The sequence below is a fragment of the Archocentrus centrarchus genome, unplaced genomic scaffold, assembly GCF_007364275.1.
Source record: "Archocentrus centrarchus isolate MPI-CPG fArcCen1 unplaced genomic scaffold, fArcCen1 scaffold_32_ctg1, whole genome shotgun sequence".
Taxonomy (NCBI): Eukaryota; Metazoa; Chordata; class Actinopteri; order Cichliformes; family Cichlidae; genus Archocentrus; species Archocentrus centrarchus.
Window position 1 is genome coordinate 2,974,608 of NW_022060260.1, and position 111,606 is coordinate 3,086,213.

Below are 111,606 nucleotides of genomic sequence, written 5' to 3' on the forward strand. Positions count from 1 at the left end.
ACTGTAGCAAACTGCCAGCAAGGTGCTCACACTAGCTAATGATCAGTCAATCAAGTACATTTGATTAGGACCATCTGGCTGCTACTCACTCTGAATTCCTATGGTGGCAGTAAGGCTGGACTTAGTTTTCCCCAGAACTGCATATACAGTGGCTGAGTAGCGCAGAGTATGTACATGAGCAGTGTATATGTAGCCAGCCTGCTTTAAATCACACCACAGACTTTCAATAATATTCAGGTCTGAGGACTGAGATGGCCGTTCCAGAACATCGTACTTGTCCCTCTGCATGAATGCCTTCGTAGATTTTGAGCAGTGTTTAGGATCGTTGTCTTGATGAATTATCCTGGAATGCTGTGTTCGTTTTTGTTTAAATAATTATTGCACACTTTCTGTAAATCCTATAAACTTCATTTCACTTCTCAAATATCTCTGTGTTCGTCTGCTATGTGATAGATTTAACTGAAATTTCTGATCCAAACCAATGATTTACAAAGGAAAATCCTGAAAATTACCAGGGGTGCCCATACTTTTTCATACCGCTGCATGAGCATCATAAAAAAAGGCGGCACAGTGGTGAGGTGGTTAGCACTGTCGCCTCACTGTCGCCTCACAGTAAGAAGACTATGGGGTCAAATTTGATCACAGGTGTGAATGGTTGTCTGTTTCTATGTGTTAGCCCTGAGAGAGAGATTGGTAATCTGAAGAAGGATGGATAAAAAATTACATTAAATTAAATACTGTGATTATAGATGGATGTACTCCATTTTTAAAATGACAAGTAAGCCCGCAGTCTGAGAATGAAGTGCTCAGTTGGGATAATGAGATACAGTGAGGTCTATTCAGGCGGCAAAGCTTTATAGTGAGAGGGAGGAGACTGCGGTGATGTTGCATCACTTCACTAGTTTCTGTGACATCTGTGCCAAGAAGCAACTTGAAGAACACGTACAGCATAAACCATATGGAGAGGAAATCACATAACTCCAGAGTAAGATTTATTGTGTTTGTTAAAGATACAAGGATCTCATAACAGATGCTAGGATTAATCACTAACTTGTGAATGTGCAAGAGCAGTATTACAGTTTCACTTTGATTCAGAAGGCCCTGTGTATCTTTACTAAAAAAAATTAAAAATCCAGAAGGATCTTAAAGAAACATCAGAAGCAAGAGAGAGAACACCAGGCTTTATTTGGCCTGAATTTTACCCCACAGGCACCATACCAAGCTTTCCTACTGTCTTTGTGTATTATGCTGGGGCTTTAGGGCTTTAGAAAAGCTTCCAGCAGCAGATCTGCTGTTAAAAAAAACATCCATCCATTTTCTTCCAGGTCTCCAGGTCTGGGTTGCAGGGGCAGCAGCCTAAGCAGAGAAACCCAGACCTCCCTTTTGCCAGCCTCCTCCCATGACATTCCCAGGCCAACGAAGAGATGCAGTCTCTCCAGAGTGTCCTGGGTCTGCCCCAGGGCCTCATCCTGATAGGACATGGCCAGAACATCCCACCCAATACGTGCCCAAGAAGCATCTTTGTCAGATGCCCAAACCAACTCAACTGGTTCCTTTCCAGCAGCTCTACTCTGAGCCCCTCCTGAATGAATGCACTCCTCACCCTATCTTTAATGGAGAGGCCAGCCACCCTTCGGAGGAAGCTCATTTTTGCTGCCAAGATTCTTAAACTTCTCCACCTGGGGCAGCAAGTCATCCCTGACTTGGATTGGGCAAAAATGCTTTTTACTTAACTGGGCTTCAGTGCAGCCTGATATTTGGATAAGGACCAAGCAGTCCTTACCTTTAAATCTAACATCTCTTCTTCCTCTCCTGTCCTCTTTCTTACATCTTTCTCCATCTCTGAGTGAACATCTCTCTCATTCTGGGAAATACAGTAGCTGGACCTTCAGCTCACAGAAACACTGTGTGAAAATGGCGCTATATAAATAAAATTTAGTTCACAAACTGCACACAGTTTGTGTGTTTGTTGATATTTGTTGAGCTGATAGAAACGATGCAATCAACAGACAATCCAGTTCCAAACATTGTACTACTGATTGTTTATTTGCATGTTTTACTCCATCCACACTGCAGAGCACAAGCAAGCTACTCCATGGCACTTCGTACAAGGCAAGCTAATTGACACGCACATAGAAAGCGGTCAACAAAAAATACACTCTCCCTACTCACTGACTCTCTATGCTGCCACACCAGTGAGCAGGTGATTAAATTTCCTCCATTAAACACCTCCCACATGACATAATCCCAGGTGTAAACATGCAACACCATACGGCTACCGTAACACCATTAACTGTACATGGCTCTTATATCTCAGCCCCTAATATTACATAGTATAATAATTATAAACCATATAAAAAATATACATTCCTCATAAATAACATGCATGCTGAATCAAGATTTTATTACACCTAAACAGAAATATAAGTGAAGTGCAACTGAACTTCATGAATAACTTCATGCTTTCATTTTGCTTCATGAGCTCTTTCATTGAAGGTATCAAATCTCTGATTTTATTCACATGTATTTTGCGCTCCTTTTGCAACTTTTCAGTTTTATTTGCCAAAGCCTCTGCAGTGAGTTTGACATTTCTTTTTACAACCACAGTCTGTGACTTCTTAGTTTCAGTGTTTTCATTTGCTTTGCTCATACTGGCTTTATAAAACTCCATGTTTTAATACGTTACAGCAAACACAGCCAAAGCACAGTCCGCTCCATCACAATTTGGCATATCCCTCTTCCAACTCCATAAGGAACATGAGAAGTTACATCTTCACTAGTCAGACACACAGCTCAGCAGACCTTTCATGGGCAAACTACACCCCACTGGACATCACACGAAGCTTTCAGTTTTGAGCCGTGTCTTAAATCAACCAAAAATGCCCTTAATGGTTTGCCATCTAGTTTGTTTGTTACCACTTGGTTACCTTGTTAGGCTTTCTGATCCATGAAAAGACTGGTTTTAATATTTTCTGGTGGGCCCTCCAGCTGCTTTCTTTTAGCAGCGTACCTTCGCTTTCAGTCTAAAAAATGGTAAAATGAACCTCAAGGGAATTCAATGAATAAAAAAAGGTTGTAATGTTACTTTAATATTACTAAAAAGTATTAGAACATATCACTAAAACGAATATGCTTTATTATTTCTTTTTTTATTTTAATTTTATTAACTATAGTAACATCTAGGGTCCTATGGATCAATTTTGACTTCTAGACAAATCCTAAAAAGTTTTTTTTTTCTTTCAAAAATGGAACTTCAATGCAAATATCATATGAGAAGCAGAACACGTATCTAATCAACAATGTTACTGCCTGTAAAAGCTCATTTTGAAGAAAGTGGAGCCTTGTCTTTCACCTGCTAAATTTCAGGGGGCAGCCAGAGTTTGGTTTTGGGTTTGTGCCCATCATGGCAAATTTCCTCCTGAGAAGTCCTCCTCCAGGGTCATAGGTGGTAAAGAAATTATTGTGCATGATATTGTGAGCTGACAGTCCAGTGGTCATATCAAGGGCCACACATTTTTCTTGTACTCATCATTCCAAATGTGCATTTTTTTCTTTCAAGGTTTGTCATAGCAATGATGACTTATACTTGTCACAGCACACCTTGCCATCCCAGGGGTCATTTTGATGACATCTGAAGCAGCTGCCCTGCCATGTAAGCCAAGAGGTTGTTCTCCAAGAGATGTTACCACTTCTTGATTTGTATGTTTCAGCAGGAGCAGCTTCGGCACTTGAGACCTCCTCATCCGACTCATCGGATGTGTCTGTGTCCCAGTGGCAGCACCAGGGGGGTGCTATAGCTCCCCCTGGAAAAGTCATAGCACACCCATAGCCCCCCCAAGAAAATAGCAGATTATTTTATTTTTCATCCAAGTTAATATTCTTCAATATGTGGTTGTTGTGATATTTTCCTCACAAAACACAACTAATTTCAAAAAAACAATCTGATTATATTGCGTAAAAAAAAAAAAAATCCGATCTCACAACAGGAAATTAACTTTAATTTTCTCTTCTGGTAAACATTAGAAAAGTGCACGAAATGCAAAAATGGGCCATTTTTATTGGTGACCATACTTGTCTGAGTTCCGAGTAAACCTCTGTGCTTGTGTCTGTGTGCATTGAAAACTGGAAGAACAAATGATCCTTCATATCACCCTCAGTAAAATGCTTAGCCCCCCCCCCTGTACCTGGAGAAAAATATTTCCACTGCTGTGTCCTCTGGTTGATACTCAGTATTGTCCTCGTCATCAGGAACCGGCTCATCTTTATCACTGTGGTGCTCTGTGTCTTCTGCCTCATCTTCAGCAAAGATTTGACCCAGAGCTTGGTTTGTTGTAAATTTTGGTATGCTGCAAACTGGAGATGTGCACTCTGCAACTAACAAACTAAACTGCTGTGCTCTATACATGTCTGTACATGTTGGTGTATGTCAGTACACGTTTGTACACGTTAGTATATGTCTGTACACATCAGTACATGTCGGTACAAATCTGTACATATCAGTACTTGTCTGTACATGTTCATCTTATCAGTCTTTGGAAGCAGAGTATTAGAGGCTATCAGTACAAGCAGTGGGGATAAAGGGGTATGTTTGTCCAGGGAAGGAGGTAAATAGGGAAGCCCCTAACTTCTCTCTGACAGTGAGTGTGTTTATGATTTCAGTTCTGGCACAAATTATTGTTGTTTAATCTCATATGTGAACTGGGTCAAAACCGACCCTAACACCACAAAGGTTATTATTTTCATCAGAGCGGTTTAAAATTTAATGAAATAGATTTGTTTTGTTTTGTTTTGTTTAAATAATGTTTCTTGACAAAGTCAAAAGGCTTGGATGCAATAAACAAACTTAAATGGTGCTTTTAGGCATTTAAAACCTGAAAACGTGTCGGTGCCGACCCTAATACTAGAGGAAGTTTAAAAATGTAGAGAGTAAAAATATAAAGTTGTCAGAAAAATCAATACCCAAATTACACAATAAGATGATCTTTATTCCATCTTTGCTCAGCTTTCCGGCTGGCCTGCCAGAGAGTGGAGTCATCCAGCCACTGCTGGGATCAGAATTTGGGGCATCTTTATTCAAGAGGTGCTACAGAATCCAGAATAGCTGAGCAAGAGGGATGAAAAGTGGAAATGAATTCATCTGAGCTTATGTGATGCCATTTCTCTGACAGCTTTCAGAAAATGTTTTACAGTGAGTTCATTTGACAGGAGAAATGCTGTGGGATTCCAGCACTACACTCAGACAAAATAACACTAATGATCAGAGAAGGAAGCATCTTCAATATAAATATTATCAACAGAGAACCCAGATGATAGAATGAGGTCAAGACTGTGCCCAAGCATGTCTCATTTATATGTTGGTTAGTGGGAGCTGCTTGGTTTGAAGATGGCATGATGCTCTGGAAATGCTTAACGTACTAATAAAGTTTACATTTTTTGAAACTTTGCTGATAATGCTGCATTCTTTAGTAGTTTCTGAAAGCCAGTCTCTTACTTGTAATGGAGTATTATCTAAGTGTATTATTAATAATTCTCCATAAATGGAGCAGTCAGTACTGACAGAGGTCACAGACTGCTGCAGAGAAGCATCCCTCTGTATTTACTGTGACTGGGCTTTGGACACAGAGGCATTCATACACAGTTATTCTGCGTATTCTCCTTTCATGATTCCTTCAGTGTGATAAAGCTTTGAGCACTTTGACCATTCTTACATCAGACATATCCTAGTCTGCCTCTACTGATCAGATCCTCCAATGACTCCTACACAGTCAGTTTTAGCTAACTGCTTCAGCTGACATCAGTTTGCTGGTGAACCATCAGCTGAGTGATCAGCTGTTCCAGTTACAGTCTCCATTCCAGTTGCATTTGATTTGGCTCCAATACGCGCTGCTGATGAAGCTCCTGAACAAACAGAAAGAGGTACTTACAGTTAGCATGTGGTGAAGTGTCCATCTGAGCCAGCCTTGCATCGGCACAGCCACCGCTACCAGCAGGCTAATGTGACGCTGTTAGACCGAGTAATAAGTCCCAGCGGACCTGAACGCAACCCGCCTGTGAGCCTGACTGAGGGTGAAAGAGCCCTCGATTACAGACAAATCTGTCACAGATTCTGCGGTAGCAAAAGTCACGTGTGTAAAAAGAGCCAATTGTAAAGCTTGGTACGTGTTTTCAGTGACTTGAGAAAAACTTTAAGACTTTGCAACCATTAATATCTGCGCTGCAGATTTCTTTGCACATTTACAAATCTGATTACAGACACAGATCAAAATACAGATCGCGATACACACACGTGGATCCAGTTACAGACAGATCCACCTACGCACACACGAATCTCTACACACGTGGATCCAGTTACAGACAGATCCACCTACGCACACACGAATCTCTACACACGAGGATCCAGTTACAGACAGATCCAACTACGCACACACGAATCTCTACACACGTGGATCCAGTTACAGACAGATCCACCTACGCACACACGAATCTCTACACACGTGGATCCAGTTACAGACAGATCCACCTACGCACACACAAATCTCTACACATGTGGATTCATTTACGGACACACAGAACTTTTGCTACAATAACAGCCCCATATGTAACCACCATTAAACCTTTGCTGGGAAACAGCTGGAGGTCCTTCATCAACCACCTGATCAGTAAGTGAAGAAAAGAGAACTTTGTAGCTGCTCCATCCACTGCTGTTTGTTTCACACAGGGAAAAACTGCAGTACAGAAGTTAAAATATGCAGATGAACTGTTAATACGAAAAAAGTATTTTTTTATGCGATTACTCGAGTAATCGATGGAATAATCGATAGAATACTCAATTACTAAAATAATCGATAGCTGCAGCCCTAGTGCTCAGTCAGAGTAGAAAAGCGCTATATAAGAACTAGTCCATTTACTGCAGAGTGAGACGAAGACTGAAAGTGAACGTATTCAAATGGGTTAATTAACAATGAATAAACAAAGAAAGAGGAGCAGACAGGGAAAAGCTAATAAATAAATCAGGAGGTAGAGCATTTATTAGTGATTTGGGGATTAATAAATCCCAAAAGCCCAGAATAATGACAATAACACAAACCAGAAACTCTTCACTAGAACAACTTTGAAGTACAAACAGGGGCAAAGCCTCAATAAAACTCAAAGAATCCAAAAATTTTACACACACAAATATGCACACTTCACACATTAGACATAACAGAAACAGGCTGAATGGACCTGGGCACGAGGGCTGTAAAGGAGGGATGAGCAAACACTGAACATATTAATAAATTAACTCAAAAATGAATGAATGGCCTGTTTGACTGCCGCTCCCTGAGCCTGGTTCTGCTGGAGGTTTCTTCCTTCTCACTGTCAACAAGTGCTTGCTCATAGGGCGTTGTTTTGATTGTTGGGTTTTTCTGTAATTACTGTAATTAATAGTGGCCTTTACCTTACAATATTAAGCACCTTGAGGTGACTGTTGTTGTGATTTGGTGCTATATAAATAAAACTGAATTGAACTGAGTCCCATTGAAATAATAAGGACAGGGTCTTTCTTTTCATAGCCCGTTTAAGTTTTAGCACAAAGTGGGTTAAAGCAGCTTACACAGACTTTGCTGTGCATGGAAAGAATGTGCAGTCCTGCTTCGGTCACCTGCTGAATATCAGACTTGGTTGCTCTGCTACCTTTGTATTAACTTTGTATTAACATGTTTTGATATTATTGCTTCTGGCCTGAACTCAGCTGGCTCCTCCCTTCATGCAGTAAAGAAATTATTAAATTTCACCGACATTTTAATCCTGCATGAACTGAGACATGAAAACATGACACGTTAGATCATTTTCTTCTGTCCATCCATCAGATAAATCAATGATGAACTTCTGTAGCACAAGTAATGACATAATTGTTTGATTAGTAACTGAGACGTGATTAGTCAACTTAGGGTAATGAGTTGCAGCCAATAATAGTTCAAAAGTGGGATGCAGCACATTTATATTCCTGATTTTAGTGGTGTGGTCAGGGGCAGTAAGCATGTCCATCACAGTCAAACCTTGTAGTAAGACAAGTGCATAACTTTCCATATTTAAGACAACACTGTTAAAATTCACACATTACACAAGAAATTACTTAGTGTGTGTAGTGCACGGCGTGGAAGTGAACAAAGACGACAGAAGCACACCAACATGTTTTCAGCAGACTGCAGAACTGCCAAGTTTAGAGTGCAGGGTATCCTGTGTTATCCATTGTCACAGACTCACAGCCTGCCCTCTGAGAAACATGTTGGTAAGAAGGGACAGGAACCCTGTATGCATCACCACTTCCACATACTTCCCATTTCTCTCATTGAATTTACTACAGATATTATGGGCACTCCCACTGGTCAGGGTTATTGTTATCATTGGAAGGAATGTTTCTGATAAGATTCTGATACGTTTGTTACTGCAAAAACAGTACATGAAAATGTGACACATTTTCACCAAACCTTAAGAGTCTGTTTGCTTCCTTTTTGACTTTTACTTTGCAGCATCACCAGGAAGAGATCCCCAGGATTACGTGGGAGAGCTGGAAGGGCTCCACATTCCTGATGGTGGCGTCAGCAGGAAGATCTAAAATGAGCAGTGGTGGAAGCAACTACCAGAGAACTGATGTCAAATTATGTTGTCCCACAGTAACAAGGGAAACATCATCAACAAAGGGCTGGTGTTAATAAAACAAAAAGAAATGGTTTCACTTTGTGAAAGGTCACAACTCGCATGATTCACAATGAAATGATGCAAGGTGGAGCCACACTTGGCTCCGCTTGTGTGTTCTCATTGTGAATAACAGCAACGTTGAATTAAAGCTGCAGGCAGCAGTGAAAGTAGCCTTGCGCCTTGGCAAGTGTGCTGCAGTCAAGGGATTTCCTGCAGTCACGGGGCTACATAGGAGAAATACCAGAAATACAGCTGCAGGGCTGAGCTTTTTGCAATTTTGTAAGGGGCACTTTGGAACCAGTTTGCTCTGCCCACTTGAATATCCCATAAAATATGTATGTTTTCTGCAGATCTGACATATGTGCAAAATTTCATGGATTTTTGAGTATGTCTAGGCCCTCAAATAGATTAATTTTTGTAGATAATAATAACCAGAGACGGGCGTTAATCGCACACCTCCACCTGCAAATGAGAAACAATAAGCTTGGCCACTGTTTTCTGATTGGCCGAGGCTCCATGATTTTTCACTGGCGTGAATAATATTGGATAAACAAAGTATTTCTTATTTTTATTCTTCTTACCTTATAGGTACCAGGGGGGTGTTAAACATGTGGCCCTAGGGCCAAAACCAGCCCCCCGCCCCCAGTTATTACAGCCATTCTGCAGTAAATCACACTGCTGCTCAGAAGATTCAGAATCAGAAACCTTTATTGTCATTAAACACAAGTGCTTGACAAAACTGTGACAGCTGCCGCTGCTCAGTGCTGATATTCCAAGTTATGTTTCTAGATGTGTTACACTCTCCATGTGACGCTATTGTGACTCTCATGTGGAAATATTTCAATATATTGTTGAGGATTGTAATTTATAGCAGATGCAGAAAACATAATATTCGCATTACTATACACAATAGTTTTGGAAATATAGTATTAGTAATAGTATTATGTTAAAATATTGGCAAATTTCAGCTTTTTTTTTTTTTTTGCCTACATCTTTATATAAACCAAAAATGAAAAATCTGTCATTTTAAAAATTACAAATACTTCAGAGCAGTGTTTATTAAAGTTATGGTGTTGTTCTCTATCCCTGCCAACAGAGACAGTCCAGCTTCATTCATGTAGTATTTGATGAATCTGAGTCTCCAGGACAGAACTGAGTGTATTTTGTATAAAAATGTGCCATGACTTATTTCTAAAGGATTGTCTTACACTATTAACCCCCTCTACCATAGAAAACAATTATATGTATCCAAAATGATTTTTTTTTTTTTTACACAAAGTGTTATCATTTTTATTTACCAATGTTAAAAACCTTTAAAAGATTATAAACCTTAAACAGGGTGAATTATGCTAAGCCCCATGAAGTCAAATCAAACTTGATAAAGAACAGAATGGGGAAAGTATTCAGTGAAACATCACCTGTCCATCCTGTTACCTGTGGTTTTTCAAAAATAACTGAATAAAATAAAACGTCATAAATGTCTCTATGGATAATTGACAAAAACTGAATAATGAAAAAATTGTGGCAAATCTAATTAAATTCCCCTTTAATCTAAAAAGATTAATTAATCATGCTTCTTCTTTGATGAAACGTGTTTATTAACACCCTCCTAAAACTCATTTGCCGGTAAAGTCAGGGACTTGTTAGCTCTTAGAGACTGTAAACATGAAGGTGCCTACACTCAGTAACAGAGATGGTCCGTAACAGGGTGGACGCGTGGCACAGCTGCGTGTTAACAATTTGGAGTAAAGATCATATGATGCTCCAACAGTTTGACTACGGTGACGAAAAGAGGAGCACGGTCACCCTCCCAAACACCCCAAACACATGCGGGGGCGGGGCCGCGCGTGGACTGTTTCTGATGAGGAAATGTTGATCTGGAGGAGTTTCCCATGGCAACGCAGCAGCGGCCACTCCACCAGCTTCCTCCAGCACTTTGAGTATTTAAAGCGGCTCCGATGGAGCGGCCGCAAGTCTCACCGTCCGAGGTCACGATGATCGGGAGCGTCCAGCACATGGTAACTCCTGCCGGCAGCACACGGGGCGCTCCGGGCTCGGGGTGGCCGTCTCTGACTCTCACGCGTGTTTCTGCCACTTTGCAGATCTCCCTGCTGATCCTGCACGAGCTCCTCGCCGCCGCCACCAGTGGCTCCAGGTGTCTCACCAACGACCAGGTGAAGGCGCAAGAGGACAGGTTTGAACCCTACGTGAAGAAGCTCGACCATCAGCGCGACGTCCTCGAGCAGCAGAAGCAACACCTGGCCACGTGCGGACAGGCAGCCCGGGAAATGCACGCGCTGAGCGGCCGCGCGCTGTCCCCGTGGATGTACTAGTAAGTATGGAGCCCGCAGAGGGACAAAAATGCTCATTTTTTTCATACATTCTCTGCGTCATCTGTATTTAAAATACATTTCAGTCTCAGCTTTGACACATTTCACTTTAATATCAATAACAATATTTAATATTGATATTGAAATATCAATGTTTTATGATTTATTACATTTAAATTAAATGCATTATTAAATGTTTTCTTTTCCACTTAGTTTCAACATGTTCATGTTTTTGCTATTTTACTGAGATTCATGTTCATTCTACTTATTGAAGCTATTTGAAAAATGCATAATTTAGCCTATATTTTGAAAATGCTTTTATGAAAATTTATTTGACATTATAATGTGTGTATATAAATATTTAAGGACTCAGCATTTATGGTGTTCAACTATATTCACAAGAATGATTACTGTATAAAATGTCCTGTGTTTTTTGGCAGCCTTATGTCTCTAAACCCATATAAAATAAGGGTTTAAGTGTTGCACTGTAAGCACTGTGCAATGTGTGTGTGTGTGTGTGGTACATATATATATATATATATATATATATATATATATATATATATATATATATATATATATATATATATATATATATATATATATATGGGAGCTTAAGGGCTTAAGGGCTTGAGGGTCCTACGCAGTATCTTAACAGGACTGCTCTCTTCTGGACTGAGATCTCAGAGATCTGGACAGAGATCCAGCAGATTCCAGGAGTCTGCTGGAGCCACTCTCCCAGTTTGGGGGTCACTGCCCCGAGTGTTCCAATTACCACAGGGACCACTGTTACCTTCATCTTAAACATCCTTTCCAGCTCCTCTCTGAGCCCTTGGTATTTATCGAGCTTCTCGTGTTCCTTCTTCTCGATGTTCCTGTCACTTGGTATTGCAGCGTCTGTCACCACGGCCTTCTTCCTTTGTTTGTCCACCACTACGATGTCACAAATCTGTCTGTATCTGCAAGTCCCACAGTATCTTAGGGCTGTTGTTCTCGACCACGCTCGGGGGCATGTCCCATTTTGACCTCAGAACTTCCAGGTCATACTCTATCTAGTATCTGTCTCAGTAGCTGGTGTTTTGCTCCCCTGGTATCTCTGCCAATTCAAATGAATGTGGTCTTATTAGATCATAGCTTAGTGGTTAATGAATTCAACTGAGGAGCACAGTTACAGTAACAGGGTTCATTTTAAAAGCAAAATTTGTATTCAATTTTATTACCTCTATAAAAATACGTCACATTAAAAACAGTAAAAAACACAGCTCAAAGATTAGACATGTCAAATAATGTACCTGAAATAAGTTTTACTCTTAGTTTTCATAATAATTTCAAACTAAAAGCTGCACTAACTTAAAAAGATCAATATTTCTATTAAGTGTAGTGATTTTTCTTTCCATCGCAGGAAAACTGGGGACTGTGTATAAAAATGTCTGACACTCCTAATCAGTTAAGGCAGTAGTTTTGTTAAAGCCCCTGAATTAAAGATGAAGGTAGATGTGATTCTGTACAGTTCCTGCTAGTCTAACATGAGCCTCCACGACTCCCTGCCCGACCTCTGTTAACACAGCTCCCATTAACCATTTATTCTCAGTAAAACAACAAGAGGAACTGTAAGGAAGCTAAAAAAGGATTTGAAGAGCCAAGTAAATGTTACGACTGCATACAGTCTGCCTCCTGCACTCGTTGATATCTTTTCTGCCTGACTGTCTCCCTCCAGTGTAGACCACGATGACAGCAGGTATCCACCTGACATCACCTTTGCCAAGTGCCTTTGTACGGGATGCATCACCAACGGGAGTGAAGACCATAGCTACAACTCTGTGCCTCTCATGGCTCCGCAGCTGGTCCTGATAAAGACCAAGTGCAAGGACGGCCCAAACACATACCGGGTCAAAAAGACGCGCATCGATGTCCCCGTGGGCTGCACCTGTGCAAGACCCAGAAGTGGTAACTGATCTTAGAAACTGAGCATACACTCACACTGAAGCCCATTTTACAGCTTTGCTACAGCTTCAGTCACACTGTAAAAACTGTGATAAATGTTCTTACAGTGTGACTGTGATAAATGTTCTTACAGTCACACTGTAAGAACATTTATCACAGTTTTCTGTCTGCATGTGAACATGTTTTCTGTAAGTCAGAACTTCTGTCAGATTTATGGAGGGAAGGTAGAGTTTCTGTCCTCGAGCTGTCAGTCCACACCAAAATATCTCACCAACTATCAGACAGATTACCATGAAATTTTCTCCAGGCCTGTTTTGGTCATTCCTCTGACAACCTCAGGTATTTTAAAGTTTTTAGATCATGTCTGTCTGCCTGTTCAGACATGATCAATTCTTTTATTACGAATTCTAGTAAAAAATAAATAAATAAGCCTTTGGTGATAGGAGAGGACATTAATAAGGTTAATCTAGTTATTTGATCAGGTAGATATAGATATAATATAGATATACTATAGATATTATTTACCTCTGTTGGGTTTGGTTCAGTTAACCCAGTGTAGGAGGTCTAAGCTGTCATCAATAATGCACAGCAACCTGAAGCTCTGAGATGATGGACACTCTACGGAGGGCGGCCGACCTTACGTCCCCGTGATCGAACAATCGGGAGTTTTAATCCGTAAACACGACCAAAACAAAACCACAGACAGACACAAAGGCTGCACGTCCCCAGAGAGCCTCAGACCTTTTATGCAGTTTGCTAACAAAACACTGTTATCAGCTGCTGCTGTGTCGCTCTGTGCAGGTACATATCAAACTTATTTAATATAGCACTTTATCTCTGACTGCTGTTAACTGACAGCACTTCAGGTGCATATTTCAGCACTTTCTCTGTCCTGGTTCAGATGCTGATTTACAAGTGAGAAATTGGTCGTGGTAACATTTGTGTTTTAAAGATCGTAGAGTTTATTGGGTTACTTAAATCAGGCAGGACTGCAGTCAGTCAGTTTTTTAAACATATTTCTTAGAATAACTGAAGACTGCAGAGACATCTGAAAGCACCACGTTTCCTCCGTTCAGTAACCGTCTAACCAACACTCCAGAAACTCAGCTTATTGTACCCTGATAGAGAAAACAGTTCCATTTCTCTCCCTATTTATTTAACGTACACATTTTATGTTGAACAGCGTGTTTTGAAAAAGAGGATGTGTTGATCCTCTCTTTGTGTGACTTTTTTTTTTGTTGGTCGGATAATGGCCGTTTCCTCTATCAGAAAGAAAAGTTTTGTTCCTGACAGAACCCTGTGGTCATTTTCCAGTCTCTGCTAAGCTAACAGCTAATGCTTAATGCAATGGCTAGCTAACCTATGAGCATGCTGGTGTTAATTAGCAGTAAAAACATCTAAAATATTATTTGAACTTGTTTTAAAGTCACTCTGAGTGATATTTAAGCTCATAACAATGTAATGCAGCATATATGGTTCTGCGTTTTGTTTAAAAACGGTGCTAACAGCGCTGTTACTATAGCGGCACGTGTTGTGTGCTGTGAGGCTTAATCTTAATCTTAAATTGGTTTCTGGTTCAAGAAATGATTTACTTTGAAAATTTTAAACCATTTCATTTTATTACCTGCCAGGTAAAATAATAGGGGGATTTTATTTAATTTAATGAAGTAAAGTGGATAATTGGCTAAAATTCATTCAATGAATTCATAATTTCATAGTCGATAAGTCAATAAATAGGAAAAAACAGAAAATCATATTGTTTATTTACATGGGCTCAAACCAATTTAATGTATTGGAGTTATTTTGAGTTAGAAAGAAACAATGCATTAAATGAATGCTGTGTACCTTATGCATACTGTAACAATTATGGAAAGATGATGTATTAATGAGCTATAGTCAAAACAAAGGATTATAGATCATTTGGATTAATCATTAGTCGTATACAATAATACTGTTATTGTTATCCAGGCTAGGTTTCGTTCAGAAACCTCTGGATGGACTGGACGGAGTTCTCCCTGAATGGAGATGACAAGCCTTAGCCCAGAACTGCAGTCCTGAACGGAGAACAGCATCTGTCTCTTCAGTATTGATCCAACATCGTGGTAACCACTCCGTTACCACTAGACCCAGAACAACACCTGACTAAAGAGAAACTGAATAGTACAAGACGACTAAAAGGACTGCGGTTATTGAAATGAATGTAAACACACTGAATGTGAACTTTAGAATACGGGTTGCTACGTTCAAGTCCGTTTTTATTTTATCTCTTTTTTTCTTTTTAAAATGATGTTTATTCTAGCTCATTTCCTGGCTCCAGCTATCATCACTCTTACCTCGCAATGCCTCTTCCAACACCTAGATGCATGCCTATAACTCTTACTACTGAGGCCCTAGTCTCGAGTCAAGGGTCACATTATCATATCAGCACTACTAACATGCTTCTTCCTCACACAGTTAAAACTGTGAGACCTGCAGGTTTACTTCTGAAGCACAGAGATTTCACCAAAGGCATTAAGAGATGCTTTCACACTGTAGTATTTATTTTATTTTATTTTATTTTATTTGAACAGATTAATGTGAAAAATGACTAAAGCGGATTGCCTTTATAGCTTCACTTTATACCAGAAGGGCTGGAAGCTCAGAGTGAACCGATAATGAACAGTTCAACATTTGGGGAAATTAAGGCCAGGAGGTCTCAGCTTAGCTTAGCATGAAGCCTTGAGTATGAATGCAATGATGAATCCAAAGCAAAAAAGCTCTTAAGCATTTAGTCTGTTTTTATTTACGACTAAAGAAGTGGTGGGTGATTAAAAAATGACCTCCCTTCATTTGTATTGTACCCGAGGGAATGAGGGAATAATAACTGCAGTTACAAAAGTAACCAATCAGCTGATACTGTAAGATACTGAACCCTAAGTTGCTCTCCGGTGCAGTATGAATGCGTGAATGAGGCATGTTGCATAAAGTGCTTTGAGTACTCAACACAGAGTAGAAAACCACTATATTACCATTTACTGTTTCATGTGCAGTAACACCACCATGTAAATGTACTGAGTTTATTAAATAAGCATCCATAATGATTTTCAGGACATGCCTTAGAAAATATATATTTTTAAAAGATTGTCTAATGTTAGATTTGAGATGAAAGCAGAGCAGTATAAAGCTCATTAGTTCTCTGACCTGCGGTGTAAGCTAAGAGCAAGAAGGTCAAAATCCTCTAAATTCATTTGGACCCACACACTCGCGCTGCGAGCGAATAAAGGGACAGACGTTAGTGATGCTGGGCTAAGCGAGCACCTTTCCTGGCTCCACATTTAGCAGACCGATGTGAGAGCGATCCCAGCACCCGCAAACTGTGAATAAATCAGTGTTTAAAACAGGACAGTATTAGGCACATGCACATTTTGTAGAAGTTGCACAAAAATTGCCCTTAAAAACACTAAAAAGTGAAGAGCAGACTCCCTGTGAAGAAGAGTGTTTTTGTGTGTTTCAGTATATTTGTTTGAGATATTAAATGTTTTTATTTATTTGTATTTCAAAATGTCATTCATATGCTTGTTTAGATGCACTGTCAAAGCATTGTTTTTATTTTTGTAACCTTTGACTCATAATTCCATGAAAGTTCAGCGATACCGTGAGCCAGTTACATGCTGACGTGAAGTCGTATCTTGTCCCAGTTTATGTCACATTGATTTAATTTAAAGTGTGAAAGCCTCCCTGACTCCTGTGCAGCTGCTCATCTCAAACATGGTTAAACACTCTCTATAAATGTACTCTTTTATAACTATTTTAATATCAATAAATGAGTTTTCTTCTATGATTTGTCCTCTTGTGTCTTTTCTGTACCTCACGTGCGTCTGCATGCAGCAGTTTGTTTTCTCCATCATGTGGGGGCGCTGTGGTGCACAGTGCCAACATGACCAACTTTGGGCTCTTTGGGTCGAGACACCAGGGAATCCAGTCTGTGAACCAGTTTAGAAAACCAGTATCTCCTAGTGTGATGTGTCATTTTCATGCTTCCTGTCCATCTGAGACTGATCAGCAGTACTGATGCACCACAGGGGACTGTCCTCTCCCCTTTCCTGTACACGCTGTACACATCTGACTTCCAGTACCACTCTGAGACGTGTCATGCAGAAATTGTCAGATGACACGGCCGTCGTCGGGTATGTCAGGAGTGGACGGGAGGATGAGTACAGGAAGTGGATGATTTTGTGGACTGGTGCCAACAGAACCAACCGCTGCTGAACATGTCCAAGACTAAGGAGATGGTAGTGGACTTTTGTAGGTTTGGACCACCCAGGCTCCATTGGGGGGATTGATGTGGAGATGCAGCTGGATGACAAACTGGACTGGTTGGTGTGCACAGACACACTGTACAGGAAGGGGCAGAGCCAGCTTTATTTCCTGAGGAGATTGGGGTCCTTCAACATCAGCAGAAAACTACTGCAGAGGTGCTACCCATCTATTGTTGCCAGTATCCTCTTCTATGCGGTTTATCACTTTACTGCTGTGCACTGTGGCACATCTGCCTCTGCACTAATGACTATCCATCTGTATATGTACATTGTACTGCTGGACTCATTCATATCCCTGTATGCTTTGTTTTATTTTGTTTTCAGAGCATTTATCTGTCTATATTTGTCTCTGTTACAGCCATTGTGTTAATGCTGCGCTGCATTATAAGCAGCGAGGCACTGAGAGCTTTGCTGCTCATTCGCATAAATTTAGGCTACTTTTTGTAAATCAGGGCTGTGTTTGTGCCTTTGGTGCATTTTAGAGTAATTTTAATGCAATTATCTCACCAATAATATGGCAGCTGTTTTATCAGACTGTTCACAACTCAAATGCTGAGGCTTCCAAATGCAGACTCCTGAAACAAATGCTGACATACAGTCTGGTTGAAAACTCTTGTTGACCTGAGTTTATAATTTTAGGTAACACTTTATTTGAAGGGGTGTACATAAGACTGACATGACACTGTCATAAATATGACATAACACCTGTCATGAACACGAAGGAGTCTTCGTGACTGTTTATGACTGTTGTCATTAAGTGTCATTCGGTGAATTATGACACTTTTAATGCAACAATGCATTAAAAGTGTCACACGTGGGCACCGAGGTGGCTCAGTGGTGAAGCCAGCGACCACATAAATATGCCGCGTTGCAACACGGGCGGCGTGGGTTCGCCAGTTTTGCCCGCGTGTCTTCGCCTGTATCTTTTAGTGATGGGTCGGTCGTGAACGATCCGCTCTAAGAGCCGGCTCCTGATAGTGAGCCGTTTCTTTTTTTTTTTTTTTTTTTTCGTGGAAGCCGCACGTGATTGGTTAAGATGAATGGTAGCATATACGCTGAGCGGGAGGGGGGGGGGGGGGGGGGTCCACGGACACGCTGCACAGTGAGTAAACAAACACCAGAGAGGGAGGGGCTCCTGCAAAATTCGGAGACAGGAAAGAGCCAAAGGTTTCACGTTACACAGAGGCTACACGCGGGAACGGCGAGGAAAATGAGTGACAGAAACGTAGCAAAGACTGGACACATTTTAACCTTGTACCTCCCGACATGTCGAAGGAGACACAGCGTGCTTCAAAAGTGCCGGCGTTTGCGGACGTCCTGCAACAAATACCGTAATACCACTACATGACTGTGAAGTGCAATTTCTGAGCTTTCAGGAACTGTTTGAATTTTTTCGATAGCACGAATGGTCCCGGAGTTACGGTGAAAAGCCAGCTGATCAAGTTCCTTTGACCAGCTGACTCTGCGGTGAGACGCTACGTCTTAATCAGCTGTTCGCGGTTGTAAGGCCAGGAAACCCGCGATTCAGCAGCGATCGCCTGGCGTTAAAGGATTATTCTGATAGACAGAGTGTAGACTGCAAATTTAAAATCAAGCAGGCTGCACAAACAACCTGCACAGGCATATACGAATTGTTCATCCCTCAGTGCAATTAGAAGAAGAAAACAGGGCAGGTCATCAGGCAGGAGAAACAGGATCAACTCCTCAAAGGCCCTTGGTGTTTCTGATTTCCAATCTTTTGTTTTATAATTTGTATTTGGACTTCATGAAGTTTATGTAAAGTTTATGTGGGCAACAAGCTTTTGCCATGTTCACTATGACAAGAGTGAAATTATTGTTCAGACTGAACTTCCTGTATCACATTCAGCATGTGTTCAGGAAAGAATAAGAACGTAATCTTTAATTCAGATGTTAGGAGTTATTGGTTTTGCTATTGCACAATTGCCATGGAACCATAGAGACAGAGCGCAATGCATCACACTCTGAAAACCACACCCACTGAAGGAGAAAACACTTGGTGCCAGAACATGCAAATAAAGGCTGATTAAAATCAAATCAATGATTTGTCAGAGGATTATTTCATAATGGGACAAGTTAGCTGTTAGAAAGTTGTTTTTTAACCTACATGAAACACACGTAATTCCATACTACATTGTTCTGGTTACTTTCCACTTGAACATGTTTGAACACTAACAAAAAGCTTCAGCTTGACTTACAGATCTGCAGTGGCCTAAAACTGACATTTGAATAATTGACTTGCACCAAAGTTCTAGCTGTAAATGTTATATACTCAGTGTTGGTCTCACAGGTCTTACATTCTCCTTACATTTTTAGGTTTTTAATTGCAAATGAAAATGAGAGTGATGAATTATTTCCCCCTGTGGTGTGTCTCTAATAGGTGCCCTAAGGGGCCAAGAAACGTTACATGATGTCTTTTCCTAATATTGAACTTTGATTTTTGTCATCTAGACCCTGTGATCCTCGTCTTGTCACTGAAGGCGACTGCACGATCACAGTGACTGCTAGACTGGCAACCTGTCCAGGGAGTACCCAGCCTTTTGCTCTATGACAGCTGGGACAAGAACCAGCCCCCTGCTGGAACATGCATGTCTGGATGGATGCATCACACCCAGAAACACACTGCAAAGTGCAATGCTTAGAGTTGTGAAAGAAAACTTTAGGAATCTGAGAGTTTTTCCAAACATTTTATTTATACACAAGCCAAACAATCAACCAAGCAAGTGGGTCACACAGTCAGCTAACAGACTGGACTGCGCTGCAGCTTCATTTGGGATAGAAAGCAAAGATCTGGAGATTAACAACAACCAAAATACTGGGGACACAAATCCAACCCAAAGAAAATAAAAATAACAAGAGATTAGTCCTAGGAAATTAGCAAAGTCTTATTTTAAAACGTCAACAAAGTAACAGTGAACAGCTCACTAATAAGGAGCAAAAGGCAATTTCATAGAAAATCCATCAAACATTCCAACAGTTCACGCTCCATTTAAACAGTTTTCCCCTTCAGTGTCAGTGTGGAAGGTGGCGGTTGCTAGCAAAACAGAATCGCCCAATAGAAACGATGCCTGCTGAGACAGATCATCTCAGTGTGCTTTTCTGCTTCACAGCAGGAAACAGAAATGTACTCAGATTCATTCATTTACACTGTCAGGTTAAACTGGTCACTTAGACTTGAATGGTTAATTATCCATTTCAAACAAGGTCTGCTTTCAATGCTCAACGTCTGAAAATGTCAACATTTATATGTAATTCTATAATTATAATTCTCAACGAGCTGGTGAACAACAATGTTCTTTCATCTGGAAAACAGTTATGAACCACATGAAGCAATTTCATGACCCAAACTGGAACAGCTCAAAAGATAAATAACAGAATACATTCTGTCTGCTAAAAGATTCTGTAGGCTATATGGCTTGGGAATTGAAAATATATGCAAATAAATATCTGTAATGAAATATTTATCCTTCATGTACACCAGTTTTAGAGGCATCATACAATGGGCCGTTTATTTATTTGCATATTTAACCCCCCCCCCGACACAAATGTTTATTTTGTAGAAAAAGTAATCATAGCGATGTGAGATTATATATATATATATATATATATATATATATATATATATATATATATATATATATATATATATATATATATATAAAGTAATCAAATAGTAATATCAAAGTTAAGTGCACTTTTTTGATAGCACTCCCTGAAGTTTGATGAGGAAAGAATTGTTTAACGTGTGCTGAGTGGGATATAAATCTATGTAAATATAAAATGAGCTTGTCGGTCCTCTCTGGTGGACCAACAGAAACACTACAGACCAAAGGTGTATTTGGCATCAGGTACCCAGATGTGATGAGCAGATCATTTTAAGCACTCATTTGGCAGCCATGTCAACACCATAACTGAGTCCCATCCTGTTCTTGAACCATGTCTGCAGTGTAGGAAGGTGCATTATTCCACAGAAACAGAGCAGTGCTATCAGAGAATACTGCTGCCAAACAGGGGCACAGATGGTGTGTAACAGTGTCAGAGAGGGGGAGTCTTATAACGACCAGATCATTGGAATGCCTCTGTTGGCTTACTTTCAAATTGCATCTTGTTGCCATCTCTTGCCCAGGTTAATGACACACACAGCATCCACACAATACAACACACTAGGCCACCCTCTGATGTGTTGACTGCAGGTATTTTTGGATGGGGACAGGTTTCAGGGAGGTAAGTCGATCCCAAAGGTTTATTGTAGTGCTGTAATGAGAAAACCCAGTCTGCTTTTTAATGTTGTGGCTGAATGGTGAGAACTGCACTGCTGAATGTAAACAAAATTCATAGTTGTGTATGTTCTGCTGTGCTCTCAATAAGAAGCCCTGAGGTTTAATACAGCAACAGATGACTAAGATTGTACTGACTGGAGCTGGTCCTTGACCCCTTTCCCTTATGCTGTGACTGGTTTATTAATGGGTTTAAGAAATTAAAAGCCTATCAGCTCTGTAAAAAAAAAAATTTTTTTTTTACTGAAGCAGCTTGAGACAAATGGATGGATGAATACTTGATTATACCTGAAACTACACAGTTCCATCAGGGAAACAGACTGCAGCCCAGGTGAGTGTGGGTCTGTCGGGTCGACGGATTACATTCAGTAAAAACACTCAAACATATTTACAGGCATTAATTATGAGCAGACCTTTTGTGTTTAATACAGATGTGTGAGCAAGATAGGTCTACACAAATTGGATGTTGCAGCGAGTCACCTTGGCATCAGCGCATGAGATTGCGTGCCGGGTCAGTTCAATCCCGCTTCTACAATCAACCTGTCCAAAACAAAGTCCAAGAAAAGGGGGAATACTGATTGTGCAAAACATTTGGCACAAGTTTATTAATTTTAACTTAACACAAACTTTTTTTGCCAAGACTTTCAATGTAGATAGTTATTTAAACAAAAACATGCACGAAAAAGGCTCTCCTCTGTAACAAGAGCAGAACAGCATCATGAGCCAAAAGTAAAAACTACTTTTTTACAATGAATTTATAAATGCTGCCTCCTCATAATATCACTCAAATGGGAACTCCAGAGGATTCAGTTACACAAGTCCAACAACACATGATCACTAATTTGCTTGATTTTTTTTTTTTTAACTTTCTGAATGAGACACACACCAGCACTCACACACAACATTACCTAAAGAAATGAAGCTGCTTTCCCACAGAAACAACAAAACCAGAGGAGAGGGGCACCGGAAAGACTGCTCCGTCACACAGCTGATGAAAACAAAGGTGAGACTCTTAACAAACTGATTTTAAAAATTCTAGTGGTTCTATCAGGTATTCTAGAAAAATAGATTTCCTTTTTGCTTGTAATATTTTTATGTTAATCTTAAAAATTATCAGTGGCAGTCTTTCTAGTGCCCATTTTGGCAGCACACAGGACATATGGAAAACAACAAAACCTTCTGGGCACTCAAAGTCAACTACAAGGTCAAATGTGAAATCGGAAGCACCAGTGAAGCGCAGAAGACAAGGACTGGACGATGAGCTGTGACACCACACCAACATGCTAGGGCAAACAGGAAGAGATCTAGAAAAACAAAAAGAAAAAACACACACACGCGTGCACGCACACACACACACACACACACACACACACACACACACACAACAGGGGACAAACCTGAGTTACACAGTAATGGAACAGAGAAAGTAGAAAGAACAGAAACCAAGAAGAATCACATGTTTGTGGTACTTCACAGTCTAAACACTCAGCCTCAGGGACAGTGAACATGACCCACATGCTACTGGAAACTGAGGTGGATGATGTAAGCAGTAACACACACACATACAACAGCCAGCACAGAATCAATGACAACATGCAAACACAGCTAATCATGTATGGAAGCCGGAGGGTGCCATTTTTAAACCTCACCTTTTACATTTCAGTGACCGACGTAAAGTGTTGGATACTACAAATGTTTTAAAATCAATGCATTAGAAAGTGGAATTGGCAACTTAGTTTGAAAATGTATTTAAGTTACTGCATCGGTAATTTAGCATCTTATTAATGAAAAATTGTATAATTCAACTTGGAGCAAATTGTTTTGCAAACATTCTTTGATACAGTCGATGGTTTTATTCATTTGCAGAGTCAAGAACCTTTAAGGTCACTGCCATAAAGTATGAAAATCGATCTGCATCTGTCCTGTGAGTTTTCAGGCCCATTTTTCTGTCACAGTGAAATGTTCCCCCTCAGGAGCGCAGTTTTAGTGCAGACTGATTAGATATTTACCCTCAATAATTGAACCACTGCAGCAAGTTTCTAAAGTTTGACAGATGATTTCCATGCCTTTATCTCAAGAAACTAATGATCTTATATTCCATCTTTAATTTCATCTTACAGTTCACATGCTTTCTGCTTCACTTCTGACAGTTCTAGTTTACTCGCTGGATAAATCTGGTAATATTATTTGTATAGCATTAAACCAACACTGGACTGACTGACTCTACAAGCTCTTACTCCTACTGCTAGAGTGCCATTGCTGTCCAAAAACTATTAGAAAACTATTCTAAACAAATCAAGGAGTCACACCAGAAGCTTATTTTGATTCACTTCTACATACACTTCTTCTACATACTGTGCAAAAGTCTTGAGCCACCTTTCATTTCTTTATATTTTGCTTCCAAGGATTTTGCTGGGATGTCCATTCATGGGAAGATCAGCAGCCATCCTGAGTGGTTTGGCTGCTACTTAAGTTCAATTCAATTTTATTTATATAGCGCCAAATCACAACAAACAGTCACCTCAAAGCACTTTATATTGTAGGTAAAGACCCTACAATAATACAGAGAAAACCCAACAATCAAAACGACCCCCTATGAGCAGCACTTGGTGACAGTGGGAAGGAAAAACTCCCTTTTAACACAAATTTGTGCGCACACACTGTAAATGAGGCCTGCTCTCAAACACACTGCCAATACAGTAAAACCTTACCCAGATAAAAACATGCAGTGGAACACTGTCTGCCATGGATCGGCGTCTCCAGAGCCGGGAGCTCAACATGACTGAAGCAGCGTGGGATCATTTTGGCAGCCGACAGAAGAGCTCTGAATGAATTATTCCTGAAGAATTCTTAAAGAAATGACAGAAAGCTGCCTCAGAGTTCACACTGTGCTGAAGAATAAAGGTGGAAGTTCTTACAGCCTGTATTTCAATTTATGTTTGGGCACATTTCAATAAATTCCTGCAACCAATTTCCAAACAAATAATAAAGAAATGAGGGGTGGCTCGAGAGGTTTGCACAGTACTGTACCTGTCCTGAAATAAACTAGGTCATCAAAGGCCTCAATGTTCATCAGCCACAATATTAAATCCATAGATTAAGTGAACAACAGTAATCATCTCTTAACTATGCAATCCTCTGAAACCGTATTCATGTGGATTTTATCACCCACCTAAACAATGCACACCCCCATACCAGAAAACCTGATGAGGAACAGCTCAAGGAACATGACAAAGAGCCCGAGACCTGCAGAGATCCTGCATCCTCAGATGCATCAGAGTTGATTTAGCAGCACAATATCGGCTCAACCACACGTTAAGGCAAAAATCTCACACTACAGGGGCTGTCTGCTCAAAGGACACATTCAGATAAAGCATTTTAAAGGTGAGATGTTCCAACCATCAGAGTGAGATGATGCTCGTACAGTAAAACTGTAAATACTGACACACTTAGCCACATTCCTTTATTTCTCATAGTAATTTTTGACTTCAATACATAGCTGACTGCCACCAGGTTAAATGCAGACATCGATGTCCAGCGCTTTAACTGTATACAATAGACAATAATCAAACACAAAAATGTGGAAGTACCCAAACAGTTACACTCTAGAGTGTAACGTGTAGCAGAAAAGCTGATTCAGCGCTGTTGCATATTAAACAAATATCTTTGCTTTAATTTGAAAGTTTGTGATGACCTTCAACTGCCTTGCCATGAAAGACTTTAAACACTATACGTCGTAGTCCCAGGACAAATGATTCGATTTTGATTCGATTTTAGTTTTGAAACAATTCCAACTACCAGAAATATTGTGGTGGTGGGATCTGATGGAGCCGTCATACACAGCTCATGTCACACTGACATGTAACACACACTAGCAAAAGGAAACAACAGTTCACAGGCAGGAACAGGACACACACCAGGACATCGAGTGAGGTGGCAGACTTCACATTTTCTATCAACGTCATTTCCAATCAGATAAATATTCAGGCAATAGTAGTTCCAAAACTAACAGGAAGTATAAAATCTATATAAAAAATAGAAAAGGCATGACGGTTTAAATACACATCTCAACATTTGTCCTCCTTCCTTGCTGTATGTAAGAAAAACAAAACAATTTCCTGGAAGCTCAAGCAACCACCAGGTCTGTCATACACAAGTTATTTCAATCCTCCACACACAGAAAGCTTTCACTGAGAGACAAAGTGTAGCGTAGACCTCTAGAGATCTGCTAGCTGATAGCTAGCAGGAACGGTGAGGGCTGGTGAAGAGAAGAAACTAATTAAAATCATAAACTGTAGTTATAAAAATCATCACATTTGCATAACACAGAATTTTGAGTAACTGGAAGAAGTCAGTCAAGTTTGGATTTATTGTGCAAGTTTGGATTATTGCTTGTTCCAGCTAACAGTTCTGCTTCACAGCCCACATCAGCCCGGCTCTTAACCCGTCGCTCAGGAAATGTCCATATTTACATCTCAGCTGCATTAAAAATGTTTTATTAATCACCAGGTAAAGAAACTTGTGATAAATGAAGTGACAGTAGCATAATATCCATATCAAGTACAATATCTACTTTAGTCAAGGTTTTTACACTGTAGAACTCATTTAAAAGTGTGCAGCCCCCCCCCCGGAGGCCTCTCAATTAGTGTGAGCCATGCAACTGCTGCTACAGACGGCACACAGACTCTAATCAAACATTAACGTGAGTAGAAGTAATGCTGAAACAGATTACAGTCATGCCAGAGCACACAAATCACAAGAGAATCGCTAAGAAAGACAAGTTTCTGTCTCCAGCAGCTACTCCTTCACAGTCACAGAGGAAATGTGAGCCCAGAGAGCAGGAACGACATGTTCTCGGCATCAACAGGTTTCTTAACTCATGCAGAAGTGATTTAGACTTTTTTTCCTCATCATTTTAACACACACACACACAAAAACTACTTTTAGAAATCGGTCTAAATGCCTGTTGCATGTACCGGCAGTGCTCCACCTAAACAATCTGAGCAGCCAGCCTTAAATTTTAGAAATAATGAAGGCGTCTATCACAGTATGGTCTCCATTTCAAGACACAACAGGGAAAACCACACATTTGGTTTGCTAAAACGTGGATCCCCCCCACCCCAAAAGAATTCAAATAGAGATTCATCTTTCCCAGCTGCTGCCTGCTGTCATGCTGACTCTGTGTGGTGGAGTGGAAAGTGAACAGGAAGATACAACAGAGATTTGGCATCTGATGGTCAATGTGCAACATTTCTTAACAAACAACTCGTGTTATTTTCTACCACAGCAAACTGACACCATTTTAACTTAAATGAAAACACACCTGCTTTTCTTATTTGTTAAAAAGAAAACAAAGTGCATACACCACAAAAGAACACGGGGAGAATCCAGTCTAGCCTCAAAACTCTTCGTGCAGCGTGACGTCTGTCTTTGCCCCGCCAGGTTCTACTGACCAGGAGAGGCAGTGCAACAGCCCTGCAGTGCACGGACGAGTTTCTGAGTGTAACAGTCTCAGCTGGTTATTCACACTCCACTTACCATAACACCACCCTGCCTAACTAAGCCTGCAGGTTCTCAGCACCTTCAGTAGGGCTTGCTGTCATTCTTTGAGCGCTTCAGCTGCACCTTCAGCCTTTTCATACCAATCTGGAAACCATTCATTGCCTGGATGGCCGCTTGTGATGACACCGGGTTGTCGTAGCTCACAAACCCTGGAGAAGAAATAGAAACACTCAGAACAGCTTCAGCTGCAGTAGATCCTCAAGAAAGTGCAAATAAAAAAAAAAATCCAGACAACAATAATCAGATGTGATCAAACTGGAAAAAAGCTTAAAGTAACCCAACACCACTCACTCAGTGTTGCTTTTTAAAGACAAAATTACTTTGTGGTGCTATCACCTGCAGTTTTGACCAGGATGTGTCCTTCAGTGCACATATTAAACACATATGTAGGACTGCTTTCTTGCAATATCGCTAAAATTAGAAACATGCTGCCTCAGAGTGATGCTGAATAACTAATTCATGAACTTATACTTCTGTTTGAACCCAGGACCTTCTTGATGGCCACGCTGCCCTTCACTTGCATCACAGCTTCTCAAATTACATGAACTTGTTACATGCTCTTAAGTAACTCTTGAGCAAATTGTACTTTTAGGAGTACTTTAAACTGCAAAGAAACTTTTGTTCCCCTCTTTTCTTTATCGACCTTCTTCTGAGGGTGTGGTCTGCTGATCCTAGAACTGCAGGCTGTAAACACTCACATCAGAATAAAGACTGAGGCCACAGTGGGAGATTTACCTGACATTATTTGTCTTTAGCTTTTAAACTGTGCTGGCATTTCATATGGAAAAAAAAAAATCACAGCCACAGAGTACAACTACACAGCTGAGTGGATGTGGTGGAGATTTCAGCAAGAACCATGCTGGCACTACAATGATAAACTTACTTTACACCTTAAGTAACCTTATAATGTTGGATGATTAGGAACTGTGTTAACACATAATCCTCCCATGCCAGAATCATGCAGCATGACACAACTGTTGATTATACTGTTGCTGTGGTGCGTTTATTCAAACAAACAGTTTGGATCTCACTAGTTATTCGGTTATTATTATATAAAGAGAGACTGATTTAGCCACATGAGGACTTTTGTCTTACTGTGTGTACTGGAATGATGTCAGGGTTTAACCCTTTATAGGGTACTTAAAGTTGTGGGAGAACATTACAAGACTTTTTTCTTTGTACTTTTGTGACTTTTCAACCAGGATTTTTCATTTTCCATCCATCCGTTTTCGGGTCATGGGGGCAGCAGCCTAAGCAGAGAAGCCCAGACCTCCCCCTCCCCAGCCACCTCCTCCAGATCATCAGGGGGGATCCCAAGGTGTTCCCAGGATATAATCTCTCCAGTGTGTCCTCAGTATGCTCCAGGGCCTCCTCCCGGTAAGACATGACCGGAACACCTCACCCAATAGGCGCCCAGGAGGCATCCTAGTCAGATGCCCGAACCACCTCAACTGGCTCCTCTCGATGTGGAGGAGCAGCGGCTCTACTCTGGGCCCCTCCCAAATGGCTGCACTCTTCACCCTATCTCTAAGGGAGAGGCCAGCCACCCTTAGAAGGAAGCTCATTTCTGCCGCTTGTACTTGTGATCTCATTCTTTCGGTCACTACCCAAAGCTCGTGACCATAGGTGAGGGCAGGGACGTAGATCGACCGGTAAATGGACAGCTTCGCTTTCATGCTCAGCTCCCTCTTCACCACGACACACGCAGCCCCGATCCGTCTGTCGATCTCCCGCTCCCTTCTCCCATCACTCGTGAACAAGACCCAGAGATACTTAAACTCCTCCACCTGGGGCAGGACCGCGTCCCTGAGCCGGAGTGGGCACTCCACCCTTTTCCAGCTGAGGACCACAGCCTCAGACTTAGAGGCGCTGATTCTCATGCCAGCTACTTCACACTCGGCTGCAAACCGTTCCACTGCGAGCTGGAGGCCACAGCCTGATGAAGCCAGCAGGACCGCATCATCTGCAAAGAGCAGAGATGAGACTCTGAGGCCACCAAGGTGGAAGCCTTCCACCACTTGGTTACGCCTAGAAATTCTGTCCATAAAAATTATGAAAAGAATCTGTGACACTGATTTTTCATTTTTATGTTGCAAATCAAATTAATATATATGGTTCTGTAAGTTGTTCTGAATATTTTATTTTTGCCATAATGAATGTGGTCGTTAGTGATATAATTTAAATATAGTATAGATGGTAAAAATAACAGTAGAAGATCATTTCAATAATCACCTCTTTTTTTAAATCATACTTCTAACATACAGACTACAGTTAGATCCAAAGTATTGGGACAACACAGTTTTGTAGTTTTACACTTGTTAGGCATTATTTTTTACTCAGTGAATAAAGGACAAATGTTTAAAGGTAAACTCGAGTAAATTAATTAATAAACAGTGGATCAACCAAATAAAAACAATTAAATGATACAATAGACAGAGAGCAACAGATCAGAAAGTAGCAGACTAACTTCTCTGTTCCAGTATATCTTATCTTGAGGAACGGCCACAAGGACGCATAATTAAAACATCAGGAAGATGATGTGCTTCCTGACTGCACAGCTGAGGAGTCATGAAAACCAGCTTGGACGAGTCTGAGTGACGACGGTCAACTCGTAGCACCCAGAGAGTGTTTATGTATAAGATAAGAGGAGGCTGACAGTATAAAAATGTTTTGGTTAGACACACACGGGCTCAGAGAGAGAGAGCGCACACACAGGCCTGTCTCTTCTGAGTCCCCACATGCATGTGTGTATTTTTCCTGATTCTTTAATATATTAAATGCCTTACTTTTTTAATTAAAGTGTTTCAGGTGTCTTCCTTCATAAACAACCTGTTTACCTGACACACACTTGATCTGAAAACAATCAAGATGTGAGGTGCAGACTTTCACCAAGTTTGGTAGAAATGGACTCACCAAAACATTTGCTGAGGTTTGTCTGTTTGTCAATGAAGACTTTTGCAGAGATGACATTTCCAAAGGGCATAAACATCTGGAGCAGGTCCTGATCGCCAAACTCCTGAGGCAGGTGGTAGATGAACAAGTTGGCACCTTCGGGACCTGACAGTTAAAGAGAATTATTCAAGCACCCAGTGACAGTCTCAAAGGGTTATTATTATTACTCATGTAGCTTTTAAACATACAGTCACAACACTTTCAGCACTCGTGCATAGAAAAAAAAAATATGTTTGACAGAACAAACTGTTTCATCCAGTCATGCAGAGCCGGCTAAACTGAGTGCACAGACCGCTAAAAGTGCTGAACAGCCCCTTTAATAATAGGATTCAGTGTTTTACAATAAATATTTGGCTGCGTTCTAACCTTTCTCTCATCATTCCTTTACAAGCTCGCAGTCAACCTGTTGCTTTTATTTATTTTGTCTGATTTGATCACGTCAATAACACAAAAATATGATGTAAAAAATTTTCTGCAGTCAGTAGCTTAGTAATAAAGCTGGTACATATAGCACTGATTGGCTACAATCTTTATTCTTTTTCTAATGTCTGTCAGAATAAACGGGCCATTCAGAAAATTATCTGTAAATAAGAACTATATTCAACTGCATTATAACAAATATAAAAGCTCATACAAGCAGAAAAAGACTGAAAATTATTAAGGGGTTATACCTCCATCCTTCACAAAAAAATAGTCTAAAAAAATGATCATTAAAAGTTAAATTCACAGTAAATAAAGGCTTTTATTTTAATTTTAATTTCTCAGAAAACACATATACTGCTCTCTCTTTTTCTTGAACACAAAGTTCACTCTGTGCTCACAGTTTGCTGCGATTTTTTCTACCAAACGGTCCCTTTATGGCTCAAATGTATCAAGCAGGAAAACTGATTAAAAATAATAATAACTTCATCAAGCAATATGAATGGCAGTATCTGACAGGTGGGCTGAATATTACCACACAGACAAGGACAAGCTTTCTGTTATGACTTGTTTTAAAGTGGAGCTGTTGACGTGTCAGAGAAGTGGCGGGTACAGCTTACCGGTGGGGCGCCGGGTGCTGGCTGATGCAGCATATTTAAAACAAGACACAATCCTTAGCAGAAAGTGACAAAATGCAGCACACACATCGCTAACAACCTGCCAACAACAGCAGTTTAGGTTTAAACAATACTGAGGCAGCAACCCAGGATTGATTCATGTAAACACTGTTCATAATTACGCTGCAGTCAGAACGTAAAAAACTGATAAAAGCTGCAAGTGAAAAGGGGGCTCGCAACTGAAGAGACATCATGTCAAAAACCTGTGAGAAGCAGTGTCACAGATACGAATTATTCAAGTAATTTCTATTTCAATTTCATGTTAATGTTGTTGCTAATTGTTAGCGGTTACAGACACAATGGTGGTGCATGGTAACATGATGGCTCTGCAGCTGGATTACAAGATAACAATTAGATGTTTGATGACACCAAAGTAATGAAGGAATTAGAGCTGTCAATAAATATAATTCAATGATATAATCGAATCTTTAAAAAAAATCATTTTCAGGCTTATCCAAAGTCAGATCTTGGTGGCAGCTGACTAAGCCGGGTATTCCAGACATCATTCTCCCCAGAAATAGTTTCCAGTTCCTCCTGAGGGATCCCGAAGGGTTCCCATTCTCTCTCTCTCTCTCTCTACTGACTTATGGGTCTACCCTCAGGTCTACTCCCAAGTGGGTGTGGCCAGAAAACCTCCAAGGAGAGGTCCCCAGGAGGCATCCTAACCATCAGCTGTCTCCTTTGGGCACAAAGGAGCAGCGGCTCTACTCCGAGATTCTTCTGGATGTCCGAGTTACTCACCCTCTCACTAAGGCTGAGCCCAGCCACCCTAAGAAGGAAACTAATTTCAGCCACTTGTATTCATGAGCTCACCCAGATCTCACGACCACAGGTGAGGGCTGGAACGTAGTCGGTCTATAAATCTATGTATAAAATTATAAAAATTATAAATGAAACATGAGAAACCATATGCATACATGTTTGTCATTATTAGAAGTTTAGTCACCTGATGTATGTTAAATTGTGAGTGTTTTTCTGGGCATAAGTATAAAGTAAGAAAACTAGCCTGCAGCTCCAGAGGTTTGTTTGATCAGTCAAGTAAAGACTGGACAAAACTGAAGAGGAAAAAAAATGCTCATACAGTAATGTGGCATTCTGGTTTTTAATAAGGATATCTGTATGAATTTCAATAGTTATGATAAACAAGATTTCTAACAACCCCATGTCATCGTGTTACAGCTACTCCCAGCCAACAAAACTCACCTTCCTTTTGGCTGCCTGCAGCTGAGATGTTCTGCTGGGATAGCAGGGTCTGGTTGTAGAGACTGGGGAGGGCTGCAGCAGCGTACTGCTGGATGCCGGAGTAGGCCTGGCTCAGTGCCTCCATTGTACTTCCTGAGCCATTAGAAAGACTTCCAGAGCCAAGACTGCCGTTAAGTGCGGCCATGCCTGCATCAGTTACAAGAAAACACAAAAAGCTGTGAGCTCAAAGACATATGTCAGATATACTGCCTCATATTAATCTATATTTCAGCCAGCTCAGAGTTTTTACCTGCCAGGGAACCCATGTTGAGGCCAGCTCCAGCACTAGCAGCCAGAGACTGCAGGGCCCCTAAAGAAGCCATGGGGTTCACTGAGGAGTTGCCACTGGAGGTGGGGGAGGAGCCTGCTTGGGGAACATTTTACTTTTAATATTATAATAAATGATTGGAAATGTACAATTAAGCGTGTGTGTGTGTGTGTGTGTGTGTGTGTGGGGGGGGGGGGGGGGGGGGGGGGGGGGGGGGGGGCTTAAGTACCCAAAAACTGACTATATGATGAAGAAAACCATTTTAGGGAGTTACATGAAAAATGACCCCTTTGGCAGTTCTAGTGTTAAACGAGGCACTTGGATTTTTGCAAATTTGCAAATGAGTAAAAACAAAGAAAAAAAGGGTAAAACGTGAATTCTTGTTCTCTGTAGTTCACACTGAGTTCTTATCGGCTGATTTTCCTGAAAATATGATAAAAATTTGACATCGACCCAAGGGGTTTTGTTGTCTCACCAAAAGAAATCAGCAGTTTAAGCAATATTTCTGACTGGAGTTTAATTTACACACGGGAAAAAAGCAGTTCAAAGGAATCATTAAAAGCCCTAAATTACTATGACTTCTGACCACAAGTTTTGTGTGTGTCTGTGTGTGTCTTGCTCTTCATGCTGGAAGTGGGAATTTAAGTCCACAATAAATATAAACTCTCTCCTCTTGAATAGCACCATTACAAATGAATAAAAAATTACGAATTATATATTTTAGCATTCTTTTAGCATATAGAAAATACATTTCCACAGTTGTGAACTTGTTGAAGACAGCAGACTGCCTCTAAATACTACACATGAGTCAGCCTGAGAAAAAAGTGTTCATATTCAATAAATAGATCTTATAGTTTTCTTTTTATATAGTTCATTTAAAATACTGCATTATATTGTTAGTACATAGTACATGTATGCAGTGGATTAATGAAAGCCCTGCTGTGTGTCCCCTAGGATTTGTTTCTTTTTACCTGAACTTGTTAGCGCACTTAGTGGGCTAGTAGATGTCGTCATGGCGCTGGAGCCTGTAGGCGTGGCCTGTGTGGCAGTTGCCGCTGCTGCTAAAGCTGCAAGGTTCTGCATCGCATTAAGACCTGACAAACACATGCACAGATACACTCAGGACTGGTCACTACAGATCAGTGGTTATACAGATATAAGGCTGGGCTGATTCTAAACTCAGAAGACATTAATAAGACGGTTATGCAGCCAGCAATCTATATTTACATTTTTAGACAGAATTATGTGTGTACATGTACCTGAAACAGGGTGCAGGTTGTTGAGTGCATTCCCGGTGGAAGCTGACTGCTGCAGCAACTGTAAATAGAGCTAAAGCAAGAAAAAAAAATCTAACTCAACATTTAAATTTGTGAAGTTTGCTTTATTGTATTTTGGATAAACACACACTTACTGCTAAGTACTGTGGCCCTAAACTGTTGAGCCCAGTGAGGTTTCCCCACATGGAAGCAGCACTGAGTTGCTGCATCTGTTGCTGCAGCTGTTGGGCCATGCGCTTCTGCTCCTTGTCCTTCTGAGTGTCTGCAAACTTCACTACAATTGGCGACGAACAGCCCTAAACACAGACACAGGAAAGCAATGCAAAACCATTAAATTGCAACTTCCAAATATGAATATTTTAAAACGCTCTGATGTGTTGAACGATAATAAACAGGGCAACCTTGGAAGTATTTATTCAGTGAAAACAACAGAATGCAGAACTTCTAAAATCAAAATCACATACAACATCAAATCTTATTTGTGGTGTGAACTTCACCTCCATGGTTTGGGACTGATGCATGGACTTGATGGCCGACTGGGCCATTTGTCTGGCTGTGAATGTCACAAATGCACAACCTGGAAGAAAGAAACTAAGTGTATAATAAACAAAAATTTATTTTATTGTTAATCTCAGTAAGACCACACTTTTACTTTTAAAAAAATTCTTAATCCATTTTTCCTGTTTGGTGCTGTGGGTTTCCTCTGGAACCAAAACGACTAAGCAAAAGTTAATTGCTTCTCTTTTTGTCACTTCTCTCTATCCTCAAATACCTGCTGTTGGCCAAGTTAGAGTGTGGACTGGGATCCAAACCTCAAGCCCACGGCCTTTGAACTCCACACAGGTTAAAGCAAAGCTTCACCAACAACTCTGTTTAACTCTTTCCAGTTTCTGCTCCTTATCTGTTTGGAACACATGACACACAGAGTCATGTGAAAAAGACAGTTCACCCTCTTTCAATTCTAAGGTTTTCCATATCAGAATATAATAATAATAATTTAAAAAAAACATCCTCTGGTTCTGAAACAACATGGCATATTACACTGTAATTATTTAACAAAAATTAAGACAAAATGCAGAACTAGTGTGTGAAAAGCTGAGTGCACTCTCCAGAGCTTACGCCCTCCTCATTTAAGATTTCAACATGCTGTAGTGTTTCGGTCGGGCTGAGGTCCAACTTTGGACCATTACAACACTTTCTCTTTCAAACCATTCTGTTGTGGATTTGCTGTTGTGCTTGGGATCATTGTCATGTTGCATGACCCAATTTCAGCCTGGCTTTAGCTCTCAGACAGATTACCTCATATTTAACTCTAAAATACTTTGGTATATGGAGGAGTTCTTGGCTGATTCAATGACTGCAAGGTTCCCCAGGTCCTGTGGCTGCAAAACAAGTACAGATCATCACCCCTCCACCATAATGCTGACAGTTGGTATGAGGAATTTGTGCCAATATGCTGTTTGTTTTTGTTTGTTTGTTTTTTATCTTGACAAATGTTGATTTCCATAAATAAAATCAGTCTATGGTAACATCAGCCTGCTTACTGAACCTAGGTACAATATCAATTTTAACTGACTGGATTCACCAGATATCCTGGGATTAAGCTGACAGTGTCACTGTACATGGTACAATCTACTAAACATCTTTGTTATCCCCAACAAGGGTACTTTGATTAACACTAGCACAAGCCCATGCTACAGTGTCGCTTGCCCGGTTTGTGCTGCTGGCAAAGTCTTCTTTCCTAGTGGGTTTCTCGCGCTGTTGCAGGGTCCACTTTGCTCCACACTCTCGAGAGGGATCAATTTTTGGTCTTCGGGGGCGAGGTTTAGTCTTCTCATGTCCTCAACGATCGCATCATCCATCGCTTCTTTGGTCGTCCTCGTGGACGCCGGCCATCGACTTCCAAGCGCATCACTGCTCTCGCGATGGATCCCTCATCGCTGCGCATGGCGTGCTATCGAAGTCTGGCCTCCCTCATCTTGTCTGTGATCTGCACTATTTTCATCCATTTCCTGACGTCTTCGTTGGGAACGTGGTCGAACAGGGTGAGTCCAAGCATCCAGCACAGCATCTTCATCTCCATCACATGGAGGATTTGCTCATGTTTCTTGGACGCGGGCCAGCATTCCACTCCATAAAGCACTACTGGCCACACGATGGTCTTGTAGACTTTTGCCTTGAGGTGTCGGGGTATTCTCTCATCGCATAGGACGCTGGTCACTTGTCTCCACTTGAGCCACGCCGCATTCGCCCTGGCCCGTGCATCGGGGACCGTGCCGCCGTCTGCAGAGACCATCGAGCCAAGGTATTTGAACTGGGTGACGTTCGAGAGCTCCTGTCCATCGATTTGGATGGTGCCGTTGGTTTGGGGACCGCATTCAAGGTATTTGGTCTTTTTCAGGTCTTTTCATGCCATTTTCGTCCAGTCGGGTTTTCCATGCTTGCGTTTGGCGTTGGGTCAGGGTTTACAGGGTCTGAATGACCCTTAACAATGCGCCAGATATACCATACTCCCGCAGCACCCCTTACAGGATACCAGAGGAATGCAGTTGAATGCCTTCTCCAAGTCCACAAAACACATGTAGACTGAATGGGCAAACTCCCATGCACACAGAATATGCCTGAGGGGACAAAAAGTTGGTCCAGCATTCAACAACAAAGACGAAAACCGCATTCTTCCTCCTGAATCTGAGATTTGACTAAGGAGATGAACTCTCCTTTCCAGCACAGACCTTCCCAGGGAGGCTTTGGAGTGTGATCCCCCAATAGATGATCCCCCACCTTCTTGAAGGTGGGAACCATCATCTCAGTCTCCCAATCCAGTGGCATCACCCCAGATCTCCACGCAACATTACAGAGGTGTGTCAACCAAGACAGCCCTACATAATCAAGAGCCTTCAGCTGCTTCTGAAATCCCAAAAGGCTACTCAACCCCAATTCCTTCTTCAGCTTGATCCCTCCCTTAACCGCCGGTGACCCCCAACTGGTTCAGAGATTACCACCACCACCCTCCCTGCGCTGGAGGGGTCTGTGCCCCCTTGGGCGCGCCGCCGTGTGGGGTGGGTTGGCTGTGTCGGGGTGTCTGGCTGGCATTCCGGGATTCTGGGTGCCCTCCCCCATGGGGTGGTGGGGCGCTCAGGTGAGGGAGCAGCAGTTGCCCCACACGGGGCCGGTTGGTTCTGACCCAGGACCACTGTGTGCGTGTGTGTGTATGTGTGAGTATGTATGTGGGGGTGTGTGTCTGTGTGTGTGTGCGTGTGTGTGCGTGCGTGTGTATGTGTGCGTACATGCGTGTGTGTGTGTGTGCGATATTTGTTGTCCTTTGTATGCATGTGGGGTGTGTGTTGTGTCCTGTTTGCAGTGGGGGCAGTGGGTGCCGGCCTGGAGTACGGTGGCGTCCTGGGGGTGCGGTCACTTCAGGCCCTGGACCTGCCTTCCCTGGGCTGCGGGGGGGTGTAGGGAACTGGGGTGCCTAGTGAGCCAGTAGCTAGCTGGCTCTCTTCCTCCGGGGGGTAGTCCTCTGCCTCCCGGTCATATTTATCCTGGCCCCTCCCCTCCTCCCACTCAGTTTAACATCACATTATGCACACATAGGTTCTCGGGGGTGGGGGGCTCGTGCTGCAGTGAGTAGGGCCATCACCTCGGCTCTGCTCGCTGTGCTGCGTGATGTCCCACTCCTCCTTTTTTAATTGCATTATACAGCTCACAACACATCATAGTACATATAGGGCCTTGGGGGGCAGGTGTGTCACACAGTGGTTAGTGGGTGGCACTGCTGAGGTGGCCCCACTTGTCTGTTCACTGCTGCCTGCACCTCAATTTTATTTACATTTTAGACATTGAGGGCCTTGGGGGGACAGTGTGGATGGGCGCTGTTATTCAGTGCTCATATTACATCTGTCCCTCCAATTTTAAAAGCACTGTAGTTTTCACACAGCCATACACATTCTTCTCAGTACATACATTCACATCACCCCCCCAACACGCTGAGTGGGAGGAGGGGGCGGGCGGGCCTTCTCACACCCCAGTTCCATGCACCCCGCCTGGGATGGGGACTGGCTCATTGTTCGGGGCTGGGTTGGCTGCTTCCCTGGGTTGCCGCTGGCTTGGTGCTGGTACCCGCTCTCCCACATTAGGTGTCCATGTATGTTACATGTGCGTATGCATGAGTGTGTGACTGGTGCATGCGAATGTGCGTGCGTGTGTATGTGCGTGTGTGTACATGAGGGAACGACTGGTACGTGTGTGTGTGTGTATGTGCGTGTGAGTGTGAGTGTGTATGCATGAGTGTGTGACTGGTGCATGCGAATGTGCGTGTAGGTGTATGTGCGTGTGTGTACATGAGGGAATGACTGGTACGTGTGTGTGTGTGTGTACGTGCGTGCTTGTGAGAGTGTGTGTGTGTGGACAGCTGGGCCTGGGTTGGTGGCTTGCCAAGCTTTGGCACCTGTGGGACACGGAGGGTGGGAGTTACCCCTCCCTACCGCTCCACGCTGCTCCCCACTGGTCGTCACTGCCGCCCCTGGGGTGTGGGTGCCCGTGGGTCCCGGGATGTGTGGCCGGATGTCTCGGCATGGTTTTTGGCCTGCTCCCTTGGCGGCCGTGACCTGGGGGTGGCTTGGGCCTCTTTGGCGCGTGGGGGGGCCCTGCCGGGTGTCGGGCTGCTCTCGGGCGCTTGGGGCCTCGGGGGCCGCATGCCTGGCTCGTGCTGGGGGTGCCGGCCTGCCGGGGGGGGTGGGCTGCCCGTCGTCTCTGGCTCTCTGGACTCTAGCCCCTGGATTGTGGGGGTGCCGTCTGTAGCCTCCCTCCTTCCTCTTCTGGGGAGTGTACGCGGTTGCCATCGGGATGTGTGGCCCCAAGTCTTCTGAGCTCCTGTGCTGTGGATGGCCTGGGTCCCCTGGGTCCTTCCCTATCTGCCTCTGGATCGCGGGCGGCATGGTTGCAGTTTTTCGCCCTCATTATCGAATACATTGCATGACAAAGGCGCATACACACACATTACTACAAACAATAAACTTGTGTGTGTGTGTGTGTGTGTGTGTGTGTATATGTAGGTGCATATGGGTGTGTGTATGGATGTGTGTGTGTGTGTGTGTGTGTGTGTGTGAGTATATCAACCCCTTTTATTTTTTTATTTTTTTATTTTTTTTCTATCTCCTTTCTTCCTTTTCTCCCCCCCCCCCTTTTCTCCCCCCCACCTCTTGTTCTTGCCCCTTCCTTGTTGCCTGTCAGACTTGGCATGAATAACTAAATAAAAAGATAAATAAATAAAAATAAAATTGCAAACATTAACAAGAAGAGCCTATAGAAAACATATAGAGCTGTTCTTGTCAAAGCAAATATGTTTGGTACATCAGTGCATTCGGATCATCATTCCGATTGTGAAAGATGCCAGACATGACAGGCTAAAAAAAAAAAAAAAAAAAAAAAAAAGAGATTACCACCACAACAGATGCCAACCACCTTGCAGCTGCAACTCTGTGCAGCAGCCTCAACAATGGAGGCATGCAGGACATGTTCCATTCAGACTCAATGTCCTCTGCCTCCCTCAGAATGCAGCCGAAGTTCTGCTGGAGGTGGGAGTTGAAAATCTTGCAGATTGGAGCCTCTGCCAGGTGTTTCCAGCACACCCTCACAATACGTTTAGGTGCGCCATGTCTGTCCAGCATCCTCCCCTGGCACCTGATCCAACTCACTACCAGGTCATGATCAGTTGACAGCTCAGCTACTCCCTTCATCTGCGTGTCCAGAACATATGATCTGATCATACAATTACAAAATCGATCATCGACCTGCGACCTAGGGTCCATTCAGTGCATAAGCCCTTCTCCAGGAGACTATTTCAAGAGTCCAGGCCATCCAATACTCCTGCAGCACCCCTCAAAATGGCAGATTACCTGTAGTATGAAACCTCACATTCATGGGGTAATGAGTTGTCAATCTCAGATCATTAGCTAGTAAACACGTGGTTTCACAATCAGACCCGCCTTTTCTCATCACATTTGGTTTGTTGCAACCAAGATGGTGACTGGAAACCCTCATCGCAAGGCTTCAAAATGGGACTTCAGAAACAGTTTCTGACACCACAGTAGATGTGTCCATCTTTTATACTGTTTATTAATTAGCTTTACCTGGCCTCCAATCTATCTTTCTTGCTCAGGAAAGGACTCCTATAAAGTCCCGAATGATCAGGCCCAATAGCTAGTAGTACCAGACTATAGTTGTAAATAATACCTTAAACTTGTATTTTGAATGTATTCTGTTATTATTTATTCTATTATTTTGACATCAGTAAACTGGAAGTAGCTGTCTGTCAGGCGGACAACAGCACAGAGCTCGGAAATATGGATTGAGACACGAGAGAAAAGAGTAAGAGCGAGAAAGACTGTCATTCTATGACTGGTCAAGGGCGCACACAGTAAAATGATGTTCCTTTGTTCTATACTAACCTTTCTTTGATGAAACATACACCGAGTTGTGGTGTGAAACGTTAATTTGCAGAGCAATGGTATGTTGTAATATGTTATTGAGTACGAGCTACCTAGCCTGTACTAGGCTGTTGTGACATTAGCATACAGTCCTCACAGAATGCTAGTTGTTTACTATTTGAGAAGTTCTGTTTGTCATTATTCACAACAAAAGTCTGACCTTCACATAGTTGGCTTGTTAAGCTAACTGTTTATGTTTACAACTTATATATGACAATTTTAATGAACAATATCTTTGAACAGAGTAACAGTTAAGTTACATAATTTACATTTGAATGTATTTAAGTTGTTTAGGAGAGTAATCTAAGAGGTAACTAAAATGTCACAATACAGTCTGAGTTATATTTGAATGGGTGGAACTCATCTGCCTGTTATAAAAGGATTCATTGAAATTCTTATTTCAGTTTTCATGGTGTTCTTTAAAGATTATATCAGCTGATAATGAAGAATAAATGAACTTCATTAACATCAGTATGAAGTGTGGGCTCCAGTGTTAATTTCGTTGACAAACTATTTTCATCATAGTTTTCGTCAACGACCCTTTTTTTCATGACTAAAATGAGACGATAACTAAATTAAAAACTACCTAAAAGGATAAAAACAATGACAAAATTAACTGACACTTTTGTCAACAAATGAAAATGAGACAAACGCTTGGCAGGGGCGACATCCAATCAGAACTGATTTAATTTTGTGACAGGGCGGGACAAGTTAGGAAAACATCCAATAAAACACACAGTTCCACAAATTTGCTCTAAACCCGGGAAGACCAAACTAGCCTGTGATTGGTCGTTACTTCCGATAGAACTAAGTTATGTAAACAATGTCAGCAGGGAGAAAGAGAAGAGCCGATGTATGGACACATTTGTCCTTTGACGTTGTGACAAACAAAACGATGTGTAAACCATGTGGGGCGACTATCTCGGGTAAAAACACGACAAATCTTAAACAAAATCTGCAAACCAGTCACCCAGATCTCCATGCAAAGGTCAGCATTTTAATGTCATGCAGGGTAAAGTGTTTTTCCCAGTTTGTGTTTAGAGAAAATCTCCACACCACGGTGGATTAGCCTTTATAATCTTAGTCCTGAACACTGCCCTGTACCTTTCAGAGCGTCCTGCTGTGCATGTGTTCGTCTTTCAAGCATTAATAATATTCCATAATTTTTAGTAAATGTTTAATTTTGTGTAAGTATGTATAATGACTAATTCAAGGGAACTGAAGAAAAAGCGTTTACATTTTACACCCTTTATATTTTAGTTGACTAAAACTAGACTAAAACTAAAAATATTCAGATGACTAAACTATGACTAAAACTAAATTACATTTTGTCAAAAGACTATGACTAAAACTAAATCAAAATTTGCTGTCAAAATTAACATTGGTGGGCTCGATGACTGACCAGGAAGTAGTTACAATAGTGTATAAGAGCATTACATGGTGCAGGCTTACTTATGGTTCCTACATTTGCCTAAAGATTGAAGATTCTGCTCCTGTGGACTCACCTCTCAGTTTGGGTTCAGCATAAATGTTCCTTTTTGATAAATCCCACAGTTAAGGCTTTATCGGGAGATCTTGAACAATTACCTTTGTTATGCTGCTACAGCTGAAGGAGGACCTCACATAATGCACTTTCACTCCTTATGCATTTACATGTATATGTCACAACTGCATGTTACCTGTACTATGTCCTGTTTAATGCTTGTTTCAGCACACTCTTTTTTCTTTTCTCTCATCCTAACTGCCCTAAGCTCCCTAAGCTTGGGTCTGCCACAGGTTTTTACCTGTTAGAAGGGAGTTTTTTTCTTCTTCCCAGTATTGCTGTACGCTGTAACTCAGAATGTCAACTACTAATCGGAAGGTTGGTGGTTCGATAACTGGCTGCTCCAGTCTGCATGCCAAGTTGCTGAACCCCAAGTTGCTTTCCGATGCATTTATTGGAGTGTGAGATAGAAAGCACTCAGTCATAGAACAAAGTGCTTGTAAAGTTCCACCAAAATGTCTTACCACGGCTGAGTCCATCAGGGCCTCTGAGTATCCGGCATTCCTCTATCTGTCCATATGGTGAAAACATCAGTCGGATGTCATTCTCGTTACACTTCTTGGAGATCATTCCAATAAACAGCTTCCTATCCTCCACTGCTGTATTAAACATAAGACAACATTAAACCTACTTGCACTGTGTCAAGAATAATGTACATACATTTAACATACATATATGCTTTTTTAGTGGGTATTTATACCACAAAATCCCTACCATTGTTTTTCTCACTGTCAGCTGGCTTCATTTGGATTGGGTGGTGCATCTAAGCAAGACAAAAAATAAAATAACATTATTTCTTAAAATGAACAAACATGCAGAGATATAGAAACACATGGGTTGGTTTTACATGCTAAGTTGTGAAAATATAAGCATCTGATGGAGATTATGGGCTTGTATCCCACATGACTTTAGGTAATGACAATGGCAATTACATGCAAATTCGATGTGCATCACACAGAAGATAACAACATAAAAACCTGTGTAGGTTTACAATGCCTTAAAGCAGTGAAAAGGCCTGTGTATATGACAAGACTGAGCACCCCTGGGTTAGTAAAGATGTAATAATATTCCAGTTTGTTTTGCATGTCTTTGAAGAGTAAAGAACACATATGCCAGAAGTCATGACTGAACTCCTTGTGGTTTTGGAGTCTATAACCCTGAAAGGTAAAACCATCCAGACAGATACACATATAAATACTGTGCTGCACATCTTTGAAGGCTAAAGAACACATATGCCAAATTTCATGGTTGAACTCCGTGTGGTTTTTGAGTCTATAGACTGGAAAGGTAAAACCTCATGGATAGTATGACAATATCCTCCAGCTTTATTTTGCACGAGGATGATAAAAAGGTTTTGAGTCTCTTTCTGACTGTATGCACAGTTGTAATTTATGTCAGGTCAACAGGCAGCTTGTTCCAAAGAAAACTGAAAGCACCTTGAGCAAACTTAGATCTAATTCTGGGAACAGTTTAAAGGTCTGTACCTGATGACCTGAGAGGTCTGACTGAATTGTAAACAGTGAGCATGTCAGAGATGTACTGGGGTGGGGGACTAATAAAAGTATTTTTAAAGTGAACTAATAAAAGTATTTTAAAGGTCATTCTCTATTGGGAGCCAATGAAGTGCCTTCAAATTTTCGTTTACCTGTAAGGACACTGGCTGCTGCATTTTGAATGAGCTAAAGTCATCCTACTGATGATCTGGAGAGTCTTGCAAATAGAGTGCTGCAATAATTTAACCTGCTTGATATGAATGTCTGGACCAATTTCTTAGTCAATTTGAGATAGGAATTTTCTAACTTTTGATAAATATTAATAAGTAGTAGAAAGCAGTTCTAGTGACCTTATTGGTCACTGGTGAGATCATGCTAGTTTTACTTTTAACTAGTTTAACTAGTAGTGACTTCATGGATTTCTTTACAATTCAAATTTTAGACATTAGAGAAAAAATTATTCATAACCATCTCAAAGATTATTCTTCATGTTTGGCTGCTTTCAGCACTGCTGGTATTTGTTTAGACTCTTTGGCTCCAGTTGATCTTTCAGAGTTAACTTCAATAGTTACTTCCTCCAAACCAGCAACATGTTTATTAGATCCCATTCCTACTAGACTGTTCAAAGAAGTCTTTCCAATTATTGATGATTCAATCTTAAAAATGATCAATCTGTCTTTATTAGTTGGCTATGTACTACAGGCCTTCAAGGTGGCTGTAATTAAACCTCTACTTAAAAAGCCATCACTTGACCCAGCTGTCTTAGCTAATTATAGGCCAATCTCCAACCTTCCTTTTCTCTCAAAGACTCTTGAAAGAGTAGTTGTAAAACAGCTAACTGATCATCTGCAGAGGAACAGTTTATTTGAAGAGTTTCAGTCAGGTTTCAGAATTCATCACAGTACAGAAACAGCATTAGTGAAGGTTACAAATTATCTTCTTACAGCCTCTGACAGTGGACTCATCTCTGTTCTTGTCCTGTTGGACCTCAGTGCAGCTTTGATACTGTTGACCATAACATTTTATTACAGAGATTAGAGCATACTATAGGTATTAAAGGTACTGCACTGCAGTGGTTTGAATCATATTTATCTAATAGACTCCAATTTGTTCATGTAAATGGGGAGTCTTCTTCACACACTAAGGTTAATTATGGAGTTCCACAGGGTTCTGTGCTAGGACCAATTCTATTTATATTATACATGCTTCCCTTAGGCAGTATTATTAGAAAGCACTGCATCAATTTTCATTGTTATGCAGATGATACTCAGCTTTATCTATCAATGAAGCCAGATGACACACATCAATTAGTTAAACTGCAGGAATATCTTAAAGACATTAAGGCCTGGATGACCTCTAATTTCCTGCTTCTAAATTCAGATCAAACCGAAATTCTTGTGCTCGGCCCCACAAATCTCAGAAACATGGTGTCTAACCAGATACTTACTCTGGATGGCATTACTTTGGCCTCCAGTAACACTGTGAGAAATCTAGGAGTCATTTTTGACCAGGATATGTCCTTCAATGCACATATTAAACAAATATATAGGACTGCTTTTTTGCATTTGCGCAATATTTCTAAAATTAGAAACATCCTTTCTCAGAGTGATGCTGAAAAGCTAATTCATGCATTTATTACTTCTAGTCTGGACTATTGTACTTCATTATTATCAGGCTGTCCTAAAAGCTCCCTGAAAAGCCTTCAGCTGATCCAAATGCTGCAGCTAGAGTACTGACAGGGACTAGAAAGAGAGAGCAGATTTCTCCCATATTGGCTTCTCTTCATTGGCTCTCTGTTAAATCTAGAACAGAATTTAAAATCCTTCTCCTCACCTACAAGGTCTTAAATAATCAGGTCCCATCTTATCTCAAAGACCTCATAGTCCCATATCACCCCAACAGAGCACTTCACACTCAGACTGCTGGCTTACTTGTGGTTCCTAGGATACTTAAGAGTAGAATGGGAGGCAGGGCCTTCAGCTTTCAGGCCCCTCTTCCGTGGAACCAGCTCCCAATTTGGGTTTGGGAGGCAGACACCCTCTCTATTTTTAAGATTAGGCTTAAAACTTTCCTTTATGATCAAGCTTATAGTTAGGACTGGATCAGAAGACCCTGAACCCTCCCTTAGTTGTGCTGCTATAGGCCTAGGGTGCTGGGGGGGGTGTCCCATAATGCACTGTTTCTTTTCATTCACCTTATTTACTTTGTTTATACTCCACTCTGCATTTAATCATTAATTGTTATTAATCTCTGGCTCTCTTCCACAGCATGTCTTTTGTCCTGTCTCTCTCCCCTCAGCCCAACCAGTCACAGCAGATGACCCCCCCTCCCTGAGCCTGGTTCTGCTGGAGGTTTCTTCCTGTTAAAGGGAGTTTTTCCTTCCCACTGTCACCAAGTTCTGCTCATAGGGGGTTGTTTTGACTGTTGGATTTTCTCTGTATTATTGTAGGGTCTTTACCCAGAATACAAAGCACCTTGAGGCGACTGTTTGTTGTGATTTGGCTCTATATAAATAGAACAAAATAGAATAGAATTACTGTCTAGAATGATACCAAGATTCCTGACTTGCTCACTTTGTTTCAGAGACAGGGGCAGTCTCTGTTGTCTTTGTCTGTTCAGTTCTGAAAAGTTTCAAGACATCCAACAGTTACAGCATGGCAGTGAACAGGAGTGGCCCTCCAATCTCATTGTACATTCTGTATAATGACAATAAAGGCATTCTATTCTATTCTACTCAGTTAATGAATTAACTGTATTGTATTGTCTGCATAAGAATGGTAGGATATTTTATGATTCTTTATGACAGTACCAAGTGGGAGCATGTAGAGTTTCAAGAGTAATGGACCAAGGACAGACCATTGAGGAACCCCTGACTGAATTTTGATTTGTGCAGATCTAAAACTGCTAATTGAAGCATAAAAACTTCTATCCTTTAAACAAGATGAGAGCTAAGCAATAACCTTACCTGTAGCATCTGACCAATATAGAATTTTGAAGACCAATACTGACACCGAAATTTGGTGATTGAAAAAAAAAAATCTTATATCTGCCAATATTCCCATCCCATTTTTTTATTCCATAGGGTTTAATATGATGTCAGCCGACACTTTGCAACTATAACAGCTTGAACTCCTTGGGGACAGCTTTCCACAAGGTTTAGGAGTGTTTATGGGAATTTTTGACCATTCTACCAGAAGTGCATTTGTGAGGTCAGACACTGATGTTGGAACAAGAATGCCTGGCTTGCAGTCTACACATTAATTCATCCCAGAAGTGTTCTATTGGCTTGAGGTAAGGACTCCGTGCAGGCCATCAAGTTATTCCACACCAAACTCACTCATTCATGTCTTTATGGACCTGCTTTGTGCACTGGTGCACAGTCATGTTGGAACAAGAAAGGCACCATCCCCAAACTGTTCCCACAAAGTTAGGAGCAGGAAATTGTCTGAAATATCTTGGTAGGCTGAAGCATGAAGAGTTCTTTTCACTGAAACTAAGGGGCCAAGCCCAACTCTTAAAAATCAAGCCCACACAATGATCCTCCCCTCCACCAAACATTACACTTGGCACAGTGCAGTCCGACAAGTATCGCTCTCCTTGCAACCACCAAACCCAGATTAGTCCATCAGATTGCCAGATGGATTGTGTGATTTGTCACTCCTGAGAACACATCTCCACTGCTCTAGAGTCCAATGGTGGCATGCTTTACACCACTGCATCCAGCGCTTTGCATTGACCATGGTGACGTAAGGCTTGGATGCAGCTGCTCAGCCATGGAAACCCATTCCATGAAGCTTGACTTTACATACCTGTGGCCATGGAACACCACAATTCAATGATTTGGATGGGTGAGTGAATACTTTTGCCAATATCATACTTTATATGTCACTGAAATTTGCATCACTTTCTCCTGTGTTTAACATTATGCATAAACTACTTCAGATTAGTTTGTCAAGAGAGGCTAACATTAGCAATGCTAGCACCAGTAGGCCTCCTTTCATGCAGGCTAATATCTACACGTGGTTACATGTCAGTTTAATCAGACACAGCCTACATGTTACAACCATTTATTGTTTTGCATCAAGGTACTGTAAACCTTTCTACCTTTTGCAGCATCGTGTGCTTACTTTCCACCTTTCTCACTTACACTGAGTAGTTGGCGAAGCATTGGCACAGACTTCACACTTTCAAGTCACTGAAGACGAAGCTAAAAAAAAAAAAAATTGACATGGGTCAACCCTGGCGAAGTCCAGCACCCACAGGAAATGAGTCCGACTTACTGCCGGCAAAACAGACAAAGCTCTTGCTGTGGTTTTACAGGGACTGAATGGCCCGCAACAACAGGCCAGACACCCCATACCCCCGCAGCACCTCCCACAGGATACCCCAATGGACGCAGTCGAATGCCTTCTCCATATCCACAAAACACATGTAGACTGGATGGGCAAACTCCCATGCCCACTCACATATCCTTGAGAGGATGGAGAGCTGGTCCAGCATTCCGTGACCAGGACAAAAATCACATTGTTCCTCATGAATCTGAAGTTTGACTAATGGACAGACCCTCATTTCTAGCACCCTGACAAAGACTTTACCAGGGAGGTGGAGGAGTGTGATCTCCCTATACTTGGAGCACACCCTACGGTCTCCTCTCTTAAAGATGGGGAACCACCACCCCATTCTGCCAATCCAGTGGCACCGCCCCAGATCTCCACGCGATGTTGCAGAATCGTTTCAACCAAGACAGCCCTACAACATCCAGATCCATCCAGGGACTATGGAGGTCCTCGAAGTATTCCTTCCACTGCCTAACTAGCCTCAGTTGAAGTCAGCAGCCTCCCACCCGCACTATTGACCATGTGAGTAGAGCACCACTTTCCCCTCCTAAGTCACTTGATGGTTTGCCAGAATCGCTTCGAGGCCATCCAAAAGTCTTTTTCAATGGCCTCACCGAACTCCTCCCACACCTGAGTTTTTGCTTTGGCCAACACCCGAACAACACCCACTTGGCCTGCCAGTACCCATCAGCTGCCTCCAAATTCCCACAGCCTAACCAAGCCCGATTGGACTCCTCCTTCAGCTTGATGTCTCCCTTCACTCCCACTCTCCACCATCTGGTTCAGGGATTACCACCACGACAGGCACCAACCACCTTGCAGCCGCAGCTCCATGCAGCAGCTTCAGCATTCGCACTCAATGTCCTCAGCCTCCCTCAGAATGCTGTCAAAGTTCTGCCGGAGGTGGGAGTTGAAGATCTTGCGGACTGGGGCCTCTGCCATGCGTTCCCTGCACACCCTCACAATACATTTAGGTGTGCCGGGTCTGTCCAGCATCCTACCCCGCCACCTGATCCAACTCACCACCAGGTGGTGATCAGTTGACAGCTCAGCTTCTCTCTTCACCCGAGTGTCCAGAACATGCAGCCACAGATCTGATGATACAATTACAAAATCAGCTGGCGCATAAGGGCAAACCACAGTCAGGACCTGTTCCCCGGCTCAAAAGCACAGGGAAGCAACCCTCTCATCTACCAGTGAAAACTCAAACGTACAGGCAGCAAGTCGAGGGATACAAAAATACCCACCCCAGCTCGCCACCTCTCACCGAGGGCAACTCCAGACCGTAACACAGTCCAGCCCCTCTCCAGGAGACTGGTTCCAGAGCTCAGGCCATGCATTGAGGTGAGCCTGACTATACCTAGCCAGTATCTCTCAACCTCGTGCACTAGCACAGGCTCCTTCCCCACCAGAGAGGTGGCATTCCATGTCCCTATAGACAGTCTCAATAGGCGGTTGCTCAGTCCGCCAGGGCCTCCGCCCTTGGCCACTACCCAACACTTTTTATTTTCTATTTAATTAAAAAAAAATTCTATTATTATTATCGGGCTGATTATGTAAGTAGAACACTACACAAAGAATCCAGAGGGTAAGAGCCTAGTGCAGCTGTGTGGACAACTGCAGAGAAAAATAGAGATGTAATAAAGATGTAAAATGAAAATCATAATAATAATAATAATATCAACCTTTTTCAGGCTCAACCAAAAACCTGATTCAAAATTTAAGTTAAAGCCTTCCATATGAACCTGCATGTGGTGGAAGGGCAGATCAAAAAGACTGTCACCTACCCCTGGCAAAATCTTCATGTTGTGCAGAGCATTCTGTGCTTCTAAGGCTGATTTGCGGCTATAGTAAGTTACAAAACAGCAACCTGCCAGAGATTGAAAAAGAGAAATATTACACAGCTGACTCACATCATACATCGTACAGAGATCATGCTTTTTTTTTTTTTTTTAGTCATTAAAAACAACGGACAGAACATTAACATGACAAACCAAAAATAAAATCAAAGACTTTTTAGAGGAGGTCAGCAGCGGCGTCACAAGCCTTTTTAAATTATTATAATAAACACAATTCATGCACTGCTTCAAATACTTTATTATTGTGAAATGAACTAAAATGTTGACTGCCTTTCTAAGTCACAATTACAGACAAACAATCTGACATAACCAAAACCAAACCAATAGTTATACTTTTCACTGCCACACCCAGTGCAGGCTTTGTAAAATAAAGAAACTCTTGTGCATTAGCACTACTCAAAAAGCTACTTGGAGTCTGATGTTCCAATTGAGGAAATAAGATTTTAAATGTGGGTTGTAGTCCCCACTGTTATAAATAAAGGCATACAAAGTCTGACTGCTGATAAACCTTTATGGGAGCTTAGAAGAAGCACTATAATTGTGCCTGAAGTTCAATTCAATTCAGTTTTATTTATATAGCACCAAATCACAAAAAAACAGTCACCTCAAGGTAGTAGTCTCCTGAATCCAAGCTGGGAGCTGGTTCCACAGAAGAGGGGCCTGAAAGCTGAAGGCTCTGCCTCCCATTCTACTCTTAAGTATCCTAGGAACCACAAGTAAGCCAGCAGTCTGAGAGTGAAGTGCTCTATTGGAGTGATATGGTACTATGAGGTCTTTGAGATAAGATGGGTCCAAATTATTCAAGACCTTGTAGGTGAGGAGGATTTTAGATTCAATTCTGGATTTAACAGGGAGCCAATGAAGAGAAGCCAATATGGGAGAAATCTGCTCTCTCTTTCTAGTCCCTGTCAGTACAAAAATTCTCTAAAGATCATTAAATCTTTGTCTACCGGGATGTTCAAAAGCACTTGTGGAACAATGTTCTGCGGACATACAGTACTGTGTAAAAGTCTTGTCATTTCTTTATATTTTGTTAGGAAAATGGGAAATAGGTGCAGTGATTTAGTGAAATATGCAAACATATGGAAATACAGTATATATGGCAAAAACAGAGTTTGTACAATTCTAATAAGTATAAAATCAATATCTGGTATGACCACATTTAATCTTGAGCACAGCCTGAACTCTGAGGCAGCTTTTTCTATCATTTCTTTAAGCAGTCTTCAGGAACAGTTCTCCAGGCTTCTTGAAGGGCATTCAAAGCTCTGCTTTGGGTGTTTCTGCCTTTTGTTCTGTTCTCTGTCAGGATGATCCCACACTTCTTTGGTACTGTTGAGCTCTGATGAGGCCAACCCATGGCTGACAGTGTTCCCATTGTGTGTTTTTCTATACAGCTGTGCTTTTACCACATTGACAGTGTGTTTGGGATCAGTCATGCTGAAAAATCAGGCTGTTGCCACACAGATGCTTTCCAGAAGGTACTGCATGGTGGATCAAAATCTGAGTTAATTATGAATGCAGAAAATTACCATCAAATTTGACAAGATCCCAACACCATTGGCTAAAATGCAGCCTGAAACATGACAGAGCCCCCACTGTTTGTTTTACTCTCACTGTTGTACCTCTCTCCTCCATACACACTAAGATGATTTGAACCAAAGATTTCAAATTTAGATTCATTATCATTCCTTGAGACATGTTACCACTTCATCAAATCACACAAGTCCAGCTCTTGTGTAATGTGGCACACGTCAGCCTTTCCTCCCTGTTTCTCTTCTTTAAGAATGGCTTCCTGACAGCCGCCCTTCCACTGAGACCATTCCTCTTCAGAGAAGAGCAGATAGATGAGCTGAAGGTCCAGATGCATCTCTCAGGTCCTTTTTCAGGTCTTTGCTGGATTTTTTCCTATTTCTTAAGAACATGACTTTTATCCACTACAAATGCCTTGTTTTTAGGCCTGCCATTTCTTCTTTTATCCTCTACTTGTCCAGTTTCCTTTGTTTTTTTTTTTGTTTTTTTTAAAGAGACACTGCAAACATTGCTGAGATATACCAAATTTTTGGCTAATAGCTCTTTAGGAATCACCTTGTTGGTACAAAAATACTACTAAAAATTGTGTTATCATTGGCAATTTTTATATATTGACAGAATTGGGAACATGTTTTTGTGACAGGCCGCTAAAGATACAATTTAAAATTGGCTCTTTGCCAAGTTGTCTGTTATGTGTAGACACAACACTGGATCATCCCTGGAGTCAGGTGTCTTTTGTTCGCTTGAAATTATTCATAGGTCAGTCTTAAGAGTAGCTCCAGATATGAACAGCATGAAATCAGCACAACTTGGGAAATCACCATTTCCAAATCTGAATATATTACATGATAACTGTGTTAGGTGACAGGAAAATAAAATTGTATACCTTATTTTCAGAGTGAGTCCTTACATGCTGAGTGAGCAACACCCACTTTTTTGGGAGGCCTGCTCACTAAAGTACCTTTACCCCTGATTCTCTAGAATCTGACTGAAGATCCCTTGGGTTTGAGAATTGCAGCTGATAGGCCGTATGGGTTATCTATGAAAAATCTGTGGGACCTTCATGCAGATCTGCAGCAGCACCACTTGGCTTCACTCCATTCATTGATTTTGATCCTGTAAGGAGGTCAGTATCTCATGTCTTCTTACAGATCCCACAGATTTCTTTATTGACATTTAATCAATACTGGATGGGTATTGCAAAACATCAAAAATAATTATGGGTATCCTCAGCAGATTAAAAAAATAAATAAATTAGGGTCAGAGGGTGTGATCACTGAACTTCAGGCCACATCCACCAAAATCTCTCAAATATACTTAAACCATATAAAGATACATCAATATGTCCTATTTCAGTTTCTATTAAAATAATGTATGGACATCCCACAATAAATGGTTCAAATCAACCCTTTTCATATTTTCACTCTTTTTCATCTGCATTTTGTACATGGAACTGCACTCTAAGTACACTGAAGATGTATCTACTCATTAACAGCTGTTGGTCTTCCTAGTATTAACATATGCAAACTTGTTGCATCACTCTCTATTTCACCTTTCTCTCATGATGAACTTGTCTGATCATGATCTTATAAAGTTGTTGGTAATCACCCAGTTTCCATAAAGTAGGCCAATTAAGACACTGTTAACATCCTGGTTCATTAGTAACAGTTATATATTGATATGAATGACAGTTAACCCACTGAAGCCATGCATTTCTTATCTGATTTTGCTATAGAAAACAGATCTTTGAGGATTTTGTGCTTTTCACAACAAACTGCTCCCAGCTCCTTCTGTAACTCTAATAGTCCTACTTCCTGGATCAGAAGCACACAGTGTACCTCAGAGATCATGTACCGTAGAAACAGAAATGTTTGTGCCTGAAATGTGTCATTTTGGCCTGTTTTCTTCACAGATTTACACACCGGACACGTTGCGTGAAAACGACATGAAATTCTGAATCTTTTCGGATTCGAGCTTTATACGCACACCGAACGAATTTTACACATCCGGTGTGTAAAGGCCTTCACTGGAAATACATGAAGTTCACACTTTCACACCTTTATTTCTGCATTTTTGTGCAAAGTTGTGATCACTGTGAAAATGTTAGACTCACAAAAGACTTCTGGGTCTACAGCATGGCTTTCCAAAAAACTAGCAGATACTAGGACATTTTGTGCAAGTTAGGTTCTTCGCTCCATATTTAGCTAAATGTATTCTGTTAGTTCAACACTTGTCAGTTCTAGAAAGAACACCTGTTTGATATGCACCGCCGCCACATACCCATACAGATTTTGTACATTACACACTACAAATAAGCATCTGTCAACAGCGAAACTATTGCATTGAAAAGGGTTGATTTGAACAATTTCTTATGTAATGCTCCTAAAAAAATTATGCAAACTAAAACTGAATTTTTTGGTAAAAACCAAAACTTTATGGCCCGTCTCCTCCGACAGGCTACAAAGATCTAGAACGACCCCTCCCACCCAGGACACTCTCTGTGGCAGGCTCAGAGTCATGCCAGTCCACACCAACAGATTAAAACACAGCTTCTTCCCTACAGCTGTGAAGAGACTGTCACAAGAAACATCTCACACACACACACACACACACACACACACACACACACACACACACACACACACACTATTATCTCCAGCAATACGGACTACTGAAATAACTGCTTGCACTTTAATGACTACGTGTTGTATTTGGCACTTACTATTTTTTTATTACAAATTGCATTTTTGATATTGTTAGTGCTATGAGATTTCACTGTAGTCTTTTATAGTCTTTTTTGTATCTAAAACAGGACATATTGACTTATCTTTATATGGTTTACGTAGTCTTAAGAATGTAAGCAGACTTTAGTGGGTGTGGCCTGAAGTTCAGCAACCACACCCTCTGACCCTACTTTCAGGACCTTTTTTTTTTTAATCTGCTGGGGATACTCATAATTCTTTTTGATGTTTTGTAATATCCATGTAGTACTGATTAAATGGCAATAAAGAAATCTGTGGGATCTGTAAGTAGATGTCCTTACAGGTCCAAAATCAATAATTGGAGTAATCCAGGTGGTGGTGCTGCAGATCTGCATGAAGGTCCCACAATTTTTTTTTTGCCAGCTGCATAAATAACCCATATAAATAACCCATGTGGCCTATCAACTACAATTCTCAAACCCATGGGATCTTCAATCAGACTCTCGATAATCAGGGTAAAGGTATTTTACTGCCTCCCACAAAGTTGGAAGGCCCACTCAACACTGGGTTAATCTGAATGGGTTAATGTGAAAATGAAGCATCGTTTTTTTTTTCACCCAACACCATTATCATGTATTTTAAACTGATTTGGAGATGGTGATTTCCCAAACATGTGCTTATCTGGAATTACTCTTAACTAACTTGAACAAAAAATAAATACACTAGTTGAAGAAAATAAATACTCCTCTGAAAATGATCAGGTCTGGATTGAAAATGAGTTTTAGAAAAATGGCCAAAGAAAAACTTAAAGACCTTCAGAAAGTCCTGAGAGCTACAAGACCGCTGTAAGAAATTTCAAGAACACCTGGCTCCTTGCAATCAAAATATAAAGAAATAAGAAGTGACTCAAGACTTTTGCACAGTACTGTAAAAATCAGAAGTTTAGCTTTTCAGCAGAAACTATTTAAAGAAAAAAATCCACACAAACATCAACAGCTCATACCAGCAGCAAACATGGAGGAGGGTTACTATACAACCTCAGGGTCTGGACAGACGTCCACGACCTGAAGTGAAGCAGAAGCTGGACAATAAAATAATGACCCAAAGCACATCGGTAAACTGACAGACTGGTCTAAAAAGAATGCTCTGGACAGCCCGACTTCGACCTCAGTGAAATGCTGTGGCATGACCTCACTGTTGTGCTAACTGCATAAGCAGTCACAAAGAATGCCCGATGCAGGTTGTTGATGCTGAAGGAGGTCCTACATGTTGCAACATTTTCAGTCTGCTCAGGCAATGTTACACAGGCAGGGAAACTATTTTTTATACTACTATTGTATTACAAGACAGAGGGGCGCATCACCGGCCTGACACTTCCAGGTGTGTCACTCCTCCTGTTGTACACCTGAAGCCAGCATTCACATTAGAGTCTGCCTTTGGTGGCAGCATCCGCCTCATCCACGACTACACAACTTGCCAAACACACTACACGACACATTCCAAACAATCTAAATGTCACAAAACTCGCTATCGATATCACTGTCCGCCTTTCACCCTGTCACCTTTCACCTGCTCCTCAGCAACCAAAAATGCCATGCATTGCTAATTTTTTAATTGGTTGATGCGGTGCATTCTTCCACCAACAGGAAACCGGATGTCTTGATTTTCTTTTTTTTTGTACTCACAAGCACTTTCTGCTAGCAAATATCCCACTGTTACCATTTACCATTACCAAATGCACATAAACATGAGGATAATATTCAAGAAATACTATGATGTAAATTATTGATCATAAGCCTGATTTTACTTGGTCTATCAACACAATTTAAAAACCGGTATACAGTTTGAAGTCTGCACGTTCGACACGAGGATGCGTTCTGCTGCTACGTCATCTTAAATCAGTGATGTCATTTGGACCCACCAGCACGTCTTTTGACTCCGGAGGGTTAAACTGGGGAATTCCCGCACTTTCAATTGTTCTTCCACACCATAAACACATATGTACACATAAACTCCCCATTTGCAGTTTTCAATAGCGTACACGAAGTGAGACCAAAAAAAGCCCTTTCTATCTTATAATTATATTATTTTCATATTAATAAAATAATATATAAATAATAATATAAAGTCAAATTAACATTTGAGAAATAAAGCTCTATCATTTTATTTTAACCAAATTCAACAAAAATAATTTCTCTGAGGTGGTCTTGAGTAACCATTAGTGTCAGACATACAGTACCAGTCAGAAGTTTGGACACACTCGCCCTATTAGTTTCAATAAATTGTGTTTGTCTATAATTGTGACAGAGTCAAAGCTCAGACACCTTTATTCTTCCCACTGTACCGTTAAATTTAAGGATTACATATCAGACTACTACAGCTTCAGAATGAATACAGTTATGCCTCTCTCATTTGGGGATTGCTGTTTGCTATTTATCTCATGAGAGTGTAACTACATGATGACCTTTGCTCTGTGGTGGATTTTGGCTGCGGTCTCGGAGGACGTTAATCTCGTAGACGGCTCCATAAGGTTCAAACAGTTCACGAAGCTGCTCCTCGGACCAGGACCGTGGAATCTGCCCAACAAACATCTTAATGGCATCAATATCCGGTTGGTCAGGGTGGTCCAGGGACCCATTCATCTTCTTCCCACTACAAAGACACGTGTGCATTAGACGGGGGCTAGAAGCAAACAAATGTAAAACATTCAACAATAGTGAACTTAATCAAAGAACATGCACAAGAATCATTTGGGAGGAAGTGGCCAAAGCCACATTTTATTTTCTCCAATTGGAGCATAAAATAAAGATTGTGTCGTCTATTAATTAATTTTGTCAATCATCACAAAAGACACACCTTTAATAGGTACACCTGTTCAATGGCTCATTAATGCAAATATTAAATCAACCAATCAGCTCAGTGCATTTGGGCATGTAGCCATGGTCAAGTCAACAGGCTGAAGTTCAAACTGAGTGTCAGAAAGGGGAAGAAAGGTGATTTAAGCGCCTTTGGTTGTTGGTGTCAGACAGGAAACTGAGGTATGCAGAGGAGCATCTCTGAACACAGATGGGCTACAGCAGCAAAAATCCACACCGGGTGCCACCCTATCAGCTAAGAACAGGAAACTGAGGCAATTCCCATGGACCCACCAACACTGGACGATAGAAGACTGGAAAAACTGCCGGGTGTGATGAGCAGATTGTTCTGGGACATTCAGATGGTAAGGCCAGAGTTTGGTGTAAGCATGAAAGTATGAATCCATCCTGCCTCGTATCAACAGTTCAGGCTAGTGGTGGTGTAAAGGTGTGGGGGATATTTTCCTGGTTTCCTCTGAACATTGAACACCACAAACTTTTTTTTGGTTTGAAATTTTATCAATAAAGCTGTTTTCACACATGAACTCTGGACAATAGAATCAGATCAGGATCTTGCTTGCAGCATGCAAACATATAGCACACAACAGGAAATAGTATAAGATGAGTTTTCACCACAAGTACTACAACGTGTCTGGTTTAGGTGAGAATTCTGCCTGAGGAGCAAGTGCAGGAGACATGATTCATTCAGCTGACTATTACCTGCACTAGTACTGCACTGCACTAAGGAGCTGTTAATGTCTGATCAACCTGCATTGGCCTTTGAAATCTCACAGCAACTTTGTCAGGTTATGTACAGAAAAGTTCGGGGCTGTCCTAGTAAGGTGTAGGCCACAACATGCAGCCATAGAGCTGCAGTACGCCAGCAGGAACAACCAAGACTGGTTTTTTTCTTTCTGCATAAATACAAATTCCAATCCTGACATCACTCTGACTCTTTTTCTCCAGGGAAGAGTTTTGCTGACACTAACAACTGAGGAATCAATGTTGTTGAAAGAGTTTGATGTCAGCTCATAAATATATGACTGAAAAATGGGATAAAGAACTACACCGAGTGTAATGCACATTAGGAATCTTGGGAAATTCAGAAAGAGCAAACAAATAAAACCTAAAAGGAGCACTTCCAGTTCTTAGGAATTTTAATATCCTGCAGCACACATGGTTATTGCTAAATGTACACTAAATTACAATTATTTCCAGCTGGCCTCTACAGTAACAAAGCATCTGGCTAGGAAGAGTTACTTACACAGGACTAGCATTTAGAGAGCAATGGTCCACCATCATCTCTGGGAGAAAATCCAACTTAAAAGAAGCCATGATGATAAAATCTGATTCTTTCTTCTTCTTTAACACAGTGAAGATAAACTCACACAGCGATCAGAGGGTAGAGGCAAACTCCAGATTGCACACTTGCTGTTAAGTCCCTGATGACTGGCGTCATAAGGCAACAATGTACAAAACCAGAGAAAAAAATAAAGCAGTCCACATGGAAAACCTGTCCATGTGAACACAAAAGCCAAAAATCGAGTTAAGGGAAGACTTGTATTTGAGGTGGAAGAAGCACACAAATGACAGAGACAGACTGGCAGGCCTTCGGGTTAGCTTTCCAGGTTCTGGGACAGGGACTAAACGCTGCATGTAGATCATGGAAACAGAGGGATGCTGGGATAACTGGGGCTACGGAGAGTAATAGCCATTTGGGTGACCACAATCAAAGTGCTGATGATCCATGGCCTTTGTGAACATTTCTCCTAGGCCAGCAGATCTGGCTGCAGCGTCAGATAAACAGGGTGTCAGATTGATGGTGATAAGGCCCAGTGGGCAGAGGGAATGAAAGGGGGAGTGAATAGTACTCCCCAGCCAGCAGCTAATCCCTGGACTAGCCACACCAAGAGTAACAATTAGGTTCCGGCCTGAGGGGGCTGTGTTTTCTCTGTTGTCTTACATGCTGCACAGGTCTGTGTGTGATTTCTGTGTGCAAAGATATAAATGAGCCAATATCAAATAACGCTTGCCTTAGCCTTTGTGCAGTCTGCGGTGCACAAACAAACTCACACACACATATAAACACTTAGGTTCACTTAGGGCCACACTGGGAAATAATCACATGAAGGGTCATACATACGTACATGCTGTCATTTAGTGTAAGAAGCATGTGCTTTAGTGCACACAAGTCCTCAACAAGTGAACAAAAGTGACTGTGAGGGGAGCATGACTACGCAAATACAATAACAAACAGCCGGGTCATTTACCGAGAATTTAAAATGATAAGCAGACCAAACAAAAATCTGCAAAAGGCCACATTTGATTTCGATGTGTTAGATAAAAACCAAAGGCAACACTAGACTACAGACGTTCCTCCACTGTCCAACAGGACAAACCGGACTCGAGGCTGTGATGCTGTGCTGCCTGTATTTTACTCATTTATGTATCCTCTCCTCTGCAGGCGCAGCTTCACCTTTCTGCACGCTTTCCCCGCCAAAGAATTTTAAAATGTTATTACTTTTATAGCAATCACCTAAATATTCAACCGACAAGAGCTGAAGATTTTTTTTTAGAACCATTCATTTTGTAAACATAGTAATAAAACACTATGATAACAGCTCACAATATGAGCGTATTACTGGGAAAGTTATCAAAGGTAAAAACAATTATTCTGCAGCAAAACATTCACCATCAGTGTTACATGAATTAATATTACTGCTGCAGATGGTTAGAGTTGAGCCCATTTAAACACTCTTTTTAGTCTATGCAAAATATTCTATAAGACTAAATGTTTGTAGTGGCTGTCCCACCAGGACCAGCACACAGGGCTACCCATTCATTTTGAAAAGTATATTTAAAATATAATAATTTTTTGAAATAGCTGAATTAAAAGGCTTGAACACGTATGACATGATTAACTGTAACTAACTACAGAGGGATTAAAAACATCAGTGAAAAATGAAGGCAGTGAAGTTCAGGTTAAACTTGGCACATCAGAGATTATTGCTCAGAGATGTTTAATCTGTTTGATTCAGATGGAAATGGCAGCAGCCGTCCTCTCGCCATCATCCAGGCTCTCCGTGCTAATGTGTTAAAACAACTATTAAAAACCTTTTCATGGTACACCAACTCTAAGTAAGAGGAAACCCATCTGACACTAAACTATAGGTCACAGAAGCTTGTTCACACTTCATAACGCTAGCATAAACTGAGCCGGAAAAACTGAGATTCAAGGAGAGAAATTGAGGTCTGTTTTTAAATTTCACTGGACAAGTAAGTACTGCTGGCCTTGGTTTCCCTGATGAAACACTGCTGTACAGCTGCAGATCATTCTGATGTCAGTTTGACAACTGTTGGTTTTTTTGTTTGTTTTTTGTATCGCAAATCTTGCCCCACAATTGAACCGCAGATAAAGGCAGTAATGGCAGGTCGCTTTCACACAGTCAAATACCACAACTCTCCTGAAGGGGCTTTGCAGAGCATGCAGTCCTCCCGGCCACTGATCAGATCACAGAGGACAAAAATACCCCAAAACCTTGGAAGAACTTCAGGAGCCAAAATTTCAGGTACAGCTGTCGATGTTTGCAAGGTATATAAGCCAAGGAGCTATTGCTTAGCACTTGCCACTGTGTGTGCATAGTTGAACAGGGCCCAAGATGACAGTATAACACTGGCATTGCATTTTTGCTGAAAGCCTTCTTGCTTCCCTAACAAAGGAAATATCCTGAATCCATCTCTGAAGCAGTTGTTGGCCTGAATCTGCAGTCTGTATCTGAGGTGGAAGGAAACGCTGAGCCTTTCTAGGTTTGTTTCCTGTTACACTGGTCCAGTTGTGTAATAACCTTTTCATTTGTTGAAAGCTGGAGTATCCTGTGCAAACAACACAATGATAACAGTGCTGTAGGGTAAGATTTTAGCAGAGGTCTCTCCAGCTGCTCGGGGGGAGTCTCACCAGACTGCCTACAGGACAGCGCTCCATTTTTTCTTCACTTCAATTTTCTGACTTCCTGATCCATCCTCTGCTTCACTGGCTGCCACAGTTATTGACTAGTCTCTTGTTTTACTTATTTCTTATGGCATATTTTTTGTGGACATAGAAAATTAAGAATATATTTCTGGAAGAGTTAAAAATCTTTCTTGTTTCAAAGTCTGAGTGGTGCAATTTTAAGTTTCTTAGGCTTAGAAGTTATTTTTGATATAGTTTGTTTTGTGTTTTTGTGTTTGAAATATTAATGTGAAAGGCTGCACAGTCTGCAGTTTTCTGTGACCTGTCTACACCAATTTTTGCCAATTCTGATCTTCTTTCTGATATCTATAACTGACAGCACATACAAACAAAAATCTGCTCTTCTTAATGTAAATTGTTATTATTCTACTTTCATGATAAAAGAAATGAATCAACTTTACAATTTACCCCAGACTGCAATCACAGGCTCTTCTCCCACTGAACCAACCCAAGATCGTGTCCTGCTGTACCCACCTTTACCGAACAGCAGCAGGTGTGACAGATTTAAAGAGCAAAACAAATGTCAGGTACTTGCATCATTTTCCAGGATGTTTTTAACTTCAGCAGATAACAGGACCCTTTTCTCTTTTCCAATCATCTCCATAGTTTTCCTCCTAACTGCCTGATCTTTTGCTCATACCGAGGCTGCTGGCTTGTGGCTGGCTCTCATCTCTGCATAGCTTTAGCTCTTTACCTTTGTTAGGGTCGTTAGAGCATCTGCGTTTCAGCGTCTGCTTAGGTTTGTTGCAATATTTTTCTTTTGCTGAGAATCTTTACTGCACTTTGTTGTCATTTGCAATAGTGCTACGTTCTCGCTTTTCTGTGTTCTCAGTTTACATACACACAAACACACACGCGACCATACACACAAGAGAAGCAGAAAAGAGAAAGATGAGCTGAAGATGACACTAATCAAGCAGACAGCAACTTGTCATCTTGCAATAAAAGTTGTCAGTGCTTTCTGAACAGTGGTTTGGACCACAGGAAGTGGGACACATGTCCAACCTGCTCACCCTCTGCTGTTAGCGTCCTCTCATTATGTTAGCTAGTCTTTATTAGCAACCAGTGTGTTCGATAAACACAGAGCAGTGTAGCTCAGTAGTTATACCCCCCCACACACACAAACACACACCCACAGCCACATCACGTGATGCACGTGCATGTCTGTCCTCGTGCGTTTCAAATTAGGCACGTTTACAACACACCCTCCTCATGAGAGCGTCTTCAAAAACATATTTAATTCCCTTAATTCTCTTATTAATGTGTGTCAAGTGTTTTGAGTTACAGGAATCCATACAGGAGTTTCCTGCATGGATTCATTATTTAATCTCTTTGATCCGGCGAGTATGGAGAATAAAGGCTGTGTGAGTATTTTGAACTATGTAAAACATGGCTGTAAAAACAGTTGGGGGTCGGCCTGCACTCAGATCAGGTCCAACAGGTAACATAATAATTCCACCAGCACGGTCTGAGCTACTGTTTGTGTTTTAAACTCCAAAGTTGCTGCATGAGCGGTGTGTGAGGTTTCCACAGGCTGAGCTGGAGTTTGAAGACCTGAATCAAAACTCTAATATCAAAGGTTTTAAAGTACACAGTAATCTGTTACTAATGGGGGATATGCTAATTCTACATAAGCCACTGCAGTGAAACACAGTCTGACGGCCTGTTAGCCTTTTTTTTTGGTGTGTGTTCATAAAATAAACTCTAACTTCAGACTGTCACAGCCGTCATTTTTCACTGTTTTTACTCACTCCAAGCTGGACACACACAGGACTCCTGACTGTGCAGTCACACAATTTGTATTACTCTCTTATTTTGTTTAAACCACTGAATAAAAATGCTTAAACTATTTTCTAACTAAGCAGCTCACTTGAAAGGACGAGCAAACCTCTACTCAAAGTCAGTCAAAGCATCAAATTTACTACGAAATGATGTAGCACAGATTGGGCCAGTTTGCATGAGTAAATTACCATAATGAACTGCAACAGTTAAAAGTATTAGCCGAAGTTAACAGCGTCACAGTTAAACCTCTGAATACTCGGTTTTATTTGACCACAGTGAAACCGGTCAGTGAAAACATTACTGCTGCAGGCTCCTTTCATCCTTTTCTAACCAAGTTGGACCCAATAAAGTCAGAACATTAAATCCCTTTGAAGCATCGCAGGTTAAGAATAGCGTTCCTCATCCTGTGTACGCCCCAATAATCAGCTAGGGTGCTACTTTGCCATGTGAGCTGTAAACTCATTTTATTGATAGAAGAAACTATAACTTCATATATCACAGATCAGTGTGTTATAACGCTTTGCTGTTTTTGCTCACTGTGAGCTCGGCACTAACAAGTGCTGGAAACCGCTTTAAATAAAGTGTGCAGTTATGACACACTTTAACCATTTTGTAAATTGAAGGAGACGTGTCCGACAGCACACTTTACTGTATGGTCCCAACTTCCACTGTACGGGATTTAAATCCAGGTCCTGACGGCTGACGTGTTCCCAAACACTCTGCAGTCATGACTAATCTGCTGCCTCGGCTCTTCTGCTCCAGCACACTACAGTTTGTGTAACACAGATTAATAGATTATGAATATTGTTACTCAATGTAAAATTGCAAAGAATTTACAGACTTAACACTTTGTAACATCAACCTGTATTTTTCAGATTTAGAGTCACCACTGATGAGCAAACAAACGATAAGCTGCACTTTATGTCTCAACACTGATGGTTTTAGTAACAGGCTGTAACAAGTTTCTTTTTGTGCCTCTACAGATTAATACATTTATCATTCAGCAAGAATCATTCAGCTAGGTTTAGGAACAGGCCCAGCACACGAGATTATTCAAAGGCTTCTGCTCTCAAAAAAGTTTTTGTTTAAACAGAAAATCTGTTAATATTCCAGACGATAAGGAGGCTTACTGCACATGACAGTCTTGGGCATCGTGTCAGGTGGAAAATGAGCACAGCCTTTTTGATATTTTCATATCAAAAATCCATCTGTTTCATTTATTTTACTGCATCAACCCAAAATTTCATTATTTAGGATGATATTCTTATATATTCAGTTTTTCTGCAGCGATGCACCCTCTGAACACCGGACTCGGATGCTTTTGGAACGAGGGTGTCCAACACAAGCGTAGCAGTGTTTTGTTGTACCTGTCGTTAAAGAGTTGCAGGGAGGGCTCCGCTCAGCTATTTGAACACTATTTTTTATTTTTCTCAGGAAATCTGGTTTCATGCATTAAAGCTTTCCTTCTTCAGTTTCTGTAAAGTCACCAGTTTCACGTGTTTACTGAGAGATTTTGTTAATACAAATTTCATAAGAGTGGACATGCAGTAACCCACACACATACATCAGGTTAGGGAGATGGGGTCAGCCTTCCACAGGGGCTGCCAGCGCACAAGAGAGGTGAAGAAGAGAGTGGAGCGGGTGATTTGTGACAGAAGGAGAGCGGCAAGAGTGAAAGTTTCCAAGATGGTACGGAGAGCTGCTGTGATGGAGGGTTTCTGGAGGCAGAGGTGCTGACAGAAAGAGGGGAGAGGTGAAGAGGTTACGATCTTCACTGGGAGGGACCAGGATCAGAAGTGAGCACATGCCAAGTTTGGAGACAGAAGTTAGAGAGGCACAGCTGAGGAGGGAGCGTGGATAATTGGAGCTGGATAATTGGAGGAAAAAAGCGGAACCTCAGAGTCGGTTCGTGGATTTGTTTTGTTTCAGATGGGCAGCAAAAATGTAACTACTTCCTAGGTCAGCCCAATGTCACACCTGTGATTCTGATGAGACAAATATCTGATACAAGCATCAGATTGTTTAATTAATTAACAAGTTATTGTCTTCTGTTTTTTTTTTCCCACGTTTTTGAAAACCTGGCTGTTTACTGTGTTTTTATTACGCTGACAAAATGAAATGCTTAATTAATTATTTTGGTGTTTATAAGTTGGCTGCCTTTGTTTATAAAGTATAAAAAAAGATGTCAGTTTACTTTGTAAGTTGTGGTCCTACCCTGACTCAGGTTTTTTGTTGTTGTTGGCGTCTTATGTATGAAAATCGATCAATCGTACGATTGTGGTTAAGCTCGCCGTACCACAGAAGTACATTAATTTATTTATAGTTTTGAGATCTGTTTTTGACACATTTTAAAACTCTCTGTAGTCTCCAAACTACCATCAAAGAACAGAATAGACTTAAAGCTCCTTACCCCCCCAGTGCCAGGCTGGAAACTTCTGAGGTAGTGAGGGGGTGTGCGGGCTGAGCACTCAGCTCTGGAGACATATACAGTGTTTCAGGGTCAAGGCTATCCATCCAAGGCCTGGTGCTACTATTGCTAACAGAAAACACACACACACACACACACACACACACACACACACACACACACACAAGGACAAGACACAAAAAAATTACAAATAACATCACAAAACATAATATTTAACAATGACACTCAACACACAAATAAATATGCTAAAGCTGAGCTGAACTGTCTTTCAATATAATTTGTTGGCTTTGGGTAAAAGAAGCATGATTTATGAATATGAGTTTTTGTAACATTTCATGTTTTCAAATATATACATATTTTGTTGTTTTAACCGATGCCACCACCACCACCACAGGTGGGATTAACAAATCCAGAGGCTGTCAGCTGGTGTGTGGTAGTCGACAACAAATAACACTAAAGTTAGCATATGGCAAATCTGCCACAGCTGTGCACAGTTGAGTGAAAGCAGTCTGAAGGAGTGGTGACAGTGACAGTCTAATATTTCCCAAACAAATTGTCTAGTAGTTCCCAGCAGAGAAGAGATGCTTCTGGACCTTCAGCTGATCCATCTGCTGTTCACTGAAGCCTCATCAGAGATGCTCTCAGTGGAAGGGCGGCTGTCAGGAAGCCGTTCTTCGGGAAGGGAAACGGGGAGGAAAGGCTGAGGTCTGCCACATTACACAAGAACTGGAGTGAAAATCAGTGGCAGCAGGTCTGATGGAGGGATGGATCCAGATTTGACATTTCTGGTTCAAATCACTGTCAGTATGGAACGAGAAGGTCAGGAGAGGCTGAACAGTCTACAACCATCTGAAAACACGCTGGAGGCTCTGCCACGGTTCAGGGCTGCATTTCAGCCAGTGGTGACTGATGCTGAGCGCATTAGTCTGATTCTGTTACAGTCACACAAACTAACCAACCCACCGAGGCAGCAACAGGTTGCGCGCTTTGCCAGGTAAAATTGCCGCTCTCTTTTGAGCACCTGAGTCTGGTAGTTTCTTATCACGATGAGCTGGCTGACGAAAAACACCCTAAAGTTAATCTAATGACTTGTTTTCAGCACTGACGGTAGGAGCATGCTGTGATGCTCCGCTCAGCACTGAGCCCTGAGGGGCCGAGACAATCCAGTGATCGGGGGTTCAGCTCCAGGCCTATTGGTCGCCTGTTTTCTAAGTAGAAAATGGGGAAAATCTAACTTGCTTTTACGGCTGGGAGGCGGTGTTAATGCCGGGAGTGCCGGCAGTAAGAGGCTTCGGAGTTTCACAGGTCCAAGTTTATTAGAAACAAACTCAGCGGCTTTCAGAGGCTCTGCGGGACCTTTAAGTCCCCTGTGACAGGCTGACTTCCGCCTTCGGTGACATCACATGCATGTGCATTTTGTACGTTTGTGTTTGTATAGAACACGCAAACCTGTCCACGAAGCAGTACTACCACACGACATCCTACAGACACACGCAGCTCACTCACACAAACCAAAGCCGGCAGGTTTCAGCGGAAAATTTTGTGTTGTCATCAAACTGCGCTTCAAGCACAACAGCTGCTTCTCCACGAAGCTTTGAGCTAAGCGGTTCAACAAGCACTTCCACGGCCGTGGAGCCGGGGGTCTGTCACGGTACTGTTTGCGACAATATACAACTTAAAACGATGACTACTTACCCGGGCTCTTTACGTCACTGTTAGTTGGATTTGTGCTTAAAAGACGAAATGTTGTTTGGATGTTTGCTTATTAAACAACAGTGTGACGTTATTAATACTGCGGCACAGGGAAAACACGCGGACTACAACACGTGTGAACAACTTGTGCTGTCACTTCATAGATGTAGCTAGAAGTCACTGTGTAAAATGGCAGTCTCCCCTGCCCAACCGTTTCCATTCAACAACTGCAAAGGGGTGCAGAGGTCCGGGGGGGCCTGGTGAGCACCAGCATTACTGGGATATTCGCTCCGGTTTGTATGTCAATGTCGTTATGTAGAGTCGTTCCTTTAAGCGGAAAGACATTTTTTATTAGCGACCTTACGTATTTCTTTCTGTGGGAAGCGGCAGTGAAAGTGCACGTGACAGTTCCCTGGATCCAAGTGTAACGTGGTACGGTCCACAGAAAGGAGCCCAGGAGGGACCGTCGGTTCCTGCTGTCCTGCAAACCTTCAGGTTTACTGGAATTGTTTTTCATGCAAACTCCTTTACGTTTTATTTGTTTGGTATTTTCAAGTGCCGGGAAAATGATAAAGTTAACAGATCTTCGTGTAATTAAAAAAAAAAAAAGTGTAAACTCTAAATATATAAAAATGACAAAATATAGTATTAAAATATAGTAAAGTTTTGTAAATAAGATGACAATAAATATTTTATTTATCCCATATTTGGAGTTGAAATAACAACAACTAGATACTGCACCTGCTGTCAGCAGCGAATAAGAGCTAAACAGATGATATGAGGGGCCGTCAGAAGCTAAAAAGTGCTCTCTGGAAATTGTAAGAAGTATTCAAACATATATATATATATATATATATATATATATATATATATATATATATATATATATATATATATATATACACACACACACACACACCATAAGTGGGCTACTAGAACAAGTGGACCTTTTTTGCACAAGTGGACCTGAAAGATAAGATCATGGCTCATCTGGAAACCTGGACCCTCCAAGGCCAATTACCAAGACTACCCTCTGTAGGTCTACTAGAAGATGTGAATACACTACGGACAGTCCCTACTTTGACCATCACTGAAACCAACCAGTGGATCCGTACCACTGCAGCAGTGATTCTTGGGATGCTTGGATATAAGATGAACAGCCACAATTAGCAGTACCCTCCATGGAAAAGAAGACTAGAGGCTAAGATCAAGGAAGCACGAAGGGAAGTTAGCCGGCTATCAGAGCCGCAGAAAGGGGTGCCCTCCGCAAAGCTAAGCCATCTTACGATTCATCACTAACTGAAGAAAATAAGAACAACCCCACGTTTCTTCTCAACACTGTAGCCAGGCTGAGAAAGAGTCAGAGCTCTGTAGAGCTGAATATCCTTTAACTTTAAGTAGTAATGACATCATGAATTTCTTCACAAATAAAATTTTAACTATTAGAGAAAAAATTCTTCATAACCTTCACACATGTTCGGATGCTTTCAGTACTGTCTGTATTTGTTTACTCTTTCTCTCCAATTGATCTTTCTGCGTTAACTTCAATAGTTACTTCCTCCAAACCATCAACATGTTTATTAAACCCCATTCCTAATAGACTGCTCAAAGAAGTCCTACCATTAATTAATACTTTGGTCTTAAATATGACCAATCTGTCTTTATTAAAAGGTAGCAGTAATTAAACCGTTACTTAAAAAACCATCACTGACCCAGCTGTCTTAGGTTATTATAGGCCAATCTCCAACCTCCCTTTTCTCTCAAAGACTCTTGAAAAAGTAGTTGTAAAACAGCTAACTGATCATCTGCAGAGGAATAGGTCACTTGAACAAGTTTGAATCATATTTATCTCATAGACTCCAGTTTGTTCATGTAAATGTGGAGTCTTCTTCACACACTAAGGTTAATTATGGAGTTCCACAGGGTTCTGTGCTGGGAGCAATTTTATTCACACTATACATGCTTCCCTTAGGCAGTATTATTAGAAAGCATTGCATACATTTTCATTGTTATGCAGATGATACTGAGCTTTATCTATCCATGAAGCCAGATGACACACATCAATTAGTTTACCCTTTAACAGATGCACCTGTTACCTGCCCGTACTCGCCATAAACAGCTGGTTAACACAGAGTGTATCACCACTGAAACGTCTGATCAAAAGCACTTTGAATTACTGTTATTATGCAACTGTTTGTCCTGTCAGAAAAACTCCAACAGTCTCTGAAACCTGAGAAATTGCACTTCACATCCAACATAGTTATTGCAGTAATTATTGCCAGAAGTTCACGTATGGCGGCACTTTTGAAGTTACTGGGCCTGTGGGTAAATAAAGGGTTAAACTGCATTTAACTGTTTTACTCTTTGGTGCAGTTGAGGATGCTATATTGATCTTTCTTTGTGAATTTTTATGCTTAAAATAGTTTTCTGCAGATTTTTTTATTTGTTTTTTGGTGGGCTGGGAGCAGACACAGTCTCTATGGGGATGCAGAGAGGCGTGTAAGGCTGCAACTTTGCTTCCTGGTCTCAGCCCTGGATAGTCACTTTTTGGGGGGGTTGAATAAATTTGGCCAGATATCTAGAAAAAAGAGGTGCTCCATCCAAAGTGGGATGGATGCCACCTACCAGCCTGGGGTGAAGACAATACCCCATCAGACACTCTCAGCTGAGGGGTAAAAACATTTAAACAGTTTCTGTATCACCAACTGAATACATGCACCTTCTAGTGACAGTGCACTGCTTTAACTTTAAAGCTGGGGTTCATTCATAATATTAGCAAGGTATGAATTAAAAAAATTTTCCCCTTGCAGAGACTCTACATTACACTGTACATACATGTATATACAAGCTGTGAATAAAAGAATCAGTGAAAATGTGGCGCTTCCAGCTGACTTTCAACCGAAACTGAACATACCCAACCTGGTGATGTGTTCAGCATCAGTTACATAGCTTGCTAACCCATTAATCTCGAGCAGCTAGAATCGTAGAATCAGACAAGAACGAAAGGTTCAGCAGTCGGTCTCCTCAGACATTCACAACTGTTAAAAGAAGACGGCTCGCCTCGCAGCGGTAAACATGGCCCCATCCCAACTTTTTGAGATGTGTTAACTGATAAATTCAAAATGAGCTCATATTTTTCTTAAAATGGTACATTTTCTCAGTTTAAAAATGTGAGATGTTCTATTTTAGATAAAATATGGTTTTATGAAATATCCAAATCATTGTGTTGTTTTCCATTTTACACAGAATCCTGACTTTTCTGGAACTGGCGTTATATAAACTGTGGATGATGTAGTTGATAACACTGGCATACCTACCTGCGTTAACACAGTCTAGTTTTCATGGATGACTGTTTTGTACATGGTGTGCATGTTTCATCACAGTATTTGCGGTCCTAGTTTATATACACTACAATAGCTGTTGAGTAGTTTCAGTCTGGACCAAAGTGGAGGCCAGTTTCAGACCAAAGGACCAACCAAACGCTACCAAAACTGCAGCCCAACACTTGTACACACAGGAAAAAAATCCTTTATGTCAAGAACAAATTTGTTCTTGTAACAAATTTGTATTGTGGGTAAAGACCCTACAATAATACAGAGAAAACCCAACAGTCAAAATGACCCCCTATGAGCTGGAAGATGTGTTGTTCACACATCCACTGTCTGTTTGAGCAGGACAACTGAGAAGGTGACTGTTGCATTAAAATTTTCCTTATTTTTTTTTTATTTACCTTTTTACATTTACATTTTTCTCATGAAGGTTTTGCTGATATCTCTTATGTACATCCATGTATAGCAAAATAAAAGTTTATACATTTTCATATTCCATCTGCCTTGGTAGTCTTTAATGTCATTAATGCATGTGAACATTCACTGAACGTTTATAGCAGCGTTCATGGGATGTTGTCTGAATGTTCAATGCTAGCTGGGAAGCCACTGCACAGAAGAGGATGATGGTGTGACAGACTTTTTGTTACAGTGAATTAGACTGAAAACTGAGTTTGCTTTTCAATGAAAATAATGCTTGTGGTGTCACCAAAATCAAGTTATAGCCTTTGTTTATCTCCCTCAGTCACTAAAGTTCAGGGTTCACAAAAAACTCCATGACAAAGGCTCACAGACAGAAGCTCACAGACAGAAGCTCACAGCTTTATTGGAAAAAGGGACAAAAGCTGAAAACTTCCAAAAATATATTTCCAACTAGATAATTCAAATTTATAAATTAGAATGATTTCTTGTGAGTTTAGTCTTGTTTGAATGTTTCGCTGTAGAAATAAAAATATGTTGGTTACAACTTGGGAGGGGTAGACCCCTGGTGAGTACTGGTGACCACTGGTGAGTGCTTGATTTGCATTTGTATGACTCACAGAAACCTCCTTTACATATGAGAGCCTGCCCCAGACCTGAGGAGAGGGGGGAGCTGAGGGAGCACTGACACAGAGAGTCCACGGCAGTTTCCCTACAGTTTATTGTTCTGGCCAAAGCCTCCTGCGGAGAGCCCTAAAACTCAAGGCGCGCGTCAATATTACATACAAGAAACTGTCGAAAAACCCACTTTTCATGCAGTGATAATCAGTTCATAATTGTTCCTGTTGTCTGTCAATCAACATTACATTCATTTATTGCAACACAGCATAAATACAGTAGAGAATAAATGTAGCATAAATGCAGATGCCTTAAAACAGACAAGTATAACACATTAACAACTGCCATTGTTATTGTAATAAATGCCATCAGATGATCATGTGAGAATATTATTGTCGCATCACAGCTTTGAGTTCCTTCTCATTTGATGCACTTCAGTTCCTCCTTTTTTACTGACAAACTGTCCTTCGGCCGTCTCACACAGCGTGTTGTTGTGCAGCGTGTGGTGCAGGTAGCCATTATAGAAATCAGCTGCAGTGAGTCGTTTTTTAAGGAGCACTGCCCTGAATCCCACCCAGCCATCCTAGAACACACATTAATATAAAAGTTAGGGCAACAATCTGAAGTGAAAGGACCAGAGAAAAAACTGAAAGCAGTTCAAACTCGTAGTGCTTCTATAACTGATATTTTACCAAAAGGTCAGGTGACCAGAACGAACAGAATACTGTGAAAGCCGGACTGAAAGCTGGTATCAAACCGCTGCCACCATGAGTTTATGCTGCCAGACACGCTGAGTACATTTCAAACTCCTCAACAGTGAATAAGAGTAAAGGTCTGTGTCCTTGTAACGTTCCTCACCATACAATAAAACCATGCCAACAGCTGGCTGATGATTTTAATGATGCAATCACTGTTACGGTCACTGTGTCTATAACTACAAAATAACTTAAGCGCAAGCATGGCGGCCGCTGGCACTGTCTAACAAAGGTAGTGACACAGAGTTGGCCAAACTACAGACTGACAGCTTCAGTCAGTGCCTCTCAAGCAAACTAAAATATTGCTGGGTACCAGTTTAGCTCAGTGAACAGTTTCCCGTAACAGGTGGTCATATGCCATCTGAGCTCGCTACCCGCTTCATCTACAGGAGCAGGACATCTGCCAGTTGGTGAAAATAAATCAAATTAGGGAATCACCTCGCTCCTAGAAAGAAGAATGATGCTGTGGTAAGCAGGGGGTAAAGGTCAGGTGTGCTGGAGGGTGACGGTCACAAAATAATCCTGAGTTTAACATAGTTGGACCAACCTTACAGCAAACTGCCAGAGTATTCGTCTCCTTCTGAAAGCTCACTGAACCAGGTATGGGTTTCCTCTCTTGATCTGCGATAATGAGAAATGACAGCCCAGTGTTATGGCATCTGCTGTACAATACTGGAGTACCATACAGCAGAGTACAGTAATTATTCCATGTGTTTCTTTGTGGCATCAATGTTTCAACTTCTTTTCTGAACGCTGGCCAGGACAACATTCTGCCAACTTCAAGTACGTAAATGAAGTTCCATTATTAATATTCTCAAGAGTGCTGCAGCCTCACCCTCCTTTTAGCTGATGACAGGTGACACACACTCACTCAAAATAATCACCAAGTAATGTCAACCAAGCTCGTGCTTTAAAGATTCACTTCAATTCTATGCAGAGTGGAGTATAAACAGAGTGAAAAGAGGTGAGTGAAAAAGAAACACTCAATGCATTATGGGAACCCCCCAGCAGCCTAGGCCTATAGCAGCATAACTAAGGGAGGGTTCAGGGTCACCTGATCCAGCCCTAATTATAAGCTTTATCAAAAAGGAAAGTTTTAAGCCTAATCTTAAAAATAGAGAGGGTGTCTGTCTCCCGAATCCAAGCTGGGAGCTGGTTCCACAGAAGAGGGGCCTGAAAGCTGAAGGCTCTGCCTCCCATTCTACTCTTAAGTATCCTAGGAACCACAAGTAAGCCAGCAGTCTGAGAGTGAAGTGCTTTGTTGGGGTGATATGGTACTATGAGGTCTTTGAGATAAGATGGGTCCAAATTATTCAAGACCTTGTAGGTGAGGAGAAGGATTTTAAATTCTATTCTAGATTTAACAGGGAGCCAATGAAGAGAAGCTAATATGGGAGAAATCTGCTCTCTCTTTCTAGTCCCTGTCAGTACTCTAGCTGCAGCATTTTGGATCAGCTGAAGGCTTTTCAGGGAGCTTCAGACCTGTAACCTGTAAGTTCACTAGTTTATATCTTTGAAGCTGTTGAACCAACAGTGGTGGAGTCACATGACCTGCATTTCTGTGGGCTAGCTTCTTGCTAACACTAAAAGGTGCCTGCATAGAACCACTTTGTGAGGAGAATCTGGGCCGGGCATTCCTTTATACCTCCACCAGTTTCACAGACACTCATAGGATCTGTTTATTTAAATGCCATTTAGTTTTAAGGGTGCTACCTCCCATTGTTACTGGTTCACTTAATCCCTTTACCTGATAATGAAATGTGACATTTTCCTGCAAAATCCAGAAGTTTTATTGTCATGCCCATCCACATAGTCCTCAAAGGTATCTGATGACAGAGAGAGGGGTCATTGTAGAGATCTTCAGTGAGTCCGGTATAACTTAGTTATGCAATGAGCCTTACCCGAGACCCAATGGAACGATAGAGACGGTCAATTTGGTCACAAGTCTGTTCCTCCCACACCATCCAGCTCATGGACGTCTTGATTTTTGGGGCTGTTGGGAAAAAAATCATGATGCAAGTTGGAAGACCGGTCCTTGATTTATATAAAGAACTATGTGTATCTGGTTCAGGAGTACGTACCGAATGTTGCGCCGCTTTGTCCTTGCTCCCTTTTATTTTCTATTCTCTCAGACAGTGACATCAGTGTGTTAATCAGCTGCAATCAGGAGCATGCATACAGCAGTCATGTTACAATCCTGCTGCTAAAAGGTAGGATAAGCATGTTCTACAGCCTCAGTTCTAAATGTGGGGACGCTGTGTAAACTGTTAATAAAAACAGAATTCTGACTGAGAAAATGCACCACTTTAAGAAAAAGTTTCGGTTAACTGAACAGAAGTAAAGATGGGCAGAGGTTCTTCATTAAGGTGTGGAGTAGCTTGTTATCGGCACTCAGTTCAAAGGCCTGCACCTCTGATGGTATAAGGGTGCAACAGTGCCTATGAACGTGGTAGCTTGCACATCTGGAAAGGAACCATCCATGCTGAAGGTTTTAGAGCAACATATGCTCCCATCCAGATGACGTCTTTTTCAGGGCCGGCCTTGGATATTTCAGCTAAACTGCATACTGCAGCTATTACAGTATGGTATAAAATATGGGTTTATGAGATTTGCAAATCAGCGCATTCTGTTTTTTTTATGCATCTTACACAGCATCCCAATTTTTTGGGAACTGGAGTTGTATATTGCATGTTTCAACAACTCACAAGACGTGCCCCCACTGTGGCTAGAGTAGCTCCGAGCTCATCAGCAGTGCAGTTCTTAGGGACCTGATAGAGTTGCTGGTTAAGAACAGGGCCCGTGTCAAACCTGCGAGGTGATTTTGAACTCTGTTATGGTTGTCATTAGGAAACAGACCAGAATACCAAGAGGTTTTCCAGCCGTTTACCTGTGAGGGCGAATCTGGATGATGGAAACTCCTGTCATGCTGTCGCCATGCATGATGGTGTGGAAGACAGGCGCTGGACCTCGCCACCTTGGCAGCAGGCTGGGGTGAACATTCAAAATCCCGCTGAAATGAAAGAGAACGTCCACAGAAACAGATATTCAGGTTCTGGTTTCATGCTTTATGTGTAGAACAGCTTCAGTGCTCCTTAGCATCGATTCTCCACATCTCAGAACTCTAATGAACACCATTCTTCTCGATATTCCTTCAACTGGATTTTTGTGAATTCTGGTGGAGCGCGCTGTCGCATTGGTATAAAATCTCCCATAAGTGCTGGAGCTCAGCCTATAGTAAGATCCAGGTGACTGTGAAGGCCACAGCATATGATGTACATGAGGCCTCACTGATGAGTGAGGACCTAAACTCCTTATTGACAGGGCCAAGCGTTTTCCTTTAATTTGTCACCTGCCCACAGCTGGCCACCCGTGTGTGTGTAAAGCTGCTTCATGCTATGGGGGGTGCCTTTGAGTAGCAGGAGCAGATCAGAGCAGATGAGTTCAGGCAGCTACCTACCAGCCTAAACATGCCTGACATGATAATATTGTCATATAAGCTTTACAATAATTCCCCATCTTTACATTTTCTGTCAGTTCGATACCAAACAGTTTGAGTAACCAGTTACTTTATGTTCTTATCCCAGTGCATTTGCTCAAGTTACTGAGATGTTGAACTTATTTTTAAAACAGAAAAGAAAAAGCAGGGATGAGCGCTATAAAAGACAGCAACTGGATTTGGTGTCAGCGGGTACTCAAACCAAAGTCATGACATTTCAGGGACCGTGAGACTTGTTCCAGATCCTGCAGAGACAATAGCCAAACCACAGCAGGGCGACAGTGCACAGGTTTAAACAATCTGCTGATCAACAGTAAACACTCACTATGGAAACTTCTTGATTAGCCTCTCAGGAAGTAAGCAGCCAAAAGACACGACCACTCCAACGTCAAACCGTCCCTCCACATCGTCAGGGGGCCAGCTGTGGACTGGAAGGTGGTTCTGCTGAGCGAACCTCTTCACTGGTACATCTCCAGTCAAGGTAACAACTTCAAGGGTCTCCACTATCCCTTCACCAGAGCTCCTACAACACAGCAGGAAGGGAGATTATCCTGAGAGTGGACTCAAACTGTTAAAAGTAGAGCTGAAACAAAGACTGAACTCTGGAGCCTAACCAAAGTTTATTCACCTCTTTAGAACAAAGATACGGTTTAATGCCAAATACTAGTTACTAACAGTTTTATTTTATCAGGAAATCAAAGTGAAAAATAGGACAGTAATCGATGTGTGTGTGGTATGTATATAAAAATGCGTTATATCCCCATCTGACCAAGATCACAGCATGAAACTGCGGTCCAGTCTGGTTTAAAACAACTGAGGAGCCGAGTCCTGTTTGGATGTTTATTGTGTGCTGCTGATCTCAGTGCAGCAGAGCCGCAGCAAACTTACACATGCTGCTGAAATGTCTTCAAAGACCGCTGCCTCCAGAATCTGCTACAGTGGAGTTTTTATCATTTTATAACACTGACAGCGTTTTGTGTAGTTATATTTTGAACTTACTCCGTATTAAATATGGATATTTAATATGCGAACAGCACTGAGGGGAAGGGGATTTAATTGTGGCAGAGCGTATTGAACTGTTGTGTATTGACTATTGATTATTTGTGTCTGAGAATATTTTCTCGATTTCAATAAGGATGTACATCATTCTTGTACGCTGTGTGTCTGTGTGTGTGATTGTGTGTGAGCCTGCAGGCTGCCTCAGGCTCGCTGTGGGTTTCGCACCTGCTGGCTGTGAGAAGCTTCAGAGATTCCACAGCAAACTGATCGGTGCCGAAGAACAGGAGCTTCCACGGGGGGGCTGCTGCTGCTGCTGATGATGATGATAACAATCTGCAGAGCCGGCCTTCAGCCGGCCCCCTCCGCACTGCTCCCCAACGGCAGCGCTGACAGCGCTTCAGAAGTTTTAGAAAAGCTCCTATTTTCCTCCCGCTGGTCCACATGATGAAGGTCTCCCGGCACCAGTGTCAGCGCTCACAGGGCGCCGCCATGGCTTTGGTTACTTCCGTCACCGCGTGCTTCTTCACGTTCGTTAACGAGGAGAGACAAACAGCGAATGGGTGCATTACCGCCACCAGCTGGTCTGGAGTGTAGACAGGCACGCTGCACTTAGTGTGTGAAGAAGACTCCCCATTACATGAACAAATTGGAGTCTATTAGATAAATATGATTCAAACCACTGCAGTGCAGTACCTTTAATACCTATAGTATGCTCTAATCTCTGTAATAAAATGTTATGGTCAACAGTATCAAAGCTGCACTGAGGTCCAACAGGACAAGAACAGAGATGAGTCCACTGTCAGAGGCTGTAAGAAGATCATTTGTAACCTTCACTAATGCTGTTTCTGTACTGTGATGAATTCTGAAACCTGACTGAAACTCTCCAAATAAACCGTTCCTCTGCAGATGATCAGTGAGCTGTTTTACAACTATAAGAATCTTTTTTTTTTTTTTTTGACCTGTCATGTCTGGCAGTTTTCGCAATCGGAATGATAATCCGAAGGCATTATTAGAATCTTTGAGTGAAAAGGAAGGTTGGAGATTGGCCTATAACACTGGGTAACACATTTCCACTTTTGTCTTCTCTTTGGGATTAAACTATGTTTTTCTGGTTCTGTACATGTGAACAAACTAAATATATTTTTCATCCCAAAACTTTGCTTTTGTGTTTCAGACAATGATTTTACACATTTATAATTTTCCTATATAATGCCAGTTACTAGTGCTTTTCATTTAGGTTTTAAACTAAATGAAAGGGGAATGCTTAAAGTTTGGATTGGTTTGGTGTTTGATTGACTTAAGTTTTCTGGGAGTTAATTTGTTCTACACACTGTCAAACAGGTTTTAAGTTTTATTTTATTTTTTAAAAAGAGCTCAAAAGGTAACTTTTATTAAGTTATTACAGTGTAAATTATACTAAAGCTGCAACGATTCTTCAAGTAACTCAAATGCTTGATTATAAAAAAATACAAATTTGTTGCTTTGATTCTTCGTTTAAACTCTGCAGCTCAGGTGTCTCCGTTTAAGCGGAGCGTTTCACCCACATTAGCAGCATTAAAGTTCTCCATCACTGGGACGGATTTCTATTTGGAAAAAAAACAACCGTTTAAAACTGAAGTGTGTGTGTGTGTGTGTGTGTGTGTGTGTGTGTGTGTGTGTGTGTGTGTGTGTGTGTGTGTGCAGCTGTAATTCTTGTCTTTTATCCTTCCCAGTTTCCATTCAGGCCAAGTCAAAAAAGAATGGAAAAACTGTGTGACCATATAAAAAGCAATAGAAAACATGGGAGCCTGCCGTGCTTGGACTGTCTGAATGCTTCAAGAACAAAAAAATAATTTTTGTTTTAAAACCTCTCGGGAGCTCAGCAGGGTCAGGACTTGGATGGGAGACCGCCTGGGAACACCAGGTGCTGTAATCTTCTCTTGCCTCCGACAGGGGTCGCTGCTGCTGCTTTTAGAGGACACGGCTTTGAAGAAGAAGAAGAAAAAATGCCAAGTTATGAAAGATGACCTTTAAATAAATAAATGGTCACAAATAATGTTACATTTGCAGTAAAACAAATATCTAAATATTTAGAGTAAATTTTACATTCACTTAAAGAAAATGCAAAATTTCTTCAAAATGTCTCACCCTCTAGTTTAGATGTTAATATCTTTTTAGAGGCTATTGACATCTTACATTGCACATCCATAATAGTACAAGCAAAAATTATTAATGATTTAATTTTACCTCATAACTGACATCCACAGGAAAAGATGATACATGCAGGCTTTCTCTGAGCGCAGTCAGAAAAGAAGTAAATTGGGGTAAAAAGTAAAAACCATTTATGCAATTAATACACATCAGTAAGGATCTACCAGCATGTGCATTTGGAGAGAGCATCAAATAGAAGCTGCTACAAAAGGAACATCAGGACTTCACAGAAATTAAGACTGAATAAATTAGATCAACATACTGACCTGCCTTCATGAGTTTGAGCGGTTTGTAGCGGGTCATTTGTTTCCATGCAGCAGGACACTGTGTGCGCTTTGCTCTGAGTTCACAATATCAGTGACAGCAGTCTGTTTCTCTCTCTGTGTGTTTGCATTTCTTTTCTTTATCTTTATGTGGGTGGACATGATATGCTGACCATAGCTGGAACCTGCCTCAGTGTAAATGAACATGTTCAGAGGTAATGAACTGGTATCTTTAAAGGCATCCAGTCACAATGCTTAAAGGAAAGCAGCCATCAAATTACAACCCATCTTCAGCTTTAAATTAATTCCAGGTGTGAATGAACAGGAGTGCGGGGCACAACCAGACCTACACTACATATATGAGCATTTTGAGTTGTTGAAATGTTAATGGGAAGTGTTTCAGTGTGGTTTTGCATTTAGTGGTAAACTGTTCATTTGATTAAATCAAATGAGGTGCTGTAAGCTTTTGTTTTCTCTGACACTGGGGCGCTGCTGCTTCTTTCAGAGGACACTGCTTTGTGTCACTGCAATCTGAAGCTGATGCACTGTTGAGTGCAGATGTCCAATAAAGTGAGAGCTCCTTCGCTGCACTTGCACTCTAATTTTTGATGACACCATATTATTTAATAGAGCAGTAAATGTGAACATGCGCATATGCACACAAGTCCGAAAAGAATAATGATGACGCAACAGCGCCCCCTGCTGGAGGCAAGATAAGCTTTCAGCGTCGCGGGCGGTCTCCCATCCAAGTACTGTCCAGGCCCGACCCTGCTGAGCTTAGCTAAACCGTTTCCCATTCATTCTCTATGGTAGCACTAAACCACTACGGATGTAATATATTCGTGGCCACTATGACCGCTGTGGCGCTGTTGCGCGTCTGAGACGCGGTACTAGAGAAGAAATCGTCCACCCGCTGCAGATCTCAGCGTTTTGTGTTCATTCATCAAAGGTAATAAAGTTTATTTAAACGTTATTTGAGATAACAGTAAACCTACAGAATAAATATGCAGCTGTATCCTAAAGGTCAGCTGTGCTGGAGTGATGAGCTAAATAATGACTGAACATAATGTTTTATTTATTCATTTACTTCGTTCGTGTGTGTCATCGTCCTGTTTAACGTTAGTATAGTGTGTAGGCAGGTTTTATTATGGGTGTACAGTTTTCATGCTGTAATAGTGAGTAATCTGCTTCTCACAGTCTGTCCTGATATCTCACTAACTCACTAATGAAAAGACTTCAGCTACAAATATGAGTTGGGGTGAAGTGACTAAATTATGAATGAAAATATGTTACAGTAATATGTTGATACTACAGCTGCTGGTTTCATGTTGAGCTGTTGATACAAATATAGAATCAGCCATGAATGATTTTCATTCACAGACAGAAGTTTGTAATGCCTGGAGCAAATACACTTTTATGACAGCAATGATAGTGAGCTGTCACTGAGTCAGCTGAGCCCTGATCACAGTCCTAAATCAAATGTATTCTTTCTCCTGTCACTGATCTCTGAAACACTTCTTCTGCCTGCTTCCTGCTCTGTAACCCAACCACTCTGTGCCACAAGATACAAGATTTTATTTTTTTAAAGATTTCTACTAATAGTTCTTTTTAAGTCAGGCCATGAAAAATGATGTGGCTGTTACCTTAAATCGTCTCTATTTGTGTCAAAATCATCTTAAATTAAAGTTCTGTTTTGTTTTTTGGATTGTTTGTCACACCCAGGGATCTGTGTGCTGATCCCTCCTCATGACAAGTCTGCATAAGGGAGGAGCTTGTGCTGCAGGACGCTCTGACTGTGGTCCAACAGAGGGGCAGTGCCTCAGGTGTTCCTGTACAGCTGCTTACAGAACAATCAGGTGTCACAATAAGATGCCGCGCAAACTATTTGTGCCACTCCAAAAAGCAGTTCCTGTCCCCTACAGACAGAGGGCGCCATCACAGGCCTGACACTTCCAGGTGTGTCCCTCCTCCTGTTGAACACCTGGAGACAGCACCTGCCTCGTCCATGACTACACTACACACTAACTATACACTCCAAACACGCTAAATGTCACAAATCTCTCACATTTCAAAAACCGATTATCAGCATCACTGTCTCTGTTTCGCCCCATCACACTCACAACTTTCACCTGTTACTCAGCAACCAAATGCAACATGTTACCATATCAATGTTGATGTGCTGCATTTTCCCACCCACAGAAAAGGGGATGTTGTACTTTCGACACAAGCTGAAACGAAGACTCACCGAGGCTGTTGTGCTGCTACATAATCTTAAATTGCCAGCACGTCCATCAGCTCCACAGGGCCAAAGAGAAGGATTTTTTTTATTTATTTATTTTTTTTATCTTGACCCAGTTATGGCGAAAATGTAATCAGGTGATCTAGGATTCACTGGCCATCTTCTTTTTTTTTTGCCAGTTTTAAGAAACAGATATACCAAAAACAATACCCCATTTCCTGTCCAGGGTGCAGGCTAACAAACCTCTAATATTTGAACAATCTGAGGTGGTTAAACACACAACACTGACTGACAGTAACACAGCTGCGAGGCAAAGCACTGCACAGCAGTTTAGTGTGAATGTGTGTGCACTTTAAATGCTCCTAAAGCTGCGTATCTGAAGGCAGGAAAGAAAGACTGAGTTGATATCAAGCCCCCAGTCTGAGAAAGAAATATGGAAGCAGTATTCACATGCTTGTTGTGTACTGTAACAAAAAAAAAAAAAAACATGTGAGGTAAACTAAATGAACTAATACATTTTTAGGAATTCTACATAAATAAACATGAAAATAACAGATGGAGACAAGACATAATTGTAACAATGTTAACAAAGAATTGGTATTGTTACACAATTCTAAATGGGTGTTCTGTCTTAGGGTCATATATGCTTAGCTACAGAAAAGTAGGGATGGGAAGCTCGACACTGAAGTTTCGACACTGTGTCGAGCTTCTGAAGCGCAGGTGTTTCGAAACATTGCTCCGAAACCTGGTTCGCAACACCCGCATCACGTGACCGTGGCTTAGCGAGGCTTTGGTGCGTTTCACTCCTGCTGTTTCCAGGCGGCCGGGATTATTTTTTTTTTCCTTTTTTTAATTTAATGAACCTGTCATTTTTTTTTTTTTTTTTGAGCTGGACCTTGTAATTGCTGATTTTTTAAATTTTTTTTTTTTTTTAACCAACGCTCCTATTTAATACAAGCAGACACACGCTTATAACTCATTATTGTTTCTGTGGGCTGTGAAGAACGACATAGGCGACCCATTTACAAACAGGAGAAACATTTCTTTCGGTGCAAAAGTGGATCAATGAACTCACACGCTGGGACAGCTGACTGTGAGCGCTGAAAATCCTCCATTTGTTTCTGCACGCGCTGAATGACCTCTGTTTATTTTCAGAGACATTAGAGGAACTTCCCCCAGTCTGACCTGCGTCCACCCTCCGTTCAGTGTCCTCCACAGTCATGTTGGTCACCACGATCGCCACAGAAGCGATGAACCAAATAAACTGTGATCGCACTGCAATAATTTACTGGTGACACCGGTATTACAATATTGTATGAATTTGTATAATTACAGTTGAAATGTATCAGTAGAATTCAGCTGATGGGTCACAGTGACTTGACTGGACGGGCCTGGACCTCCGAAACCGTCCATAACGCTGATGCTGCAACCTGCGACCCGCACACTGAACAGCAGGAGGTTCCTACTGAAAATAAATACATTTGTTTTTAAATCAAGAAAAACCACGTCCAGGCAAACTATTTATGAACAATTTTCATGACAAATGAGGGTTTGCTTGTTTTTTTTTTATCCCCACTGCGGCTTCTGGTATAGATATCTCACAAACTGAGGTCAGTGTGAAGATGTGAAAATGACTGTTGAGACTGGCCAGAATGAGCCCATGAAAACTTAATTTTAACCTTCATTTTAAAGGAGGAAAATATTTTGTTTTTCTTTAGCATTTATTTTTGAATGAATAGAAAATAAAGCCAAAGGCTACACCAGCTTCTAGCTTTGTTTACCAGTGTGAAAACCTGATGACACGAACTCCCAGAAAGCTTAAAAGTCAACCAAAAAGATCAAAACTTTTAGTTATTTTTTCCAGCGCTGGCAAGAAACAAAGCCGACTGAGCCCAAAGACAGCTGCGTGGTTACCACAATAAACACAGCATCTTTTCTCAGTATGTTATATTTTATAAATCGGTTTATTGTGTGTTCCACTGAATTACTAAGCAGTTGAAACAGCCTCACGAATGTTAACAGAGAGAAAATAGTGTTCACTGCAGCTCCTTGTTTTCTCCAAAACATGTGTTGATCATAATTATTGATACTCAGATATAATCAGGAGCTTTGTTTGGACTTGTGCAGGGCGCGTATGTGTCGTTGTTTCATCGAGTATCATTACCAAGACGTGGCAATAACCACATTGGCCAGCAGGTGTCACTGTGCAGATGGGATTGTTTTGAAGCTTCGATACAATACAGGTGTTACGTCGAGCCGCGTTTCCCCATCAGATACGGTTTCCCCAGCGTCTCTGCGCCGCCCACGCGGCAAAAATCGCGCGTGCTTGTTCAGCGCTCGTAACCACACCGCCGTGCTTGAGCCGCAAGAGAACTACGGACACCGTGAAAGCTCAAACAACGTGTTTCGGCGAAGTTGTCCCACTTTTTGCAAATGCGCTCCCATCAGATACGTGCGCTCTCTCTCTCTCTATGTTTAGATGTTTATCGATAGATAGATAGATACTCCATATAGCCCATGCGGATAGCTCTATATAACCCAAAACTGGGTGAACACATCTTGATAGCCTAATAACAGCCATCAGAAACCGTTCCCCCTGTGTAAAACTGGGGGAACGCATCCTGATGGCCCAGGGACAGCCATCAGAAACCGTTCCCCACAGGGGGAACGGTTTCTGATGGCTATCAGAAACGGTTCCCCCTGAAGCCATCAGTTTCTGAAGCCATCAGTTTCTGAAGCCATCAGAAACCGTTCCCCACAGGGGGAACGGTTTCTGATGGCTGTCCCTGGGCCATCAGGATGCGTTCCCCCAGTTTTACACAGGGGGAACGGTATCTGATGGCTGTCCCTGGGCCATCAGGATGCGTTCCCCCAGTTTTACACAGGGGGAACGGTTTCTGATGGCTGTTATTAGGCTATCAAGATGTGTTTACCCAGTTTTGGGTTATATAGAGCTATCCGCATGGGCTATATGGAGTATCTATCTATCTATCGATAAACATCTAAACATAGAGAGAGAGAGAGCGCACGTATCTGATGGGAGCGCATTTGCAAAAAGTGGGACAACTTCGCCGAAACACGTTGTTTGAGCTTTCACGGTGTCCGTAGTTTTCTTGCGGCGCAAGCACGGTGCGCTGGTTACGAGCGCTGAACAAGCACGCGCGTTTTTTGCCGCGTGGGCGGCGCAGAGACGCTGGTGGGCGGCGCAGAGACGCTGGGGAAACCGTATCTGATGGGGAAACGCGGCTCGACGTAACACCGGCACAAATGCTTTGAAGGCTTCAGTGTTTCACATTTGTTTGATAAATAAAATAAAATTGTTTGCAAACAACAGGAAATAAAACCAAGTAAAAAAAAAGTTGCCTCTAAGCCTTTGTATTTAATACTGATGGAAGCCTTTTTACAGCAGGAGACGCTGGACTATCGGTTCCTGGTATTGGTGCCTGGTATCGGCGCTGCCGCTCCGTGATGGCTCGGTACTATCGATGACCTTCCGCTGATAAACTGGCTGCGAGCAGCGGGAGTGGCCACGCCCGCTACCTGACGTCACGGTAACCGAGCGCAGGCCGTTCTTGTGGGTCACATGACAGCCTTCCCGACTGAGCTGCCACACACCCGATAGCCATGGTGAGTTGTTTTTCCAGCAGACTGACATTTTGTGCAGCCCTGCGCATTCAGACATTCACCTGTATTTAGTCCGGGGCTGTGGGACGGCGCATCCTGAGCGCGGAGCCGCGTTTGATCCGAGGTCCCGGGCGTGAACGGTCCTTCGGCCTAGCGCAGCCTCTGTCAGCGGGTAGCTAAGCTAACTAGCGGCAGAGGGAGAGAAGCTACCGAGCGGGCAGATGCAACATTTCTGGGTCTGAACCGTTCATCATGCGCCTGTACTCTGCATTATTAGTCCGAGCAAAGGCTGCGTGAAAAGCACATCAGAGCTTTCTGAGACTGAAGCAGAGACGTCGGGGCTAGCTTCTGTTAGCGTAGTCTTCCGCTTTGCTGTGTCATATTTTAATCTGAGCGTCTGGATGTTGTGGGAGGACTCCGACTGTCATCAGTCTGCTTCTTTCTCTCTCTTTTTCTCTCTCTCTCACACACACACACTAACATACACACAAATGTGTCCTGTAACGCTGTGCGGACGCGCCTGCATCACCACAAACACCGACAACTCTCTGCTAGCGAGCTTGTAGCTACTTATCTGTGTTTTGATCCGAGCTTCGGAGCTTGTCTAGGTCCTTTGGATTTAAGGTCAGGATGATAACGGGCAGTACCCCTGATTATCAGAAATATCCGGTCACCTAATGGGTCCTTTAAGCTAAAGATTGGCACATGCTGCATGCCTGCAAGTATACAACATGTGCCAAATTAGACTCAGTCCATGTTTTGACTGTGAGCCCTCCTCACAGTTCTGTTTTTCTGTCTTCTTTATATATTTTTTATTTTTTTTGGCATTTCAGACCTGTGGAGAAGTCTCTAACTTAGGTTCCTGCATTTTTTTTTCTGCAGTGTTGCATGAAGAAACGCCTCCTGGATCATATTTATAACTTGTGTGTCCATCTTCCTGTTACAGCCGGCCACACAGCAGTCACCCCAGGATGAGCAGGAGAAGCTTCTGGATGAAGCCGTGCAGGCTGTCAAGGTCCAGTCGTTCCAGATGAAGCGATGCCTGGTAGGATTTCAGTTTATGGGACTGTCATCATGGTTGTGATCATTTTTTTAAACCACTGGCTCTTCCCGGGGATGCTCCTGGGGACTTACTTACTATTTGATTGAACAGGTTTTTTTTTTTTTTTGAAGGGAGGGACTAATCAATGGAGATTGGTGATATAGCCTCAAAATGATATCACAATATTTCAAGAGTTGCAATAATATTTCTGATGATATAGAAAACAAATATTTTATTGATTCTTGCAGGAAGCAGGTTTTATAAGTAAGTAAATGAAGGGCATTTCCATCCTTCTTTCCTGATGAGCTGCTGTCACTGATGACACACTGAAACAAGGCACCGGCAGCAGAATTGTAGTGCAGTAGTAGTGACAGCGTTATATCCAGTGACACAGCATAAATGTAAGCACAAAAATAGCCTAGGTTGTGCTTTCTGTTATTACTGTTAATAACTTATTAACACTTGCTCAGGAGCCTTCACAGTATTGTCAGATAATACAGCTATTTACAGCCTGCGTACCCGCATCAGTCCACTGCTCTGTCATCAGGAACGCTGGCAGCACACAGCTGCTAGCATCGCCTCCTTTGTAGCGTGGCTGTACTCGATGGTGTTTTTGCCTCAAATGGTGAAATGCACTTATTTCAAGGAAAGTTTTCTCACATATTTTATTAAGTACTACGCTTTGTTGGGAGTTGTTGAAGTAGCTCTCGTTTGGGTGCTAAATCGCCGGAGGCTGACTTTCGGCTCTTGCTCCGAGACATGCCCGGTCTCACAGTGCAGAATTAATAATTAATTATTACAGTGTATTTAATTTATAACATGAGATGGAAAGCCATCTCTTTGCTGGTTTCATAAATGAAGGCTGACATGTGACTACACTCCCCCAGCACTAAGCCCTCTGATAGCGAGCTTGTTGCTGGTATGGAGGGAAATTGAGCTAGTTTGCTTAGTAATGAGAAATTAACACTGTGCCTTCTCAGGGCTGCAGATCTTCTTCTCCAAAGATTGTAAGAGTCTTCAAGTAGCTGTCTCACTCAGCTTCTGTGACGTCCTGCAGCTGCAGAGAGGATGAAGAAGGGTGCTAAGCGCCGGTCTCAAAGAAACTGGCTAGTGATGATTTTCCCTTTTGCACAGTTAGTGGCTCTACCGCTGCTGCACTTTGAGCATGGTGTCTGTGGTGCTGGCATGAGCCTTTTTTTTTCCCCTGCAAAAAAAAAAAAGATTTGTGATGTCATGTAATTGTGATCAGTCGGGCTTTTAAAGTAAACAATAACAAATATTGCCAATCTATACAGTAACATTTACACATAAAAACATTTTGATTCAATCTTCATTCTGGCTTTTATTTAGAGAACATTCTTTATGCATATGAATAGGAATGAAGGTATGTGCAGAAGCTCCTGAGTGGTCAGGTTGCCGTATTCATCCTCCATGTAGGGGGCTCTTGACTTTATTGCCTTGGAAAGATCTGTGTCCTCATCATTTTTAGCCAGAACTGATGTTGTCAGTAGATGCAGGGCTGGCTTGGATCTGACGTTCTTCCTTCACCAGATACGCGCTTTGACTTTTTGTCTGAAGTACTCCCACACAGCTGACGTTCTGGTTCTCTTTGGAACTCAGTTGTCTGATGGTTCTTCTGCTTAAACTGAGCCCGTTTTCTGCACAGACGTTACATTTGTTGGCTGTAAAGGCAGTTAGCCTGGGTCACGTCTGATCAGTGAGCACCAATCAGAGTTGATCCAAGATGAGTGCATGAGGAAAGAGGGCATGAATTTATAAAACCATAGACACTGCTCATTTCAAGCCTGGATCAGATGTGCTGTATAATGTGTAGGCATAGTTTCAAATGGTGCATACAGCCCAGTTTCTTAGAGACTTGTTTTTGCGTCAGAGGGGAACCGTTGGCTGAACTTGTTTGGATGATCAGTCCCAAACAAATTGCTCACCTAGTTAAGGTGCCAGAGCGTTTGTTTGCTGTGAGCATTTAAGTTGCTTCCTGACTAATAAACTGATTATGTCACTAATAAACTTAAATAGTTTTGAGGTTTTGCATTATTTTTTTGTTTGTTTTTTTCAAGCATCACACACCTTTTCAGTTTTTTTTAGTTGTCCATGTCATAAGCTTTTGAAGATTTGCCACTGGACTATTTTCCATTAAATAAAGGTTTCAGGGATTTGTAGGTCATTGCATTTCATTTAACTTGCATTTTACAGAGCCTTCTTCTTGGGAAATGTTTCTACAATATTTATTCAAGAACTCCAGCAGCACAGGGTGTAGCTGCAGACTTTCAGCTTTAATTCAAGCAATTCAACAGCAACCAAAAAAGCGCTGTAAGAATTTAGGCATATCTGCTTTTCTTTAGTGTTTCTTTATCCTGACACGAAAACATGAATTCTACTTTCTCATTCAGCAACTTTGATTGAAGTAAGTCGCTGGTTTTAAGGCATATGGTTACAATCGCCTGAACAGAAACTTGTTTTGTTGCTACATGTTCACAGTTTCTTTTTAGGAAGATCAGCCCTCTAACTCCCATTAGCATTTCAGCAAATACAAAAACATTTAGCAGTGCCAGTGGGGGATGTTTATCACTCGTCATGTTAATTTTGGGATGGCTAAATGTTCAAAGACAGAGTGAAGAAAAACTGAAACACTTGAGTTATTTTAAAGAAGCTAAAGAAATGTTTGTCTGCACAAAATGGAAATGAATAAAAAAACCCTTCAGTGAACAAACAGTGCCGGATAATCAGTGCATTACTTTATTTTCATGCTGAAGTCTCAAAGATGAATTTGAGTTATTCAACTTGTTACACATGTATTTCTTCAATGATATGTTTTGTGAAGATGTTGTATATTTATGGCTTGACTTGCTGTGTGGTCTGCAGGACAAAAACAAGTTGATGGATGCTTTAAAGCATGCCTCCAACATGCTGGGTGAACTGAGGACCTCCATGCTTTCTCCAAAGAGCTACTATGAGCTCTGTATCCTTTATATGTGCAGAACAGCCATTTATGGCTCATCTAAACACATTGACTGTATAACAGCTGCCAGTGGCCAGTCTCTTACATGTCACAGTTCATGACTTTCAGCTGGTTGAGGTGGAGTTTTTGCTTCCTCATTGTGGTTTGCCACAAAATACATAATATAAGATTTAAGAAGATAATTCAATCTATCCTCTAATCCAGTTCTTATCAGCTGATCTACATGGTTTCCTTGTGTTAATTTTAAACTCCAGAGACTAACAGAAAAGAGACGTTCCATCCAAAACCATATCTCCATGTTTTCCTTCCTACAAATGTTCATTTGCATTTGGTACATGGAATCATACGTGGGGAATATCGTAGTGAAGATGGATGAAAATGTGCTTTTTCTTTTCCTCCATATTATGTGACTTGTACACACTCACCCATTTATATGAATGGGTGAGTGTGTCCAGACGTTAGACTGGTACTGTAACCAGAATCTGTCCTCTACCTGCAGACCTGTGGTTTCTGCAGGCCTCCAGATCTGCTGTCAGAGATCCAAACATTTAAGGACGTCATCTGTGTTAACCTGAGCTCCAGTCCTGAGAATCCCTGTTTTCCTACATTCATCCCTTTTTTTTTTTTCCAGGAAAATTGACAATAAGACTATTAAGGGGTGAGTTGTTGCCCTGGAATTTATTTAGGGAAACCTGAGAGTTTTTTTTTTTTTATTAATTTGATGAATTGAGGTTGAATGACCCATAACATAATGAACTTAGTAGAAATGACTCTAGCTGCAGCAGGATCTTCAAGGACAACACAGCTCTGTGCGAGTGCTTCTCTTGAGCATGGACAGCCTGACCCATCCCATTTACTGACTAGAGACAACAGTCAACAGCAGTCCAAGAGCTCAAATGTATGAAAAACTCATGTGAGGCAACTGAAGCAACAAAAAGTGGGAGATATCCACACTTGAGTCCAGTTGGTGTGGTGAGGAAACGTCAGAGACCAGGCCACAAGTCTAAACAGCTTGGACGCCATTCTTGGATCATAGCAACACCTTGTTTAATAAGTGACTGAACGACAATTATGGACAACATCCCTGCAGCTCTACGACACAAAGCTGCAGTCAGAGCAGACTAATGTTTTGAACAGAGGGTCCTGAGCTGGCTGCCTGCCAAAGGCAAACATGGGTTCCTAAAACACTCGGATCAGTTTGTCGCAGTAGATCCCAGCCAAAAAGTGTTGGTGGAATAACTGCTGAAAAACATGAATACTACTCTAATTTACCTGTTTGTAGTTAAGCTTTTAGAGAAGTTACAGAAATGTGCTTCCTTGTCAGAATGGAGTAAACTGAAGGCTTATTGAACTGTTATGTAGAACTGAAAGAACTCCTAATGGTTAGGAGACAGTTGCAGTATTGTGCCTGAACACAATGCGTGTGGATTGAAAGTGAAGCTGCTGCACTATAAACATGCTGCTTGGAACTGTATTGTTGATTGTATGTGATCTGTTGTGGGTTTGAATTAGTCCCTAACAGTGTCTTCAGATATGGCTATCTCTGATGAACTCCACTACTTAGAGGTTTATCTGACTGATGAGTTTGCCAAAGGACGGAAGGTGGCAGATCTTTATGAGCTGGTCCAGTATGCAGGCAACATCATCCCCAGGCTGTGAGTATCACCCTAACTGAACTTCAGTCAATCATGAAGCATTAATGTTGTCTGCTCTGAACATTTTAACCACACTGATTGATTCGCTTATGTAAGAAGTCCAGCCTCTCTTAGTTCTGAGGTTTTATCTATCAGCACATAATAAAAATTATCTGGTCTTGAGCAGGTCTTAAAATTAGGCTTCAGATGAACAACACGTTTCACTGTGTCATTATTTATAAAAATGGCCAAAATGCAGAAGCAGTGAGTAGAAAACTACGTACAGCTTTACTGCTTCTATAGGAACTAAGCAGGTAAGCTGCTAATCAGATGTAATTGATGAAATGATCAGCACCAATATGAGCACCTCTGTAATAGCAGAAGTTTTGGCAATTTACAGGTCTGGAGTTTTCAAGTGCATGTTCACACAGTGCCAAGGAGGAATGACACGAGCAGTGATATTAAAGTAATCGCTGCCACTCATCTGGGAAGGGTTATAAGGCCTTTTTGTAGAGAAAAGTGCTTGTATGAATGGGTGAATGAAAACATGTATTAAATGGTAAATGGACTGGTTCTTGTATAGTGCTTTTCTACTCTACATGAGCACTCAAAGCACTTTATACAACATGCCTCATTCAGCCGTACAAGTGCCATCTATCTAACATCCACACTCTGATGAACACATCGGAGAGAAACTCAGAGTTCAGTATTTTGCCCAAGGATACTTTGACATGCAGACTGGATCATGCCAAATACCTTCTGATTAGTAGATGACCTGCTCTACCTCCTGAGCCACAAATCTATAAAGCGCTTCGAGTGCTCAAAAGTAGAAAAGTGCTGTGTAAGAACCAGTTCATTTACCAAGAATGGATGTCCCAGCAAATTCACCCCAAAGTCAGAAAGTTCAATGCTCAAAGAAACTGCAAAAAAAACAAAGAGCTGCATCTCAGACTCTACAGACCTCAACTGGCATGTTAAAGTTCATGACAGTACAGTTAGAAAAAGACTGAACAAGAATGGCTTGTTTGGCAATGTTGCATTTCTCTAAAAAGAACATGGCAGCATGTTTTACTTTTGCAAAGTTGCATCTGAACAAACCACAAGGCTTCTGGAACAATGTCCTTTTGGACAGATGAGACCACAAAGAGGAAATATTTGGCCACGTTTGGTGAAAGCCAAACACAGCATCACAGAAACATGTCAGACTGTCAGCACAGTGGAGGGCTCTCTCAGTTCAGTCCAGTTTTGTTACTGAGCTGACCATGAACCCCTCTGTATACCAAAGTATTCTAGAGTCATAATGTCTGACAGCTGAAGCTTGGCCCACCCTGGGTCATATAACAGAACAATGATCCCAAGCACAGCAGCAAATCTACACAACACGAAGTCAGCCTGCCCTAAAGCATATCATGCTTTGTCATCCTGAACGGTAATGGGGACAGTGACCTACAAAGTCAACATGTTATATTCAAAAAGACAAAAAAATAAAATAAAATAAATAACCATCAAGAAATGTTTGGTCCCTAAAGGTCACAAATGAAGGGAACTGTGGGCCACTTTCCCCAAGGCTTCCTGCTGACCATTTAAAAGAATGAACTATCAAGGTACTTCCTTATTGACTGTCACGCATGACCACACTCTGATTGATGCATTGGGGTTCAGTATCTTGCCCAAGGACACTTAGATGTGCAGACCATAGGAGCCAAGGAATCAAACCACCAACCTTCTGCTTTGGTAGTTGATTGGCAGTGCCTGGCTGCACAAGCATACTACATTGAAGTGTACCAGATTTAAATCTGGCCTGTCTTTGCCTTTCATAGGGACAGAAATGTTTGAGCCCATCATGTACTCACTCCAGAGGAGGAGCCACAGGAATGTCCCCTGATGGGGTTCTCTTGTCTCCATATTATCTGCGTTCTGTTTGGATTGATTTTCCTTCGTGGGCAATTTTATTAGGGTGATATTATTTTAACTGTAGCCTGTTGTCCCAGTTGTCCACCATAACCTTTGTGGCTCTGTGTGTACATCAGACCATCGAGTTATGAGCCTCCACAAAGTTTGTATCTATGTCCAAATAATCAGATGTGGATGCACATGAAGAAATATCAGATCTGTTGAGCTGAAGTGAAGTCTGTACTTATGATATAAATGTGGATTCTTGTTGTAATTTGGTGCATTTTCAGTATTGTTTTACCTGTGTTCAGGTTACTTTTGCACATTTGTGAGTAGCCAAAATTAAGAGCAATATAATGCACAAATGTTTACACAAATTGGTGTAGATGTTTGTAAGTCTCTCAAATTTCTGTACAGACTTTGTACTGTGAAGTTCTGGCAAATGTTTGTCTAATGAAGCCTCTTTGGTTTCCTCCTCTGTCCCCAGGTATCTGCTGATTACAGTGGGTGTAGTGTATGTTCGCTCCTTCCCGCAGTCCCGCAAGGACATTCTGAAGGACCTAGTTGAGATGTGCCGTGGTGTCCAGCACCCGCTCAGGGGCCTCTTCCTCAGAAATTACTTGTTGCAGTGTACCCGAAACATACTGCCGGATGATGGAGAGCAGCCAGAGTAAGCAAGCTGAGCTTTTCCCTTTGTATCTGTGACCCACTGCACATGGGCACCGTACAGACAATTCTGTTTTCCAATGTAAACAGTTGTAATATTTACAGTTTAAATGGGAATTTCAGTTTAGTGAAGTGGGCTGTTATCATTAGAGATGAGTAGTACTGGTCTTTAACTGCAGGATTGCAGGACCATGACAGGTAATTTATTCACACTTAATTGGCATAAGCGCACATTCTTAAAAATGACCAACCCCATCACCAGTAAAGCACCCACAGACCATCACAGCAGAACCTTTATGTTGCACATTGAGACCATGCATGCAGATGCCACAGATGGTGCTGCTGGAGCCAAAACTGCATAACGTATAGACCGTGTTGATGCTGCCAGTACAACACACGTTTGGGCTGTTTGCTGAACCTAGCGGTCAGCACAGGTCTCCTTGGGTATCAGACAACCGCTTGCTAGTGCTAATAGCTAACCAGTGAAATTCTCAGCCCAGCGCAGCACCAGGTGATCAGCAGCTGGCTAGAACTCTGAAACATAATTGAAAATCAGAATCAGGAGAAAAGCTGAAGACAAACTGCACGGCAACAATTGCAGTAGTGTAGTACTTATACCTAATAAAATCTCTGTTGGTGATATGCTGGTATTTTAAAAAAATATATTGGGCATTAAAATGGAAAAAAATCAATTGGGGAAAGGTAATTTTTCGTATCTAGTATTATAGGGGACTCATCTTGAGATGCAGTCTTGGATGACAACTGCAAAATTTTGCATGTTTCTCTTTCAGCTGTGAACTTACCCCACAGTCCCACAGGGTAAAGGGACTTGTAGTTTTTGAATATTGGCATGTGCATCCCTGTTTTAACTCCACAGGGGAACAGAGGAGATGACCGGCGATATCAATGACTCCATCGACTTTGTCCTTCTAAACTTTGCGGAGATGAACAAGTTATGGGTTCGAATGCAGCATCAGGGTCACAGCCGAGACCGAGAGAAGAGGGAAAAGGAGCGACAAGAACTTCGGATTCTGGTGGGCACCAATCTGGTTCGCCTCAGCCAACTGGAGGGTGTCAACGTGGACAAATACAAACAGGTGTGTTTGTTTTTGCTGAGACTAGATCCTTACAGTGGGTCCTGGTCTTGGTACAGAAATAGGAGAGCTGCTCGTTCTCTGGCCAGTGGAAACCTTTCATCTGTCTGCAGAGTCTTTGGCATTCTCAGCACTGTTCATATATTTGGATTAGGTTTCTGAAATTTGGATGTTTCTCTAGCTTTACTTAAAATATAATCATGAGTTGTCATCAATTCAAGTAAAATTAGGTTGAAATGATCTGAATTCACGTGTCTTCTCCCTATGCACTAGAAGTGACCAGAAACCCCACAATATGATATTATATTATATTATGATAATATAATGGGATGTTCCTCTTGTTAAATGACAACCTGTGTCCACAGTCCTCTGAGATAATGAGCTGTTGTAGTCACACATGAATCCACAGACTGTGATGTCCACACGACGAGTTATTGCAACCTGGTCTGCTGTAGCCAAACTTCTCTGCAGGCCCTGTGTGTAACTGTGTCGCACACACTTGGTTTCCAGGACCTTGAGCATGTCACAAAAGCCCTAAATTTCCACAAAGATAATGGATGCAGGTCTTTGCACATAATGTGTATATTTATTTATCTTTTTAGCTTGTTCTGAATTGGGAGGTAGTAATGTGACGCTAAGTGTCTCCAGTGTTGTTTGGGCTTTTTTTGTTAATGTTAGGATGGTGAGGTGTGAGACGAACCCTTATGTTTGTGTTATTCCTGAAGTATTTTACTTTGATAAGACACTCCTTGTAAATCCAGTGTGTTCTATCCGTCTTAGTCCCATCCTTGTTTTTGTTGGTTTCTAAAGTTGGTTTTCTAACTTCCTCCTGTAATCTGACCTCACAGCGACTCACAGCACTGAACCACAAAAGTAGCTGACTGTATTATTCTACTACTGAAAAGTTTGTTGTGTAGTTGAAGTTCATCTAATACAATATTGGTATTTGGTGTTTATATATCAATACAATATTGCCATCCAAAATAGCAATATAAATACTTGATGGCATTCTGTAGTGTTTTTCTTCCACACAGCCATTGTGTGCCACTAAAGGATATTAGTACATAAAACACACTTATTCCCTGTCCTTGGACTCTTGTTATGGCTTAATTAGGTGGTTACGGCATTAAGTAAACATTAGGGTTGGGTGACGTGCTCCACACTCCAATCACCCTGTCGGCCCCTTATGGGAACCCCAATGAGCAATCACATCACCAGTGGGGTGAGGTTAACCTGCACCCATCAGAATAGCACTATCCACACTCTGTAATGCACGAGTGGCCCAAAAGCAATAAAAGCATTTATTGTTATTATGAGGACCTGATGAAACTATATTGGAAGTATTTGGAACTGTGAGTTTTAGTCCTTTCCATGTACAGCGCAGAATGGTGCAGTGTTTCTGTCTCACTCATTCCCAGATGCTTTTGGATGTGAGATGTATGTTTTTGGACCATCGTGCAATTTAAGCTGCAAACCACACTTTTCAGTTCCTGTATTTTCAGAAAGCACTAGCCACTGAAGCAGGGGAGCACTTTGAGAGTTAAAAATCCAGGAACTAGATACTGACAATACACGTTTGCATATTTGCTCAGAAGTAGAAGCACAATGTGACGTCCCTGTCCAGAGAATTACACAATTTCTTGAGCATTGACAATCCTTTAATTTGATTGCGAGTTGAAATTTTTTTCATCTTCAGTGTTGTGTTTGCCACATTTGACATGCATGCAGACACATACATACAGTTTGAGTGTGTGTGGGTAATTTGGTATTTGTGCGGTCAAACATTTTTCCCTCCACAGATCGTTCTTCCTGGCGTGCTGGAACAGGTTGTGAACTGCAGAGACTCACTGGCTCAGGAGTATCTCATGGAGTGCATCATTCAGGTAATTGAAGTTTTCTCATCCCTCTCATATTTGCAACAAATCCACTTGTTCATGGGAACAAAGGATGTCATAATTGGAACAACAAGCATTGCTGAAATCATGACAGTATGGAGTTATTACTCTAACTGATAAAGAAAATAATCCGCATATTTCAGGGAGACATTACCCAGCCCAACTTTACTCCTGCTTCCGAGTGAATGCACCAAAAGGTCCTTTTCATACTGTTTATAGTACTGTGTATTCTTAAATATCTCATCAGTCTACAAAACATTAATATAGTGGCTCTGTAGAGCGTCACAGTTGTCTCCTGCAGACTCCCCTGTAATGTTTTTTGTGGTGTTCAGTGATTTCCATTTGGCAGACTGACAACACAGATGATTCCTTTTTTTTTTTTTTTGGTGGCTTTATTGACAGTTTAGAATGTCGGGGGGGGGGCATGCAGTTAAGAGCGACAGGTCGGGACTTGAACCTGCACTGCCTGCTTCTTGCTTCGCGGCGTACATGATACATGGCTGTAGCACAGGAGGTAGATCAGGTCACCTACTAATCGGAAGGTTAGAGTGTGAATGTTAGACAATAAAAGCACGTAGCTTACATACAGATGGAAGTGCTTGTATGAATGGGTGAATGTAAACGTGTTGTATAAGCGCTTTGAATGCTCAGAGTAGAAAAGTGCTATATAAGAAATAGTCCATTTACCATCTCCAGCTTACCAGCCAATTCTTTCTGAACTATTTGTCTTTTGTGAGCCGTGAACGCACCGCCATGCGTGGGCGAGTCTCAAAGTGGTGTCGTATGAGGGTGGTGCAACCGGGCAGGGGGAGAACACATCTGCAAAGATGCTGTTGCAGTGTAATAACATCCATTCTCTGAGCTGAGATGTCATCACAATGGAGTGAAGTGGGAAATGATTGAATTTGGTACCTCAGACTCCAACTCATCTCTGTCTTTCACCAGGCTCACCAGAGAGACAGATTCCACCTCTCTCCATGCTTTTAGGAGGTTTAGGTGGGGTATCTGTGTGGCTTCACCCAGTCAGCGGTCCTCTGGGGAAAGCCACAGCAGATCTAACACCACCCAGTGGACGTGCTCGAAGCTACCACCCACAATGTAGGGGGCACTGTCTGCGCCTCCCCCAGGCAGTAGGGCCAGCAGCTGCACCACCCACTCAGTCTGAGATTCTGCACTGTTTTAGGTCCCCAGTCAAATTTAGGCCGATTTGTTCCACTGAACATGTCCATTGAAGTGGAGGTCAGATGTCACCAAGAGTAATTTGATCAAATCACAGGAAGCTCGTTCAGATAAATCAAACTGCATTCAGTGCTGACTTTTTACAGCAGCGCCTCGACACAGACTGGACATGGACTCACCCAGTGCAGTCCCCCAGCAAATAAATACTGGTTGAAAAGTTGTGCTTAAACCAGAAACGGAGACTTTAAATTTAACACGGCCAATGTTTCAGTCTTCAACCTTCGTGGTTGTTTCAAAGGTAAATGGATAACAGAAGGTGCAGTCACAGCCCGTCAGGCCTGAACTGAAACCATCTCATCTTCTAAGGTTTTCCCAGATGAGTTTCACCTTCAAACCCTGAACCCTTTCCTGCGTTCCTGTGCTGAGCTCCATCAACACGTCAATGTCAAGAACATCATCATCGCTCTCATTGACAGGTACTGTTGTGTTTGCTGTAATTTAGCAGAGCTAACAAACGAGTGGACTGGGATTTATCCAAGCACTTTTCAAGTCTTACTGACCACTCAAAGTACTTTACGTTACAAGTCACAGTTAGTCATACATTGATGTAGAGCTTTATTCTAATATTTTAAAATAATTTTATTGTATCCATGGCCAGTTCAGAATCATCAGTTAACCTAATATGTATGTCTGGACTTTGGGAGGAATCTGGAAAACCTGGAGGCAACCTACACAGGGAGAACATGCAAACTCCACAAAGAAAGTCCCTATACAACCAGGAAATTCCAGCCAGTGCTAACCACTGCACCACTGAGCTGCTTAAAGGTTTAAATACCAGCTGACATTGCCAGCATTTTGTCCTTCCTGGTGATTTTCTCATAACTCTTCTTCAGCAGTGAAAAATAGGCCTGAACATTACAGATCATTTAAACCCTGATGCATTATCATTGTAAATGGGGAAAATAAATTTCCATCACAAGAAGAGTTTTACTGGCTTTTTGTGAGGATTTTTTTTAAAGCCAGTTTCTGTTTTGGTTTCAGACTCGCTCTGTTTGCTCATCGAGAAGATGGCCCGGGGATCCCAGCTGAAATCAAACTGTTTGACATCTTCTCTCAGCAAGTGGCCACTGTCATTCAGGTACATCTTATTAAGGTCAAGAACATTTGAAGGATGTTTGAAGGGGAGCTAAAAGGCACTGCGAGATGTAGATGGAGGGAATGCAGTATTTTGATAGACTGAGCCAGATAAGGCCATCTTTTTAAGGCTGTGTGCAATGCAGGGCTGAGCCGATCATTAAAATGAGTTGCTGCTGGGATTGCACTAATGTACAGGGAGACAGGAACATTTGAGACCAGTAATGATCTAGAACAGGTTTGGTTCAGGCTCAGAATCCCACACAGTGCAGGTATCCCAGTGGCTCTCACGTCTAGCACGATTCCTTTTGGGAACTGGATGAACTTGTAATGGTTAAAATAACTGTGAATCAAACGTCTCAGTGTCACCATTCTGCCAGAAATGACTTCAGGTTTATTGTGTGAATGCATCACAGAACCCTGACCATAGAACAGAAACCACAGATTATGGAGCCAAATTTAAGATGTCACATCGTATTATTAGGTTCTTATGAAATGATATGAATCTTAATTTATCAACTTTGATGTCAGATTGTTACAGTACAACAGTCTGCCCAGTGGTTCCCAAGCCAAGACTGCTGTGGCCTCCTTAAATCCAGAAAATCCCAGTCATATGTAAAGTGCTAATGCTAATATGTGACCTACTCGCCACTGAGCAGTAAATTTAGTAATGAGTAATATCACAAACTAAACACCACCTATTACCATTTTTCATTCACTTTTTATATAAATTAATACATTTATATAAATGTGTAACTGTGAGTAATTTCAAATTGAACTGCTGGTATTACTGCCCCCCCGCAGTACCTTGGCCCACACTGGTCTAGCCAAAGTCTGATCCTCTCGACTAGGGTGAGTAAATATAGTGTTCTAACAACTGATTTCTTCTTTCAGTCTCGCCAGGACATGCCATCAGAGGATATTGTATCACTTCAGGTCTCTCTCATCAATTTGGCCATGAAATGCTACCCCGAACGTGTTGACTATGTAGACAAGGTCCTGGAGAGTACTGTGGAGATTTTCAACAAGCTCAACTTGGAACAGTAAGTCATCAGTCCCTTGATGAACTGCTCTGTGATGCTGAGCGAGGTTTGTAATATCATGAAATCTAAGAGTTGTGTTTGATGAATGTGTAAGAGCCGCTGCCATCAATAATCACAGCAGCGTCTTCAGCGGTGCAGTTATTTTATTGGAGCATTCAGGTGTTTGCAGCCAGTGTTGGGTGTAAAGCGTTCCAAAGTACTGTGCTACTGTAATCACATTACATTTTTCAGTACCATATTATTATTATAGTAAAGAGAGTAATCACATTATAGTTACAATTATGTTGTTACTTGCATTACAAAGGTTCTTTAGTTATTTGCTGATGTCAGTTTGTCTGCAGGGAGGATGAAGATGGTGGAGAGATGCACATTATTTTTATTGGCTGGAAGGACAAGTGATGCATTCACAGAATAAAACTGAAGTCACTCCTGGCAGAATGGTGACACTGAGATGTTTGAGCCACAATTACTTTAACCATACAAGTTCAACCAATTCCAAAAAGGAATCGTGCTAGACGTGAGAGCCACTGGGATACCTGCACTGTGTGGGATTCTGAGCCTGAACCAAACCTGTTCTAGATCGTTATTGGCCTCAAATGTTGCTGTCTCCCTGTACATTAGTGCAATCCCAGCAGCAACTCATTTTAATGATCGGCTCAGCCCTGCATTGCACACAGCCTTATAAAGATGGCCTTACCTGGCTCAGTCCATCAAAGAGTGCAATGGTAAAGTGCAAATTGCATCCTGGACAGAAACAGCTGCGTTATACTGCTAACACAGCATCAGCAGTGATATTAAAGAAGCAGTTGTTGTTGTGCATTAATCTGGGAAGGGTTAGAAGGCCCTTTCCTAACCGTCTGAGGTCCATCATTCATTAGAAAGATTATTCACAAGTGGAAAACAGTCCAGACATCTGCCAGTCTTCCCAGGTGTGGACATTTCAGTAACTTTACCCCACTGTGCTGGGAGCGTGAGCATTATGTAACGTAATAGAGAAACTACAAAAACCCAAAGAGCTCCATCTCAGGCCTCAGTTGCCATATTAAAAGTTAAAGTTTTTGACAGTACAGTTGGAAACAGACTGAATTGGGGGGGTGGGGGTAGTTAACACGGGAAAAATATGACTTTGACCTTTTCTGTTCTCGTCCCTCCTGCAGCATAGCCACCAGCAGTGCAGTGTCAAAGGAACTCACCCGGCTGCTGAAGATCCCAGTGGATACCTACAACAATGTCCTGATGGTTTTGCAGCTCAAACACTTCCCACCACTCTTTGAATACTTTGACTACGAGTCCCGCAAGAACATGAGTTGCTACGTGCTGAGCAACACACTGGACTACAACACTACCATTGTGGCACAGGAACAGGTTGGACTCAAAGCTATTACTTTATTACAAGGATTTAAAGCAACAGCAAACACAGAACAACTACCTGCAAACACCTTCACATCAGAGAGGCCCAATAATAAAATGATGCATAACAGCTGTGATTCATGGTGTCATAGACCTGCTTTCAGGAGGGTTTGGACACAGTATGAAATTTTAATAAAAACAATGCAGTGATAACAAGTTGAGTGAGGTGCAGCTAATGAGATTAATTAGTAGCATGACTGGCTAAAAAGAGAGCAGGGTTAATCTTTCCAAAGTAAAGAGGCGTATTTAATCACCACTGTATGGGAAAACGGTTGAACAATTTAAAAAATATATAAAATAAAATTTCAGATCTTGTGGAGCATTATCTAACTGCATCCATCCATTTGTTGAATGACTTGGTTATCTTGGGGTTGTGGGGGAGCTGGTGCCTGTCGCAGCTGCCGTGGGTTGAATTACAAACCTCCAGTCCAGCAGAGGGTAACACGGAGCAAAAGTGCTTAACAAGTTTAGACCCAGCGAAAGGTTTATGTCACAGCTGCCCTACATTAACAGTGCTGGTAATTCCCAAAATAATTTCCTGAATTATTTCTATAAGACAAGATGGATCCATGCTTTCACGTTTACACCAAGTCCTCACTGGACCATCTGAGTGTCGCAGCAGAAATTCCAGACTTTGGGTGAGCCCATGTGTATCCTTAGATGACAGAAGCAGCAGTGTGGTCTTCTGCTGCTGTTACCATTCAGAAATTACTAGTTGTCTTTTGCAATGTGAATGTTTTTTTGTTTTGTTTTTTTATTAGTGTGTGTGCTCAAATATGGGACCTTTATAGGACTGCTTCACCCCCCACCCCCAGATTTTAACTTTCCAGTACTCAGACATTTTTTATGTATCTGTCCCAAATTACAGATTCTGATTCACTGTCTTATAGTGTGAAAGACCATGTTTAATCTTTTCTTAGATATTCATGTTCAAACTTTGCCTCAAAGCCTTCAATGCGCTAAAAAAAAATGCTGGACGTGGATCAACAAACTATTTTTTTCAAAAATATATATCTTGAAAAGCATTTTATATACATGAAGCTGAAATTTCACAGCAATATGTGTCCAAATTTAGACCATAAAATCTTTATGCAAATTTTATGCAGAGATTGTTGAGCTGAAATGATTCTAAAAATTGGATGATTTGAGATTGGTCTTAGTTTTTAGACAACTGTGGGGCTCTGAGATGGAAGAGCTAAATCAGACTTTGGATGAACTGTGCTTGTAGATGATTGATGCTGTTTTGACACTAACACAAATGTTGAACCCCTTGTTCCTCTAGGTGGATGCTATCTTGAACTTGGTATCCACACTGATACAGGACCAGCCAGACCAACCAGCTGATGATCCGGACCCAGAGGACTTTGCTGAGGAGCAGAGCCTCGTGGGTCGTTTCATTCATCTGCTCCATTCTGAAGATCCTGATCAGCAGTATCTTGTGGGTGCTTGCCTTTACATTGTGTCTGTGTAGGTTCTCAGTCATCCAGGTCATGGTAATGTTGAGTGCTTGAAAAGAAGGCAACTGAACTTGTGGGCAGCACTCATCATCACACTCATCATCAATGACTTCACCAACAGGGTGCACAGTCTTACACCAAAGCCAGGTGAAACTATAGTCTCCTCTGATGCGGTTTCACTTTTCACATGTATACCTACAACTGAGGCAGTGGAGATGGTCAGAAAATGACTACAGCAAGACGGCTCCTTACACAATCGACCCAACTTTACCCCTGAACACATTTGCACACTTAGACCTCTGCCTTATTACCACATATTTCAAATTCATAAGGGTTTCTGTGGGCAAATGCACAGATGTGCCGTGGGTTATTTGGTGTCACCCATTTTAACCAACCTTTACATGAGGGAAGTGGAAAATAAAGCTTTGGGCTCTTTCAGGGGGACAACACCTAGCCACTAGTTCAGATATGTGGATGACACCTGGGTCAAAATGAAAACCCAAGAAGCAGAGTTAGAGTTAATAGTAGAGGCCAAATTTATCAGTGAGGATACCAAAGAAAATAGGTTACCATTCCTGGACTGTGCTGTGCTCATTAAGGAGAATGGAAACCTCAACACTGAAGTTTACCAGAAGCCCACACACAGACCTGTACCTGACTCCCACCACCCACTGGAACACAAACTTTGGGTGATCAGAACCCTGCAACGCGGAGTGGAAAATGTTCCTTCTAAGGCAGAAGGAAAAGAAAAGGAACACTCACACATTAAGAAAGCACTTAAAACACGTGGTTATCCTTACTGAGTCTTCATTAAATCAGCAAAGATGCACAGGATAGAACCTCAGACACTAACCAGAAGGGACAGACAGATATGTGGCAGATTTGTCAGTGAAACTCATAAATTTTCTCCAGGCAAGATGTCCCCGTGCACTTCAGATCCAGCAACACCGTCAGACAAACATGTTTTTGTCCATTCAAACACAAGCTGAACAACGTAGCACATGCTGTGCAGTGCAGCCTGGAGTCCTCGGACATCTATGTAGGAGGAGCCAAACAGCCACTCCACGAACACGTGCCACGACACTGGAGAGCCACCTCAACAGGTTAAGACACGGCTGTACACGTGCCGTTAAATGAGAGAGGACACTCTTTGAGGATATCAGTGTTCATGTTTTGGACCAAGAAGACAGACGGTCTGAGAGAGGAGTAAAGGAAGCCATCTGTGTCCACTGTGAAGGACTGTCATTGAACAGAGGTGGTGACTTACGACACCAGCTGTCAGCCACCTATAATGCAGTAATGCAGTCCTGAGATCTCTCTCAGGCGTTTCAGCCCCCCCTCACACCTTGCCTCAGGCAGCCTCAGTAGCTCCAGTGATGGCGATGTCTCACAGGGGTTTCATACCTAGGCCCCAGTGATGGTGATGACCTGAGCATTTTTTTTTTCCCCCACACCTTGGCTTAAGTTACGATTCACTTGATCAGTAGTGGGTCAGTGACCTTCAGGACCTCCACCAAAGGGGACGACTCTCACTAGAGGGTAAATCCCTGGAAGTGTCTGTCACTTGTTTAGAATTGAAGAAGCCTCTTGGATAAGAGGGAACGTCTTCACGAACCACTAGAAGTCTAGTTGCCGTCTTTTCAAACACTCAAAACTAACATTAACGAATCTTTCTAGTGCAGGTTATGTGTTAGATATACTACAGAGTCCTGCAAGTGTTGTACTTTATATTGCATAAGGATTCTGGAGATAATGCTGCAGTGTTTCTTTTTTCTCCACCTCATCCAGTTATTTGGAAACAGTCAGCAGATTACACTTCTGAATGAGTTTCTAGTTAGTTCAATGATTTGTGGGGCACAATGTTCTTGGTAAGACGCAATGCACTTTACTAAAGTTAATTTTGATTTTTTTTAGATTCTTAATACAGCCCGCAAACACTTTGGTGCTGGTGGAAACCAAAGGATTCGTTACACATTGCCTCCCCTGGTGTTTGCTGCCTACCAGCTAGCCTTTAGATACAAGGAAAACTCTTCAGCGGTGAGCAGATATTCTTTTCCATTACTTATAACATACTGCATTTTATTTTACGTGTTATTAAATTATACCCATTTTTTTCCCTCTTAGGATGACAAATGGGAGAAGAAGTGCCAGAAGATCTTTTCTTTTGCCCACCAGACAATCAGTGCCCTCATTAAGGCCGAGCTTGCTGAGCTGCCTCTCCGACTGTTTTTGCAGGGGGCGCTGGCTGCAGGCGAGATCGGCTTTGAGAACCACGAGACAGTAGCGTATGAGTTCATGTCACAGGTAGACTGTTTAATAATGCTGTCAGGCATTTAAATGGCTTGAGACTTTGGGCTTACACCATATTTACAGAGACTAGAGCAAAAAAAAAAGTTTTTTTTAAATACCCATTCTATGCAGAAATATAAAAAAACGAGTAAATAATGAAGTAAATAAGAAGTTGATCAGTTTTTTTTTTTTTATTATATATATATATATATATAAAATACTCCACCTCATTTGGTTTTCTTCTTCCAATCACCATCAGCCTTCACATGTCTTCTTGGTTCTCCATATACCCACCACATTAGGCCTTCTCTCTCTATGAGGATGAGATCAGTGACTCCAAAGCCCAGCTCGCAGCCATCACACTGATCATTGGCACCTTCGAGCGAATGCGATGCTTCAGCGAGGAAAACCACGAGCCCCTGAGGACTCAGTGTGCGCTGGCTGCGTCCAAGCTGCTGAAGAAGCCTGACCAGTGCAGAGCTGTCAGCATCTGTGCCCATCTCTTTTGGTCAGGTCGCAGCACTGACAAAAATGGTGAAGAGGTGTGTTGGACTCAGGCGTATTATTTTTTCTCAGACACTAACATATACACTATATTGCCAAAAGTATTCACTTTGGGATTATAACAAAGTGGAAGCGATCGGGAATGACAGCAACTCAGCCATGAAGTGGTAGGCCACGTAAAATCACAGAGCGGGGTCAGTGGATGCTGAGGGTCATAGTGCACAGAGGTCACCAACTTTCTGCAGAGTCAATCACTACAGACCTCCAACCTTCATGTGACCTTCAGATCAGCTCAAGAACAGTGAGACAGAGCTTCATGGAGTGGGTTTTCCAGGTGATCTTGGATGAAGGAATAAACGATAACTTGGTGGCTTAAAGCCAAAAGATTAGTTGTGGAATAAAATGGATAAGGTATAAAAGGGAATAGTTCTGGGGATGTAAAACTTGACCAGCAAATTTAGTAACAGTAGGCACAACACACTTCATTGTATAATCGTATTGATTATATTTTTTAAGTCTGTTTGCACTTCTCTAAATGTTACGTGCTCTTGTTGCACATATAGATCCGTGATGGTAAGCGGGTAATGGAGTGTCTAAAGAAAGCCTTGAAGATTGCCAACCAGTGCATGGATCCTTCACTGCAAGTCCAGCTTTTCATTGAAATCCTCAACAGATACGTCTGCTTCTACGAGAGAGAAAATGATGCGGTAGGACATTACATGGTTCTGGCTCTAAAAAACAAAAACCAGATCTATTTGCTTTCATGTTAACCAGTAACTCATTTTGCCCCCAGAGAACAAGTTCTTTATTGTCATTATGCATGAAACTTGGTTTCCTTGCAGTTGTTTGCCAACCAGTCAAGTTTCATTAACATTTAGGTCTATAAATATTGGGACAATGATACTATTTTGTTAATTTAGCTAACTGACCAGAAACCTATGGCCCTAACTATGTATTTGTCTCATTTGATGATGATGACGATAGTTGTTGTTGTTGTTGTTGTTATGATAGTTATAATTTAGCTGGACACCACAAAGAATCTCTAAAGTCGCCACAGTGAATGATTGCCATAATCTACCCTTCTGTTCACATATCATGGCACTGAAAAATGGCTTAATCTTAATCATTGTCTCCTGTTAGCCGTTCATAGAAAAATGTCTTAATCAGTGTATGAATCGTTGAGTTACAGTCAAACACAGTGGCCTCAGTCTTGGAAACCTTTGTCTAATCTGCTGAATCAGCTTCTTGGTATTTTGAGCAGAGCCTTTGGCAGAATCTCAAAAAGTCCAAAGTGATTGGCCCTGGCAGCTATGTCAGAGCTGGAACGAGACGCAGCCATCAGGAAAATTTACATAGCCGGTTACTTTTTTACTTTTTTGCATCTCACAGTTGACTTTTTACAAAAGCCAGTTTTGTTATTTTGATTGGAGTAAGGGTTCTTATCTATTCCAGCGTTGTATTTGATGCATGAAGACAAATACTTTGATATGAAAAGTTGTCTGTCCAATAATATTAGAATGTAAATAAGTTATATGTTGTCCCTAATCTTCCTGCCACCCAGGTGACAGTCCAGGTATTAAACCAGCTGATCCAAAAGATCAGGGAAGACCTTCCCAACCTGGAAGCTAGTGAAGAGACGGAGCAGATCAACAAACACTTCCACAATACACTGGAGCATCTTCGTCTGCAGAGGGAATCCCCTGAATCTGAGGGCCCTGCCTATGAGGGCCTGGTCCTTTAAAACTAATGTAGGTTGGAAGAGCTTAAGTACCTTTTTAGATGCTCCACTATATTAAGAATAGACAATGACACACTCTCACAATAATGCACAACTTCTCTTAGAGGCCAGGAATACAAAATAAATGTTAAGAGCCGAAAGAACTGTCCTTCATTTAGTTGTTCACGTCTCATTTCCTCCTCGGTGTCATCACTTGCAGAGCTGTTTCCTGCAGCACAAGCATGTGTAATCAATACTGCACGTAACTTTAGTGTGCACTTGTGGCAAGTCTATTATTTACCATTCCTTTATAAAGTCACACTCGACCAGTTTGTCTGTAACCTGCATCATGTTGTTGTTGATGGTAGATTTACTATAGTTGTGGTAATTACATCTACTGAGTCATCAACCCCTCAGTCTCTGATAGCTGTCCATATTGAGAAGTGAATGTATTATCTGAGTGTATAAAGGCTACAGAATCTCATAGTTGCAGTTGTCTTAATCTGTGCTGCATACGACCTGGTTTCCTGAAGCTGAATAATCAATAACTCTGCTGTTCTTTAGGTTGGCTTTGTGGCAAGTTTTAAACAGATTGTGCCAAACCAAACTGAAGACCAGACGACCGAGCAGTCTTTGGCCCTCACACTTCAGCGTTACTTCTTTTTGTCATTGTGTCTCTCTTTAGGCTCCTTATTCTGTGTATCATTTGAAGTCAGGACTTCATTACTGGACTGACCTGTTCAACACTCTGGTGTGTTTGCATGCTTTAGTGTGCTCAGCATCAAAAGGGCCAGTTTTTAGTTTACTCTCACTAACTACAGTCTGCTTTTTCTTTTCTTTCCCCTCAAATGATTTTTCTGATAACGAACCATGATGATTTGTGACACTGTCCCCTTTGGATGAATATGCTAAGAGGACACAGCAATTCCCCAGGATTGTGTGCTGATTACAGTGTACAATGATGCAGATTTTGCAGTTGTTTTTCACAGCATTTAGTGATTTCTCTTTCTTGCCTATTAATGTTGATTTGTTGGAGGCAGCATTGACCTGTTACTTTTTGCTTTTAAATGTGTTTAAATGCACTTGTAAATCAGATAAATAAAAATACAGATTAAATAGAAATGATCATTGTCACTTAAATAAAATTGACATTAACAGTACTTTTTTAAATTTTACTTATTTTCCACACAATATGTAATGTAGTAATAGTATTTCTTGACTTCTGTACTGTTGTACATTGTTTCTTGCGATTTGGGTAAAACTTTGGGTTAAAATGTAACTATAACAGTTGGATTGTGCCATGTTCAAACAAAATGACGACCTGTCCTGAGACCAGGTTATCGAGATTGCCCAGTTTCACCTTTTTGTTCATGGTTTATCTCTTGTTCTGGAAAATGAAACACAAAAAAAAATCAGTCAAATTAAAAACAAGTAAATAAAGGCGAGTGACCCAGTTAGAAGCATAACCTCTGGGACAAACACCCGAACGGACCAGTTCAGCACGCTCAGGTTTAAAACTAAAGTCCCGGTGCAGAATTTTGTGTTTGAATCACAATGAGGACAAATATCCAGTATGATATCTACATGTTAGTAAGACTGGTATTTAGTGTCAGCAGCTTCATTTTTCCAAACAGAATTGTTAAAAAAATAATGACCTCGTAGCTTCAAGAGAATCTTTTTATTTTAGGGAGGATTCGCTTCACCAAAGCGTTCACTCTGTGTTTGCTCAGTTTTTGCCCTCAGGGTTTAGCACTCAGCATGTGAAGACATGAATAACATTCACAAAGGCAGAGCAGCGCTCTCAGGATCCAAAGCTGACGAGTTTGAATAACAGCTTTTAAGCTCCAAGCATTTCGTGCCACATAATGTCTTTAAAAAGTTTTTTCTTTCTTAGATTTTTACTGCCAAACATTAGAATCAAAGTTCTGTTTTTATACTGTGGGAGCTGTTACTCATACTTCTCTTCTGTACCAGGGGGATCATTCATTCACAGCCCAGTTTCAGCTTCCACTAAAACATTACCCTAATAAGCTTTTTAAGACTTTAAGTACACATTCAGTCTTTGAGATAGCTTAATTCAAATTTGCAGTTTCAACATTTGTTTTTTTCACTTTAAAAATGAGACTAAGAAACCTGTCAGTGCTGCTCACTGCTCTCATTGCACTCTAGGAAATAAAGGACTTCATCCTGTCATTAAAAAAAATAGATAGGAATTCTATTTTTGAATTCTATGGGAAGTAAGAAAAAGGAGACATGGAGGCAAAACTTAGATTTTTATTAATGGTTGAACTAAAAGAGACAGGCCACAGTCATCTTCAAAAGAAAAAGAAAAAAACACAGAAGTTAGTCACCAAATCAGCTGTGAGGCCCGAACACCAAAACACCCTCCTCTCCACAGAGCAGGAGGAAGCAACCACACCAAGCTCACGAGCTACATCACAAAGGCTCTCTGGCCTTAAGTGTTGTGTTGAGTCAGCCACCACATCACTGTGTGAAATGTTCAACAACTCACTGGTACACCTGCCGTGCCATTTCAACATATTTTAAATATACCTTCACCACACACCAAAGTAACGACTGGGCATAGCCCGTGGCATCTGCCAGCACCTTCTCAATGGGTCCAAAACACTGAAGGAAATTTGCCCAGTACCCTCAAAATAAAGTCCCATTGGACCACCAGCAGTTTTTTTTTCAGCCAGTGCATATGGAGAACACTAGGAGGCCTTATGAAAGCACTTTTCATTTGCCCCTCCACCAGATCATGACGATCGGCATGCTGGTTAACCCAGACCTGCAGATCTAAATGATGGAGGTATATGTAACATGTTTGGGTTATCAGGTGGACTAGGACCATGGTCAACAGGTGACAGAGACCACACGATGACATCGAGCGATTATGCTCCTAATGTGGCTGTTTTTATTATGCCTGGCATCTTTGTCAGTTTGAGAGCCACAACATGCTGAGCCAAGCTCTTTCTTCGTAGCACGTGCCTGCTGCTTATGTTTCAGTTTCAAACAGCTAGCAACAAGGTGGTCAGATTTGTGGCAAAAGAAGCATAGTTTCTTTACCTTGGGTCTTGAACAAATGGCACTCTCAGCCATTTTAACAGGTGCATGGCTGGCCCTCTGAGGTGTATGATGAGAGTGGAGGAGGTCCCATTCTGGAGCATTTCTGTTGTGAGTTAAGATAAGCTGCCAGTGTGGCAAAGGGGAAACCCTCTGTTCATCCAGTTAATGTGCAGTATACTCAGGCACAGAGTTCTTCAAGTCCACCACAAGAATTAGCTCACACAGCAAAGCCAAATCATTAGCCTTGCTTGCAGAACACCAACTATGGAAGAGTTTTTTCTTCTCTCTGGCCAAGTCTGTATGTTTGACTACATATTTTCTGTAGACCTCTCCCAGCCTATAGGCCTATCCCAGCTATCACAGAGTGAGAGACAGGGTACACATGTACAGGTCGCCAGCCTGTCGCAGGGCCAGCACAGACCATTCACACCTATGGGCAATTTAGAGTGGCCAATTAACCTAACCCCAGTAAGTGCATGTCTTTGGACTGTGGGAGGAAACCGGAGAAAACCCACGCAGTCACGGGGAGAACATGCAAACTCCACACAGAGAGAGAGAGAGGCCTGGATCAAGGTGGAATTGAACCCAGGCCTTCCAGATAATTATTATAATAATAATTATTATTATCATTATTCGGGGGATTTCGTAGACATAAAGCTAAACTGGTGTATTTTATGTTGCGTCTGAGCAGGGGCGGACTGGCATACATTACTACCGGGGATTTCCCCGGTGGGCCGATGGGTTAGTGGGCCGCCGGGCCGCCGGCTGTTTAACTCAGTCCGTGGAGGAGCCATTGCCGCGCACTGCGGCCCCGGTCCATAGTCACGCTGCTGTTTAACGGTGTCTATTACCTCTCCCCCGCTCCAGTCAGGCAAATCTGCTTAGCGCGCGGCCGCGGAATGAGCCTGTAAACACATGAACGAGCATGCCGGCCAGCTGATGCGGGCTGACGGCATGCAGCGGAGATCAGAAAAAAAACCAAAAAACTTGTCCCAGAAAATCCGGGCCGGACTACGAAAACATACAGCAGCTGTTTCACTTATTAATACAAGTAGTCACGAACTGGAAAAGTCTTGTCCATACTAATGCCACATTAATTACATCTCCCTGTTTGTATCCCATGAGTGACAAGTCAAGAGAGAGACGCCAGTTGCACACTGACACTGCTGAGGGGGTCTAACTCATCATGGGATCCCTCCGCGACACTGTTGACACTACTGAAACGTGAAAAAATAAGTCCGCATTGCCATAAAGATGCACTAATACCAGCTACTAATATCATTAATTATTGCTTTTGTATTAGTATTATTACTGGTTGTGTAGTTGTTTCTTAGGCCTATTAATTCAATTAACAATTACTAATTATTTATAGGCTGAAAGTGAATCTGATGATTCTACAGAGAGAGATGTGACTCAAGAGGAAGGCCTAGATGCCCATCAATCAGAGATTGAGTATTTCACCAGACCCAGACCAGAGACATTAGACCTTTTTCCTCTTTCACAACAGCACCTTGAGGCTTTCATGCTCATGGCTACTCAGACAGATGTCTTAAAGATGCTGGAGAGTGATAAAATTATGGTGTAGCAGAAAAGAGTCGGTTGCTGCAGAGGTTACTCACTGAGTGAACAATGTAGGTTTCAGTAGCTTTCCAGTTGTTTTTCCCCTGTATTTTGTCAGGGTCGAATTGTTAAGTTTGTTAGTTATTTTGTCACGCCATATTATTGTATTATTGTATTATTGTAGTCATATTATTGCTGGAAGTAATATTGTCCATATGACAATAAAAGTCATATACACTACGTGCCATGTATAGATTCATATACAGTATACACACACACACACACATACAGATATATATATATATATATATATATATATATATATATATAGTGGGCCAGTCTGTCAGGAACTCCCGGGCCACTTTTTCTCCCCAGTCCGCCCCTGCGTCTGAGTGATAAGTTATCTTGCAGAATGCCCTGAAGGCAAATTCACGTCATTGTCAGT

The 111,606-nt window shown here is 41.7% G+C and overlaps 4 protein-coding genes across 15 annotated transcripts; 2 read left to right on the top strand and 2 right to left on the bottom strand.

The window, feature by feature from the left end:
• The first annotated feature begins 10,562 nt into the window (after positions 1-10,562).
• LOC115776424 (interleukin-17A-like) lies at positions 10,563-16,486 on the top strand. 3 transcript variants are annotated; one of them, XM_030724093.1, is made up of 3 exons: positions 10,563-10,700; positions 10,785-11,014; positions 12,730-16,486. In XM_030724093.1, exons 1-3 carry the CDS (start codon positions 10,641-10,643, stop codon positions 12,965-12,967), a joined length of 528 nt encoding a protein of 175 aa, XP_030579953.1. In that variant the 5' UTR covers positions 10,563-10,640; the 3' UTR covers positions 12,968-16,486. The 3 variants fall into 3 exon arrangements, with proteins under 3 accessions (XP_030579953.1, XP_030579952.1, XP_030579951.1); XM_030724092.1 differs by having other exon boundaries at positions 10,639-11,014; positions 12,730-12,959; positions 14,925-16,486; XM_030724091.1 differs by having other exon boundaries at positions 10,639-11,014.
• Positions 16,487-22,109: 5,623 nt separating this feature from the next.
• On the bottom strand, positions 22,110-66,916 carry celf1 (cugbp, Elav-like family member 1). 8 transcript variants are annotated; one of them, XM_030724145.1, is made up of 15 exons: positions 66,669-66,916; positions 64,956-65,081; positions 56,364-56,551; positions 49,596-49,678; positions 42,693-42,741; positions 42,443-42,577; positions 34,445-34,524; positions 34,082-34,243; positions 33,930-33,999; positions 33,642-33,764; positions 32,653-32,769; positions 32,364-32,549; positions 30,025-30,168; positions 27,088-27,260; positions 22,110-22,853 (listed from the first exon to the last, which is right to left on the bottom strand). In XM_030724145.1, the coding sequence occupies exons 2-14, from the start codon at positions 65,057-65,059 to the stop codon at positions 27,133-27,135; spliced, it is 1,569 nt and encodes a 522-aa protein (XP_030580005.1). In that variant the 5' UTR covers positions 65,060-65,081; positions 66,669-66,916; the 3' UTR covers positions 22,110-22,853; positions 27,088-27,132. The 8 variants fall into 8 exon arrangements, with proteins under 8 accessions (XP_030580005.1, XP_030580006.1, XP_030580007.1 ...); XM_030724146.1 differs by having other exon boundaries at positions 22,110-27,260; positions 64,956-65,072; XM_030724147.1 differs by having other exon boundaries at positions 22,110-27,260; positions 64,956-65,075.
• A 4,198-nt stretch (positions 66,917-71,114) lies between these two features.
• On the bottom strand, positions 71,115-76,794 carry mtfmt (mitochondrial methionyl-tRNA formyltransferase). The gene is made up of 9 exons (XM_030724180.1): positions 76,505-76,794; positions 75,606-75,803; positions 74,672-74,794; positions 74,490-74,592; positions 73,866-73,941; positions 73,686-73,777; positions 73,532-73,610; positions 72,332-72,405; positions 71,115-71,612 (listed from the first exon to the last, which is right to left on the bottom strand). Exons 1-9 carry the CDS (start codon positions 76,720-76,722, stop codon positions 71,430-71,432), a joined length of 1,146 nt encoding a protein of 381 aa, XP_030580040.1. The 5' UTR covers positions 76,723-76,794; the 3' UTR covers positions 71,115-71,429.
• A 7,689-nt stretch (positions 76,795-84,483) lies between these two features.
• vps35 (VPS35 retromer complex component) lies at positions 84,484-107,654 on the top strand. 3 transcript variants are annotated; one of them, XR_004019456.1, is made up of 19 exons: positions 84,484-84,598; positions 85,542-85,640; positions 88,521-88,617; positions 90,149-90,272; positions 92,632-92,814; positions 93,688-93,907; positions 95,704-95,787; positions 97,345-97,454; positions 98,020-98,116; positions 99,007-99,155; positions 100,313-100,520; positions 101,848-102,003; positions 103,937-104,059; positions 104,147-104,326; positions 104,614-104,853; positions 105,379-105,522; positions 106,377-106,563; positions 107,097-107,283; positions 107,446-107,654. XR_004019456.1 is itself a non-coding variant. In XM_030724139.1 (18 exons), the coding sequence occupies exons 1-17, from the start codon at positions 84,596-84,598 to the stop codon at positions 106,554-106,556; spliced, it is 2,397 nt and encodes a 798-aa protein (XP_030579999.1). In that variant the 5' UTR covers positions 84,484-84,595; the 3' UTR covers positions 106,557-106,563; positions 107,097-107,417. The 3 variants fall into 3 exon arrangements, 1 of the variants encoding a protein (XP_030579999.1); XR_004019457.1 differs by having other exon boundaries at positions 84,489-84,598; positions 107,218-107,283; XM_030724139.1 differs by lacking the exon at positions 107,446-107,654 and having other exon boundaries at positions 107,097-107,417.
• Positions 107,655-111,606: the final 3,952 nt, after the last annotated feature.

Bases quoted from the DNA above. Each gene is read 5' to 3' on its own strand.
- LOC115776424 (XM_030724091.1), top strand. From the start codon at position 10,641: ATGGAGCGGCCGCAAGTCTCACCGTCCGAGGTCACGATGATCGGGAGC. The intron at 11,015-12,729 runs GTAAGTATGGAG...GTCTCCCTCCAG, and splicing joins CTGTCCCCGTGGATGTACTA to TGTAGACCACGATGACAGCA.
- celf1 (XM_030724146.1), bottom strand. From the start codon at position 65,059: ATGGATAGCCTTGACCCTGAAACACTGTATATGTCTCCAGAGCTGAGT. The intron at 34,244-34,444 runs GTGAAGTTCACA...GTCTGTGTTTAG, and splicing joins ATCAGTCCCAAACCATGGAG to GGCTGTTCGTCGCCAATTGT. The intron at 32,550-32,652 runs GTAAAAACTCTG...TAACTGATGCAG, and splicing joins CAACATGGGTTCCCTGGCAG to GCATGGCCGCACTTAACGGC.
- mtfmt (XM_030724180.1), bottom strand. From the start codon at position 76,722: ATGTGGACCAGCGGGAGGAAAATAGGAGCTTTTCTAAAACTTCTGAAG. The intron at 73,611-73,685 runs GTAAGGCTCATT...CTCTGTCATCAG, and splicing joins ATCGTTCCATTGGGTCTCGG to ATACCTTTGAGGACTATGTG. The intron at 72,406-73,531 runs GTAAAGGGATTA...TCATTATCGCAG, and splicing joins ATGTCACATTTCATTATCAG to ATCAAGAGAGGAAACCCATA.
- vps35 (XM_030724139.1), top strand. The intron at 97,455-98,019 runs GTACTGTTGTGT...TTTTGGTTTCAG, and splicing joins ATCATCGCTCTCATTGACAG to ACTCGCTCTGTTTGCTCATC. The intron at 104,327-104,613 runs GTAGACTGTTTA...CCACCACATTAG, and splicing joins CGTATGAGTTCATGTCACAG to GCCTTCTCTCTCTATGAGGA.